This window comes from Gossypium arboreum, chromosome 13 (genome assembly GCF_025698485.1).
Source record: "Gossypium arboreum isolate Shixiya-1 chromosome 13, ASM2569848v2, whole genome shotgun sequence".
Taxonomy (NCBI): domain Eukaryota; kingdom Viridiplantae; phylum Streptophyta; class Magnoliopsida; order Malvales; family Malvaceae; genus Gossypium; species Gossypium arboreum.
Genome location: NC_069082.1, coordinates 126,359,609 through 126,503,787, shown reverse-complemented (window position 1 = coordinate 126,503,787; position 144,179 = coordinate 126,359,609). Strand labels below are relative to the sequence as shown.

The window sequence follows — 144,179 nt, the reverse complement described above, 5'->3', positions numbered from 1 at the left end:
AGTGACGAAAATGTAACATGAAGTAAATAAAAGTAATTATTTTGATAGTTCCCCTTTTAATTTATAAACGGAGATAATTTTGTGGTAATGATGCTAGAGGGGTCCAAATTTTTTTTTCAAGTCCAGCTCATTCAAAAGGTTGGTTCTATTTAAAAATTAAAAAAAATTATAATTGATATTTATATATTTTATAATTAAATTTAATATATATTTATTATTTAAATTTAATTTGGGTAGAGCTGGATGGACTCGAGATACAAAAATACTAATCCAAGTCAACCCAAGTTGGGTCGGATCTATCGAGTCCAGCGAATTACTCAATTATGGACAGGTTTACTCCTAACTGGTCGTGTTTACTTATTTATATTGTAGTTATCTATGAGATTAAAATGAATGGACTTTGTTACCGACAATAGATATTTTAATTTAGACAAGAAAAATAATGAATTTAATTTTTTAATAACATTATTTAATTGTTTTTTATTATCCATATTGTCTGGAAAATGAAATTAAAATGTGAAAAATAAATAAAACATATATTTAAAAATTAGATAAATAAAACTGCGTAATAGTTTTCTTTCAATTTTTCAATTGATGAAATTTTATTTAAGTAGCGTATAAAGTTTCCTTTGATCAGAGTGCCACTGCCTCGGTTTTGCTTGGACAAGCAAATTAAAAAACTATACAGACATTTTACTTCGCCCCGCCACCTTTGAGAAAAAAAACAATAAATAGACGTAAATCCCTACAAGCTGATTTAAATTAAGAAAACATTTTCTTAGAGCATAAAAAAAAGGTTAACAACATGGTTGAGTACCCAGTCATTGAGTTCCGTTCTATTAGAAAGTATTAGAAAGTCATAAAGAACTTCATCTATTCATCAAAGATACTGTATACAACAGCAGTTATACATTATATAACAGTACTCTTCTCAACTGACTCGTAACTATATTCTAACAGATCTAACTAATATAGATACTCTAACACGTTCATCAGATTTAGAGCGAAAAACTGATGGCTGGAGCAGTTTGTGCAAGAGAGTTCGAGAGGCTTGTGAGATTTTCGGTTGTTTCGAGATGGTGTACAAAAAGATATCAACAAAAGTCCGAGAGGATGCGTTCGAGTTTATGAAAGAACTGGTTAAGGTCCCAGTGGAAAGGAAACAGAAGAATGCTAGTCCCTTGCCTTACCATGGTTGGGTTGGACCATGCGAGCAGGTTTCTTTATTGTATGAAGGCTTCGGAGTTGGAGATGCCTCCAACTATGACTGTAAAAAATTTTGCTCAATTGATGTGGCCTGATGGTCACCCACAATTTTCGAAAGAACAAATCTTTTTATTTTTCTAATTCTGCGGGTTGGGTTGATTTTGGATAATTTCTAGCTTTAGTTGTGTGAGATCAAATTATTGACTTTTTATTTTGATATTTTGTTCCGATGACACTATACACACCTTAGCGACACAAATGGAGGAATCGAACAAGTTAATCTAGTTGATGCTAATTGATAGTTATGGATCAGGGGAGGAGTTACTGAAGATGAGTTACAAAACATTGGTGCAGATGATGAAATATATGGCCCCTCCACTGGGAGAGTATAAGAGTAGACTCCATTCTCATACTGATAAACTAGTTAGCACACTTATTTGTGAGGATCAAATTTCCGGTTGAAAGTTGAGGTCAATGACAACCAATGGATCAAGTTATCTAATTTATCTCCATCTTTTGTCTTTGTGGTAGGAGATCCTCTCAAGGTATTTATATATATATATATATGTGATTAATGTTTGCATTATTTATTTATTTACTCAAAATTTATTTATTCAAAACAAAACATAAATGATCTGTGAATTGAACAAGAACTGTAAGGGTCATAATTATGTTAAGTGAAAATTTACTTTTTCGAGGCAGGGGAGATTTGGAAGGCCTTATCCCTAGCATCTTCTCCAAATCTCGAGTTCAATTAAGTCATAGATTCAAATCTTGAATAACCCTTCTTCTTGCTCCTCAATATATATGTGTTTAAAGTGAATAATTACCATAAAATATTTATTGATGTTGAGATTAGATCTTTGTTCAAAATTTTGAATAAATCCTTTACCTGCTCATGATAAAATATATATAGTGAGATTAGATTATTGATGTTGAAAGTGAATAAGTATATAAAAAATTAATTACTAATGTTGATTTTGAAAATTGAAGGCATGGAGTATTGGGAGATTGAAATCAGTGAATCATATAGTGATGATGAGCGGAGACAAAGATCGATACTCTATAGCAACCTTTGTCATTCCAAATGAGGGTGCTATAATATTGAGGTTATTTTCAACATAGTTATTCTTAATATTGAGGTTGTTCTAAATAAGAGTTGTTCCTCAATAATAGCTCTTTTGGAAAATTAAAATTGTTCCAAACAATGTTTTTTCTAAACATAGCTAATTTTGAAACATCATTATTCTAAACAAGAGTTGTTATGAATTTTAGCTATTCTTAACAGAAGTTGGTTCTGAAATAACAACTACGTTGGAAGATAGTTGTTCTAACTAAAGCCATGTTTTGGACATAACTATTCTCAAATAATAGTTGTTGCTCTACAAGAGATACGTTTGGTAGCATAGTTTCCTGAAATATTATATCCTTTATCTTAGAAATGAGATAAAATGTTAGTAGTGAAAATTGAATATCTACATTTTGCCCTTACATGAGAATTCTTAGTAGAAGAAGTTATCATGTAAGAAGAGTGTAGTATAAATAAATAAATAAAACAATTATACACTTGTAAAAGATAAAATTCATGTTATGTAGAAAAGAAAAGAAAATATTGAATTTCCCACCTTGTTACCCCTTCATTAATTTTTGTTTTGATAAGAGAGGAGAAAGAAAAAACGAAAAATTCATGTATAAAAACAAGTGTATTACTAAAAAAAACAAGACAATTTTTCTTAAAATTTGTGAATAATTTGATTGTTTTGCTTTTCTTAAAAATTTGGAGTAAATATTCTTATATGTAGAATAAAGACTTATCTGATTTGTTGTGGTTGACTTTATATATATATACATATACTATATGAATAAGATCCAACAACAATGAATATTCTAGTATCGCTCAGCTTTTCGGATCAATTAAGGAAGGAGCATTCTTTTTTTTTTTTCTTCAAAGCTAACATGTCCTTAATTCTTATCTTTTTCAAGTAATACAGTGATAAGTACACATATTTTACATGTTTTATGCCCGAGCATTTAACATTTTCCATGGTCCATAGGTAAAATATTGCATTTTAGTTTAGATTTCTATTATAAATTTCATTTGCATTTATTTATCTTTTTAATGTTTTTTTCTCTATTTTGTGCATTTTTAAATATTAAATTTAATTTAGATATATTTTAACTTGAAATAGATGCGTGGAAGCTTAGGGTTTGGGTTTTGAGACCATCGAAAGATTAGACGAAAAATTAAGACAAAGCGTAGCCGAAGACGAGGAGTTTGAAATAATTATCATGAAATACTTATTGATACTAATTTTGGAAATTAAAGGCATGGAATAATAGAATATTGAATTCAGTGAATTACAGAGTGATAATGAGTGGAGACAAAGATTATTTTTCTATAGCAACCTTTGTCATGCCAAATAAGGTTACGAAATTTAAACACATAAATATATCATAATAATAGTATTAAATGTAATACAATTATCTATCATGGTCTTGTCATCAATTAAGAGTTAGTGTCGAGTTGATTTGTGATACCTACCTATTCAGTGGCATTATCTATATACACAAATTTGATGAGAGAAAACGTTTTATATTAAAAGTTAATTTTTTAAAAGTTTACTCAAGAATTATTTTTAGTTTAGCTATAAAAAATTATTTCTAAATTCATTAGATATGGGTTCAGTTTCTAGACATAATAATTTTAGTTCACTTATTTATAAAATATATGAAAAGATAAAAGGTCATCAAAATAATAATAGTTTTCAGTTAATAAAAGGATATATTCGCTTTTTTTAACTAAATTAATACTCAATTAACTTGTGACACCAACTCAATCAAGTTATAAAAATATTTAAAACCCCATTCGACTTTTATTTTATTCCTAAACCTTTTAATTTGTTTCAAGCAGATTTTGGGGCTGGTGACCCCATTGTTGGTTGTTGCAGCCCTTTTGTGTTTTTAGCTAATTGAGTCCATTTTTTCATTAGCTGAAGTTTAGTAGGTTTGACTTTAAAGCCCGTTGCTAAATGATGTTGGTTCAAATAGATATGTTGGCTGTTCTTTGGTTCAATATCTTGGAAATACCAAAAAATTTCTATTTTGGAAATTTATTCACCCGAATATAAAATCGTTTTATCATATACATACATACATGTGTACATATATTAAAATATAATAACTAAATTTTATATTGCACATTTTAAATTTCAAATTTTCATAATTTACAAAATATTAATTGTCAGTTGCGTAGGAATACTATAACCTTCTCTACGCATAACCAATTCCTTAATATAATCAAGAATTTAAAATTTTATTAGATAATCAGAATTTTAAAATTTAAATAAATATTTAATCAAATAAAAAATTAATTAGATAATTTATCCATTTGATTTAACTTAAATATTTATTTGTATAATTTCTATACTATTAGCAAATTTAAGTTTTAATTTTGATATAAAAATTTTAAATTTTAATTATCACATTTTAAAATATACATGTAGTAACCATATTTTGTCGAGGTCAAGTTCGGTCAAACTTGAGTTGTATTTGAATTTCATATAAATACATATATATATATATATATATTTAGTTTATTATTATTGACAATTTTATAATACTAAAATAAAAAAAATGAAGAAAAAAAGATTAAAAAATGCAGAAGGTTAAACATTATTTAGACGGTTTTGAAAGTATATGTCTGTGTACACGTAAAAGGGTTGATAAGGGAAGTTTTATAGAAAAACCAATAGAAGGGGAGGGGCACTATCTTTACCATTCAACTAAACAATACTTGTTTATAGGAATGGAACACATTTAATGGTTAACTGTTTATCTTTTCGGAAAATTCTCATGGTAAGAGAATTTGTCATTGCTACTGATGATAGATATCCTAGTTACAACAAAAAAAAAACAAACTAAACAATCCGATAACCTCATGGCGAAAACGTATGAGGAGGAGAACCACACAGTTAAAGAGAAAAAAAAAGGACAGCATGGGCAGAGAAGCAAAGAAGCAAGGAGAAGAAAAAGAAAAAGAAAGAAAAGTCACGACTGGTAACATGTTATGAATTGTGATTTGCTTCACCACCATTACTTGTACCTTGACAAGTATTGAGCATGAAAACTTTGATTGGTAACATGTTGCATTTCTCTTTCTCTTTCGTTGCTATTGTAATGGCTCAAATTTGTTCGACCCACAAAACAAAAACTAAAAAATAATAATAATATCAAAGTCCACTTACAAAAAAAAAAAAAGACTAGCCCAAATTACAAGCTTAAACCTAAACTACCCAAACCCAAACCTACTAAACCCAATAACCCAGCAGCCCAAAAGCCCAAAACCTAAAAATTTCAAAAACCCTAGCTCTCTCTCGCGCCGCAACCTCACCATGTCGGCAGGCTTGCCATCTAACACCCCCTCTGCCATCACCACCTACAAAACAACAGAGAAATAGAAACAAAAAGCAAAACCAGAGAAGCAAAGAAAAGAAAACAAAAAAACAAAAATAAATACCTTATAATATGTCTAGCTATAAAAGCTGAAATCATCTTGTAGCACACACACACACAAAAAAAAAGAAACAAATCTAATACAAAAAAACAAAGTTCAAAAAAAAAAAGAAGGTAGTTTATTTTATTTGTTTTTTTATTCTGAAAAAATAAGAATAAAAACAAAGTTTAAACTTTTACTTGTTAAGAGCCGTCGTCGAGAACCACCTTCGATTTGAGAAGCCTAGTTGAGGGCTTCACCGGAGAGGGAAGAGAGCGAATGGTTTCTTCTTCCTTTTTCTTTTTTTCACCGATCTTGGCCTTTTTTAAGTGTTTTATCCCTAGATCTAACTCTAGGATTTTGAAAGGATTAAAAAAAAGTTTTTTTTCAACCACCGTAGGTGGTGGTCGCAGCGGCCTTGTGGCCGGAGCAAGAGGGGGGAGTTTCAGAGAAAAAAGAAGAAAAAGGAATTTTTTTTTTTGAAAAACTAAAACCAAATAATTTATTTTTGGGATTTTTTTAATTTATATAGGCTCCTAAAACAATGTCGTTTTGGCACAACCCAAAAATCCAACCCAAATACCCCCTAGGATTTGCGTGTTTTTGCATGGGATGGGTAATTTCTATTTTGGTCCTTCAGCTTTTTTGCTCTTTTCTAATTTCATCCTATTCATTTTTATTTGTTTTATTTTTACCCCTTTTATTTTATTCTTGTGCGATTTAGTCCCTTGACCCATTGTGGACCCATTAAGGAGATGACATGTGTACTTAGGCTGGGAAAATAACCCTCTGAGTCCCTATTTTCCATTTTATCTTAATTCGACCCTTTATGTTTTGTTTATGTTTTTTTTTTAATTTTACACTTTAAATTTTATTACATTTTTAATTTGGTCCCCTTGACTGACTGGCAACTTCTTTAAATGTGGCACCTGTGCAGTGGTTGGGACAATTACACTTTGAGTCCCTGTGTTTTTCTATTTTATTTTACTTTAATCTTTTATTTTCAAGTTTTCATAATTTATCCTTTAAATTTTACCACAGTTTTGAGTAGGTCCTTTATTTAATTTAACTCATTTATTTTGAATGTTCTTAGTATTTTTAATTTTGCCATTTACATTTTTTACCTTTAAATTAAGCAAATTTTATTTTTATCTTTAATTTATTATTTTGTTTTTAATTATTAAATATGGTATTAACCACGTCATAATCGTTATTATTATTGTTATTATCATCGATTTGTGTTCTTGTTATTATAGTTGCTTTATTACTATTTGATTATAGTGATTACCGTTATTTTTGTTCTTATATTATTATTTTGCTATGGTCATTTCAAATTTTTATTTATATTTTATATTTTATTTATATTTTTTGTCTCATGCGGTTGTTTTATTTTATTTTAGTCATTATCATATTATCAATTATGCTTAGATACATTTATTTATTTTAGCACTGCGCTCAACTGCATATCATATTAAGTGATGCATTCATATTTACACGACACATAAGAAGAAATTAAAACAGATGCAATATTCTTTATTTGGGGAATCTGAGTAGTCGTGCTCTTAAATTACAGAGTATGATTTTTCTCTTTGAACAGAAGTAATTGAATATCCTATTTTAAATGAAAACACATAGGATTTAGGTAATAATCAAACAACAATTATTCTTATTTTCGAGGATTCGAGACATCGTGCCCTAACTTACAAGACATGATCTTTTTTTTCTCGATTAACACAATAAAGTTTTTTCCACAAAATTTAATCTAGTTGGTGATATTTTAATAAAATAATACAAGAAGGGGATCGTACTTTAAATTTTCTTTGAATTATCAGTTCTCAACACTAAGACATCAAGTAATCAACTAAGTACCAAATTTAGGGTTTATGAGGGTGCTAACCTTTCCTCATACATAACCGACTCCCGAACCCATTTCTTGAATTTTGTAGACCAAAAAAATTTATTGTTTTAATAAATCTAACATTTTATTAAAATGACCAAGTTTTGAAGTGATCTAACCACACCTAAATAAAAAGGATTGATGGAGACTCCATTTTCGTTTTTAAAATAAAAAGTCGATTAAAAAAAAATGTCTACAGCTATTATCAAATATGGTTGGTTCATCTGGAAATGAAACTCCGGTCTTATTGAGAACATCATCTCGTTCTTCATTGATTGTAGTTGTATAGGCCAATTTTGAACCCAATACCCCTGAACCCATTTGCATTTTTTACAAACCCATTTATACCCTCAGCCCATAAAACCCAAATGGCCCAATTTCAAACCCATTTTCATCAAAACCCAATTCCCCTTTTACAACAGAAGCCCAAAACTAACCCAAACCCTAGCCTAATAATCCAGCCCAAAACTAACCCTAACCCTAGCTCCTAAAGTGGTGCCACAACCACCCTTCTGCCTCACCATGTCAGCCACCATACCTCTCCCCCACCTGCTACCACCTGCTCCATTCCGTCACCTGCAAAAAAGAGCACAGAACACGTAACAGCAGAACAAAAACAGTGTATAAACAGAAGCAAAATCGGCTATAAAGCCGAATGGAAACCAGTTTGTAAGGGGTTGGATTTTTAGAATGAAAAACAGGGAATATTTCTAAAAATACAAGGAGATTCAAAAAGTAAAAGCAATACAAAAATAACAATCGGGCATTCAAGATACAGAGATCAAAACCCTAAGGTGATTTTTTTTTTATTTTCGTTTCTATTTTATTTTCAAATCTGTTTTTTATACCCCTAAACACATAGAAATAAATAAATAATAATAATTTAAAACATAAAAATAAAATACAAAAAAAATATATAAATATATAAATTTTTACCTTTCCGGCCACCGCGTACGGTGGCCAGCGCCGGCGACGGACGGTCCACCGGTGACCGGACCGATGCTCTCCCCCCACCAGGAATCCCTCTCTCCTTTCTCCCCTCCTTTCTTTTTTTTTTTCCTTCAGCTGTTCTAAATGAATTTTTAAAAAAAATTTAACTTACATAGGGGACCAAAACGGTGCGTTTTGGTCCCCCCCTATTTTAAACAAAACAGTGCCGTTTTGGCCTCGGGTCGGGTCGACCCGACCCGCTCCGACTAAGATCTGCGTGTTTTTAAGCGGAAGGGCTAATTGTGTAACGCCCCAATTTTCGCGAATTCTGTGAATGTTGGCATAGGTTTAATTATGTTAGTGGGCCTCTAGAAGGCCCAAGCTTAAGATAGAACCCGGTAATTTTAGTTAATTTTTGTTCCATACGAAAAAGGGAGTGAAATTATGAAATAGGACCTATGTGAAAATGTTTGAAAATGCTATAGGCTAATTTGTAGTGGCCAAATAAATAGTAGTGCAAAATAGGAGGATTTGCATGTCAAATTCCCCACTTTTAATGTAGTGGCCGGCCAAGGTGATGGATAGTTGATAATGTATGCATTTTAGCATTTTAATAGTTAATGGATGATGGGCATGGTAAGCATTATGGGCATATTTTTTTTGGAATTATGGCATGAGTATGGCACAAATATTAGTATATCATTTATGTGTCATAAAATGTTGAGTGATAAGAATAACAAAAGGAAGTAAAGGAAGGTTTTTGTTCATTCTTTGTTCTTCATACCAATTTGAGAGAGAGCAAATAGGGAGGAAACCCTTGAATATTCGGTCACTAGGAGGGGGAAAAATTGAAGGTAAGTTCTTGGTACTTTGCTTCTATCTTGATGTTTATGAGTTCTTCTTGATTCTACCCTAACTCATGAAGCATATTTTGGTTTTTGGTTGTTGTTTCATGTTCTTTTGATGAAAAATGGAAGATAGGTGAAGTTGAGCCAAACAAATGAGCATGCATGTGCCTTAGATGCTAAGGGGAAAAATCGGCTAACATGTTGTGCTTTAAAATGATGAAATGGAGATTATACTTAAGTAAAATCATAGATATGTGATGATTGATTGGTGATATACATGTTTAAATAACAAGCATGCAAGTTAGGTGTGAAAGAGTGATTTGGTAATAAATCTGCTTGGAACAGCAGCAGTAACGTGACTTTGAAAAATCACCATAAATTGTGGGAGATGAGTTAGAAGCTGCATAAATTATGTAATTAAAGCTTAATGAGTCTAGTTTCAAATGGAATAAACGAGAACATATTTTGAATTCTGTACAATGAGAAATTTGATTCGTAATGAAGTGTGGTCAGATTAGTCAAACAGTGAAACATGGGAAAACTTTAAGAAAAATCTGGTATTGATTGGCCGTACCAAAAATTCTGAAAATTTTATGGATAGAAGATATATGAGTCTATTTTCAGGGAAAATTAACGGCACTTGATTTGGAGTTTCGTAGCTCCAGTTATAAATGATTTAGTGACTGTTGCTTAGGAAGACAGCTTGCAGTGAAATTATGATTATGTGGTAAACATTGACAAAAATTTGTTAATGAGTTGCTTATTGATTTCTTATAAGCTTACTATGATCTGTAGGTGTGGTTGGCGAATATCGTAAGGGGTTAATCGTAGTTTGTATTTGAATAGTTAGATTAACGTGTTAGTAATCCAATTGTAGGCGGTTCGTGTGTGGATCTCGTCGATATCATCGCATAAGCAGCGTGTAACTAACACCCTCTTTCTTAGTCTAGATCGGCAAAAGTCGAAAAGCGAAATGCGAAAACCGGTATTTTGTAGATTTGCGAGTGTCGCGAATGCTCGTGAGGTAAATCGATTAATATTTTAGGTAAGCTACAATGTTTGGACCGCAAAGTGCATGATTTACGTGCCCTCGATATTTTTGGGCTTAATGGGCCAAAATTGGAATGATGGGCCAACAGCCTAATTCGTAAGAACCTTCGGTAGTGATTACATTAGTACGTGAAAGGTAGGAATATGCATGAAAAACCCTAAAATAGATAAATTACTGAAATACCTTTAAAAGTGGAAAATTTACAGTTTTACCCCTAGGAGATAAATTACCGAAATTCCCCTAGGGTTAAATTGAGCTAAATGCATGTTTGACTGTTGTTATTTACTGCATGCCATGTTGTTATTATCTGATGCATGGGACTGGGATATTGACGGAGGAAGTACTGAAAGTGGCTTGTCCACGTACTGGAGGCTTTACCTCAATTTACTGTTAACTGAGCAGCAAGGCTGCAATTGTAGAGTGTTGGGCTGGGTTGGTTGAACTATTCCCCACATGAAGTGTATGGCTGGTGCGGGTGGAGTGTAGTGGTTGGTGGGTTGAGTAGTCTTCCCAAATGGGCTTGCATATGTTTACTGATATTGCATGTATTTTGAAATGGGCTTATGGGCCATACTGTTATCTGAATAAGGGGCTAAGGCCCAGTTTATTTTAATCTGAAAAGGGCTCTGGCCCAGTACCACTGTTACCTGAATGGGCTTAGGCCCAATGGGCTTGAGCTGACTTGGGCTTTGAATGGGTTTTCCTTACACACTGAGTTTTCCCCAAACTCACCCATTCTTTAACCTTGCAGGTAAGCCTTGATGTGGGTGACTTGGAGCCGGAGGGGATTCAGAGTGGCCGTGGTGAATACTTTTGGGTTTGAAAAAGAGACTGGTTTTCTTAAGTTATTTTTAATTACTATTTAATTTTTGGGTTGTAATAAGGTTATTTTAACTTTATTTTCTTCTTTGATTTTTCTGGGATTATATTATTAAAAATAACTTTAAATTGATGGATACTAATTCAAATGGGCTAGACTTAGGGCGTGATTTCAAAACGATACTTGTTTTTTTTTTTAAAATAGCACGACGTCACGAATATTCGATTTACCAAAGATAATCACTTAGAAATTTCAACTTGTTATAACCAAGTGTGGCAATGGATGTGGGCATGTCTAGGATTGGATCCAATCAGAGAGCTTGGTACTTAAGCAGCCTTCATGGCTCACCTCCTCTGTTATGGATACCTACCTGGTGCCCAGGTTCCATTCACTTCGTTAGTTTGACAAAAGTCGGCTTTTTAAAACACTAAAAAGGGAACACAGGTTTTTTACTTCAAAGTGGCACGTCGGATTCAGCCTTAACGTCTGGGCCGGGTTTGGGGTGCTACATTTAGTGGTATCAGAGCCCAGTTGCAACAACTCGGCTGTGGATCGGGTTCAAAAAGGGTTTTTAAAACTTTATGCCAAAAAAAGGGTATTTTTGGAAAAACCTGACTTTTGAAAATTTCTTGTTTAAAGGAGATAATCTCCGAACTTGTTTTTTTTTAAACACAAATGTTTGGAAAATGGATTTCAAAAAGTCTAAATCTTTTGAGTTTATCTGAAAACGATGAGGTGGCACATGCTGAATCCCGGCACCAAAGGTTGTAAGTACTATTCATTTTATATCTTGAAGCGTCTTTGTAGTTAGTATTAAACCTTAGAGATAGTACTATAGATAATATAACGTAAAGGGTACGAAACTAAGACCGTAGGGTAAACTAAGCCTTAGGAAGCGAGACGATGAGTTAAACGTAGTTCTGCGAGAACAACTCAAAACCTTATCTGCTCATAAGATATTCGTAATAAACAAAGAAAAACAAAGAAACTAAGCGCATAAAATTAAGTAATCGGATAAATCGATATGAGTCGAAAGCTACTCGAGGAAGAGGCCGTGGTTGGGGCCGAGGTAGTACTCAAGATGAATCTTCGTCTTCGAACACATACCACGGAGTAGCACGACCACCACCGTGGATGAGAATGGGCCGTATGATCGGGCCATGGGGATGACGCCTGCCTCGAGCCATGTTAAGAGTTCGGAAAGGGTGGTCGGAGCTAATATCAGGTCCATGAATAGGGGGTCCATTTCTGAGCGACTCCAGGCTAACGGAGCGGAAGTTTTTAGGGGTGTATCTGGAGTAGCCCCAAATATGGCTGAGTACTGGCTGGAAGCCACGGAGCGGATTATGGATGACTTGGACTACTCAGTAGAGCAAAAGTTAAAAGGAGTAGTATCCTTACTACGGGACAAGGCGTATTAGTGGTGGATCACTGTGAAAGAGGGTGCCCCAGCTGAGAGGGTAACTTGGGAGTTGTTTAAGCAGTCCTTCAATGCGAAGTATGTCGAAGCTAGCTATGTGGATGCGCGAAGGAAGGAATTCCTAAACCTGACCCAGGGTGGTAAGACCGTTGCTGAATATGAGGCAGAGTTTCTGCGATTGAGCCGGTATGCTAATGGTATTGTCTCTACCGAATACGAGCGCAGTGTTCACTTTGAGGATGACCTCAGAAAAGAGCTAAGGGTGCTCATAGCTCCGCAAAGAGAGCGCGATTTTGCTGCACTGGTAGAAAAGGCTAAGATAGCCGAAGAGGTGAAGCAAGCTGAACGAAGGAACCGCAACAGGAATCAAAATCGATTCAGGAGAGATGCTGGACCAACTGGTGCTGCAAACTGGAATGTTAAGAGAGCTAGGATGGAGGAACCAGTTCGAGCGGTTCCGGTGAAGACTATTAGACCACAAGCTTGTGGAGATTATGGTAGAATGTATCTGGGAAAATGTTAGAAATGTTCTGGGGCTTTTCTTCGTTGTGGATCAAAGGAATATAAGATCAGAGATTGTCCTAAGAGGCTAGCTCAGGCTCAAGTGGTTGAACAAAGGGCTGTGCAACCCGTGCAAACAGTGCGAGGTGGACCGTCACCGTCGGAGGTCATGACCAAGGTCGTGGTGGCAATGGCCATGGACGTGGGGCACCTGGCAAGGGTACTGTTAACACTGAGGCTCGTCAGCCAGCTTTGGTATATGCTGCTCATCGCCGCGAGGAGGGTGACGCACCTGACGTCATAACTAGTACGTTTTTTATTTCTAGCATGCCGTATACTGCCTTGGTGGATGTTGGATCTACTCATTCCTATGTTGCATGTGCCATATCTGGGTCGTTGGGTGTGCACTCTGAGGAGATTGTGAGTGGGGTATCTGTACTAAGTCCTTTGGGTCACTCGGTTAGGGTAGACAAACTGTATAGGGATGTACCCTTAAAAACTCAAGGTAAGATTTTCCTTGGAGATCTGATGGAGTTACCGTTCGGAGAGTTTGATCTCATTTTGGGAATAGACTGGCTTGTTAAGCATAAAGCGACTCTGGATTGTGCTGCTAAATGAATGGTGTTAATGACCACAAAGGATGAGAAGGTTATGGTAATAGGTGAGCGAAGGGATTATTTGTCCAATGTGGTGTCGGCATTAAGAGCCGAAAAGTGGATTCGGAAAGGTTGTGAGGTCTATTTGGCATTTGTAAGTCAGTCAGAAGAGGAGGGACTGACAGTGGATAAGGTTAGGACCGTAAAGGAGTTCAAAGATATTTTTTCGAAGGAGCTTCTAGGATTGCCTCCGAACCGAGAAGTTGAGTTTGGAATATATTTGTTGCTTGGAACGGCGCCTGTGTTCATCGCACCGTATAGGTTGGCACCGAAGGAGTTAGCGGAGTTAAAGGCTCAAATTCAAGAGTTGTTGGATATGGGCTTCATTAGGCCAAACGTGTCTCTATGGGGAGCATCGGTGTTATTTGTGAAGAAAAAGGACGGGACAATGCGCATGTGCATCGATTACTGCCAGTTGAACAAACTGATGATAAAGAACAAATACCTCTCGCCAAGGATTGATGATTTATTTGACCAACTTAGAGGAGCTTGATATTTTCCAAGATTGACCTTCGATCCGAATACCATCGATTAAGGGTAAAGGAAGTGGATATTCATAAGGCGGCATTCGGGACTCGATATGGTCATTACGAGTTCCTGGTTATGCCGTTTGGGTTGATGAACGCACCTGCCGCTTTTATGGATCTGATGAATCGAGTGTTCCAACCTTACTTGGACCGATTCTTGGTAGTTTTCACCGATGAGAAACATGAGGAGCATCTACGTATTGTGCTGCAAGTGCTGAGAGAGAAGGAACTGTATGCAAAGTTTAGTAAGTGTGAATTTTGGTTACGAGAAGTGGCTTTTCTAGGTCATGTGGTTTCTGCTGAAGGAATTAAAGTGGATCCTCGAAAAGTTGAGGCAGTTCTGGGATGAAAGCCACCAAAATCGGTATCGAAAATTCAGAGTTTTCTGGGTTTGGCAGGCTATTACCGAAGGTTCGTAGAAGAATTTTCTCGATGGCTGCACCATTGACGGCTATCATAGGAAATGGGTAGCATTTGTCCGGACCGAGAGTCGACAAAAAGCTTTTGACCATTTGAAAAGGTATTGATGAAGCACTAGTGTTGATTCAACCGAGTCTGGAAGGACTTCACTTGTGTCTGACGATCGTCACATATGGGGTTAGGATGTGTCTTGATGCAAGAGGGTAAGGTGGTCGCTTATGCTTGGCGGCGACTTAAGTCTCATGAAGCGAACTACCCTACGCACGACTTAGAGCTAGCAGCATGATCTTCGCGTTGAAAATCTGGAGACATTACTTATATAGAGAAAAGTGTATCATATACATAGACCATAAGAGCCTAAAATATCTGTTAACTCAGAAGGAGTTAAACCTTAGGCAACAAAGATGGGTAGAGTTGCTTAAGGATTACGACTGTTCGATTGAGTACCACCTGTAAGGCTAACGTGGTGGTGATCGTTGAGTCGAAGGGTTGTTTCGATTTGAGAGCCTTGTTTGCATGTTTGAGTCTGTTTGATGATGGAAGTCATTATGAATTGCAAGTGAGGCCTATTTGGACCGGCAGATTAAAGAAAAAGCAGTTGAAGGATAACTCGTTGGATCTTGGTTTGACAAGTTGAGAAGGGTGAGAATGAGGATTTTAGACCGAATCTTGAAGGAGTTTTATGCTTAGGAAGAATTTGTGTTCAAGGACTCGACTTGAGACTGTCAATATTGAAGAAAGCTCATAGGGGACTTTGTGCCATGCATCTGGAGGAATAAGTTGTATCACGACTTGCGATAAGCATATTGGTGGCTGGGCTTAAACGAGAAGTAACGAGTTCGTGGGAAATGTCGACATGACACAAGTGAAAGTGAACATCAATTTCATACGGATTCTGCAACCGGTGAAAATTCCATTGTGGAAGTGGGAGAGAGTCACTATGGACTTTGTGAGTGGGCTACATTTGACACCCACCAAGAAAGATTCTGTGTGGATAGTGGTGGATAGGTTAACAAAATCTGCCCATTTCATACCAGTTCGTACTGATTACTCCTTGCAAAAGTTGGCTAGGTTGTATGTGGCAGAGATAGTGCGACTACATTGAGTGCCGTGTCGATTATTTCGGCCGAGACCCTAGGTTTACATCTCGGTTACGGAAGAAGTTGCAGGAGGCATTGGGTACACGTTTGGATTTCATCTTGCCTTTCACCTACTGACGGATGGACGATCGGAGAGGGTTATTGATTTTGGAGGATATGTTAAGGGTTGTATCATCGATTTTCGTGGGAGTTGGGAGGACTACTTGCCATTGGCAGAGTTTGCATACAATAACAGCTACCAAGCAAGTATTCAGATGGCTCCATATGAGGCACTTTATGGGCAGAGATGTCGTACGCCTACGTGTTGGACAGAGTTGGGTGAACGACAAGTGCTTGAACCAGAGTTGGTGGCAAATACTGAAAGTAAGGTTAAGTTGATAAGAGATCGATTAAAGGAGGCATCTGATAGACAGAAGTCGTATGCGGATCTAAAGCGCAAAGAGATAGAGTTCGCAGTTGGGGATATGGTTTTCTTAAAGGTTTCACCTTGGAAGAAGATCTTGAGATTCGACAAGAAAGACAAATTGAGTCCGCGGTTTATGGGGCCTTATCAAGTTCTTAAGTGGGTAGGGCCAGTAGCGTATCAGTTAGAATTACCACCAGATTTAGACAGAATCCATGACGTTTTTCATGTGTCTATGTTAAGACGATATTGATCGGATCTGTCACATGTTGTGCCAGTAGAGGAGATTGAAGTAAGGACTGATTTGACCTTTGAAGAAGAACCCATGCAAATTTTAGATCGAGAGGTTAAAGTTCTAAGAAGGAAGTCGATTCTGTTGGTAAAAGTACTGTGGTGTAATCATGGAAGGGAAGAAGCTACTTGGGAATCAGAAGAGACTATACGTCAACAATACCTTCAACTATTTGGATTAGGTAAATTTCGAGGCCGAAATTTCTTTAAGGAGGGTAGAGTTGTAACGCCCCAATTTTTGCGAATTCTGTGAATGTTGGCATAGGTTTAATTATGTTAGTGGGCCTCTAGAAGGCCCAAGCTTAAGATAGAACCTGGTAATTTTAGTTAATTTTTGTTCCATAAGAAAAATGGAGTGAAATTATGAAATAGGACCTATGTGAAAATGTTTGAAAATGCTATAGGCTAATTTGTAGTGGTCAAATAAATAGTAGTGCAAAATAGGAGGATTTGCATGTCAAATTCCCCACTTTTAATGTAGTGGCCAGCCAAGGTGATGGATAGTTGATAATGTATGCATTTTAGCATTTTAATAGTTAATGGATGATGGGCATGGTAAGCATTATGGGCATATTTTTTTTGGAATTATGGCATGAGTATGGCACAAATATTAGTATATCATTTATGTGTCATAAAATGTTGAGTGATAAGAATAACAAAAGGAAGTAAAGGAAGGTTTTTGTTCATTCTTTGTTCTTCATACCCGAATTTAAGAGAGAGCAAATAGGGGAGGAAACCCTTGAATATTCGGTCCCTAGGAGGGGGAAAAATTGAAGGTAAGTTCTTGGTACTTTGCTTCTATCTTGATGTTTATGAGTTCTTCTTGATTCTACCCTAACTCATGAAGCATATTTTGGTTTTTGGTTGTTGTTTCATGTTCTTTTGATGAAAAATGGAAGATAGGTGAAGTTGAGCCAAACAAATGAGCATGCATGTGCCTTAGATGCTAAGGGGAAAAATCGGCTAACATGTTGTGCTTTAAAATGATGAAATGGAGATTATACTTAAGTAAAATCATAGATATGTGATGATTGATTGGTGATATACATGTTTAAATAACAAGCATGCAAGTTAGGTGTGAAAGAGTGATTTGGTAATAAATCTGCTTGGAACAGCAGCAGTAACGTGACTTTGGAAAATCACCATAAATTGTGGGAGATGAGTTAGAAGCTGCATAAATTATGTAATTAAAGCTTAATGAGTCTAGTTTCAAATGGAATAAACGAGAACATATTTTGAATTCTGTACAATGAGAAATTTGATTCGTAATGAAGAGTTGTCAGATTAGTCAAACAGTGAAACATGGGAAAACTTTAAGAAAAATCTGGTATTGATTGGCCATACCAAAAATTCTGAAAATTTTATGGATAGAAGATATATGAGTCTATTTTCAGGGAAAATTAACGGCACTTGATTTGGAGTTTCGTAGCTCCAGTTATAAATGATTTAGTGACTGTTGCTCAGGAAGACAGCTTGCAATGAAATTATGATTATGTGGTAAACATTGACAAAAATTTGTTAATGAGTTGCTTATTGATTTCTTATAAGCTTACTATGATCTGTAGGTGTGGTTGGCCGAATATTGTAAGGGTTAATACGTAGTTTGTATTTGAATAGTTAGATTAACGTGTTTGTAATCCAATTGTAGGCGGTTCGTGTGTGGATCTCAAATCAAGATATCGTCATAAGCAGTGTGTAACTAACACCTCTTTCTTAGTCTAGATCGGCAAAAGTCGAAAAGCCGAAATGCCGAAAATCTGTATTTTGTAGATTTGCGAGTGTGCCAATGCTCGTGAGGTAAATCGATTAATGTTTTAGGTAAGCTACAATGTTTGGACTGCAAAGTGCATGATTTCTGTGCCCTCGATATTTTTAGGCTTAATGGGCCAAAATTGGAATGATGGGCCAACGGGCCCAATTCGGTAAGAACCCTCGGTAGTGATTCTGTTGGTACGTGAAAGGTAGGAATATGCATGAAAAACCCTAAAATAGATAAATTACTGAAATACCTTTAAAAGTGGAAAATTTACAGTTTTACCCCTAGGAGATAAATTACCCAAATACCCCTAGGGTTAAATTGACCTAAATGCATGTTTGATTGTTGTTATTTATGCATGCCATGTTGTTATTATCGATGCATGGACCGGGATATTGACGAGGAAGTACTGAAAGTAGCTTGTGCATCTTGGAGGCTTTGCCTCAATTCTCGTTAACTGAAAGCAGCAAAGGCCGCAATTGTGGAGTGTTAATGGGTTGGTTGAACTATTCCCCACATGGAGTGTATGGTTGGTGCGGGTGGAGTGTAGTGGTTGGTAGGTTGAGTAGTCTCCCCAAATGGGCTTGCATATGTTTACTGATGTTGCATGTATTTTGAAATGGACCTATGGGCCATACTGTTATCTGAATAAGGGGCTAAGGCCGAGTTTATTGTAATCTAAAAAGGGCTCTGGCCCAGTACCACTGTTACCTGAATGGGCTTAGGCTCAATGGGCTTGAGCTGACTTGGGCTTTGAATGTGTTTTCCTTACACATTGAGTTTTCCCCAAACTCACCCCTTCTTTAACCCTGCAGGTGAGCCTTGATGTGGGTGACTTGGAGCCGGAGGGGATTCAGAGTGGCCATGGTGAATACTTTTGGGTTTGAAAAAGAGACTGGTTTTCTTAAGTTATTTTTAATTACTATTTATTTTTTGGGTTGTAATAATGCCATTTTAACTTTATTTTCTTCTTTGATTTTTCTGGGATTATATTATTAAAAACAACTTTAAATTGATGGATATTAATTCAAATGGGCTAGACTTAGGGCGTGATTTCAAAACGATACTTTTTTTTTTAAAATAACACGACGTCACGAATATTCGATTTACCAAAGATAATCACTTAGAAATTTCAACTTGTTATAACCAAGTGTGGCAATGGATGTGGGCATGTCTAGGATTGGATCCAATCGGAGAGCTTGGTACTTAAGCAGCCTTCATGGCTCACCTCCTCTGTTATGGATACCTACTTGGTGCCCAGCTTCCATTCACTTGGTTAGTTTGACAGAAGTCGGCTTTTTAAAACACTAAAAAGGGAACAGGGTTTTTGACTTCAAAGTGGCACGTCGGATTCGGCCTTAACGTCTGGGCCGGGTTTGGGGTGCTACAAATTGCGCTTTTGGCCCTTCTGCTTTTCTGAGATTTCTCAATTTAGTTTCTACAATTTTGCAAATTGACCCTGACATTTAACCTGATTTATAATTTGGTCACTCCTACTGCGCAACGTTTTGATAGTAGGGAATATTTTCTATCTTGGTCCCTCTAGGTTGTGCATGCATTACATTTTAGTCCTTTGCCATTTATTTCTTTTAAAATTTGCCCCAAACTTTGTTTATTAATTCGATTTAGTCCCTCTTTGTCCATTTATCGCTTTATTTTCAATTTATTTGTTTTCATTTTCTGTTGTTTATTAATTTTAATATTTATATTTATTTAAATGTATGTAATATATGTCTTAATGTATGATTATATATGTATGTGCATGTAATACGCACGTAGTGTATTATATATATATATATATATATATATATTTACATATATATGCACTTTAAATATTATGTTATGTATATATATATATTTTCAATATTGTTGTTATATTTATTATTATTATTGTAATAGTGTATTTTTATATATGTATGTGGATTTATATATATAGTGTTTTAGTTATATTATATTGTTCTCTTTGTGTTTTAATAATATTATTACTATTGTAATATACTGAGTGCGTGTTTGGTTATGTACGTATATATTATGTGTATTATATATATATATTACGTATATTATTATTTTGTATTATGTATAAATTAAATATCGTGTTATGTATGTATTTTATTCTATATGTATATATCTCTAATGTATATATATAAGTACATCTTTATGTAATATTGTTATTACTAATATTAATATGTTTTGAACATTGTAATCATGTATACATATATTTTTATATACGCTATGTACATATATCTTTTCAATATTTATTATTATGTATATACTTCAATATTATTAATTAATTATTTTATCACTTCATGTATAACTCAAATAATATATGTAGTATATTTCCAACATTATTATTACTTATATATATGTGTGTGCAAAATATATTAAGTATATATTCTTAATATCATGTTTATACATATATTCGTTGTTTTCTCGTATTCGATACTATTATTACATTTAATCTTGCATGCAATTTATTATTATTTTTAATAGTATTGTCATGTTTGTTATTTGTTTCAATATATACCTAGCGCTTTCATTTATTTATTTTTATTCCGTATCAATTTTGTTTTACATTACTTCGAAAATTACATTCTTGTTTTCCAATTAATTTCAATAATCGAGGCAATGTACCGATTCAATATTAAGTCATCGAATTCCATCGCTATGTTGGATGGAATTTATTGGCTTATGTTAAAGGCGGAACATCCTCCTCAAAAACCAAAAATTTAAAATTTCTCGTCTTTACAATCGGGTCACGATTAAATCTTATACTGAACTTGTATTTCTGAAAATCAAGACAACACATGTTTAAAAGATACCAATTTTGGGTGTCGCGAGGGTGCTAATACCTTCCTCACACGTAACCGACTCTCGAACCCTAATTTTGTCTCTGGATTTTGACGTAGACCTAAACTTAGCATTCTTTTTGTTTTAAAATAAATTTATTAGGTGTCCGGTCACACCTAGAAAAATGATCGGTGGCGACTCCTCCTTTTTATAAAACCTAGATTCCATTTTCAAATTTCCAATAAATCGCCATAATTAGCGACCCCAAACCAAAAGTTTTTACGTCGCTACAGTAGTTGCTTAAAAATTTTTCTCTCGGTTTAAACATTTTCACCTCGATAGTATTTCTAACCCATTGATGTTGGCTTCCTCCATAAAAGTGTTTCCAAGCTTGATTTTTTTTTAACATGGAAACATATACTAATAGGCATTAATATATCATTTATTAATTTGGGTGAAAGTGGATGCTTACTTGTTTTTTTTCTCAAGAATTAGATAAAGTTCAACTCATGAGTGGAAATATCAAGCTATAAGGCAACAGTTTAGCATTTAAAAATTTTGATAAGGTAGTTGTCAAGATTACTAGAATGCGATTTCATTAATTATTCTTAATAGTAGAATGTCTTTTTTGCATGTATACCGCCAGATTATATATTTTGCGGGCTGATATATTGCTAGAATCACACTTCTTCGATCACATTATCATACCTCACCCTAATGTCATAAATAGATTCAGATATATCCAAATGTCATACACAGATGTATTGTGCTCATTTCTGAACGAAACAGATAAGAACATGCCAATGTCATACAGAAATACAGATCAGATATGCCAATTTTATATAATTAAGCATGCTTTCATCAGGAATTATAAAGACATCCCTAACGTACCAAAAACTGCTAATTTGTTACTTTGTTACCATCTATGGATACATACAGAACGTTATTTTCGAACCTACGGCCCAAAACACTTACCTCGCAAATAAAAAAAAAAACAACTAGTAGAGTTAATTCACCGGAGGATCAGGTAATTCATGCTCCTCACTTAACCAAAATTATAAAAGATCAATTAACCCCAACAAGACAACAATTATTAGTACCAAAATAACATTCGAAGAATTTACCCACGATAAACTTACAAATCCTACTCCGAGATACTTACCACGCACAGCCGAAACGAATCAATTGGCAAAGAGGCGGCAAAACAGAAAACAACAGAACAAGAGAAGAAAAATCAAGGGAAACAGTAACATAGAAGCAAAGAGGGGTGGCAAAAGAGAAAAATTCAACAAAAAAGATGAGAAAAACCTACAACCTATCAGATTTACTTAGCAGCTGAGTTTGACCGAAACTCGAACGCCTTGGGCGGCAACAAGTGACAAAGCAAAAATAATTCCACTTTTGCACAAAACAAGATTTGAACAAAAGACCATAAGTAAGTTAAAGTTTTATCACTGAACCAATAAATTCATTCTTATTAATAATTTTAAAAAAATTAAAAATAACCCTTACGAACCAAGATATATATAATTTCAAAATTAATGAAAAAATTTCAAAAAAAAATTAAACACAAGATATCTAAAGCAAACATCCGAGGCATTTAACCATTAAAACAAATTAAATTAACTAAACTTGTATGTCGAAACCATTTTTTTGAAAGATGGGAATCGACTTTGGTTTTGAAAATGAAAACGAACAGAGGAGTCGTCACCAATCCTTTTTAATGAGGTGTGATCGGGTCACCTCGTAAAATTGGTTGTTTTTAATAAATGTTTTAATTTATCTAAATAACGATTTTGGTCCGTGAAATTTAGAAAAACGGGTTCGGGAGTCGGTTACGCATGAAGAAGGATTAGCACCTTCGATACGCCCAAAAATTGGTACCTAGTTGATTAATTAGTGTCTTAGTGTCGAAAATTGAAAACTTGAAAGATTTTAAAATACAATCTCTCTTTTTGCAAAAACACTCGAATGTTAAAGACCTTCTCATCTCGAAGTAATAAAATGTCACATCCAGTAAGTTAGGACACAACATTTTGAATTTTCGAGAACGAGCTTGCCTTTTATTTAAAACTTGTGTATTTTAACCTATTAAAAGGCGTTCGATTATTTAGAATAAACGAGAAAAATTGAAACTCAGTAAGTTAGGGCACGTTTTCTCGAATTTTCAAATACTGAATATTACCTTTATTTGAAAAAAATTCTTATCTCGAGGTAACAAGATGTCATATCCAGTAAGTTAGGACACAACACCTCGTGTTTCCGAGAGTAAGCATTTTATTTAAAATCCGTATTACAATTTTAAAAGAATATTCTATTATTTTAGATTAAACGAGAAAAATCGAAATCCAGTAAGTTAGGGCACGATTTTCTCGAATCTCAAAATACGAAATATTGCTTATTTAAAACAACATTTCAATGTATCGAGTAAAAATATGACGTGATTTATAGTGAAATATAAAAGCAAATTATGACACTAATACATATAATAACATAATAATATAATGCGACGATTAATAATAACAATAATATGAGCAATTATGAAAATATGAAATAAGAGCAAGGCTAGTAATAAAATATAAAATAAATACATAAAGAAAATGAAATAAGCAAATACATGAATATATAGAAAATATATATATATATATATATAACATGACAAAATAAAAAATAAAATGATAACGAAAACGATAATAATAATAATAATATTGATAATAATAATAGTAGTAAAAATAAAAATAATATAGTAATAGTAATAAAAAGAAAATATTATAATAATAATAATAGCAATAGTAATAATAAAAATAAATGATAAGAATTAATTACAATAAGAGTACCAAAAATAGTATAATGAAAACGGTGAAATAAAAGGGAATAAATATATCAATGAATAAATAATAATAAATAAGGAAACATACAAACCATAAAAAGGAAACGAGAATATATAAAAATGTAAAAGAGTAAGACCATAAAAGAGAAAAATGGAGATAATTTTATATCAAAGAGTTAAAAATAATACTAGCCAAATACCTAAATAGATAAATATAAATAGGAATGCAAAATAATGATAATAATCGTAATACTAACAACAATGGACTAAATTATGAAAAAAAAAAGGTTTAAGTATAGATTTTTAAAATAAAAATAGAGAAATGAGGAATGAAGGGCTAAAATGAATCGCGTGCAGAGATATGGGGACCAAATAGGAAATTAATCCCTACCCCATAAATGGCCGTTCAGGTGTTTGGCCATTCGAATGGCCTGGGGACCAAATTGCGACAAAAACAAAAGAAGTGGCCAAATTTAAAAACATTAAAGAAGCGAAATAGGACCATATTGAAGCCAGCCTCAAAAGCGGAAGGACTGAGGGCGCAAATAGACCCTCAGTCTAAAAACACACGGATCCTGGGCACAGGCGGGTCGAGTTTGCAGGTCAGCCCCAAAACGACGTCATTTTGGGGCTCTTCAGGGCACCTTGAAACGGTGCCGTTTTATAACAGCTCTCTCACTCCCTCTCTCTCGCCCTCTGGTCGGAGCTAGAATTCGGCGAGTGGGCTGCTGTTAGCCACTATTTTTTGTATTTTTAATATATATATGTATTTGGGTAAGAAAATAAATGATTAAATAGGTTCAAAAGGAAATAAAATAAAATAAAATAAAAAACAAAAACAAAAACGAAAATAAATAAACCTTTTATCAAAAACCTTTGAACTCTCTTTTGGTGTTGTTTGCTGCGATTAAGTGTTTTTTGTTAGGGTTTTAGTTCTTTTGATTGTATTTCTACTCGGTTTCTCTTTGTTTGAAAGCCTATCTTTTATTTCAAGAGGAAAAAAGGTCCCGAAATTTACAAATTTAAGGCTTTTATAGCCCCGATTCAATGTAATTATCCCTGCTGTCATTTCTTCTCTGGTTTTGCATGTGCAAGTCGGGGGCAGTGACCAGGGCGGTGGAGCAGGTGGCGGTGGGTGATGGTGGCAGTGGGCAAGTGTTCAGAAGGCCTTAGGTGCGGCGCACCTAGAGTTTGAAAAATCTGATTTTTTGTTTTCTATTTGGGCTTACAGTTGGGTTTAGTTTAGTGGGTATTGGGCTAGTGTAATTGGGTTAGGATAGGTTGGGTTTTGGGCTGTTGGGTACGTTTAATTTTAGGCTAGTGGGTTTAATTTAGGTGGATTAGGTTTGGGCTAAAATGAGCCTAGATAAAGTTGGTATGTACACTGTACATTACCAAATAAAAAAAAAATTAGTATATTATATAAAAAGGTGCACTTGCATAAATAACTTCGTTAAATGAGACTTGGATAGTTTACTTAAATGACAAATCAACAAATATTATCATTTATTTATCTTAACATTTGAGTTAAAATTTTTGAAACAGAATAATTTATTTCAATTATCAATGTTAAAATAATAAAGGAAAATAATGAAAACAAAATCAGTCCATTTAAATGAAATTAAGTGTATCAAAAATAAAACCAATTATTTTTATATTAGGTAATGATACTGACAACTTGGTTTTCCAGCTGACTTTGCCTGCTTGTTTACATCACAAAAATATCTACAACACTATAAAAACGACAAAATTGAGTTGTTTTTTTTTCATGTTGCCAAAAATGAAAACAAAAATTTCAAATCTTGTATAATTATTTTTTTCTACTAGCCTATTTTCTTACCAATGCACCCTCGATCATAATTATATAATTTATATCATGACATAATAATACAATATAATATGAATATTAAAATTATGCTACCTTATATTTAAGAAAATAACAATATATATTTGTTATATTTTATTACAAGAAAGATTCACTTATACCGTATAAAATTAAAGTAATTTTACACTTTTTCATATATTTTTGTATGATTAATATTTTAATGATTTAGTCATTGGAATTATTAATATAATTGTACTTATCATGTGTGTAAATTTTCAAACGGTCTAATATCTCTATCATATCGATTTAAATGTTGTATATATTAATATTGTTACACCCCAAAACATAATGGGTTAATTGAAATAAATAACTTTAAAATTAAATAAGTTTGATGGTTACGTACCATTGTCATATTTTAGAGGTTTAGTCACTCCCCTCCTACTTCTTATACTTTTATTTTCAACAAATTAGGATGAAAACTACAGTAAAACAAATATTATGAGAAGTAAAAATTTAACAAGAAATAAGCCTTAGGCCTAATTGTTAAGAGCATGCTTTCCTACTTTTTATTTTCAACAGTTAGGGGAAAATTGCTATGCCACCCTTAGGGTTTCCCAAACCCTAGGTATTTAGTCCAATATTACCCAATTAGACTTGAATTATGTTTCTTTTCAAATCCCATTAGAATCTTTTCTTTCCTCTCCCTATTTCTTCTCATCTTTCTTTTCTTTCCTATCATTTACATCATATTTTCCACCTTTTGCTATTGAGTATTTTCTTTCTCGTATCAAATTAACTTCGCTTCCTGATTTCTTGCGATATCGTCAAATAATATCCTTAATCTTTGCCAAGAATCAGTAAGTACATCTCAATTCGGATGATTAATCTCAATTTTTTGTAGAAATACTATACAGTACTAATCATATATTTGAATAAACAATATTTAATGTTCTTGCCAAAATCTTTCGTAAATCTTATTGAATCTTGATACCCAATGTTAATTCAGGCAAATTTGTCATTGAAGGACCTAATTTAGGTGAATTAGATTTGATTTGATCGCAAGGAATGTCGATTGGACTCCCGGTGAAAGGTGTGCGTTCTTTTACAAGTGAAACGGGGCAAACTGTGTTTAGGATTAGGACCACATGGTCTCCCACATGGGCGGGTGGACCACACGACCATGTGCCCTAGATACTCTAAGCTAGTTCAAATCTCACATGGCCTGCCATAGATCGTGTCCCTCCTATAGCTTAATTTTGCAATTAGCCACACGACCACATTCTATTACACAGCCTGGCCACACGATTGTGTAAACCCTCCATATGGCCTATAGCATCCCACACAACCTGGACAAACAACCGTGTGTCCCCTATTTTACAATTTTTCCCAGAATTTTGTGAATTATTCAGTTTAGTCTCTGTATGACCATCGAACTGTTTTTGGAATTTTTTTTCACCCGATTGAGTCCCTGACATTATGAACATGCTAGAATCTGTGATTTGATGATTGAACTGCTATTGAATAATGATGATATGTGAATATCACATGTCTACTGTCACTTTCTCTCTGATGAATTGATACTGTTATTCTTATCACTATATTATTGGTTGCATGTCTACTGTCGTTGTTAAACCGAATACTTGTTAAATCGAATACATCTTAAAGATGCCTACTATAACTATTAAACCTAATACATGTTAAGCATGTCTATTGTTCATGTTCTGTATTGTTACTAGCATGTCATATTGCATTGCATGAGGTGGAATGATTGAAAGGAGGAAGTACTGACAGTTTAATAATCTGCAACACTGGTGGTTTATCCATGAATTTACTAGCAACTTTGATCTACAAATATGTTGTGCACTCACAACATACTAGCAGTTTTTCTACAAACATCGGTGGTTCATATGCAAACTTACTAACAGCTTTTATCTGCAAATACGTTGTGCATTCACAACCTACTGGTAGTTTATCTGTAAACACTGGTGGTTCATCCACAAACTGGAGTGTCCGGGTTAAAAGTGTTATAAGGAAATCTTATGTGAAGTGTAGCGGTGAGGTAAGACATTTTTTGTTAAACTGAAATTGCATTGCATTGACACTCATAAGCATACTTGAATGAATTGTTAACTTTTGCTATACTATACAAATGCTATTATACTGAAAATTGTTATTATGCTTGGCTTATTACTCTACACTGATTTTCTTGTGACGAAGCTTCATAGCTTACTCCCTTTTTATTTTCATCTCTACAGATAACCCACTAGGTTAGGACATGGACACAACATCCGGAGGGTTTCGGCACAAATTATTTTTTATAAAATATTTTAGATTTATAATTTGATATTTTTGAATCTAGAGATTGTATTGTTTTATTTTTGAACTGTGGCATGAGACTTAAAATTTGGATTTTTATAACATGCATGACATTTAATTTGATTTTAAGATATTGAAATTTGGATATTAATTAGTTATGCATAAACTTGATTTTTATTAAAATATAAATAAATATCAATTTCCATTGCTATAATATATATAAATTCTGAAATAAATAAATAAATTGAAGATTAACTAAGTTTTAAAGTAGTTACTATTACGGAAAACTGTTAAATTTAATCAATTTTTGTCAACTCGTGAGTTTTTTTATGAAAATAGGCTAAGTTTTCACTAAGATGAACAAATGTTTTAAAATAATTGTTTTATAAACTCTGATAATTTATTGGCCGATGGCCAATGTAGTCTTCCAAATTTGGGCCTAACGTCTAGGCCGGGTTGGAGAGGTTACAAATATTTAGTGAATGGTTGAAAGTTTTTTTTACACAAAATAAATAGTTACAAGTTTTCAATTTACATCAAAGTTGACATGCATGCTCTTTATAAATGACATATGAAATTTAACAGTTAGATTATTAAAATATTAAGGGTTGGAGAGGTTACAAATATTTAGTGAACAGTTGAAAATTTTTTTTGCACAAAATAAATAGTTACAAGTTTTCAATTTACATCAAATTTGACATACATACTGTAATAGCCCAATTTTGCCCGGGCCTAGATTACAAACAATAAAAAATAAATAAATAGAACCAAAAATAAATAAAAAGTCCAAAATATAACAGTCTATTTACACAAAAATATCAGGCCCAAATAGCCTAAATCAATTAACGGCCCAACGGCCCAAAAACTTAATTTTTTTAACATTGCCAGAAACCCTAGGGTTTCTGGAGTCGCATCCCCCTTCGCATACGTACCGCCCGAGGCTCCTCATCCTGAGGCCTAACGTGTCCACCGCCGTTGTACCAAAATGGCAAAGGGAGCCCCTTCTCTCCCCTCTGTTGACCGCGTCGATACCTGCAAAAAAAGAATGGAAAAAGACAGAAGCAACAACACAAGAACAGTAAGAATAGTAACAGAAACAACAACCAAATACAAAAAATATAAAAAAAAATGTATCATATTCAGCTATAAAAAGCCATGGTCACCATGTAATCTTTTACGGAGAAAACACAAAAGCAAAAACTACAAGAGTTTTTTTTAAAAAGAAGGTATCTTTCCTTTTTTACATTTTAGAGCACACATATATATACATAAATAAATATAATACGAATTTTTTTTTACTTGAGCCACTGTAGTTGGTGATCCTCGCTGGTATAAAAGGTGATCGAATCGCTAGGGATTCGCCTGAAACCATGTCAAAGAGGAGGAGAAACCGAAAGGTCCCTTGGGGTTTTGGCCGGACGGTGACCCTTTTGCATGTTTGGACCCCAAAATCGCGTTCTCTTAAAGAAACGACTCAAAAAGAACCTCTTTTGGGTTTTCCGGCCACTGAAGACGGCAGTCGCCGTTGCCGATGACCAATGGCTGTGGCAAACGAACAACGGCCCCGTGCCTAGAGAGGAAAAGAGTTTTGAGAGGAAAAATAAGGAAACGACGTTTTTTTTTTTAAAAAATAGTTGGCCAATGATTTTTTTTTCTGACTTTTCACTTATATAGCCCTATAAAACGGCGTTGTTTTAGGCTTGATTATCAGACACCAAAATGGCGTCGTTTTGAAGTGGAACCCACGACCTGGCCTGAACCGCGTAGGATCCACACATTTTTAACCTGAGGGGTCATTTATTCTTTCAGTCCTTCCGCTTTTAAATGGCATTTCAATCCGGTCCTATTTCTTTTTTTGTAATTTATACATGGTATTTCTGAATCTTTCATTTCAGTCCCTCTTGGAACTGCGCATTTTGGAGGTGTGGGGATAATTTCTCAATTGGTCCCTCCTCTTTTTCGCGCATTTTATTTTGGCCCTTTATTCTGTTTTATTACTTAATTTATTTATTTTATTATAATTTATACTTGCAATTTTATTTAAATTCCAATTCAATCCATCGTTTATTTAACTTCAACCTTTTACAAACCTTTTATTTATTTATTTATTTATTCATTACCTTTTGTATATTTAAAAATTAGATTGTTTACATTTTTATTTGCTGATTTATTATTATTATTATTATTATTATTATTATTATTATTATTATTATTATTATTGTTATTATTTACCTTTCTTCGGTCATATTAGTATTAGAATAATAATTATAATATGATCATTGCTATCGTCATTACAAGTTGGTGTTTTATCACTATCGTATTTCCACACTTCCCTTTATTTTATTTTGCTATAACCATGCCACGAATTGTGTTTAAATACTTATCAGCTTTTATGCCATGCTCAAGTAAGTTAGATGCACATTGCTTTAAATTTTATGTTCGTCTTTACACGGTGCATAAAAAAAAGGAAAATTTTTAAATCAAGGCAATGTTCATTATTTTGGAATTAGAAGAGTCGTGTTCCTAACTTACAGAATATGACTTCTTTCTAAAAACCGAAATAGTCGAATATCTATTTCAAAAATATAAAAAGATATTTAAGTAACGAACAAATGGCGTTTATTCTTGTCTTTGAGGATTTAAGGCATTGTGTCCTGACTTATGGGGCATGATCTTTTCTTCTCAATTAACCTGAAATAAGCACTTTTCGCAAAAATTAGCTTAATCAAGTAATGTCTTAATACAAAATGGGATCATATTTTAAATTCTCTTGAAAATTTCAATTCTCGATACTAAGACATCAAGTAATCAATTAGGTACCAATTTTTGGCGTAAAAAGGGTGTTAATCCTTCCTCGTGCGCAACCGACTCCTGAACCCATTTTTTGGATTTTGTAGACCGAAAAAAAACATTATTTTAGTAAAACAAAACCTTTGACTAAAACGATCAAATTACGAGGTGATTCGATCACATCTCATGAAAGTAATTGGTAGCGACTCTTATTTTTAATTTTTAATAAAAAAAGTTAATTTCAAAAAAATTTAACACATACTCTATATAAATAACATATAAAATTTAACAGTTAAATTATTAAAATATTAATCATACAAAACGCGCTCACAAATTGCTCTTGATCGAGTCAAGAAATTTTTCCATTGAGGGTGGATCGACATGTGTGGCCATGCAAGCAAGAGCCAATACTACTTTCTTTCCCCGATAGATGTTATAGCCATGCACGGATACCCATAATTTGATTAGTTTATATTTCTTACGAATAAAAAATAGTAATAAAATATTATAGCAGATGTAAGGGTGAAGGGAGGAAATTTTTTTAACAACAAAAATAAATTATAAATTTTTGAGTTAAAAGGTAATTATTTAATTTATATTTTATAATTTTTCAAGTAATTTTTGAAAGTTATTGCATACTTAAATAGATGTCATTAATTTCAATACAATATTAAAGATAGAGGGTGGGAGTAACCCGGTTCGAATCCTTGTCAAATATGTATTTAACAAAAACTTTAATCACTATTCTACTCTATTGGAACCCACCCATTTGTTTGAAAAGTCAAAATGGGTGGGCATCGAAAGTAGAAAGTAATATTAGTTGGCAAGTTGGGTTAAAAGTTGGCATGGGATAATTGCAATTTTGGTCCCTAATTGTATAGGGACATTGCAAGTTGATCCTTGAACCTCAACTATAAATAGGCCTAACCATTTCTTACTTTCTTCATCCCATAATTGACATTCTCTACTTAAGGCATTATTCTCTCTCTCTATTTGTAAATTTTGTAACGCCCCAATTTTTGGGAATTCTGTAAATGTTAGCATAGATTTAATTATGTTTGTGGGCCTCTAGAAGGCCCAAGCTTAAGATAGAACCCGGTAATTTTAGTTAATTTTTGTTCCATAAGAAAAAGGGAGTGAAATTATGAAATAGGACTTATGTGAAAATGTTTGAAAATACTATAGGCTAAATTGAAGTGGCCAAATAAATAGGAGTGCAAAATAGGAGGATTTGCATGACAAACCTCCCATTTTACATGAAGTGGCTAGCCATCATGTTGTTGTAGACAATATGAGTACTTGATATCCATAATTTATGGTACAAATTAATACAAATTGATAATGGGTTAGGTAAATGTTCCATGATAATGGATTAGGTAAATATTCCATGATAATGGTTTAGGTAAATGTTTCATGATAAGAAATTCATGTCTTTTGTATTAAAGAATTAAATGGATGAAATATGAAGTTTTATTAAAAGAAAAAGGGGTGAAAAGAACAAAGTTTTGTCCATCTTTGTTCATCATAGCTGAAAGTTAGAGAAGAGAAAGGAGAGGAGAAAGCTCTTGAGTATTCGGTCATTAGGAGGAGGAAAATTGAAGGTAAGTTCTTGGTACCTTGCTTCTATTTTGAGGTTCATGAGTTCTTCTTGATTCTACCTTAACTCTTGAAGTATATTTTGATTTTTAGTTGTGTTGTGAGCATTTAGTCATGAATTAAAATGAAGGAAATGGTTGTTGTTTCATGTTCTTTTGATGAAAAATGGAAGATAGGTGAAGTTGAGCCAAACAAATGAACATGCATGTGCCTTAGATGCTAAAGGAAAAATCGGCTAACATGTTGTGCTATAAAATGATGAAATGGAGATTATACTTAAGTAAAATCATAGATATGTGATGATTGATTGGTGATATACATGTTTAAATAACATGCATGCAAGTTAGGTGTGAAAGAGTGATTTGGTAATAAATCTGCTTGGGACAGCAGCAATAACGTGACTTTGGAAAATTACCATAAATTGTGGGAGATGAATTAGAAGCTGAATAAATTATGTAATTAAAGCTTATTGAGTCTAGTTTCTAATGAAATAAACAAGAACATATTTTGAATTCTGTACAATGAGAAATTTGATTCGTAATGAAGGGTGGTCAGATTAGTCAAACAGTGAAACATGGGAAACTTTGAGAAAATTCTGGTATTGATTGGCTAAACCAAAAATTCTGAAAATTTTATGGATAGAAGATATATGAGTCTATTTTCAGGGAAAATTAACGGAACTTGATTTGGAGTTTCGTAGCTCCAGTTATAAATGATTTAGTGACTGTTGCTCAGGAAGACAGCTTGCAGTGAAATTATGATTATGTGGTAAACATTGACAAAAATTTGTTAATGGGTTGCTTATTGATTTCTTATAAGCTTACTATGATCTGTAGGTGTGGTTGGCCGAATATTGTAAGGGATTAATATGTAGTTCAGATTTGAATAGTTAGATTAACGTGTTAGTAATCCAATTGTAGGCGGTTCGTGTGTGGATCTCGTGAGCATATCGTCATAAAACAGTGTGTAACTAACACCCTCTTTCTTAGTCTAGATCGGCAAAAGCCGAAAAGCGAAATGCCGAAAATCGTATTTTGTAGATTTGCGAGTGTGCGAATGCTCGTGAGGTAAATCGATTAATGTTTTTGGTAAGCTGCAATGTTTGGACCGCAAAGTGCATGATTTACGTGCCTCGATATTTTTGGGCTTAATAGGCCAAAATTGGAATGATGAGCCAACGGCCCAATTCGGTAAGAACCCTCGATGCGTGATTCTCGTTGATGCGTGAAAAATAGGAATATGCATGAAAAACCCTAAAAGCAGTTAACTTACTATAATACCCCTATGTATGGAAAATTATCGTTATACCCCTAGGTGCAAAATTACCAAATACCCCTAGGTTAAATTGACCTAAATGCATGTTTGATTGTTGTTATTTATCGCATGCCATGTTGTTATTATCGATGCATGGGACCGGGATATTGATGGAGGAAGTACTGAAAGTGGCTTGTCCACGTCTTGGAGGCTTTGCCTCAATTCTTCGATAATGAGCAGCAAGGCAATCAGGAGTGTTGGGTTTGGGTGGGTTGAGCTATTCCCACATGGAGTGTATGGCTGGTACGGGTGGAGTGTAGTGGTTGGTGGGTTGAGTAGTCTCCCAAATGGGCTTGCATATGTTTATTGATGTTGCATGTATTTTGAAATGGGCCTATGGGCCATCTTGTTATCTGAATAAGGGCTAAGGCCCGGTTTATTATAATCTGAAAAGGGCTCGCCCAGCACCACTGCACTGAATAGGCTTAGGCCCAATAGGCTTGAGCTGACTTGGGCTTTGAAGGGTTTTTCTTACACTGCTTCCCCAAACTCACCCTTTTATTTTCATCCACGCAGAAATCCCCAACCATAGTGGGCTTGGGTTGTGAGGAATTCGGAGTGGCCACCGTCTTGAAAGTTTGATTTTCTTCTCGTGAATCTGGACATCCTTTTATTTACATTTGAAGTTTTGGCTTTTAAATGTAATAAGGCCGCTTAATTATTTTTGATGGTTTTAATATGTATTACTAAGATAGGTAATACTTATATTTAACTGTTGAAACTGGATAGCTTTAGGCTGCTTTTCAAAAACAATAGTTGATTTCAAAATAACATGACAACAAGCAAAGCTTCCGAATGAAAGTATTTTTCCAAAATTAATCACTTTTCCTAAAAATGACTTAATCAAATTGGTTTTCCTAGAAATATCCATGACATTAAGGTGTGGCAATGGCGGTATGCATGTCAGGATTGGATCCGAAGGAGCTTGGTATAGCGATCCGATGGACTCACCACCTCTTTTCGGTTTCCTACTTGGTGCATAGCTTCCATTCACTTTAACCCTTAATGAATTAATCTTTTGAACATCAAGTACGATTTTCTGGACTTAGAAAGGAAATTTTTTTTTTACGTTTTTGATGTGGCATGCCGGATCTGGCCATAACTTCTGGGCCGGGTTTGGGGTGCTACAAATTTCACTTGTATTTTGGAGTGAAATATATTTGGTAGTGCCCGAGGACGTAGGCAAAATTTGCTGAACCTCGTTAAAATTCTGGTGTTCTTTATTATTTATTTTGCATATTTTGTGAATGTGATTGTAGTTATTTATTGTGCTATTAAATTACGATAGAGGGATATTCTGGCTAGGAAAGATTTGGTATTTAAGTGATCTTCGTGATCTACCTCTCTTTCCTGGGAATTGAACTTAGTGTGATTTTTTAGTACAATATTTTTTCTCTTTCACACGCTTCCGCGCAACAATTGGTACCAGAGCCAGATTCGTACTTGGGGAATACGATCGTTTATGGTACTATTCATGTATACGACACTATTCATGTATACAGTACTATTCACGTATACAGCACTATTCACGTTTACGGTACTGTTCATGTATAGAGTAGTTGGGATTGAGGAGAAAAATGGCAGCAGCATCGTCATCAGCAAGGACTACTGTGACAAATGCAAAATTTGAAGTAGAGAAATTTGACGGTACCAATAATTTTGGTATGTGGCAATGTGAGATCCTGGATGTCTTATGTCAGCAAGAGCTAGATATAGCCCCTGAAGAAAAACCTTATAAGATGGATGACAAGGAGTGGGCCAAGATCAATAGATAGGCGTGTGGTACAATCCGCCTATGTTTGGCCAAAGAGCAGAAGTACTCTGTCATGAGGGAGACATCAGCGAAGAAGTTATGGGATACACTGGAAGAAAAGTTTCTAACGAAAAGTCTTGAAAATAGGCTTTATATGAAAAAGAAACTTTATCGATTCACGTATGCACCCGGTATGTCGATGAATGACCATGTGAACTCATTCAATAAAATTTTAGCAGACTTGCTAAATTTGGATGAGAAATTTGAAGATGAAGACAAGGCATTATTGTTGTTGAATTCCCTTCCTGATGAATATGATCATCTTACCACCACATTGCTTCATGGGAAGGACACGATCACATTTGATGCAGTCTATAGTGCGTTGTATAGATCTAAGACTCGAAAGAAAGATAAAAGAGATCACAGAGATACAACCGCAGAAGTCTTAACAGTAAGAGGTCGTTCACACAAAGAAGAATCTGGTAGAAGGGAAAGTCCAAAGGAGACCCGCCAAAGATGAATGTGCCTTTTGCCGTGAAAAGGGCATTGGAAAAAGAATTGTCCTAAGCTACAAAAGGCCAAGGCTATTTCTAATGCATGTGTAGCGGAGCATGATGAGGAGTCAGACTTTAGCTTGGTTGGCATGGCAATGGCATGTCAAACGGATGAGTGGATTTTGGATTCAGGATGTACTTACCATATGTGTCCTAATAAGGACTGGTTTTCTAGTCCTAAAGAGCTAGAAGGTGGAATTGTTCTTATGGGCAATGATAGTGCTTGTAAGACAATGGGAGTGGGTACAGTCCAATTCAAGAATCACGACGGCTCAATCCAAGTCTTGACAGATGTTCGCTACGTACCTAGCCTGAAGAAAAATCTCATCTCATTAGGGGCCCTAGAATCTAAAGGGCTCACAATCACTTTGAGAGATGGATTACTAAAAGTAGTAGCTGGGCAACTGACGGTGATGAAAGGCACAAGAAGAAATAACTTGTATTTTTTAAATGGAAGTACAGTTATTGGATCAACATCAACAGTTTCTGCAAAAGATGTAGATTCAGAGGCTACCAGATTATGGCATATGCGATTGGGACATCTTTGGTGAAAAAGCTTTGCGACATTGGTGAAGCAAGGCTTATTGAAAGGTGCAAATTCTTGCAAAATGGAATTCTATGAACATTGTGTTCGGGGAAGCGAAGAGGGTAAAATTTGGTCCAAAGAATTCACAATCTGAAAGGAATTCGGACTACGTTCACAATGATGTGTGGGACCTACCAAAGTAGCTTCTTTGGGAGGTATGCACTATTTTGTTACTTTTGTTGATGATTATTCAAGAAAAGTATGGGTGTATCTAATGAAAAGAAAAAGTGAAGTTTTGGATGCATTTCTGACATGGAAGAAGATGGTGGAGACTCAGACTGGTCGAAAGGTCAAACGACTTCGATCAGATAATGGTACTGAGTACAAAAACGATCCATTTCTACAAGTATGCCAAGATGAGGGCATTGTGCGACACTTCACTGTTCGGGATACACCACAGCAGAATGGGGTGGCAGAACGCATGTAACGCCTCAATTTTCGGGAATCCTGTGAATGTTGGCATAGGTTTAATTATGTTAGTGGGCCTCTAGATGGCCCAAGCTTAAGATAGAACCCGGTAATTTTAGTTAATTTTTGTTCCAAAAGAAAAAGGGGGTGAAATTATGAAATAGGACCTATGTGAAAATGTTTGAAAATGCTATAGGCTAAATTGAAGTGGCCAAATAAATAGGAGTGCAAAATAGGAGGATTTGCATGACAAACCTCCCATTTTACATGAAGTGGCTAACCATCATGTTGTTGTAGACAAAATGTACACTTGATATCCATAATTTATGGTACAAATTGATACAAATTGATAATAGGTTAGGTAAATGTTTCATGATAATAGGTTAGGTAAATGTTCCATGATAATGTGTTAGGTAAATGTTTCATGATAATGGGTTAGGTAAATGTTTCATGATAGGAATTTCATGTCTTTTGTATTAAAGAATTAAATGGATGAAATATGAAGTTTTATTAAAAGAAAAAGGGGTGAAAAGAACAAAGTTTTGTCCATCTTTGTTCATCATAGCTGAAAGTTAGAGAAGAGAAAAGAGAAGAGAAAGCTCTTGAGTATTTGGTCATTAGGAAGAGGAAAATTGAAGGTAAGTTCTTGGTACCTTGCTTCTATTTTTAGGTTCATGAATTCTTCTTGATTCTACCTTAACTCTTGAAGTATATTTTGATTTTTAGTTGTGTTTTGAGCATTTAGTCATGAATTAAAATGAAGGAAATGGTTGTTGTTTCATGTTCTTTTGATGAAAAATGGAAGATAAGTGAAGTTGAGCCAAACAAATGAGCATACATGTGCCTTAGATGCTAAAGGGAAAAATCGGCTAACATGTTGTGCTTTAAAATGATGAAATGGAGATTATGCTTAAGTAAAAATCATAGATATGTGATGATTGATTGGTGATATACATGTTTAAATAACATGCATGCAAGATAGGTGTATGAAAGAGTGATTTGGTAATAAATCTGCTTGGGACAGCAGCAGTAACGTGACTTTGGAAAATCAACATAAATTGTGGGAGATGAATTAGAAGCTGAATAAATTATGTAATTAAAGCTTATTGAGTCTAGTTTCTAATGAAATAAACAAGAACATATTTTGAATTCTGTACAATGAGAAATTTGATTCGTAATGAAGAGTGGTCAGATTAGTCAAATAGTGAAACATGGGAAACTTTGAGAAAATTCTGGTATTGATTGGCTAAACCAAAAATTCTAAAAATTTTATGGATAGAATATATATGAGTCTATTTTCAGGGAAAATTAACGGCACTTGATTTGGAGTTTCGTAGCTCTAGTTATAAATGATTTAGTGACTGTTGCTCAGAAAGACAGCTTGCAGTGAAATTATGATTATGTGGTAAACATTGACAAAAATTTGTTAATGAGTTGCTTATTGATTTCTTATAAGCTTACTATGATCTGTAGGTGTGGTTGACCGAATATTGTAAGGGGTTAATACGTAGTTTGTATTTGAATAGTTAGATTAACGTGTTAGTAATCCAATTGTAGGCAGTTCGTGTGTGGATCTCGTCAGCATATCGTCGCAAACAGGTGTATAACTAACACCCTCTTTCTTAGTCTAGATCGGCAAAAGCCGAAAAGCCAAAATGCCGAAAATCGGTATTTTGTAGATTTGCGAGTGTGCAAATGCCTGTGAGGTAAATCGATTAATGTTTTTGGTAAGCTGCAATGTTTGGACTGCAAAGTGCATTATTTCGCGCCCTCGATATTTTTGGGCTTAATGGGCCAAAATTGGAATGATGGGCCAATCTGCCCAATTCGGTAAGAACCCTCGACGCGTGATTCATTAGTACGTGAAAAGTAGGAATATGCATGAAAAACCCTAAAATAGATAAATTACTAAAATACCTTTAAAAGTGGAAAATTTACGCTTTACCCCTAGGAGATAAATTACCAAATACCCCTGGGTTAAATTGACTTAAATGTATGTTTGATTTGTTGTTATTTCTTGCATGCTATGTTGTTATTATCTGATGCATGGGATTGGGATATTGACGGAGGAAGCATGAAAGTGGCTTGTCCACGTCTTGGAGGCTTTGCCTCAATTTATGATAATGAAAGCAATCTTTGCAAACTGTGGAGTGTTGGGTGGGTGGGTTGAGCTATCCCACATGGAGTGTATGGCTGGTACGGGTGGAGTGTAGTGGTTGGTGGGTTGAGTAGTCTCCCAAATGGGCTTGCATATGTTTATTGATGTTGCATGTATTTTGAAATGGGCCTATGGGCCATCATTATCTGAATAAGGGCTAAGGCCCGGTTTATTGTAATCTGAAAAGGGCTCGCCCAAGACCATCATTACTGAATGGGCTTAGGCCCAATAGGCTTGAGCTGACTTAGGCTTTGAATGGGTTTTCCTTACACACCGAGTTTCCCCAAACTCACCCTTTTATTTTCATCCACGCAGAAATCCCCAACCATAGTGGGCTTGGAGTTGTGAGGAATTGAGTGGCCACCGCTCGAAAGTTTGATTTTCTTCTAGTGAATGGACATCCTTTTATTTACATTTGAAGTTTTGGGCTTTTAAATGTAATAAGGCCGCTTAATTATTTTTGATGGTTTTAATATGTATTACTAAGATAGGTAATACTTATATTTAACTATTGAAACTGGATAGCTTTAGGCGCGTTTTCAAAAACAACAGTTGATTTCAAAATAACACGACAACAAGCAAAGCTTCCATAATGAAAGTATTTTTCCAAAATTAATCACTTTTCCTAAAATGACTTAATCAAATCGGTTTTCCTAGAAATATCCATGACATTAAGGTGTGGCAATGGCGGTATGCATGTCTCAGGATTGGATCCGAAGGAGCTTGGTATTAAGCAAATCCGATGGACTCACCACCTCTTTTCGGTTTCCTACCGGTGCATAGCTTCCATTCACTTTAACCCTTAATGAATTAATCTTTGAACATCAAGTACGATTTTCTGGACTTAGAAAGGAAATTTTTTTTTTACGTTTTTGATGTGGCATGTCGGATCCGGCCATAACTTCTGGGCCGGGTTTGGGGTGCTACAACGCATGAATCGAACTATACTGGAGAAAGTTCGATGTATGTTGTCCAATGCTAGATTGGGCAAAGAATTTTGGGCTGAGGCAGTTACATATGCGTGCCATCTAATTAACCGTTTGCCATCAGCTGCAATAAATGGAAAAACTCCTATGGAGATGTGGACTGGTAAATCTGCTACTGATTATGATTCTTTACATGTATTTGGTTCCATTGCATATTATCATGTAAAAGAATCTAAGCTAGACCCAAGAGCAAAGAAAGCATTATTCTTGGGTATAACTGATGGAGTAAAAGGATACCGTCTCTGGTGTCCTGATACAAGGAAAATTATTTTCAGTAGATATGTGACTTTTGATGAATTAACCATGTTGAAGTACAAGGATTCACAAAAAGATGACAAAACCAGTAGTACTTTGCAGCAGGTGGAGCTTGAAAAGGTTAAGGATGATCCAACTAATATTGAAGGGACAAATGATGAAGAGGTTCCTACCCAAGAACCTCTACAGCAACAAGATTCAATTGCATATAGAAGGCTAAGAAGAGAGATTTGTAAGCTTGCTCGCTTTGATGATATAGTGGCCTATGCACTTCCAATTGCAGATGATGATGTTCCTTTTACTTACACAGAAGCAATAAGTAACCCTGATGGTGTAAAGTGGAAGCAAGCAATGAATGAAGAAATGCAGTCTCTTCATAAAAATAAGACCTGAGAGTTGGTGACACTACCCAAGGGAAAGAAGGCAATTGGATCCAAATGGGTATATGCAAAGAAGGAAGGATTTCCTGATAAAAATGAAATTCGATACAAGGCTAGATTGGTAGCAAAGGGTTACGCTCAGAAAGAAGGAATAGACTACAATGAAGTGTTTTCTCCAGTTGTGAAGCATTTGTCTATTCGGATTTTGCTAGCCTTAGTTGCGCAATATGATCTTGAACTAGTTCAGCTTGATGTGAAGACCGCGTTTTTACACGGTGATTTGGAAGAGGAAATTTATATGACTCAGCCAGATGGATTCAAGGTTGCTGGAAAAGAAAATTGGGTTTGCAAACTGACAAAGTCGCTTTATGAATTGAAGCAATCTCCGAGGCAGTGGTACAAGCGATTTGATCAGTTCATGAAAGGGCAGAGGTACACAAGAAGCAAATTTGATCATTGTGTGTATTTTCAGAAGCTACAAGAAGGAACTTTCATATACTTGCTCTTATATGTTGATGATATGCTAATAGCATCTAAGAGCAAAATTGAGATTGAAAGATTGAAGACTCAACTCAATCTCGAGTTTGAGATAAAAGATCTAGGAGAAGCTAAAAAGATTTTCGGCATGGAAATATGGAGAGATAGAGCTCATGATAGAGTTAGCTTGTCTCGTAGCGATTTGAAGAAGGTACTACAATAGCTTTGGCATGAACGAGCAGACAAAACCTGTAAGTACCCCGTTGGCTTCTCATTTCAAGCTTTCTGCACAACTATCTCCTTCGACGAATACGGAACGAGAATACATGTTGCAAGTTCCGTATTCTAATGCAGTGGGTAGCTTGATGTATGCAATGGTGTGTACAAGACCCGACATTTCACAGGCAGTTAGTATAGTGAGCAGGTATATGCATAATCCTAGAAAAGGACATTGGCAAGCTGTGAAATGGATTCTACGGTATATTCAGAAGACCGTAGATGTTGGATTACTGTTCAAGCAGGATAATACACTTGGTAAAGGTGTTATTGGGTACGTTGATTCTGACTATGTCGGTGATTTAGACAAGCGAAGATCAACCACCAGTTATGTGTTTACACTTGCTGGAGGACCAATAAGTTGGAAGTCTACATTACGATCTCTGCTTGCATTGTCAACCACGAGCCGAGTACATGGTCATGTAACAGAGGTCAGTAAAGGAGGCTATTTGGTTACAAGGTATGGCTAAAACCTTGGGGTTGGTCCAGGAGCATATTAACGTGTATTGTGATAATCAAAGTGCTATTCATTTAGCAAAGAATCAAGTTTATCATGCATGTACAAAGCATATTGACGTACGTTTCCACTTTGTGCGGGAAATTATTGATGAGGGGAAAATTTGTCTGCAGAAGATCAAGATTGCAGATAATCCCGCAGATATGATGACCAATGTGGTAACAGTAACCAAGTTTGAACATTGTTTGAACTTGATTAATATCCTGCAAGTTTAATAGTTGAAGAAGGCACTATCAAGTATTGTTGTCAAAGGCAGAAAGAATTGTGTGAAGATAAGATTATCCTAATCAAATCTTCAAGGTGGAGATTATTGGAACCCACCCATTTGTTTGAAAAGTCAAAATGGGTGGGCACCGAAAGTAGAAAGTAATATTGGTTGGCAAGTTGGGTTAAAAGTTGGCATGGGATAATTGCAATTTTGGTCCCTAATTGTATAGGGACATTGCAAGTTGATCCTTGAACCTCAACTATAAATAGGCCTAACCATTTCTTACTTTCTTCATCCCATAATTGCCATTCTCTACTTAAGGCATTATTCTCTCTCTCTATTTGTAAATTTCACTTGTATTTTGGAGTGAAATATATTTGGTAGTGCCCGAGGACGTAGGCAAAATTTGCTGAACCTCGTTAAAATTCTGGTGTTCTTTATTATTTATTTTGCATATTTTGTGAATGTGATTGTAGTGATTTATTATGCTATTAAATTACGATAGAGGGATATTCTAGCTAGGAAAGATTTGGTATTTAAGTGATCTTCGTGATCTACCTCTCTTTCCTGGGAATTGAACTTAGTGTGATTTTTCAGTACAATATTTTTTCTCTTTCACACGCTTCCGCGCAACATACTCAAATTTAGAATAAAATTTTGAACTTAAAACTTTTTTCTTATCAATATCATATATTTATATATTTACAAAAGTTGACTTTAAATAATCTTTTATTATTAGAACAAACTTTTATATTTAAGAAATTTAAAAGAATGCTTTTTTATTTACTTAGAGATTAGCATGAATATACCTTTATACCTATGTAATGATAAAGTAATTTGATTTTAAAATAAATTAAAATCAAATTTATATAGGATAATTATTTAAATTAGTCGATTAAGCTTTATTTTGGTTGGCATTATTATTATAGTAATATGGACGATGTGAATTGAGCATGCTTAAATTCGTTTTCTTTTAATTTAAAGGTTGAAAAAGATTATGAGTAAAAAAATATTAGTGTCGAAAAAATTACTTAAAATTTTTCTAACTCACAATTTAAATTATTTTATTTTATTTTTGTATATACTTATTATATGTTATTTTCTCATATATATATATATATATATATATATATATATATATATATTTGACCAGTGCACCTCCCTCCTTTCGCTTGGTTAATGTTAATGTTATTATTATTTTGGTCAGATTGTTAATGTGTTATAGTCAAGTGAAAAATTTTATTAACATAAAATTAATATTTAATTTTTACAATGTGTGTTGAATTAGTAAATGTGAATCGTCATGATTTTGATGGATGTTGTTCTATGGGGTTGAATTGCAAAAATTAAAATCAAAATTTTTTATGTACAATTGCATAAAATCAAAATTATTATATTGCCTTATACATCGATTAATGAGAGTTTAAGATTTTCTATTTTAAAAGGGATTATTATCTTATCCGTAGTTAATCAAATAAAATAAAAAAACTTGTTAAACTATTAGTAAGTTTATTTTTTGGTTACTGAACTTCAAAAAATTTCAAAATGATCGTTAAACTATTCAAAAGTTTTTATTTAATCCACTGGATTGTTAAGTTTTTTAAAAGAAATAAAGTTAGACTAGCGAGCTCCATACGATGATTCGACGATAGGTATGGTGGATTAGTACTCATGACAAGTAGAATATTCCTTAGATCTAAGTTGACCTAACAGTCAATGTCAGAGATCAGAAAGGAAAGGTGTTTGGATTTTAGTCTGCAGATTCATGATGTTTAAAGCTATTTTAAAAGAGAAAGGGAAGAAGAACTTTCAATCGATGCAGGTGATGTGAACAGAAAAAGCCATATAACATCGATTTAATAGCCAATGACTTAGATAAAACTTTCATATAATTCAATTATCATTTTATAACTTTTCAAATCACCAAAATATAAATTTAGAAATAATTTAGTGAGATTTTAGACTATTATTTTTATTTTAAAGAAATTATAATGACACATGTTAACATCCTAAGTTGGAATTTTTATTCTATTGCATTGCATAAAACAAATACCCTTAAATAAATAGTATATCTATCTTCTAGTTGACTTTCTCTATTGGTGTATATCATTCCTGGCTAATTACAAGAATGAAAAGACAAATTAGCTATTTATTTATTTTTCATATTGGCGATATGTAAATTGTTTGGTTTGAATTTTGATTATATAAAACCCATTATTATTATTATCCCAATTTTTAAATGATGAAATTTTAATCTCCAACCTCCTAATTTTATATTAGTAAATGGATCACATGTATAAAAAAACCCTATTGTTCTCACCTTTTCTCCCAATTTGTAATATGTATAAAATAAACAATTAGTCAACTTTTAATAAATATATGGTATTAATAGGAGAACAAATTCATACTCCAAAATTAATGCCATCTATTATAATATTTTGTTAATAATTTTTTAACAATTTTATTATAGGTCTTGATTATATTTTTGTTCTTTTCTAGCAATGATACAATGCCTAGAATTACTCATAGCCCCTTCCCAACTCATAAATAAGAAGATAATGTGCTTCAGCGCACTCAAACCCTCATCCTCCTGTATTGGCAACAATATCTATACCAATCAAACTAAGACTCCATCAGTTTTTATTACTAATATTTGATTTGTAAGAAATATAGATTAATCAACTTAAGTGTATATGTGTGGGGCCGTAACATTTAGGAAAGAAAATAGTGTATTAATTAAAATGGTAGACTTGCCTATTTAGTCCTTTAAAATTTTATAAAATTATATATTAGTATAATGGTAAAATTACATTTAATTTAATTTCTTAATAATTTATGATTCATCTTAGATCTTTTTAAAGTGATTTTTAACTTTGTCCCTAATGTCATGGGTTAAACATTTAAAATAACTATAGGTAGATTATCATATCATCATCTACTTGTATGATATTGTTTTTGTTTTTACAATGCACCTCTCTCTAGGTTACTAATGAATGGCGAGATTAGGAGACTAGCAAAGTCCTCGTCCCTCCTAAAATAATTTTTATTTATTCAAATATTTTTATAATTTATAAAATTTTAAATTAGTAATAGTAAATTTACATTTTGATCTTTTTAAAAATTATAAAAATTGATTTAATCTTTTAAAACTAAAAAATATAAATTATTTAAATTAAAATGGTAAAATTATAATTTTATTATTGTAAAACATATAAAAAATTTCTGACTTTACAACTGTTAATGTTATTATTATTGTTAATAGGTAATAATGATATTATTATTGTTCATGAGAAAAACGATTCTAATATTTATTACATAAAATTGATACATAATATCTTACAATGTTTAATTAGTAAATATAAATCGTGATGATTTTGATGGAAACCTAATTTTTTCTCAAAATAATGGACAGACTTAAAATACAGATATATTATATGCATTATTGATGGACTTCGAGAGCTAACAAGTAACCGTAAATTACACTGATATTGAATCATTCAAATGGAAGAAAAAGGAAACATTCTTATTTATAAGTAATTAAATAGGTTTTAATCTTGACTATAATACAATTGTTGACTGCCAAATATTTTAATACACAAATAAATTTAATTACTTTTTTAAATAAATATAATTGTTTGTACATTTTTTTAGTAGACAAAAATACATGCTTAAAACTAGGAATGTATAGAGATAAAGGTTGTCTCATGCAATCCACTCTGATTTAATTGATTTAATTGCCCTATTGTTATGTTGGCCAAATAGTCACCACTTTATTACTCTCTCTTAATACATATCTAAACTTCACTTGCTAATCTTTAGTGTACAATTCATGAATTAATCGGACTTCTTCCATGTTTTTAATTAATGCATGTAGCAACGTAAAAATTTTAGTTTCGCTTGGTCGCTAATTGTGGCGATTTATTAAATATTTGAAAACTAACTTTCGATTTTATTAACAAAGTGAGTCGCCACCGATCCTTTTTATAGGTGTGACCGGACAATTAATAAATTTATTTTTAAAACAAAAAGAAGGCCAAGTTTAGGTCTACGTGAAAGTCCAGAGAAAAATTAGGGTTCGGGAGTCGGTTATGCGCGAGGAAGGTATTAGCACCCTTGTGACGCCCAAAATTGGTATCTTATAAACAAGTGTTGTCTTAATTTTCAAAATTGCAAGTTCAAAGTAACATTGAATCGTGATCTGATCAAAACACGAGAAATAAATAAAAACACGAGTCGGTTGATATTCACCCAACATAGCGATGAAATCGATGACATAGTGTTTAAATCGGTACGTTGCCTTGCTTATTGAAATAAATAAAAACACGAATAAATATTTTAAAATAATGAACAACAGGGTAATATATAAAAATGGGCGGGAAACGAAAGATAATAGCTGGAAATACATCAAGGCACATAATACATACAACAATAATATTAAAAACAATGACAATGCACACGATATTAAATGTAACTGTATGGCCCAAATTTTGCCCGGGGCCCAATAAAACCAAACCCAAATAAACATAACTCAACTATCCAATTAAAACCCAATACCAAACCCAAAACTTAGCCCAAAACACTAACCCAACCCAAAAAAATCAAAAAAAATCAAAAAGAAAAACCTAATCTCACCTACTCCACACCATAATTAGCCACCCACCCCATTTTGCTCCATTTGCCTACAAAAGAAAAGGCAAATAAATTAAAAAAAAAAAGAACAAGTGGTAAAAGCTTATAAAAGCCACAATCTCAATGTAAAAAGGGGGAGGATTGGAGAGAGGAATTGATTGTATTTTGCAGAGAAGAAATTTTTGAGATTTAAGAAGAGATTTTTTGAGATTCAAGAGGGATTTTTCTTTTTTTGAGATTCAAGAACAAAAATCAGTATATCAAGAGCAATCAAAAGGTTCAAAGGGTTTCATTATATTCACTCCAATCGTAGTAAGAAATAAGGGATAGAATCAAAGTCGCTTTTGGGTCAAAGGGCTATTGTCCGCTTTAGTCCTTCCGGTTATTTGCATGTGCGAATTAATCCCTCTTCTTTTATTTATTACGGATTTGCCCCAAAATATTGCTCTCGATTCGATTATGTCCTTCCTATTATTTTTATTTGTGTCTGCTTTACCTTATTTATATTATTATGTTTGCATTTATCTCTTATTTCATTCTAATACTAATATTATTAGCACTTCTATTGTTTTTACTATTAATTAATGTATGTTTATTATATATGTAATGTATGTACATTTCTATATATATATAAGTATTATTTTTATTACGTCATTTTAATATTACTATTCTATCATATTTACTTTCGCATTTTAATATTATTATTATTATTATTATTATTATTATTAGCACTACTTTTATTACTATTATTTAATATATTATTTTTACTATTATCGTCATATTGTTACTATTACTATTATATTATTATGTTATTATATCTTTTACTATTATTATTGTTGTATTTTTCTATTATTGTTATTATATTTTCCTTTATTTTTGTATTTACTTATACGTTATTATTTTATATTAACTAATTTGATAACTGTATATTTTTTAGCATATTTATTTTATTTACATATCATTACTTTTATTATTATTTCATCATCTATTCTATTTATAGTTTTTTAAATAATTTCAAACATTTAGCTTATTCATTATTTCCTTTCTTATTATTTATTCGATTCATTTATCTTACCTTCGTATTTATCGTTAGTATTCATATTTGTGTTTATGTTTATCCTGTTATGGTTATCAATTTTATTTGTTATGCATTCTTTATTATCTCGTTTCATTACGAATTTAGGTTTTATTCAACCCGATAGTGATTCTTTCACTAAAGTAAATATTTCGTATTTGGTAATCACCATAAAGTTTTTAAAATTAAATGGAATTGGCAATTTTGGCAAGCCAAAATTGTTTAAAAAGGGAATTTTTAAATTTAAAGGGTTTTAGGGGGTTCCCATTTTGAATTTTTAAAGGGAAAAAATCTAAAAAAAGAAGGGAAAAGATAAGCCCCAAAAAAAGGAAAAGTTTAAAAAGCCCAATTGGGAAAACATGGTAAAACAAAGGTTAAAAAAAAAACCCCAAAAACGGGAAAACTGGATTGAAAAATTTGGGTTAAAGTTCCCAAAAAAAATGGAAAAATAAAAGGAAGAAATCTTTGAAAAAATGAAAAAACCCCAACCCAGGTTGAAAACCCAATGGGATAAATTTCCCAAGAGGATGGGAAAATCGGGGTTATTGAAAGGGGGAAAAAAACCAGTAAAACCCCCCAAAAGAAACCTTTATAGAAAACCAAAAAATTTTTGGTTTAAAAATGGGTTTTGGGGGAAAAAACAGAAAAGAGAAGAAAGAATGGAAATGACAATCGTTCCCTAACTTCTTGGATTTGATTTTTTTTCTCTCACGTTTAATCTAAATAACGGCATATTCTCTGGGGAATAACCAGGTAATGGCCCTTAAAAACCAAAGGCTTGGAAATGGAAGATTGCAGATGGTTCAATAACATAGGGAGGAAAAAGGCTTGCAGGCATGGGTCTAAGTGGAAATTAAAGAACTTAATGGGAAGAAGGAGCCAATGAAAAAAATCATTTCATTAAGGAAGACTAGAATTTTGGAAATTAAATTAGTTAATGTGGATTGGGCATACCTTTTTCCCATGTGAGACTTTAATAATTACGGAAAATTTACAACCTTAGTAAGATTTAAGGAAAATTCAAAAATGATTGGAAAGATTCGAATGGATTAGGGTCCAAATTGGTTTAAACTTTACGGAAAGATAACCCATTATCGGACAATCGTTCCCAAACTTCTTGGATTCCATGAAAACTTCATAGGGAAACCTTGAGGAGGAAACAAAGGAATGGTTAATTAATCCCGGAGAAATGCCAAATGAGAAATTTAGTAGGTCAAGGTTTAAATTGGAGACATCTTTGAAGAAGGTAAGTAAAAAAAATGTGCTAGAAATAAAGCGGAAAGAATCAAGGGAGAGGAAAAAGCTAAACAATAGGGTGATTGGATGGCATTGGATTAGGATTCAAATTTAAAAGGAACAAATGGATCAAATGGGAAGGGGATAAAGATGAAGATTGGAAACCTTGGCCCAAAAGGGAAGTTAAAAACTTAAGAAAGGCCGGTTTAGGGGCTTGGAGATCGCAAGGGGGAAATAGGCAAAAGGCTTGAATGAAAGAATCAAGGAGGAAATACGAATTTACATTAAAAAGGAACAAGGATGAATTTTTTCACAATGTGACAAATTTGAGCTTCCTGAAATGAGTTTCCTATGAATGCGAAAAAAATTGACATGGAATAACTAAACAACTTTAACTTGCACTTTGCAATAAAAGATTAATAAATTCTTGATACAGTCAAAAAAAATAAAGGGCGTAACTAACAAAACAGATCATAAGTATAACGGCATATTCTTTTAAATCATAATCTGAGTGTTAAATAAAATACTTACTCTCGATATTTGAGGCGTTGTGTCATAACTCACTTGGATATGACATCTTATTACCTTGATTTAAGATTTTTTTGCAAATAAGGTGATGCTTGGTGTTTGGAAATTTCGAGAAAGTAGTGCCCTAACTTATTGGGTTGCCACTTTTCTCGTTGAATTCAAATAATTAAGCACCCTTCTAAGTTTTTAAAGGTTTTCTAAATGCAAGCTAATATCTTGGAATTTCAAAGCAATATGTCCTAACTTATTGGATATAGCGTTTTGTTGCTTGAGATAGAGATAGGAATTTCAAAAAGGGATAACTTAATGTTAATACTTTGGCGCTAGTGAATCCCAATTTTCAAAGTTAAAATATTTTAAAGAGGACTACATCTTAAATTTTTTTTAAGGTACTGGACTACATCTTAAATTTTTTTTAAAAAACAAAAAAATTTTTTCAAATACAAATAAAATATTAATATGCAAACTAAATTAAAATATTTCAAAAATAATTATCAAAAATGACCCATGGTATTTGAAAATAAAGATAATTAAAGTTAGTGTTAAAATAAAAGATAATTAAAGGTTTAAATAAATATATTGGATTAAAGAATTATTTAAAAATTATAGTAATTCGTTAAAATAAAAATAATAATAATTAATCTATATCTAATAAAATATTTTAAAGAGGACTACATCTTAAATTTTTTTAATTAATAAATTATAAATAAATTTAAAATTAATAATATTCAACAAATAATTAGTTTATTAAAAAATAATATTTAAAAATTTAAAATCTAATTAATAAAAATGTAATTATTATTATAATTAATAATTAATATATAAATTAAATAAAAATAATATATAAATATTAAATAATAAAAAATTAAATAAATAATTAAAATATCTTTCGACATTAAAGACATTTGATAATCAATTAGGTACCAATTTTTGGGCGTTACGAGGTGCTAATCCTTCCTCAAATGCATGTGACTCCGAACAGTTTTATATTTAATATGTGGTGATTAAAAAAAAAAGGTTAAAATTTAAAATAAACTAATCCTTCCTCTTTTACTTCGTGGACCAAAACTAATGATTTTAAAACAAAATGTTTTAAAGGTGATCCAATCACACCTAAAAAGATTGGTGGCGACTCCCGTTTTCGTTTTTAAAATCGATTCCCATTTTCCAAAGCTCGATTTGAAAATGGTTTCGACAGCTTGGCGACTCCACTGGGGACGTAATAAGAGAGTCAGGCCATGTAATTGATTATCTTTTGTCTTAATGTCGGAAATTAAAAATTTTAAAATTTAATCCTCTTTGCATTACATGTGTTTGTATTATTACATGCTATATTTTGATCGCATTGCATTTCGCATGACCGTTGTGGTCACACCCTTAAGTGGGAGTGAGAAGCTACGCCTTCGTGAGGTTTTCGCCTCCGTGCAGGATAGTGGATCACTTTCGGGATACATCCGTACCTATGGTTTCGTGAGATTTTCATCTCCGTGTAGCCATAGGGAAATGTATTCCCCTGAACTGAACTCGATTCAAATGAGCCTATAATGGGTGAGGATCGAGGAATCTGCTGGTTCGGGTACCTCAAACTTTAGAACCAACCCCATGTCGAAGGATCGTATAAGCCCAACTTAGACATCACCCTTATAAGTTATCATTGAAATTTATTGATATCATGTGATCTTGACTATCTCTTTTCTTTTGCTTGCATGTCATTTTGCATTTACAAAGATATCGATTCGTGGTCAGTTTCTAAGTTAGGAAGTTTTATTATGGAGAACGGACTTCTTGATAAAGTGGAAGGCAACGTTAACGTCCACAGATGGTCCGAGCAAACTCAACTAGAAAAAGGAGACAGTATAGCTATAGGATATATGTCGGAGCTGCCAGATTATACTCGTATAAGTGTCACACAGAATAATCTCCAAGAGCTTAAGGAAATTTGGGATCAGTGGGGCAAAGAGACTAAGCAATTATTCTACGGTAACTATGGAGACTTACCTTACTTGCTTGATTTTCAGATAGACGAGCACTTATTCAGAGCCCTTGTTCGGTTTTGGAACCCGCGTCAGATTGCTTCACTTTTGGGGAAGTAGACATGGTACCTCTTGTGGAAGAGTACCTTTGCTTTACTTCGTTGTCCCGGTTTGAAATGATAGGATCTATTCCCGAGCTCCTTGTGTCCCTACCTTTTGGAAGAAATTGATGATTATTACGAGGATGAGCGAAGCGGTGGGCCACGGCCGAATTAAAGAAAAGGGTGAGTGCAAGTGCATTTAGTGGGATGCTTTGAAAGATTTGATTCGACACACCTGATGAGACAAAGAAGATAGATGTTTTGCCCTAAGTTTATATGGATTGATGGTCTTCCCTAAGGCTTTGGGATATGTGGATGAGGCAACCACGGATCTTTTCATCGACTCGATAAAAGGTCATACATCCTGCAATTTTGGCGAAACATTTAGATCTTTAGGTGCATGTAGGAGGGCTTTGGTCTTTGGCGGGTTTATAGGGTGTGCTCGATTGCTTTTGGCTTGGTTCTCTGATCATTTTCGGTTGATAGATAGGGTGGTTTGTCGGGTTTACTTTGAGGATTATTCACCGTTGAAAGATATAGTAGCTTCAACCAGGAGAGTTGATGTTCCAAAAGAGAATTGGATAGCGTTACTTCAGAACCTTCAGTCGAAAGATGTCGAGTGGAGAGCTCCGTGGATGATGCCTGGTGAGGTTCTTTACCGATGCGGTAGTTTTGATTGGGTACCCTTATTGGGAATTTGGGGTGCCATTGGCTATGCCCCTTTGCTCATACTGAGGCAGCATGGATTGAGACAGTTCATACCAGCAACTCAGGGGTTGGCTCAAAGTGAGTTTGTATATAGAGGAGCCGATTACAAGAGGAGGGTTAGTGAAGTTTCTAGTGCTTGGAAGAAGACTTGTCGATTGAGAGGAAAAGCTATTAGCCCGCTACGACACGGAATACATAGAATGGAGAGGTAGAAGAGTTAATGATAATATCCCTAAGCCAAGTATGGAAGGAGCTCGACCAATGGAGGAATATTTTCAAGTAAGGCCCTCAAAGTTAGAAATTATGAAACAAGAGTTCGAGAGACAAAGCTTGGAGTTCGAGAGGAGGATAGCAAAGCTCGAAGAAGAAAAGATGTACTTGAGTTTGGACATTGATGTTCAAAAGATGGAAGTCGAGAAGCAGAGGAAAGAAAGAGGAAGATCGAGGAAGATCGAGATGATCTAAGGAGCATTACAAAGGGCACAAGTAGCCTTGAGGAGGCGAGTAGGAGGATCTTCAATCAATGGCGAAGGAGGTTCAAGAAGAAAAGGATAGAGCCGAGTCTTGGGAGAGAAATCTCAAGAAATGCGGGGCAAAATTTGGCATTAGAGGAAAAGAATAAAGGATTGAAGACCAAGGTAATAGAACTTGGAAAATCCCTGCGTTGGCACCAAAACCATAATTCTACGGTTGAGTTAAAAGAGCTAAGAAGCAAGGTCGAAGATTTGGAGGTGGCATTGCATGACGGTGAACTCCGAGTTGAGCACTCAAGGCGCAAGAGGATTATCGAGGGAGAGCTATATCAAGCTAAAGAACAGGTCAGAAAAAGGGATCATGTCATTAGTGAAGCCATAGCTCAGATTCGAGAGGTTGCTGAGTATGTGCAAGACTTGGCAATTCGAGCTGACGTATTGAGTCTGATGTATTCATCATCGTCGGATGTAGGACGAAAGTTAGCCCTTTTATTAGATAGAGTTAAAGCTTTGGGCCTTAGGGCGAAATCGTATTTGTAATCCTCTTATATGTAAAGATATTCTTTTTCTAAATAAAATTTTCTAAATGAAGTTGAACCAGAATCGATATTCTTTTTGCATTCATGCATTTGCATCTCATAACATTTCATCACATCATTTGCATTCAAAGTTATAGAAAGACCCTAATTAGTTAAAGATTACTTTGCATAGGTAGAAAACAGAGAGGTAGAAAAGAAAATCTAGAAATCACACATCCTTACGGCACTCGTACTAAAACTAAGAACATGGATCAAAGGTTTGAGCAATTACAAAAAGATATGCAAGATCAAATGCAAGAGCAGTTGGCCAAAATACAAAATGAAATAAGGGAGCAGATGCTAGAGGCTCAGAGAAACATGATGGTTGAAATGGCTCAATTCTTTGAGAGCCACCGATAAAGGAAAAGCTCCATGGCGATCATTGAAGAGGATAATGAAGGTCCTCCGCGGGTTTTACTCCGCCTCATGTGCCCTGGCAAACCGAGGCACCTCCTAAAAGGCCATCTGTCACGATGAAGGCCTCAATATGAGCCGATGGATACTAGAATCCTATAAATTTCCCATCCGGGTTGGGAAATAATTTGGGTGATAGCTCGATCAACCCTATTACTCCTGATCTGGATTTAATGGAGAAGGAAAGAATGGCCACTGAATCCTCAAAACAATTAGAAGATCGTTGCAGGTGGTTAGAGGAGAAGTTTAGGGTTTTAAAAGGCGCTGGCAATCATCATGGGATTGATGCCAAAGACTTAAGTTTGGTTCAGATTTGGTGCTTCCTCATAAATTTAAAATGCGAGTTTGAAAAATACAATGGGACTACTTGCCCGAGGCACACATAACAATGTTTTGTAGAAGAATGACCGGTTATGTGAATAACGATCAACTATTAATCCATTGTTTTCAAGACAGCCTGGTGGGAGCGGCGGCTAGGTGGTACAATCAGTTGAGCCGTGCAAGAATCAGTTCATGGAGAGATCTTGCACAGGCTTTCATGCAACAATATAACCATGTGGCTGATATGACACCGATAGGATCACACTTCAAAACATGGAGAAAAAACTAATGAAAGTTTTAGGCAATATGCTGCGATGGAGGGAGGTGGCAATGCAAGTACAACCACCATTGTTAGAAAAGGAAACCACCATGTTATTTATTAATACTTTAAAGGCGCCATTCATCACACATATGATTGGAAGTACCACAAAAAGTTTCGCGGATATAGTTATGGCGGGTGAGGTGATTGAGAATGCCGTGAGAGGCGGTAAAATTGAGGAGGAAGTGGCTAAAAGATCAGCCCCAAGGAGAAAGGATAATGAGGTGAATAGTCTCAACTCAAGGGCAATCACAGTTGGTCAACCCAAAGCAGCTATGGTTGAACAACAAAATACCCAAAGACAGGAATCGAGCATAAGGCAGAATTCGAAAAGAATGCAATTTACGCCTATCCCTGTGACGTATCGTGAGCTTTATCAAAGCTTGTATGATGCACATGCCATTGCTCCATTTCACTTGAAACCACTACAGCCACTATACCCCAGATGGTATGATGCAAATGCTAAGTGTGAATATCATGCGGGAATACCAGGGCATTCGATCGAAAACTGCACAGGATTCAAGAAGGCCGTGGAGAGGCTTATCAAGATGGGGGTTGTGAAATTCGACAGTACCCCTGATGCTGAAAATCCGTTACCGGATCATGGCAATCAAGGAGTGAATGCCATTGATGAAACAAAGATAAGAAAAATCAAGGAAGACATTGCTGAGGTGAAGATACCTATGAAGGTAATATGGGAGGAGATGGTAAAGAGAGGTATACTGACCTCTAGAAAAAGAGGAGAAAGAATAGAGAACCATTGTGAGTTCCATGGGGAAGTAGGTCATGTGATTCAAAATTGTGAAGAGTTCAAGGTTATGGTACAAGGCCTTATAGTTAACAAAGAGTTGCGGGTTTACGAGGGTAGTTCTTATGAAGGACAAATATGTGTCTTGGAGAATGAGCGACAAAGAACCAGCCAACCGAAATTATTATCTCCTTGCCGGGGAATAATGAAGAGGGTCACAAACTAGGCCCAAAATAGTCATCCACAAACCCAATCCTTTCCCTTATAAGGATGACGGGAGGTGCCATGGAGCTATGACGCAATATAACAATACGAGGGGAGAGTATAGCTAAGCGCGTCGAGGCACGCATAAAATGAAGGTTCTCATACACGAAGTGGGAAACGTTATGACGGGGAATATCGAATAGAGCCCGAGAGACGAAAGATGCCAAGGTGAAAAGGAAAAGGAAATGAAGTACTCATCAATGAGCCAGTAAAGGAGGAAGAGGCTAAGGAATTTCTAAAATTCTGAAACATAGCGAGTATAAGCGTGGTCGAGCAATTGCATAAGCAATAAAGCGATATATCGATGTTAGCCCTACTCTTGAGCTCGAGGTGCATCGAGATGCGTTGTTAAAGGTGCTTAATGAAACATATGTTACCCATGACATATCCGTTAACAAGCTAGACCGGTTAGTAAACAACATCGGTCTTGACAATTTCATTTATTTTAACGATGATGAAATTCCACACAGGGGCATAGGGTCAACCAAAGCCCTACACATCACTACTCGGTGCAAAGGATACACACTTCCAAGTGTACTCGTGGATAATGGGTCCGCTTTGAGCGTCCTGCCGCTATCCACCTTGAGCAGATTTCCCATTGACGATTCGCATATGAAAACGTGTCATAATGTGGTAAGAGCCTTTGATGGAACCGAAAGAAAAGTAATGGGGCGAATCGACATCCCTTTGGAGATTGGGCCAAATACGTATGAAGTTGATTTCTAGTGATGGATATCAAGCCCTCCTACAATTGTTTATTGGGAGACCATGGATACACTCGGCAAGAAGCGATGCCCTCTTCATTGCACCAAAAATTAAAGTTAGTAATGGATGGTCGTTTAATAACCATCAATGCGGAAGAGGACATCATAGCGGCAGTTACCAGCAAGGCCCCTTATGTTAAGGCAAATGAGGAGGCTATTGAATGTTCTTTCCGCTCTTTAGAGGTCATCAATGCCACCTTTATTTTGGAAGGAAGCAAAGTGCCGGTACCCAAAATGTCTGGAGCCACGAGGATGGCCTTACAAATAATGATGGGGAAAGGAGCATTGCCGGGAAAGGGGCTAGGAAGACGGTTGCAAGGAGAGGTTCAAATCCCAAAACTGATTGAGAAGAAGGACCGCTTTGGCTTGGGCTTCACGCCAGACTACAAGCACAAGAGGCAGGAAATAGAGAAGTGCCAAGCAAGAAGAAAGGCGCGTTTGAATGGAAAAGAAGTGAAGTGGGGACCGATGACATTCCCACCTATATCCAAATCCTTCAAATCAGGAGGATTGCTGAGAAAGGAAAGTCATCAAGTTAATGCTGTACACAATGAAGGATCGGAGCAAGGAAGCCTCGAGGGCATTCGCCCTTACGAATCAGAGAGCTCTCTGAATAATTGGACTGCGGAAGACCTTCCTGTAGTCTTTAGGAATCTTCTAGAGTAATTCTCAAAACATGTCTGTTACTCTAGGGCCTAGGAGTAATAAGATTATATTCGTGAAATAGGCTTATGTTCATCTATAATTATTTAAATAAAAGATAACTTTTTATCAATTTAAACGAGTATCGTTCTATTTTTATCGACCAATATTCTTTTATTCATAACACATAAACAATCATTCTTTGATTCATTCATTCTTTGTATATTCTTTCATACCTTCAGAGGTCCCTATATATCAATGATATGAGTGCTGATACTACAGCTCTTAATTTCTCTGGCGAGCAAGACATGTGTTTAGAGGAACCTCAGGATTTTGAAGATGTTTAGGATTGTGACGTATCTCTCGATCTATTAAGAATGGTTAAGCAGGAGGAGAAACAAATCATGCCACATGAGAAAGAGGCAATAGAGAATATAGCTCTAGAGGAAGGGAAGGAGTTGAAAATCGGAACCCTAATTGGCGTGGACACAAGGCATGGTCTGATTGAGTTGCTTCGAGAGTTCAAGGATATCTTCGCCTGGTCATATCAGGATATGCCTGGATTGAGTACTAACATTGTGGTACATCGTCTTCCGATAAGACAAGATTGTAAGCCAGTCCAACAGAAGTTGCGAAGAATGAGGCCAGATATCGTCTTGAAGATAAAGGATGAAGTCAAGAAGCGGTTTGATGCGAGATTCTTGCAAGAAGTGAAGTACTCGAATGGGTAGCTAACATTGTGCCTATCCCCAAGAAGGATGGGAAAATACGAATGTGTGTTGATTACGAGAGACTTGAACAAAGGAAGCCCAAAGATAATTTTCCTTTACCCCACATTGACACTTTAGTAGATAACACAATGGGATATTCATTGTTGTCCTTTATGGATGGTTTCTCGGGATACAACCGGATAAAGATGCATCCAGAGGACATGAATAAAACCACCTTTATAACCTTGTGGGGCACCTTTTGCTACAAAGTAATGCCATTTGGACTAAAAAGCAGGGCAAGCGTACCAAAGGGCCATGGTGAACTTGTTCCACGACATGATGCATAAGGATATCGAGGTATATGTTGATGATATGATTGCCAAGTCGCGTCGGAAAAAAGAGCATATTGAGGTCTTGAGAAGATTGTTTGTAAGGTTGAGAAAATTTCATCTGAAGCTCAATCCAGCAAAGTGTACCTTTGGAGCTAGATCCGGAAAGTTGTTAGGCTTCGTAGTCAGTGAAAAAGGAATTGAAGTCGACTCAGACAAGGTCAAAGCCATACGAGAATTACCCCCACCATGTACTCAGAAAGAAGTTCGAGGATTCCTAGGAAGGTTGAATTACATTGCTCGGTTCATTTCACAACTAACAGAAATGTGATCCTATCTTCGCCTCCTCGAAAGCACAATCAAGGTATTTGGGATGGGGAATGCCAGAGTGCTTTTGAAAAGGTCAAGCAGTATTTGTTGAATACTCCGGTATTGTCGCCACCCAGCCCAGATAAACCATTAATACTGTACTTATCAGTGTTCAGTAATTCTATGGGATGTGTGCTTGGCCAGCATGATGAGTCAGGGAAAAAGGAGAAGGCAATTTATTATCTCAGTAAGAAGTTCACTGACTATGAGATGAGATATTCACCAATCGAAAAGTTGTGTTGTGCGTTGATTTAGACAACTCGGAGATTAAGACAGTACATGCTATACCATACCACTTGGCTCATCTCAAAACTTGATCCGTTGAAATACATGATGGAGTCAACAGCTCTAAATGGGAGAATGGTGAGATGGCAAATTTTACTTTCGGAGTTTGATATAGTCTACATAAGTCAGAAGGCTATAAAAGGAAGTGCGGTAGCGGACTTCTTGGCTAGTAGGGCTCTAGAGGATTATGAGCCACTAAACTTCGATTTTCCAAATGAGGAGTTGATGTGTATAGCAATGACTGAAAATTCTTCTTGGAGGCTCAATTTTGATGGGGCTTCTAATGTAGTCGGAAATGGAATTGGGGCGATCTTGGTATCTCGAATGGTGATCATTATCCTTTTATGTGTAAGTTAGACTTTGATTGCACAAACAATATGGCTGAATATGAAGCATGCATCATGGGACTTCAAGCACTATAGGCGAGGTATAAAAACTCTAGAAGTATCTGAGGATTGGCGTTGGTTGTTTATCGACTTAGAGGTGAATGGGAGACAAGGGACCCTAAATTGATTAGTTATCGAAAGGTAGTTTTGGGGTTACTTGAGGAATTTGATAGCATCACCTTCAATTATCTCCCACGAGACAAAAATCAAATGACAGATGCTTTAGCAACCTTGGCCTCAATGATCAAGGCAAATAAAAAAGAAGAAATGAAGCCAATTCAAATGAGTATTTACGAGGCTCCAGCTCATTGTTGTAACATTGAGAGGAGGAAATAACATTAACCCATGGTATCGAGATATATTGCGATACGTGAAAGATCGTAAATACCACAAACGGCGCCGGTGAAAATGACAAACGAACCTTGAGGAGGTTAGCTTGCGACTATGTTTTAGACGGAGATATCCTATACAAAAGACGAAAGGACCAAGTACTTTTGAGATGTGTCGATGCTGTAGAAGCTAAGTTAATTATAGAAGAAGTTCACGAAGGTGTATGCGGGACGCATGCAAATGGGTTCACGATGGCAAGGCAAATCATGAGGTTTGGCTATTATTGGGCCACTAGTGGAAGGGATTGCATCGATTACACCAAAAATGCCATAAGTGCAGTTTATGGGGATAAAATTCATGTACCACCTTCACCTTTGCATGTTATGACTTCTCCATGGCCCTTTTCCATGTGGGGCATGGATGTTATTGGACCAATATCACCGAGAGCTTCGAATGGTCATCGGTTTATCTTTGTAGTAATTGACTACTTCACAAAATGGGTAGAGGCTGCTTCTTATGCGAATGTTACTAAGTCAGCTGTGAGTCGATTCTTGAAGAAGGAGATCATGGAATACCTGAAAAGATCATATCCGACAATGCATTAAACCTAAACAACAAAACGATAGCAGAAGTTTGCGACCAGTTCAAGATTAAGCATCACAATTCTTCCCCCTATCGTCCAAAAATGAATGGGGCGGTAGAAGCTGCCAACAAGAACATTAAGAAAATAGTGGGGAAGATGACTGAGACCTATAGAGATTGGCATGAGAAGTTACCGTTTGCACTCCTGGCCTATCGAACATCTGTCAGAACTTCTACCGGGGCAACTCCATTCTCGTTAGTTTACGGGATGGAAGCAGTATTACCTATTGAAGTAGAAATACCTTCTCTTCGAATTTTGACAGAAGTAAAGTTAGATGAAGCTGAGTGGGTTCAATCCCGGTATGACCAGTTGAACTTGATTGAAGAAAAGAGGCTAAAAGCCATTCGACATGGTCAGATGTATCAGAAGCGAATGATGCGAGCTTATGACAAGAAAGTTCGACCAAGAGAATTCTATGAGGGAGACCTTGTACTGAAAAAGATCATTCCTATTCAAAAGGATTTTAGAGGAAAATGGATGCCGAATTGGGAAGGGTCGTATGTCGTAAAGAAAGCTTTCTCCGGTGGTGCATTGATCTTAGCAGAAATGGATGGGAAAAGTTTACCTAATCCAGTGAACTCGGACTCAGTTGAAAAATACTTTGTCTAAAGAAGAAGAGAATCTAAGGTGAAAACCCGCAAAGGGCGCCTTGAAAAAAAAAATAATAATAATAAAAAATAAAAGACGGAGAGGCCAAGGTGAAAACCCACAAAAGGCACCTTGTGATCAAAAGGGTTTTAAGTTGAAAACCTGTAAGGGCAACTCAAATTTTGAAGAGTACACAGTAATCTTGTTACAAAAAGCGAAGAATGCTACAAACGGGGGCATCAATAGAGTACTTGGGATCTTTTAAACACATTTTGAACTCAAGAAAGACTTCATGGAGCTGGTGTATAGGCACTCAAGCAGTGATATCTGGAGGATCTAACTTCTATCTTGTTTTCCATCTTTAGATTCTATTCCTTCCTAAAGATAGACCTTCAGATTAATTTCCTTTGTATTCTTTCTTCTTAATTCATTCAGATCCAATTATTCTTAAGATTTATTCATCTTCCATGTTGCATTTAAATAATGATAGATGAACTAAATATGTTTACAAACAAAGTTTTGCGCATTACTCTGAAATTTCTAGACAATACAAGAAACTAAAACATGACAATTGTTCGAGAAATCCACGTAAGTAAAGGATGAAGGAACTCGAGGAATTTCTTTCATCCAGTCTAAAGGGAAAATGAACAAAATCAATGATTCAATTTTAAGAAAAGATTGTTTTACAAACATCCTCAGCGGATCGTAGCATTGGAGGAAAGGTACAGGCCTACGGGCTGTGTAATGGCCTAAATTCAAGGTTATCGGAACAATGGTTTCGTAACCATAGATCTGATTTAAAGAGAAATTTATTTCAATATTTTTACTTGAAAATTTATATGATAGGAAAATCGTATGAAAATATTGAATATAAAAAAAAAATTAATTCGTAAACTCTGGTAATGCCTCGTACCCTATTCCGGCAATGAATACGGGTAGGGGTATTACAGGCTGAGCGTGAATGAAGCTTTGAGAAAAGAAAGGCAAATGAAAGAATGAATGATGACATCTAGGATAGGGGTCATATTCATGACATTTTGCATCATAACATGTTTAATTAGGAACATTTTACTCACTTCGAGCATGGCATCCTACTTATCAAGTATAATCATTCTACTGATGATGGCGCTTAATCCCTTAGCGATAGGGTAATAGGCTACACATAGCGAGATCTCGCCTTGGGCGATTTCACCGAAGCATCCAAGATGGTTTGGCATCCTTGTGTTTACAAGGAACAAATCGAAGACATAGCTGATTTGGCTTTCATGTGATTACGATGAAGCAAATCTAAGATGATTTGTCGTCTCTATATCGTCAGAGAACGAATCGAAGTTTGGCATCTTCACTTTGATGGAGAGCAGACACATAGCAGATCTCACCTTCAGATGTTTATGCTGAAGCGGATCCAAGATGGTTTGGCATCCTTGTGTTTACAAGGAATAAATCGAAGACATAGCTGATTTGGCTTTCATGTGATTACGATGAAGCAAATCTAAGATGATTTGTCGTCTCTGTATCGTCAGAGAACGAATTAAAGTTTGGAATCTTCACTTTGATGTAGAGCAGACACATAGCAGATCTCACCTTCGGATGTTTATGCTGAAGCGGATCCAAGATGGATTGGCATCCTTATGCTTACAAGGAACAAATCGAATCATAGTTGATTTGGCTTTCGCGTGCTTACGTTAAAGCAAATCTAAGATGATTTGGCATCTCTGTATTGTCAGGGATCAAATCGAAGAAATAAATCTGACATTCCTGTGCTTACAGTGAAGCAGATCGAAGATTTCAGCATGGCATCCCTGTGTTTATAAGGAGCAAGTTGAAGGCAATGATTTGGCATCCCTGTGTTTATGGGGAACAGATCGAAGAAACAGATCAAGAACTCAGGACTCGGCGAGCCCGGGCAAAATTGGTCCTTTTATAGTCTTTGCTCTGTTCTTGTTACACAACAACAAGCAAAGAGGGGCAGCTGTATGGCCCAAATTTTGCCCGGGGCCCAATAAAACCAAACCCAAATAAACATAACTCAACTACCCAATTAAAACCCAATACCAAACCCAAAACTTAGCCCAAAACACTAACCCAACCCAAAAAAAATCAAAAAAATCAAAAAAAAAAACCTAATCTCACCTACTCCACACCATAATTAGCCACCCACCCCCATTTTGCTTCATTTGCCTACAAAAGAAAAGGCAAATAAATTAAAAAAAAAAAGAAGAACAAGTGGTAAAAGCTTATAAAAAGCCACAATCTCAATGTAAAAAGGGGGGAGGATTGGAGAGAGGAATTGATTGTATTTTGGAGAGAAGAAATTTTTGAGATTTAAGAAGAGATTTTTTTTGAGATTCAAGAGGGGATTTTTCTTTTTTTTTGAGATTCAAGAACAAAAAATCAGTATATCAATAGCAATCAAAAAGGTTCAAAGGGTTTCATTATATTCACTCCAATCGTAGTAAGAAATAAGGGATAGAATCAAAGTCGCTGCGTTTTGGGTCAAAGGGCTATTGTCTGTTTTAGTCCTTCCGGTTATTTGCATGTGCGAATTAATCCCTCTTCTTTTATTTATTACGGATTTGCCCCAAAATATTGCTCTCAGATTCGATTATGTCCTTCCTATTATTTTTATTTGTGTCATTTACCTTATTTATATTATTATGTTTGCATTTATCTCTTATTTCATTCTAATACTAATATTATTAGCACTTCTATTGTTTTACTATTAATTAATGTATGTTTATTATATATATACGTATGTACATTTCTATATATATATAAGTATTATTTTATTACGTCATTTTAATATTACTATTCTATCATATTTACTTTCGCATTTTAATATTATTATTATTATTATTATTATTAGCACTACTTTTATTACTATTATTTAATATATTATTTTTACTATTATCGTCATATTGTTACTATTACTATTATATTATTATGTTATTATATCTTTTACTATTATTATTGTTGTATTTTTCTATTATTGTTATTATATTTTCCTTTATTTTTGTATTTACTTATACGTTATTATTTTATATTAACTAATTTGATAACTGTATATTTTTTAGCATATTTATTTTATTTACATATCATTACTTTTATTATTATTTCATCATCTATTCTATTTATAGTTTTTTTAAATAATTTCAAACATTTAGCTTATTCATTATTTCCTTTCTTATTATTTATTCGATTCATTTATCTTACCTTCGTATTTATCGTTAGTATTCATATTTGTGTTTATGTTTATCCTGTTATGGTTATCAATTTTTATTTGTTATGCATTCTTTATTATCTCATTTCATTACAATTTAGGTTTTATTCAACCCGATAGTGATTCTTTCACTAAAGTAAATATTTCGTATTTGGTAATCCGAGACAATCGTTCCCTAACTTCTTGGATTTCGATTTTTTTTCTCTCACGTTTAATCTAAATAACGGCATATTCTTTTAAATCATAATACGAGTGTTAAATAAAATACTTACTCTCGATATTTGAGGCGTTGTGTCATAACTCATGGATATGACATCTTATTACCTCGAGATAAGATTTTTTTTGCAAATAAGGTGATGCTTGGTGTTTGGAAATTTAGAAAGTAGTGCCCTAACTTATTGGGTTGCCACTTTTCTCGTTGAATTCAAATAATTAAGCACCCTTCTAAGTTTTTAAAGGTTTTCTAAATGCAAGCTAGTATCTTGGAATTTCAAAGCAATATGTCCTAACTTATTGGATATAGCGTTTTGTTGCTTTGAGATAGGAATTTCAAAAAGGGATAACTTAATGTTAATACTTTGACGCTAGTGAATCCCAATTTTAAAGTTAAAATATTTTAAAGAGGACTACATCTTAAATTTTTTTTCTTTCGACATTAAAGACATTTGATAATCAATTAGGTACCAATTTTTGGGCGTTACGAGGTGCTAATCCTTCCTCGTGCGTAACCGACTCGAACCCGTTCTTTTACTTGTGGACCAAAACTAATGATTTTAAAACAAAATGTTTTAAAGGTGATCCAATCACACCTAAAAAGATTGGTGGCGACTCCCGTTTTCGTTTTTAAAATCGATTCCCATTTTCCAAAGCTCGATTTGAAAATGGTTTCGACAGTAACAATAGTATCAAAGACGAGAACACAATGAGAACACAATGAATATACATATAAAGATAATTAAGAGTTTATATGTGTGTATATATATATATATATATAAAAATAGTAATAGTGTTAGAAATATACTATATATAGTGTTTGAAGTATATACATAATATAGTAAAAATATATAACTAGTAATGTTAAAATATATACATAATATATACATATATACATATATATATATATATAAATATATATATAATAGATATTGAAAAAAGTATGTACATAACATATATGAAGAATATATATATAATAATATTAAAATAAAATAATAAGTGATAATAGTGAAAATAATATGTATAATAACAAAATAATAATATATAAGAATAGATATAAAATATATGTATATAATATGGTATTTAAACATGCATAAGTAATATATATACATTAGGAATAAGAATAATATTAAAACAATTATGAGTACATACAGTTACATACATGTATATATATAAAATCGAATACATAGTAATAATACTAAGAGTATGTACATGATGTATATACACGTGTGTACATGAATTAATAGCGGTAATAATAAAATAATAATGCTAGCAGAATAATAAAATACGAAAAGCAAATATAACAAAGTAAAATAAAAACAAAGTAATAAAAAAACTATATAAAAGCTATATGTACATAAAAATACGTATATATATATAAGTAAAGATAAGTAATAGTAATAATATAAAAATATAAAAGGTGAATATAATATAATAATATTGAAATAAAAATAAAAATAAAGTAATAGATAATAATAAATATAATAATAGAAATATAATATTAAAGATAATACTAAATATAATATAATAATAATAATAATATAATAATGATAAGAAAATAGTAATAACGTTAAAGCAAAAATTAATAATACTATACATACGTACATATACATATTAAAGATATATACACAAATAACAAAGCCTATATTAATAATAATGTTGATAATAATAATATAAATAGTAATAAATACAATAACATTAAAATGAGAAAAGGTAAGAAAAGGACGAAATGAAATTAAAATCGAAATTTGTGGGGAGAATTTAGAGTAAAAACAGAAGAGGGGGACTCATTCGAACACGCGTTAAACATTGAGGGTCCCAAACAGCAATTTCCCTTACCTTTTAAAACGCTGTGTAGCATGGAGGATCGATTTAAAAACAAACGTAAATTTCAGGGCCAATTTGAAAAAAAAACTAAAACTTGATTGAAAAGAACAGAAAAAAGCAGAGCTTGAAGCGCAATTAACCCTTTTCGCAAAAACACGCGGATCCTGAAGCGGGTTCAGGTCAAACGGGTCAGGCATGGTGAAACAACGCCGTTTCAGTGCTTGAATGCAAGGCCCAAAACGACGCCGTTCCAGACCCCTATATAAGTTAAAAATTTTTGAAAATTTTTCATTTCTGCTCGTTTGGGAAAAAAAAGAGAGGGGGGGCTAATTTTTTCTCTGGACTAAGTCTAGAATCCAGCCCGGAGGGCCACCAACGCCGCTGGATCTCTGTCGCCTCCGGCCACCGTACACGGTGGCCGAAAATCGCAAAGGTAAGATTTTTTTTTGTTTTTAAATCTTATTTTTATTATTATTATAATATATGTGCATGCATGAGTAAAAGTAGGAAAAAAGAAAAAAAAAGTCAAAAAAATAAATGAGACCGATTCAAAAAATAAGATAACAGATTACCTTTGATTTTGTTTTTGTTTTTGATTTTCGCTTTTTTTTAGGATATCTGTTTTGATGTTGTTCTTGTATTATACTTTTCTTCAGATCAGTATTTGTATATAAATTGCATTTATTCCAAAATCCTCCCCTTTACATTCGTTTCCCATTCGGCTTTATAGCCCACTCGTTATACTGTTTGTTTCCCCTTTGGTTGCTATTGCGTGTGTCATTTGCTATGCAGGTGGAGCAGTCTGGTGACAGAGGGTAAGTGGGGAGAGTTGGTGGCCATGGCATGGGTGTTGCGGCGCTGAGGTGACTTTGTCGATGGGGGTAGGTGGCTGCTGAGGTGTTCGGGTTAGGGTTAGGGTTTGCTGATGTATGGGTTTGGGCCTCTCGGTTATTGGGTTTATTCTAGGTGGGCTCGGGTTGTAAATGGGTTTTAGGGATTGGGTTATTCGGGGTGGTGAGCTGATGGGTTTAGTGGTATATGGGTCTGGTGGGTTTAGGTTAGTGGGTTAGTGGGTATTAGGTCTTATGAATGTAAGTGGGCTAAATTGGCCTATAACAGCTGCCCCTCTTTGCTCATTGTCGTATAACAAAAATAGATCAAAGACACAAAGAAAGGTCAATTTCGCCCAGTCTTGACTTCTTTGGTACTCTTCTTGTTCAGATAGTCTTCTTCCAGTCCACCGCATCTTGTAGCTTTGGTTCAATCCATTGCATCTTCTAATTTACGCCTTGTAGCTTCGATCTACTCCAATGTAACTTCAAAAATATGAGATTTGTGGCTTTGATCTACTTCCATGCAGCTTCATAAAGATCAGGTCTACAACTTCAATCCGCTTCTCTATCGCTTCAGTGAGATGAGGTTTGTGATCTTCTCTTCTGTAACTTTAGAAAGGCAAGATCTGATATCCTTGATTAGCTCCACTGCAACCTTAGGGGGACAAAACTTGCAACTTTGACTTGCTCCACTGCAACTTCAGGGAGGTCAACTCTGATGTCTTCAATCAACTTCAATCTTTATTTTTACTCGACCTCTCGCAATATGAGTTGGTCTTTTTTGAAACTTAAATTGAAAAGTAGATTTTGAAAAAAAAAGAAATTAAAAGGCTCAACTCACCTCTCGCAATATGAGTTTGATTTTTGAAAACATAAATTAAAACCGAAATTGGGAATACCTCAGCATGCCCTGAGGCTCAACTCACCTCTCGCAATATGAATTGATTTTGGAAAAGTAGAAATTGAAAAGCAAAATTTAAAAATACTTCAGCGTGTGACCTGAGACTCAACTCACCTCTCGTAATATGAGTTGATTTTGAAAAGCAGAAATTAAAAATGCCTCAGTATATGAGCCGAGGCTCAACTCACTTCTCGCAATATGAGTTGATTTTTGAAAAACAGAAATTAAAAGGCTCAACTCACCTCTCGCAATATGAGTTGATTTTTGAAAACATGAATTAAAAATACCTCAGCGTGTCCTGAGGCTCAACTCACCTCTCACAATATTAGTTGATTTGAAAAACAGACATTAAAATAGAAATTGAAAATAGCTCAGTACATGAGCCAAGGCTCAACTCACCTCTCGCCATATGAGTTGGTCTTTTTGAAATTTAAAAGCAGATTTTGAAAATACCTCGACATGTGACCCGAGGCTCAACTCACCTCTCGCAATATGAGTTGATTTTTTTTTTGAAAAATATAAATTGAAAAATAGGAACTGAAAATACCTCAGCGTGCCCTGAGGCTCAACTCACCTCTCGCAATAGGAGTTGACTTTTTTTGAAAAGCAAAAATTGAAAAACAGAAATTGAAAATACCTCAGCGTGTGAGCCAAGGCTCAACTCACCTCTCGCAATATGAGTTGATTTTGGAAAAGTAGAAATTAAAAACAGAATTTGAACAACAAAATTTGAAAATATCTCGACATGTGACCCGAGGCTCAACTCACCTCTCGCCATATGGGTTGATTTTTTGAAAAGTATAAAAACTGAAAATACCTCAGCATGTGAGCCAAGGCTCAACTCACCTCTCACAATATGAATTGATTTTTTTGAAAAGCAGAGATTGAAAAGCAAAAATGAAAATTACTCAGCGTGCCCTGAGGCTCAACTTACCTCTCACAATATGAGTTGATTTTTGACAAACAGGAATTTGAAAAGCAGATTTTGAAAATACCTCAGCGTACCCCGAGGCTCAACTCACCTCTCGCAATATGAATTGATTTTTAAAAAATAAAAACATCAAAATACCAAAACCTGTCATCTGGTGGAGCTCAGGTGTCTCTTTGATTCAGTACAGCTATCATCATATCTTCTTGCTCTACTGGAGTACCTGTATATGTCATGCATGATGTTATCATGATATGTACATGTTTGTCTTAAATGCTTTTATGCCTAGATGATTATGCTATGCGCCTTGGGTTTGTTTGTCATATGTCCCTTTTTCATCACGATTTTTTTTTGAGGATCTGCGTTCATTGCTTTGACCCTTGACTTTCTTTTCAGGCTTTGTACTCGTCTCCAAGTTTCACGAGTAATCTGTGTTTCTCAGATATCACTCTTTTGCCCCTGGTTGAACTTTGTCCTTGTTTTGAAGCTCTTGTATTTGTCAAATTTTCATCCAGGTAATGCTTAACATTTCCTTTGTTTAGAGTATGTCATTTCACTATTTATCATGTAAATAAACACATAATGAGATGCATGAAAATGGTTAGGTAGGGGCAAAAAGGCTACCTCACATTTATTTATTTCAAATGTAGCAAACAAAGAAAGTTAATCAATGGTAGTAAAAAGTTTCATAAAGAGAAAAGGGATCGCATTCAATGGATACAACTACTCTAGATATTCAACACACGAACTCTTCCACGTTCCTTCATCTAGAATCATTTCGAGCATGGCTTCTTGCGTAGAAGATTTCAAGCTTTCATAAATGCTTCAAATACTGTAGTCTCGCTGTTTGACCCACTGTTCGAAACGCCTTGTTCTTTAAGCCCGAGTTTGCTTCATTAGAATGCCCTTTCGGGTTTTCATCCTAATCTTTTGTGTTAATCAAGACGCCCTTTATGGGTTTTCACCTTGATCCCCCTTTTTTTTCTTTTTTCTCTCTTTTTTTTAATATGCCCTTTTCGGGTTTTCATCTTGGTTTCCTTTTTCAAGCATAATATTTCTTTACAGCATCTGAGTTCACTAGATTCGGTAACTCTTTCCCATCCATCTCGGTGAGAATCAAAGCTCCGCCCGAGAATGCCTTCCTTATGACGTATGGACCTTCCCAATTTGGTGCCCATTTCCCTCGGAAGTCTTTTTGTATTGGGAGAATCTTTCTCAGAACGAGTTCTCCTTCGTGGAATTCTCCTGGTCGTACTTTCTTGTCATGGGCTACGATCATTCTCTTCTGGTACATCTGTCCATGGCAGATTGCCTTCAGACGTTTTTCTTCAATAAGGTTTAACTGGTCATATCGAGCTCGAACCCATTCTGCTTCTTCTAGTTTTGATTCCATTAAGACTCGTAGAGAGGGGATCTCAACTTCGATAGGTAGCACAGCTTCCATTCCATAGACCAGAGAGAAATGAGTTGCTCCCGTAGATGTCCGCACAGATGTGCGATATGCATACAAAGCAAATGGTAGCTTCTCGTGCCAGTCTTTATATGTCTCGGTCATTTTTCCAATAATCTTCTTAATATTCTTATTGGCTGCTTCAACAGCCCCGTTCATTTTCGGGCGATAGGGTGATGAGTTATGATGCTTTATTTGGAATTGTTCACACACCTCCTTCATCATCTTGTTGTTTAGATTCATGGCGTTGTCTGAAATGATTCTTTCAGGCAAACCATATCGACAAATGATTTCCTTTTTCAAAAACCTACAAACTGCAGTCTTCGTCACATTGGAAAACGAAGCTGCTTCTATCCATTTTGTGAAGTAATCAATGACCACAAAAATGAATCGGTGTCCATTAGAAGCTTTTGGGGCCCTATAACATCCATGCCCCACATAGAAAAGGGCCACGGAGAAGTCATGACGTGAAGGGGCGACGGGGCTACATGAATTTTATCGCCATAAATTTGGCATTTGTGGCATTTTCGTGCAAAACTAATGCAGTCACTTTCCATCGTAAGCTAGTAATAACCGAGTCTCATAATCTTCCTGGCCATAGTGAAACCATTGGCATGTGTCTCATAGATTCCCTCATGGACATCTTCAAGTATTTTTTTGGCTTCAGCAGCATCTACGCATCTCAAGAGCACTTGATCTTTTCCTCTTTTATACAGGATATCCCCATCAAGAACAAAACCTGTTGCCATTCTTCTGATTGTTCTTTTGTCATTCTCATTTGTTTGCTCGGGATACCTTTGATTCTTGATGTATTCTAAGATATCATGGAACCATGGCCATCGATCTGGTTCTTTTTCAATGCTGAAACAATGTGCGGGGACTTCATATATACTAATTTGAAGAGGCATTATTTCTGTTTCTCTGTTTGCTTTGAACATTGAAGCCAAAGTGGCCAGGGCATCAGCTAACTGGTTTTCTTCTCGTGGGAAGTAATTAAAAGTTATTTCTTTGAATTCTTTAATCAACCCTACCACGAGATCACAGTATTTGACTAATTTTGAATCACTCACTTCCCAATCTCCACGGATTTGATAAATCACCAATGCTGAGTCTCCGTATACCTCTAAAGTTTGGATGTTTCGTTCAATTGCTGTACGAAGTCCCATGATACAGGCCTTCTATTCCGCTATGTTATTGGTACAGAAGAAATTCAGCCTGGTAGTGAACGGATAATGGTTCCCTTCTGGTGATACTAAGATTGCTCCAATCCCATGCCCCAAGGCATTCGATGCGCCGTTAAAGCTCATCTTCCATGACTTTTCTTTTGATGACTCACATTCTTTTTCTGTAATGCACATCAAGTCTTCATCTGAGAAATCAAATCTCAATGGCTCGTATTCCTCTGTTGTTCGAGTTGTTAAGAAGTCAGCTATTGCGCTCCTTTTTATGGACTTCTGACTTACATAGGCAATGTTGTATTCCGATAAAAAGATCTGTCATCGTTCCATTCTTTCTGAGAGTGCTGGTGATTCCATCCTGTACTCTATTGGGTCCAACTTTGAAATTAGCCATGTCGTATGATACAACATATATTGCCTGAGTCTCCGAGCTACCCAAACCAGAGCGCAACAGTATTTTTCTATGGACGAATACTTTGCCTCATATTCAGTAAACTTTTTGCTGAGGTAGTAGATCGCCTTTTCTTTCTTTCCTGACTCGTCATGTTGCTCGACGCAACCCATGAATTCTCGAACACGATCAAATACAATATCAATGGTCTTCCCGCATTGGTGGTACTAGCCGGAGGACTAGACAAATCTGTTTTATCTTGTCAAAAGCCACTTGGCACTCCTCGTTCCATTCTCCGGGATTATGTTTTCGAAGGAGTCGAAAGATTTGGTCGCATTGGTTGGTAAGTTGAGCGATAAATCGGGCGATGTAATTTAATCTCCCTAAAAATCCTCTGACTTCCTTTTGCATGCGTGGAGGTGGTAACTCTTGAATAGATTTTATTTTATCTGGATCAACTTCAATGCCTCTCTCGTTGACAATGAAGCCAAACAATTTTCCTGAGGTAGCCCCAAACGTACATTTGGCCGAATTGAGCTTTAGCTGGAACTTTCTCAGTCTGTCGAACAACTTCTTCAGGTTCACTACATGCTATTCTTCCCCTAGGGATTTAGCAATCATATCGTCGACATAGACCTCTATTTCTTTATGCATCATGTCATAGAATAACGTCACCATAGCCCTCTGATATGTTGCCCCAGCATTCTTTAACCCAAATGGCATCACCTTGTAGCAGAATGTTCCCCACATTGTCACGAAGGTAGTTTTCTCCATATCCTCAGGGGCCATCTTGATCTGATTATACCCCGAGAATCCATCCATGAAAGAAAACAATAAATGTTTTGCTGTGTTATCCACCAAAGTGTCAATGTGTGGTAAGGGAAAATTATCTTTAGGACTTACTCGATTCAGGTCACGATAGTCCACGCACATTCATACTTTGCCGTCTTTCTTTGGTACCGGGACTATAGTAGCCACCCACTCTGGATATTTGGAGGCTTGTAGGAAGCCAGCATCAAATTGCTTCTTGAGTTCCTCTTTTATTTTCAACAACATCTCAGGTCTCATCCGTCTTAGCTTTTGTTGAATAGGTTTGCATTCTGGCTTTAATGGGAGTTTATGGACTACTACATCTTCATCTAATCCTGGCATGTCTTGATATGACCATGCGAATACATTTTTGTACTCGCGGAGCAAAGCAATCAAATCATGACTGGTATCTTCTGAAATAGAGGTGCCAATCTTCACTTCTTGCTTCTTTTCTTCACTTCCCAAATTTATTATTTCAACAGATTCTTGATGAGGCAAAATCTGTTTATCCTCTTGATCCACCAATCTTAGCAAGTCAGGAGACGAGACATAGTCTTCAGCATTTTCTTCGACTTCAAATTCTCCTAAACAAATAGCCTTCTCAAAATCGATTTCAGGACTCGTAACAGGTTTGTTCATACTGTTGATATCCGAGCACCTGAAAGTTGAATGGAAAAGGAAACTATAGAGGGGCATCCAAGTATTGAAACCAACAAACAAAATGTTATGGTATGGTATGAGGTAAATATACAGATAAGCTATGAAATGAGAAGATGATTATGAAGTTAGTGATAATGCGAAAGATCGTGACAAAATGCATCTTCATTGATATTCATTTAAATGATAAAGAGCGAATGCAAGCTCCTACAAAAGAATTCTATTATATCTAAGGACACAATAAAGGGTTAATATTTGAGCATTACTCTGAAGACTTATAAACTACAAGAAGGTCCTCGGCAGTCCAATTGTTCAACATGAAACCAGGAGGATAAGGGCGTATCGTTGAAACATCTTTAATTGCCCCACTTCCTTTGTCAATGACATTTATATCGACATTCAAGACCCTTTCAATTAATAACAAGATGTGCTTTGTATATTATCCCGTCCGGTATATTATCCTGCAGATGTAAATGTTTTTGACAAAGGAGCGTACGTTATGGGCTCCCATTCTACTTCTCGGCCCAAAGTTCTCGCAATCCTTCTCTCCTGATCCTTCTTCCACTGTTTTCTTCTTTGATGCATGTCTGACTGGAACCCCAAACCGTATCGGGCCTTGTGGTGTACTGGCTTTAGAGCCTTGACTATTCCTTGCAGGTACCTTCTCAAACCTTTCCTTGCTCGGGCTCCCTTTCCTACAGTCAACTTGACACCCATCCTAGTATTTCTCGACAGTTTTGGCTCGGGAATTCTGTTTCCCTCAATGACGAATATGGCATTGACAAATTCAAGAGATCCGAAGGAATATTCCATAGCGTATTTACTCACTTTAATGTATGGTGCGTCGGCAGAAATAGATGCTATAATGTCTTTTTCTCCCTCGACAGTGACCAAACAGCCATCCATGATAAATTTCACCTTTTGATGGAGGGATGATGGGACTGCTCCAGCAGAATAGATCTAAGGTCTTCCTAAGAGACAATTGTATGATGGTGTAATGTCCATGACTTGAAATTCAACATCGTATATGTAGGGACCCACTTCTAAAGGGATCTCAATTTTTCCCATGACTTCTCGTCTTGTTCCATCGAATGCCCTTACTGTAGAATGACAGGGCCTTAAATAGGACAAATCCATCGGAATCCTGGAAAGTGTGGCCAAAGGCATGACGTTGAGTGCCGATCCATTGTCGATGAGCACGTTCGGTATTATATAACCCTTGCAGCGGGTTGTGATATGCAATGCTTTCACTGAATCTCTATCATTGGGCAGTATTTCATCATCACTAAAAGAAATAAAATTATCCGCATTCAAGTTGTTCACCCACCTATCCAGTTTTTCAACGGATATATTGTTTTCCATGTAAGCTTGATTCAACACCTTTAACAAGGCGTTCCGGTGCGGTTCTGAATTTAACAGCAGAGATAATATCAAAATTCGTGCTTGCTGCTTACTCAATTGCTCCACCACGTTGTACTCACTGTGCTTGATAAATTTTAAGAATTCCTGTGCTTTCTCCTCGTCCACAGGCCTTTTAGCTTCTTGCTCAGGCACAGTTTCATGCTCATCTTTGGTCACACGCATTGGTGCTTTTTCTTTTTGTTTCAAGTCACTATTCTTCTTTGCCGGCTCAATCTCTTTGGAATAACATCTTCTACTACGAGTGAAATGACCTACTTCCCCAACACTTCCAGTCATGGCCTTGGGTTTTTCATCTTCAGGTGTGACAATATTAACATCATATTTTCATGTTACTGTTTTATTGTCCTTGTAGGGGAAAGGAGATGGTACCTCGATTATCAGTTTTGGTTTCACCGGCTCCTTCTTTGTGTCATAATAAATTATTAACGGTCGGTCAGCGTTATACGAGAAACAATCATTTGATCTTTTGTATTCTTTCCCTCGGATACTTTGTTAAGATGACAGAGAAACCCTTTTTCAACTAGCACCTCCAGATTTTCTGCAGAGGTGTTCTTATTTCAGAAACCCATCTTCTACTTTGTCGTTTGTCCTCCTCTCCCACTGCGCTCACATTCCCTTCAGCGTGATTTGGGAACGGGTTCCTGGATGTACTGCCAGTGCCATCAAATTGCAGAATACCCGCATCGATGAGTCCTTGAACTCTCCTTTTGAAGGCCAGGCAATTTTTCGTAGAATACCCCTGGTTCCCGGCATGGTATGCACAACTAGTATTTGGATCGTACCATTTCGGGTATAGAGGTTTAAGGGGTACCATGTAATGGGGAGATATTAATTACTTCTCAAGGAGTTTTGGGTACAGTTCCCCATACGACACAGGAATAGGGGTGAATTGCGGTCTCTCGGGATTGGGCCTTGTTGGTCTTGGTTCATTTCTGGGTTGGCTTTGAGCGGGTAGAGTGTTTTGTGGGAATGTGGTGATGAGCCTTTGGTTGTTCATGGCGTATACGGGGTAGGAAGGAGGCGGTGCTTGGTAGTAAGGAGTCTGAGGAGGATAATAGAAATTCGAAGGATGATAATTTCGAGGTCGGGGTTGGTTTGGATATGGATTAGGGGTATAACGGCTTCCCACTCCCACCATATGGGCTTCTAGTCCTTTCTTCTTCATGGGCGCTACCCTTCTTGAACTTTCTTGACCTTCTATTCTACCGCTCTTGACGGTATTCTCTATAAGTTCACCGGATATTACAAAATCCGCAAAATCCTTCGTGGCACTTCCCACTAGTTTGTCATAAAACGGCGCCTTTAAAGTGTTGATAAAGAGAACAGTTATCTCCGTTTTTGTTAGTGGGGGTTCCACTTGGGCTGAGACGTCCCTCCATCTCTGCGCATACTGTCTGAAAGTTTCTGATGGCTTTTTCTCCATCATTTGCAAAGTCATCCAATCTGGCACCATATCCGATACATGCTTGTACTGCTCACAGAAGGCTGACGCCAAGTCTTTTCAAGATCGGATCTTTTCCCTACTAAGCTGGTTGTACCACCGAAGAGCCGATCCTACTAGACTATCCTGAAAACAATGTATGAGTAGCTTGTCTTCATTCACGTAACCAGTCATTGTTTGGCAAAACATGACAAGATGCGCTTTTGGACATCTTGTCCCATCGTACTTTTCAAAATCGGGCACCTTGAACTTCGGAGGCAGAACCAGATCGGGCACCAAGCTGAGTTTTTTGGCGCTCAATGTAGAGAAGGCTTCAGTACCTTCTATCACATTGAGCCTTTCTTCCAAGCTCCTATACTTGTCCTGAACATCATGATAATTCATTTTCAACCTAGCTATCTCTGCTGGATCATCCAAATCTAGAACTAGTGGATCAGCAAGACTAGCTCCTGGGTTTGATACGAATATTCCTTGCCCTATGTGAGCAGGTGGCACGGCCCGTTGCTCCAGGTCTGTGGGTTCCCCTTGGGTGTACCCTCTTTGTGTTGCGTGGGCATGTGGCGGAGTGAATCCTGGGGGATAGAACGGATCTTGACTGTGATTAACTCTTGACCGAGGTTCCTCAACATCAGGGCTCTACATGGGTCCTTTTTTTTTAACTAAAGCTGACATCATTTCCATCATCTTGGCCATTTGGTCTCTTTGTTCAAGCGATTCTTCTCGAGACCTCACCATTAAGTTTCTTGTCTCTTGCTGTGACTTGGCCAACTGCTCTTGTAATTCCCTCTGAACTCTTTCCATCCTTTCAATTCTTTCATTAAATTCAGCCTCCATTAACCTAGCTTGTCGACGCGTTCTATACGAATGGCGTGATTCCAGATTTGAAGTGTTGTGACTGTGAATTATATGATTCTAACCTTAGCGAATAATTATGGGATAGATATATGCAATGAATGAATGAGTGCATAAATGAATGTCAATCATGAAAGATATGTAAGGAATAGGTGTTGATTTCAAGATAGCCCTTATTTAGGCATTTCATTCATCAAAAGAGTTCATTACAAAACATTTTTCCATTTTCGATTCAACCATTACACAAACTTCCTAGCTATATCGCCATATTTCTTTACTCGTGCTAAGAACTCTGATATATTTGATCTTCAACTTGGAGGGAATTGGCAAATGAGAATTTCAGCTTCTTCTGATAATTGTACCACATGCATGGCTACCCCATGAACTTCATTGATCAAATAGCTAAGTTGCATTTCTTTTTCTTGGAGGCCCTCTTCATAAGCACAAACGTCTCTATCATACTGACTATCTTTTTCTTCCAAAGCCTTCAAGAGAGTATCTGGCTGTTGTTGACGATCTTGCAGCATATCTTCTAACTTTTGTATCCTCTCTTTTAGTTCTTGAAGTTTAGATCGACTAGTCATTACCTCGGTAGACACAGCTTCATATTCGACGTTCTTCTTCCTCAATTCTATCATAACCCGCGCAGCCTTTTCCTCCTCTTTCTTCACTTTTCTTTTCCAAAATTCCATCCCGCCTTTAATGTTGCTTATTTCTTCCTTCCCTTCTGCCGACGACTTGCCCAGCCCACTATTCTTTATTGTGCTTCTTAACTTCTTATTTTCCAGATGAAGATTTCTTAAGTCATTTCTTACGACTTCAGCCTCATTTTGCACTTTCTCGGTTTTGGATATTTCAATCTGAACGTCGATCTTCAATTGGTAGTTTTCCTCTTGAAGAGCACTAAGGTCCCGAGACATCTTGGCCTTTTCTCGTTCAAATTCTTGTCTTGCCATTTCTAGCTCAGACGACATTTCCTCTGAGAAAAGATTCTGGACGGTGTAGTTCATTAACGAGATTTGCTGACTATTCACCCGTTGCTTCCTCTAAATATCGTAATCTTGGGTGAGGGTATCAGCATATAGAGCTAATTCCATCGGATGAATTTTCTGCCAAGACTTTGCAGTGTCTCGGACCCTCTTCATATACCCTTCTCCCGCAAAAGCGAACTCGGACTATGCTAATCCTCCAGTGGCGGGTATGAATTGTCGCGAAGAAAATTGTCTTTGGACTAATAGTGGGGCATATCCAACTCCTCCCCATAACCCAAGTAGTGGTACCCAATCTTGATTTCCAACCTTGTATAATAGAACCGAAGGGCAGATCCACAGTGCTCTCCACGTTATATCCTCGGCGCGAAGGTTCTGAAAAACTAAGACCCAATACTGTTCAGTGACTTCCTTTGGCCATTCTTTCTTAAGATAAGCTTCCAACGGGGCAAATATTTTTGAAAACATATGGAACGGTGTGCGCTCTACTTTCCAGAAGTGACTCAAAATCCAGACATTTAGTAACTGCGCCCATCCGATAAAGCATCATTTCCCCATTTTCCTACAACTGTTTAAGGATCTGAAGGTCTCGGCTAGGATAGTCGGGACAGGGTTGATTCCTTGTTTTAATTTTTCGAAAAAATCCACCACCGCAACTTCTATGTGTCCAAGGACTTTCGGGAAGATGATCAAACCGTAAATGGCCAAAGTGAACAGATTCACTCTTTTCAACATGTCGGGATGGTTCAGAACCAATTCTCGTAGGGAAGACCATGGAATGCAAATGGTTTCATTCTTCTTCTTTATCTATTTTTTGGCCCATGCGTCAGTCATGTCTGTCAATCTCACTAACTTTTTCTTGAAGGTCATCGGCTTAAGCTCTTTCACGTATACTTCATAGAATTGTGCATTTTCAACACGAAGCAAAGCAACGTACTCCTCTATAGTCGGAGTCATATCTTCTAAATTGAAGGTAAAACATTGGTAAGCCGGACCCCAAAATCTGACCATGGCTTGGATCAATCGTTCGTCTACGTTGACAGCAATCAAATTAGCTATGTCTCCATATCTCTCAGTGAAGATACCCCTAGTGTCCGAATCCCACTGATTCCAAACCCAAACCAAATCTTCAAGGTTATTCTTTTCACGATTACGTGTTCGGGCAGATTGGCAATACATCCCTCCACTAGACTATCCCCTTTTTCTTTCTAAGTTTTTAGAGACTAGTCCCGAACCACGGCATTCTTCTCGGTTGTTTGTATAATTGACTCTTCCATTAGAAACCCGTTTTTTGGCAACCAATCTCTAGTCAACACCTTCCTAATATGATGCCTATAATGCATGATGCAAAATAAGAACACAGACAAATATCTTGATTAGTACAATAAACATGAATTACGGAAAATCAAAATAGAAAGTGTAAGTGTCAAAGACATAAAAGGGAAGAGGCGTTTCTTCCATGTACTTATTTCGGTGACTATTAACGGACGGAGGTTCGGCATGGCTCTAACTAGGTGGCTCGTACGGTCCATTATATGCGGTTTCAGTTCTAGATAGGTACTCAAATTGTCCGTAATGTCATCTACTAAGAATAGTACGAAGCCTCGGTCATAGCCCATCACAGGCTCACGGGTTCAATTCGAGGGATTACATTTACTTATGCCTATGCGGAGGGACAAATTAACTCACGAAAGCATAAGTCATATGTAACCCGAAAGTATTCACTAGCCTGTGCGGAGGGACGAGTTAACTCACGAAGACATAGCGTTTACTTTCACTTAAATGGATGGTGCCCGGGTATAGAGCTCATGTTATGCAAGAATGCACGCGTACGGTGTGTGGGGAGAAACTCACAAACCTTTACGTTTTATTTAAAAACTAAACCAAAACTAAAACCATATGAATTTAAAGCCTTAAAACAACCAGACAAAACACGATGCAAATGCATGATTTCTCAAAAACACGATTTTAGGATCACGATTAAATATTAATTTGAACAAGGAATTTTGAAAATTTTGACAACACGCGTTTAATTCGACTCGACTCTCAAAAATATCTCCCCAGCGGAGTCGCCAGCTGTAGCGACATAAAAATTTTAGTTTCGCTTGGTCGCTAATTGTGGCGATTTATTAAACATTTGAAAACCAACTTTCGATTTTATTAACAAAGGGAGTCGCCACCGATCCTTTTTATAGGTGTGATCGGACACCTAATAAATTTATTTTTAAAATAAAAAGAAGGCCAAGTTTAGGTCTACGTGAAAGTCCAGAGAAAAATTAGGGTTCGAGTCGGTTCTGCGAGGAAGGTATTAGCACCCTCGCGATGCCCAAAATTGGTATCTTATAAACAAGTGTTGTCTTAATTTTCAAAATTGCAAGTTCAAAGTAACATTGAATCATGATCCGATCAAAACACGAGAAATTTCAAGTTTCGTTTTCTTTTAAGAAGGATATACCATTTTAACACGAGTTGATTGATATTCACCCAACATAGCGATGAAATCGATGACATAGTGTTTAAATCAGTACGTTGCCTTGCTTATTGAAATAAATAAAAACACGAATAAATATTTTAAAATAATGAACAACAGGGTAATATATAAAAATGGGCGGGAAACAAAAGATAATAGTTGGAGCACATAATTCATACAACAATAATATTAAAAACAATGACAATGCACACGATATTAAATGTAACAATAGTATCAAATACGAGAACACAATGAGAACACAATGAATATACATATAAAGATAATTAAGAGTATATATGTGTATATATATATATAAATACTAATAGTGTTAGAAATGTACTATATATAGTGTTTGAAGTATATACATAAGATAGTAAAAATATATAACTAGTAATGTTAAAATATATACATAATATATACATATATATATATAAAATAGATATTGAAAAAAGTATGTACATAACATATATGAAGAATATATATATAATAATATTAAAATAAAATAATAAGTGATAATAGTGAAAATATTATGTATAATAACAAAAATAATAATATATAAGAATAGATATAAAATATATGTATATAATATGGTATTTAAACATGCATATGTAATATATATACATTAGGAATAAGAATAATATTAAAACAACTATGAGTACATACAATTACATACATGTATATATATAAAAATCGAATACATAGTAATAATACTAAGAGTAAGTACATGATGTATATACACGTGTGTACATGAATTAATAGCGGTAATAAAAAATAATAATGCTAGCAGAATAATAAAATACGAAAAGCAAATATAACAAAGTAAAATCAAAAACAAAGTAATAAAAAACTATATAAAAGCTATATGTACATAAAAATACGTATATATATATAAGTAAAGATAAGTAATAGTAATAATATAAAAATATAAAAGGTGAATATAATATAATAATATTAAAATAAAAATAAAAATAAAGTAATAGATAATAATAAATATAATAATAGAAATATAATATTAAAGATAATACTAAATATAATATAATAATAATAATAATATAATAATGATAAGAAAATAGTAATAACGTTAAAGCAAAAATTAATAATACTATATACATACATACATATCTGATTAAAGATATATACACAAATAACAAAGCCTATATTAATAATAACATTGATAATAATAATATAAATAGTAATAAATACAATAACATTAAAATGAGAAAAGGTAAGAAAAGGACGAAATGGAATTAAAATCGAAATTTGTGGGGCGAATTTAGAATAAAAAGCAGAAGAAGGGACTCATTCGAACACGCGTTAAACATTGAGGGCCCAAACAAGCAATTTCCTTACCTTTTAAAACGCATGCGACATGGAGGATCGATTTAAAACAAACGTAAATTTCAGGGCCAATTTGAAAAAAACTAAAACCTGATTGAAAAGAACAGAAAAAAGCGGAAGGGCTTGAAGCGCAATTAACCCTTTTCGCAAAAACACGTGGATCTGAAGCGGGTTCGGTTGAACGGTCGGGCATGGTGAAACGACGCGCTTCAGTAACTTAAATGCAAGGCCCAAAACGACGCTGCCTGACCTATATAAGTTAAAAATTTTGAAAATTTTTCATTTCTGTTCGTTTGGGAAAAAAAAGAGAGGGGGCTCATTTTTTCTCTGGACTAAGTCCAGAATCCAGCCCGGAGGGCCACCAACGCCGCTGGATCTCCGTCGCTTCCGGCCACCGTACACGATGGCCGAAAATCGCAAAGGTAAGATTTTTTTTTTGTTTTTAAATCTTATTTTTATTGTTATTATAATATATGTACATGCATGAGTAAAAGTAGGAAAAAAGAAAAAAAAAGACAAAAAAATAAATGAGACCGATTCAAAAAATAAGATAACAGATTACCTTTGATTTTTTTTTTGTTTTTGATTTTCGATTTTTTTTTTGGGATATCTGTTTTGATGTTGTTCTTGTATTATACTTTTCTTCAGATCACTATTTGTATATAAATTGCGTTTATTCCAAAATCCTCCCCTTTACATTCGTTTCCTATTCGGCTTTATAGCCCACTCGTTATACTATTTGTTTCCCTTTGGTTCTTTGTTAGTGTGTCATTTGCTATGCTGGTGGAGCATCCGTGTGAGAGGGTAAGTGAGGAGAGTTGGTGGCCATGGCATGGGTGTTGCGGCGCTGAGGTGACTTTGTCGATGGGGGTAGGTGGCTGCTGAGGTGTTCGGGTTAGGGTTAGGGTTTGCTGATGTATGGGTTTGGGCCTCTCAGTTATTAGGTTTATTCTAGGTGGGCTCGGGTTGTAAATGGGTTTTAGGGATTGGGTTATTCGGGGTGGTGAGCTGATGGGTTTAGTGGTATATGGGTCTGGTGGGTTTAGGTTAGTGGGTTAGTGGGTATTAGGTCTGATGAATGTAAGTGGGCCAAATTGGCCTATAACAATGCATAGCATTTCGAATGGTATCAATGGCATTATCACAATCAACCTCTACCTATTTGAAGCCCCTTAACCAAACCAACTTCAAGCCTTCAACAACCGCCCGTGCCTCAATCTGGAAAACATTGGACACCACTGTTACCATTTTGAAACCCACCGACCAAACTTCACTTGAATCTCTCACGGCTCCCCCTATTGCTGCTTTGGTATTACTCATTGACACCGATTCATCGACGTTAATCTTGATCCACCTAGGTTTTAGACGTTGCCACCCTTGTTCTGTTTTAGAAAAGCAGACCAATTGCTCGATGTTACCACTGAATCCAAAAGACTTTACCCAAACAAGAGTCGAAGCAATGAGTTTATGGCTACTTCTACTAGTATTATTAAAGATGAAATCATTATGGCTCTTCCAAAGAAACCAGGTAACAATTGAGAAAAATGTTGGCCATTCTCCCAATTCCCTCATTCGCGATATTTCAGTGTACCCAACATGTAAGTTGAAGAAAGCGTTCCATTTAAGCCTAGGTACTAATGACTTTTGCACAATTTGAGCGAAATCGCAATCTCTCACAACATAAATTGTTGATTCCATTGCCTTTCCACATTGTTCAAAAAAAAAAAAGGAAAGAATGTCATATCTCTTCATGTGCGCTCCTCATTTGTCAAAAGTTTATTTCGAACAAGCAGCCACAAAAAGGTTCGTACTCTTTGGGATGCCTTCACTTTCCAAATTCCTTTATCATTCCCAAATTGATTTGGATCGGTAGTACAACATAGATGCTTATATGACTCTTTAAGAGAGAATTTGTCGACTAACGTCCACTTCCAAGAAATATCATCCATTCCGAACCCATCAATGGTGGATTGCAAGCTTCTATTCAATCTACCACATTTATAGGGAGTACTATATTTTTAGATTTTAGAAGTAAACATAAAATAGTGTGATATAAACAAAGATGTTAGAGTTGCAATACAAATAAACGTAAAATCAAGTGTTATGATATTATAATTGCATAAAATAAAAATTTCATATTAAATTTTAGTGTTTAATTTATTAATTGTTAGTGCTTGCCTCATATTTCATATTAAATTTTCTCATATTTACATCTCATATTGAATAAAATTTAAAGTGTCGTTTTATCCCATTTTGTGTAATTTTTTATCAGACAATTTAAAATATGAGTTTTGATCTTTTCAAATCAGATTTAATGTCATTGAGATAAGTGTCATCAAACATATCTTCGACATGATATATATATATATGTATACTATTTTTATTAAGTACTTTCCCTACTTTTTCTAGTTTCTCTCTTTTAGAAAAAGCTGTATGTTTTCTCTATTTGTTTTATTTCTTCTTTATTCTAAAACTATCATTCATTATAAAAATAATTAGCTACCACTCATTTACTTTTCTTTTTATCCGTATTTGTATCATAGAAAATTATCATCTATCTAAGGAAAAAGCATTTTAATTTTAATAATTTATAATTAAATATGATTAATTTTAATATTTTATTTAAATATAGATTCAAACTTAGCTGAAATCAGATAAGACTAAATTTATTGGCAATTAATTTTCTGTTGACCAGTGCACACCTCCCCCAGTTGAATTCATCGTTATCGTTATCTTTTTCTGGGTGAACAAGTAATTTTCTTTTGACCAGTGCACACCTCCCTCAATTTAATTCATCAATGTTACTGTTTTTTTTTTAAATTATAAAAGAGGAAAATAAAGTCTAACCATAAGGGCCACCACACGAGTTCTCAATGTTATTGTTATTATTTCTTGCAAGTTGTTATATTCATGTGAAATAAAGTCTAATATTTATTACATAAAACCAAATATATTAAAATATTCTAAATCTGAAACGTCACGGTCTCTTTTCTCAATAGATTTTACACATGAGAGGAAAATCAAAGAGTAAGACTTTCTCAATTGGAGGCCGGATCCCAACTATAAATTTAATGAAATTTTAAAGATTAAATTATAAATTTATCATTTTTAAACTAACTAAATCGAAATTTAAATTTTAAGAGATCAAAATGTTGCCATAAAAAAAGATATTAAGGCTTTATTTGATTTCAGGAAACATACATTGTTTTCTTTTCATTTTCAATTCTTTTGAAAAATTGAAAATATTCAAGAAAATGTGATTCGTTGAAAATGAAAATATGTGAAAGTTGGAAATTAATAAAACTTGTTTTCATTATGTTCAATGAAATTATGAAAACAAAAATTTTTAACTTTAAATTAATTAACTCCCTTCAAATTCATATAAGCGTAAATATATTTTTTCAATAATTTTTCAAATATTAAATTTAATATTTTAATTCAAAATTATATAATTTTATTTACCATGTTCCCATTATAGAAAAACAACTACCTAACAAGTTTTCATGTTTTGTTTTTATTATTATTTAGTAAACAAGTTTTTCAATTTTTAAAAATAGAAAACGAAAACTATTTTCTAAAAATGAAAAGAGAAAATCTATTTTAACTCTTAATCTTTAAACTCTTAAATTAAAGAAAATACGGTTAAACATATTTGAATCCACATATTTCTTATTGCTGTTATAGCTACACCGTCAAATGAACTAAGACTCAATTAATTAAAAAATAATTTTTTATTATATTATAAAATTAAATTTAAAAATCAAAATTTAAGAATAATTAAATTTGATTTTTATTTTAAATATCATATCATAAGGACTAGAATTTCGTGGTAATGATATCAACGTGTTTTCTTGTAGCTGATTTTTGTTTACTTGGACTATATTTTAATTTGGTTTTCTTGACTATCTATGATAAATAATGAAATAATTGACTTACTTATTTTTCAAATTAATATGTGATCAAAATCAAATCATAGATTTAAAAAATAGATAAATTGATCACGAGAATCAGTAATTTATTTGATTTGATTATACATTGTAAATTTTGGATGAAGTATCGTATAAAGTTTCCCTCTATACGTAAGCTCCATGTGAACCTAATATTTTAATATTTGTTAGGTAAAATTATTACTTATATCTTTTACTAAATGAGTGTTGAATTAATAAAAAAATTGAATCGTGGAGTGCTTTGGAAGTTGATTTGCATAAAATCTAACAATTACATTAAATTAAGTTTTTGTATTACTTATAAATTCAATTAAAGTTGACGTATGATTTTAAAATTAAAGAGTCGGAAGAATAATTTTATGCTACACTCCCTTTATTAGTATTGAAATTAAAATCAAAGGTGAAGCTCGCTCAGTTTAAAATTGTGCTTGTACTTTTTTTCTCAGTCGACTTGTATATATTAACAATAAAAAAACGTTGAGAAACAATCTCATTTCTAGTAAAAATTACAAACCACTTTAATAAATAAAGAGATAAATTACTCGTCATATGATCTAACTTCTAATAAATAATCAAGAATATATCAACACAAGTTTTAAATAACGCTGATCTTTTCACCCCAACAATAGTCAAATCTATAGTCATACCATTACCTTGTGTATAAACCAATGCGAATTTAACACTCATCAATTGGTTAATACAACAATCAATACTTATGAGAAAATTCCTTACTGATTGCGGTCTAACTTTTCTATTCAACAACCATTCTAAAACAACACCTAAACTAAATTCAATAAGAAAAAAAGGGTTTTCACATTCCATCCCAAGCTAATATACATTTTCGAGGTAGTTTTAATAGCCTATACCTCTACTATTTCAGACTCACCTACAATTTTTTTCGCTCAGTAAAAGTAATACAAAAACGCAGATGTAGTTGCCACTTACTAATGCAAAAACTTTAACAGCCAGACCATACCTAAAAGCAAACAAATAACCTAACAGATACATCAAAACTAACTCAAATCCCAGCAAACCCTTGCACCAAAATCTTCTCAACAGATCAGCAGAACAAATCCCAGCAACGCATTCACTTGAAATACCAGTAACCGGAAAGCCATACCTTTATATACTCATAATTAACGTAGACCATACTCACCACCAAGCCTTAAACATATAAGGCCTACTCATACCAGCAGATACTAATGCATCTGCGATTTCATTTCCACCTACCTCCGCTAATGAAAATGATAACTTTCTAGGACAGGCCCTCTTTCTATCAAAATCTGCAAAATAAGTTTGTTGCGACCAAGGTATTCTTGATTTCTCTAAAATCCAATTATAAACCACCTTCGAACCCATTTCAACAATTAATGAACATGATCCCTTCCACCCTATGTCAGTAAAAACATCCATAGCTGTGATAATTGCTCCCAATTCAGCAGACTCCGCATCACAGGCATCACTTGGACCCGAGAATAGAGCTCTAACAATACCTTCCTCATCTTTCATCACACCTTCACCTTCAGATTCGCCCTCAGAAGCAACTCCACTAACATTAAATTTGAAGCATCCATGTGGAGGAAAGCACCAACCAGCTGACCTCAAATTAGATAAGTCGCATTTATACGGATATAACCATAATCTCTCTTGAATCTTGCACTCTTCAACAGCAGCCCTTATGATACAGCCACACCTCCCGAGTTGTCGGCTGCCAATGAAGATCCTCTCGAATTGCCCGTAGGACCGATCACCCGAGCTCGAGCAAAGAGATTCAAAGATGCAACAACAACCTTAGTTGATAGAGTTTGGGGTGAAACCGTTGCTGGACTCCTTGAAAGCTCTTGGACCAGCAAGCCAAGCAAACCATGCATACTCCTTCAAGCTCAAATCAGCTCAACTTCAACTTAACTTAGCTCAACGAGCTCGTTTCAGCTCATTTCATTATTGCGTTTATTATGCTTGGAATAAATCATTTAAGTTGATGTTAGTTTTATTAGTTATTTGTTTTAATAATTAATTTGTTATAATCGGACATGTTTTAATTATGTTTTAAATTAAGTACTTAATTAATTAGGACCAATTAAATATGTCTTAACTATTACAAAGATTAATTATGTCCACCTAATTTATGGTGCAAGATTTATTTATGTTGCCGAATTTAATGTGTCTAAAAGGGATTTAATTTGTGAATTAAATGTTGTAGGTACATTAACCCTTGGACGGCATAGGTGCATGGATGATTTAAAATTGGTGTGCTGATATTTGGTGTTCCCTAAGTGACCATTCAGCCAAACCTTACAACTCTTCAAGAAGACCGATTGGTCGCCTAAGACAAATTAAGGTCGTTTCACACCACTCGATTATTCCTCACACCAAGGGCTGTTCGGTTTTGTTTGTTCACACATGTGTGGCTGTTCAAATCGGTTTGTTCACATTCTAAGACTATTGAAGTACTCTAAACAGCTCCTTAATCACATGAACATTCGGCTGAATCAAGCAGCAGCATTAATTCCAAATTCAAGCATTTGGCCGAACCTATTGATGGCATTTCAGCTCCCAAACAATTCATTCAATTTTTCTATTGAGTCAAGGCATCTAGAAGCTGCCCTTTACCGTTCTCCATGCACAAGAAACTTCAAGGAAGCTTCATCAAAAATTCTGGAATTTTCAGAAACCATTTAGCTACCTCAAGAGCCTATTCGGCTATCCCTTGCATTCACTATAAATTGTGGCTTGTGTTACTTTGTAAAGGACTTTTGAAACTTTCGTTAATGTTATGCTGCCAAAATCGTGAGGCAAACCTTTCTTATATTTCGTTCAAAGATTCGTTTGGCGTTCCTAGCGTTCTAGTTGTGTCAACCGTTGCTCTTTGTCGAAACCGAACTTATCACTACTCGTAGTGTGGCGTTCAAACATACCGAGGTTCCTATCTTGTTAGATAGTGGGTCGAGGTTTTCCTTTACCAATTCCAAACCGAACTAAAGAGCTTATAAACAACGGTCGATACCAAATCGGTATTGGTTCTTGTTTGCACTTCTTGTTCAACCCCATTTCTCCATTTACCTAATTGAACCAATTCCTTCATCCATACCTATTCGGACTCCAAACCCGAATTTTCAAACTCTTCTTACCTATTCTAATCCGAACCCAAAACCAATACCCTTCTTTCCTTCATCTGACCTTTTCAATTAAACCTAACGTAACTTCTCGTAGACGATCGGGCAATCTACATACGACTCGACTCTTCCGAGGCGGATCGTATCATCTGGTATCAGAGCTACTTAAAACGAGAAGCTTAGGCGTTCGAAGTGGAGCATTCCCGAGGTAGGGTCAGAAAAAAAAAAAAAGAGTATAGAAAAAAAATTTCAGATATCAAGTTTTCTCATTTTGATTGGTTTCTCTTTGTTATTATAAAACAAAAATTCACGCAATGGAGAAAAAAAAATCGTGTACAAAAGTGCTTCTATTGTATTTAGTTTGTCGATATAGTACAAAAAAAGTTATACAAGTTTGAAAAAAATTCAAAAAAATCGAAAAAAAAGTGATTTATGCAATTCAATTGTTAGTTGATCGTCAAGCTTTGATTTGATATAGTTTCCGATCCATCTTCTATCCTACTCTTCCTAATACGCCACACTTTTAACCCAATTCCCTATTCTTTCAGCCTACCCGAAACCGAATACATCAATCACTTGTTACCCCTTTTGAACCGACCGCCTAGACCAAGGACTAAGCCTTAACGAATCTGCTTACAAAATCACGAGAAAAGGTTAAGAGAGGTAAAAGGCACTAGAGTTGTAAGTGCAATAGAGTGGAGGTAGAAGCCTAATTTCGAGTGCAAACACGAGTGTGAGAGAAACAACTTCTTTTCCTTTTCGAGAGATTGTGAGCTTTTGTGGTGAGGTTTACTTTAATAACATTTTAATGTCACAGGAGTCAGATCGCAACGTGGAAGATCATCCGGCAAGACAACCCATTCGCAACGTCCCCGACTTAAACATGCAAGCCTTATTACGAGAAATGGAGCGACTCCTAGATCGAAGGCTCAATCCCATCGAAGACCGTTTGTTCCAAGTTGAAGTGAATGGTCAACGTGGAAGAGCACCCGAGGGGGTTAGACCAAGACGGGAGAGACCAAATCAGAACCGGGGAAGACGAAGGGTCCAAGACGATGAAGCAAATGACCTTAGTGATCTTGAAAGTGAACAAGAGTCTAATGCTAGTGATCGACGTAGGCAACACCGACAACGAGATCGAAGACGCGAAGATGATGATCTCAAGAACATTAAACTGACTATTCCACTGTTTCAAGGTAGATCGGATCCGGAGGCCTATCTTGAGTGGGAAAAAAGGATAGAGTTGGTGTTCGATTGTCACAATTACTCCGAGAATAAAAAGGTGAAACTAGCCGCAATAGAGTTTTCGGACTACGCCATGATTTGGTGGGAACAACTAACCACTAGTCGGAGGCGTAACGGTGAACGTCCTATCTCTACATGGACCGAAATGAAGGCGGTGATGAGGCGACGATTTATCCCTGCGTACTACCACCGGGAGTTGCACCAAAAACTCCAAAATCTCACACAAGGGTCCAAAAGTGTCGAGGATTACTACAAAGAAATAGAAATCGCGATGATTCGAGCGGATGTCCAAGAAGATCCCGAAGCAACGATGGCGAGATTCCTGGCTGGTCTAAATCGAGATATAGCAAACGTAGTGGAATTACAACACTACATTGAAGTGGTTGATATGGTCCATATGGCCATCAAGGTGGAAAGACAACTCAAGAGAAAAGGCCCAAGTCGAGGGTTTCCCACTTCCAACCCTTCAAGGTGGAACCAAGGATTAAGCAAAGGACCTGCCAATCCTCGAGGGAAGGAGACCACGGTACCTCCAAAAACCAACAAGCCCATCGCTGAAATGAACAAAGGCAAGGCACCCGAATCGTCATACAATCGAAATCGGGATATTAAGTGTTTTAAGTGTCTCGGAAGAGGCCACATAGCAAGCCAATGCCCAAATCGAAGGACCATGGTATTGCGAGTCGATGGCGAGATCGAAACGGAGGATGAGGAGGAGAAAGAATCTGAATCAGCTTCTGAAGTCGAGGAGGACGTGGAACAACCCATGGAAGGAGAACTACTTGTTGTAAAACGAAGTCTAAGTCTCCAAGGCGTGGAGAATGATCTCCAACGAGAGAATATCTTCCACACTCGGTGCCAAGTCGGAGGCAAAGTCTGTAGCGTCATTATCGACGGAGGCAGCTGTACCAATGTAGCAAGTACCATGATGGTTGAAAGACTTGGTTTACCTACTACCAAGCATCCGAGCCCCTACAAACTACAATGGCTCAATGACGGAGGAGAGCTTAAGGTAACGAAGCAAGTACTTGTCTCTTTCAACATCGGCAAGTATTCGGATGAGGTTCTTTGTGACGTCGTCTCGATGCATGCGGGCATTTGCTACTTGGCCGACCGTGGCGCTTTGATAGACGAGTTCAACACGACGTGTATGCCAACCGGTATACATTCAAATTCATGGGAAAGAATCTGACGTTGGCGCCATTGACTCCCAAACAAGTGTATGAAGACCAAATCAAGCTAAAAGCTTCTATTGAGCAAATGAGAGAAAAAGAAAAAGAAAAAGAAAGTTGTAAAAAAATAAAAGAAGAGAAAAATAAGAAAAAGAAAACAAAAGAGAGTGACAAGAAAAATATCCAAGCAAAAGAAGAAAAAGAAAAGAAAATCGAGAAAATGAGTGTTTTTGCAAGAGTTAGTGATGTGAGGAGGGCTTTGGTGATGAATCAAACTATTCTTGTACTTTTGTACAAGGAAGCATTAATTTCTACTAACGATTTACCCGATACCCTACCCCCTCCTATTTTGTCTTTGTTGCAGGATTTCCAAGATGTTTTTTTGGAAGAAACCCCGAGTGGTCTTCCACCACTTCGTGGAATCGAGCATCAAATTGATTTCATGCCGGGAGCGATTATTCCAAATCGACACCTTCATGAGCCAATCCGGAGGAGACCAAGGAGTTGCAAAGACAAGTCAATGAGCTGATGGAAAAAGGCTACATTCGCGAGAGCCTAAGTCCCCTGTCTTTGTTCCGTATTATTGGTACGAAAAAAGACGGAACATGGCACATGTGCGTGGATTGCCGAGCCGTTAACAAGATAACAATCAAATACCGTCATCCCATTCCTCGCTTAGATGACATGTTAGATGAGCTTAGTGGGGCCAAAGTGTTCTCAAAATCGATTTGAAGAGTGGCTACCACCAAATTCGGATGCGAGAAGGAGACGAATGGAAAACAACATTCAAGACCAAGCACGGACTATCTGAATGGTGGTTATGCCTTTTGGCCTTACCAACGCTCCAAGTACGTTCATGAGACTAATGAACCATGTCTTAAGGCCTTTCATCGGTAAGTTTTGTATGGTATATTTCGACGATATATTGATTTACACAAATCTATGGAAGAACATGTAAGTCATCTCAAATCTGTTTTAGAAGTTTTGCGGAAAGAGACCTTATATGCTAATTTAAAGAAATGTTCTTTTTGTTCTAACAAAACTATTTTTCTAGGATTTGTAGTTAGTGCGAATGGTCTTGAGGTAGACCAAGAGAAGATTAAGGCCATACGAGATTGGCCAAGGCCTACGAGCATTACGCAAGTTCGAAGTTTCCATGGCCTAGCAAGTTTCTACCGACGATTCGTCTCGAATTTTAGCACAATTGCTGCTCCACTTACAAGTGTTATTAAGAAAAATTCTTCTTTTATTTGGAACGATGAACAAGAGAAATCATTTATAAAAATCAAAGATTGCCCCACTAACGCTCCTTTGCTTGCCCTTCCAGTTTCTCGAAGACTTTTGAGATCGAGTGCGATGCTTGGGCATTGGAATCGGGTACGTGTTGACACAAGACGGACGTCCTGTGGCTTACTTTAGTGAAAAACTCAATGGAGCCGTACTCAACTATCCGGTGTATGATAAAGAGATGTACGCGCTCATACGAGCCCTTGAGACATGGCAACATTACTTGTGGCCTAAGGAATTCGTTATTCATTCCGATCATGAAGCCTTGAAGCATATCAAAGGCCAACATAAGTTGAACCGATGCCACGCGAAGTGGGTTGAATACCTTGAGTCGTTTCCGTATGTCATCAAATATAAGAAAGGTAAAGATAATATTGTGGCTGATGCGCTTTCAAGAAGGTATACTCTGTTATCATATTTGGATTCTAAGATTCTTGGTTTTACATTATTAAAAGATTCCTATGTAAACGATTCCGATTTTGGAGAGATATTTGTTTCTTGCGAGAAAGGTCCTTTTGAAAATTTTTATAGGTACGAGGGCTATCTTTTCCGAGAAGGTAAACTATGCATTCCTTGTGGATCTGTTCGAGACCTATTAGTGCATGAGGCGCATAGTGGCGGGCTTATGGGACACTTCGGAGTCAATAAGACACTAGCCACTCTCCATGAACATTTTTATTGGCATGGATGCGAAAAGATGTGGAGCGAGTTTGCGAAAGGTGTATAGCCCGCAAAAGGCTAAATCAAAGGTTCAACCCCATGGCTTGTACACACCATTGCCCATTCACGAGCACCGTGGATTGACATCTCCATGGATTTTTTCTCGGACTTCCGCGCACAAAAGCGGGAAGGATTCTATTTTGTTGTTGTTGATAGATTTTCAAAATGTCTCATTTTATTGCTCGTACTAAGGCCGCGATGCCGTTCATGTTGCGAACTTGTTTTTAGGGATATCGTTAGACTACATGGCATTCCTCGTACGATCGTGTCGGACCGAGATGCAAAATTTTAAGTCACTTTTGGAGGTCTTTGTGGGGTAAATTAGGGACCAAACTTACATTTTCGACCACCGCCACCCCCAAACCGATGGCCAAACGGAAGTTGTCAATAGAGTTCTATCTACTTTGCTTGGGCCATCGTTCAAGAATTTGAAGACGTGGGAGGACTGTCTACCCCATATTGAGTTTGCGTATAATCGTTCATCCATTCTGCGACTAAATTCTCCCCATTTGAAATTGTTTACGCTTTTAATCCTTGACTCCTTTAGATCTATTGCCTTTACCTCTTGATCGGTTTGTCCATGTAGATGCAAAGAAAAAGGCGATTTTGTCAAGGATTTACATAGCAAGGTGAGGGCCAATATCGAGGCTAGGATCGAGTCCTATGTGCGTAATGCGAACAAAGGCCAAAACAGTAGTTTTGAACCCGGAGATTGGGTGTGGGTTAATATGTGAAAAGAAAGGTTTCCGCTCAAATGAAAGTCGAAGTTATTGCCGAGAGGAGATGGGCCGTTTCAAGTTTTGGAACGAATAAATGATAATTCTTATAAACTTGATCTCCCAGGTGAGTACAACGTAAGTGCTACCTTTAATGTAGCTGATCTCTCTTTCTATGATATAGGTGACGATTTGGGGGCAAATCGCTTCGAAGAGAGGGGGAATGATACAGCCACACCTCTCGAGTTGTCGGCTGCCAATGAAGATCCTCTCGAATTGCCCGTAGGACCGATCACTCGAGCTCGAGCAAAGAGATTCAAAGACGCAACAACAACCTTAGTTGATAGAGTTTGGGGTGAAACCGTTCTTGGACTCCTTGAAAGCTCTTGGACCAGCAAGCCAAGCAAACCATGCATACTCCTTCAAGCTCAAATCAGCTCAACTTCAACTTAACTTAGCTCAACGAGCTCGTTTCACTCATTTCATTATTAGCGTTTATTATCTTGGAATAAATCATTTAAGTTGCTGTTAGTTTTATTAGTTATTTGTTTTAATAATTAATTTGTCATAATCGGACATGTTTTAATTATGTTCTAAATTAAGTACTTAATTAATTAGGACCAATTAAATATGTCTTAACTATTACAAAGATTAATTATGTCCAGCCTAATTTATGGTGCAAGATTTATTTATGTTGCGAATTTAATGTGTCTAAAAGGGATTTAATTTGCTGAATTAAATGTTGTAGGTACATTACCCTTGGACGGCATAGGTGCATGGATGATTTAAAATTGGTGTGCTGATATTTGGTGTTCCCTAAGTGACTATTCAGCCAAACCTTACAACTCTTCAAGAAGACCGATTGGTTGCCCAAGACAAATTAAAATTGTTCACACCCACCGATTATTCCTTTCACACCAAGGGCTGTTCGGTTTTGTTTGTTCACACATGTGTGGCTGTTCAAATTGGTTTGTTCACATTCTAAGACTATTGAAGTACTCTAGACAGCTCCTTAATCACATGAACATTAATTTGAATCAAGCAAGAATTAATTCCAAATTCAAGCATTTGGCCGAACCTATTGATGGCATTTCAGCTCCCAAACAATTCATTCAATTTTTCTATTGAATCAAGGCATCTAGAAGCTGCCCTTTACCGTTCTCCATGCACAAGAAACTTCAAGGAAGCTTCATCAAAAATTCTGGAATTTTCAGAAACCATTTAGCTACCTCAAGAGCCTATTCGGCTATCCCTTGCATTCACTATAAATTGTGGCTTGTGTTACTTTGTAAAGGACTTTTGAAACTTTTGTTAATGTTATGCTGCCAAAATCGTGAGGCAAACCTTTCTTATATTTCGTTCAAAGATTCGTTTGGCGTTCCTAGCGTTCTAGTTGTGTCAACCGTTGCTCTTTGTCGAAACCGAACTTATCACTACTCGTAGTGTGGCGTTCAAACATACCGAGGTTCCTATCTTGTTAGATAGTGGGTCGAGGTTTTTCCTTTACCAATTCCAAACCGAACTAAAAGAGCTTATAAACAATGGGTCGATACCAAATCGGTATTGGTTCTTGTTTGCACTTCTTGTTCAACCCCATTTCTCCATTTACCTAATTGAACCAATTCCTTCATCCATACCTATTCGGACTCCAAACCCGAATTTTCAAACTCTTCTTACCTATTCTAATCCGAACCCAAAACCAATACCCTTCTTTCCTTCATCTGACCTTTTCAATTAAACCTAACGTAACTTCTCGTAGACGATCGGGCAATCTACATACGACTCGACTCTTCCGAGGCGGATCGTATCACCTTACCTACAATAATGCCCTTATTTTGGAATGGAAAATCAAGGTATCCATTGACAACACTTTATTATCAAAAACCATCTCATTCATTGCTAACCAAATCGATCAATAAGAAGCCGCGATTGCAATCAACCACAGACTTTTACAATAACCAATAATCTTCACCTTGAAACATAACGAATAAAATTCTTCAAAGTTGTTTACCGCTATCCAGCCAACGTCCCACCTGTAACGCCCCGTACCCGAGACCGTTGCCGGATTCGAACACGAGGTGTTAACGGACTTAATTCATTAATTAAACAGCTCATACAATTCATTTTAAAATTTCCAGACAAGCTGGCTAACTGCATCATAGTCGCTTTAAAAATCATATCTCGAGTTAAGAAACTCGAAATATAATTCTGTAAATTTTTCCTGAAACTAGACTCATATATATATCTATTAATTTTTTTCTAGAATTTTTGGTTGGGCCAATTAGTACAGTTTATTAGTTAAAATCTCCCCTGTTTCAGGGTTCAACTACTCTGACCTCTGTGTATTACGAATCAGATATCTCCCTGTACAGAGCTTCAATGACTATGACGTTTGTCTCTAATAAAACTAGACTCAATAAGGAATCTGTACATATAAAGCATGACTTCTAATTATCTTTTTAAAATTTATGGTGAATTTCCAAATTCAGAACAGGGGATCCAGAAATCGCTCTGGCCCCGTTTCACAAAAATTTAAACATCTCATAAAATATAGCTCATATACCTGTTTCGCTTCTTCCATATGAAAATAGACTCATCAAGATTCGATTCCATAACTTATTCATTATTTAATTTCATTTCTAATATTTTTAGTGATTTTTCAAATTCACGTCACTACTGCTGTCTGAATCTATTTTATCGTAAATTTTACCTATTTCATGGTTTCCATGGATTAGCTAGCAATTTAGCATACATAACACCAAATATGATCATGATTAGCCATTCCAATGGCTAATCATTACCAAGCATTTCCATACCACTCAATAACCATATCATAAGACCATATACACAAAATGATTATAATGCTATACATGCCATACTCAAAATATACAAGCCATTATGCCAAGATGGTATACGGATAGTGTGGCGTGCCTCCGACCGTTTACGATTTCGAGCTGGCTTGTCAACACTACAAGGAATGAAAAGGAGGAGTAAGCATAAATGCTTAGTAAGTTCACATGCAAATAGCAAGTAACATAACCATATAAGCAAACATAAAACATCATTTGCATAGTCATCACCAAGACATTCATATCACATTTTCATTTATCATCTTACCATATTGTTGTTATATCGAGTTTTCAACCCGAGGGTTAAGTGCGTACACTGTTCAAAGTATCCATTTCACAACACTTACCAATACGTCCCTTTCATCTTGAGTATTCCTCCATTTGAGTAGAACTTTACCGTTGAACACATCGAATATAATTCGGATACATGGAAAGTTTGCACATAAGTGCCACATATGTAGCCAAGCTACCATGTAACCCGCCCATAAGTGAACTCGGACTCAACTCAACGAGCTCGGGCGTTCGCATCCATGAGTGAACTCGGACTCAAATCAACGAGTTCGGATGCCTAGTTACATCTCACGAACTCGGACTCAACTCAACGAGTTCGGACATTCGCATCCATAAGTGAACTCGGACTCAACTCAACGAGTTCGGATGCCACTTGTATCCTAATCTATTCCTAAGGTTCAAACGGGCGTTTTCCTCAATCACACATCTTTGCCGTCTTCCACAGAATATCGGAACCGATACTCGGTAGCAATTCATATTTATCAAGTAGTAAACATAATTTGCATATTACTCAACATTAACCACAAAGCATAATATTTCACGATAAAAAAAAATCAGCATATCATATAATTAACATCAATAACTTAAAAATAACAATTATGCTACATTATTTACACATGAACTTACCTCGTATGCGAAAATGACTACTTTTACCATTTCGTCCACAACTTGGTCTTTTCCCCATTTTAGCCCGAATTTCAGTTTTCCTTGCTCTATCATTTAAAATATAGTCTAATTAGGACTCACATTATTCAAATTGACCCAAAATCATATTTTGGAAAAATTACAATTTTGCCCCTAAACTTTTGCATATTTACACTTTTGCCCCAAAGCTCGTAAATTAAAATTCAGCCTATTTTCTTATGTTTTATGACATGCTGATCATTTTTCCCTTCTATGGCAACATCAAATTCTCACTCTAACATGTACTTATGACTATTAGGTATTTTTACTGATTAAGCCCTTTTGCTAGTTTTCGCTTAAAACCGAGTAGCACAAGTTGTCTAACATAATTTAAAACCTCATATTCTATCATAAAACACCAAAATACACAAATTTCACCTATGGGTATTTTTCCAAATATGAACCCTAGGTTGAATAATTGCTAGCATAAGCATAATCGAGCTACCTAACTCCAAAAGCGTAAAAATCATTAAAAGCGAGGCTAGAACGGACTTACAATCGAGCTTGGAAGCTTGAAAACCCTAGCCATGGTTTCTCCTTGCTATATTCGGCCATGGGGTTGAAGATGAGCAAAATTGGCTTTTAATTTTGTATTTTAATTCATTTTACCCTAAATGACCAAAATGCCCTTACTACTAAACTTTCTAAAAATTCCATCCATGTCCAATTTTTGTCCATAGACTTAGAAATTGGTAAAATTCTATTTAAGACCTCCTAATTAATATTTCAAAACAATTTCATACTAGAAACTTCTAGAATGCAAGTTTTGCAATTTATTCGATTTAGTCCCTAATTTCAATTTAAGCACTTTATGCATAAAATTTCTTCACAAAATTTTCACAAAATCATGCAATCATATCATAGACCTCAAAATAATCATAAAATAATTATTTCTATCTCGGATTTTGTGGTCACGAAACTACTATTCCGACTAGGCCCAAAATCAGGATATTACACCACTAGCTGAAGATCCTCTTCCAAAACCCTGCAATAAAATTACAATTAAAAAACACATGATCCGCCCTCTTTAGCTCCCTATTACACCATGGACACACGTTCAAAATGTCATGAATTTTCACCCCCCTTTTAATTAAAAAATCCTTTGTGAGAGCTTTGTCAATGGCTAATAGCCAAAGAAAATTACGCATCCTTAGAGGAACTTTTAACTTCCATATTTTATCGAAAGCAAAAACTGGATCATCCCTCTCACCTTCAATTAGTAATTTAGATAATTGCTTTACTGAAAACTCACCCTTATTGTCGTGATCCCATAAAATCCAATCCTCCACCTCTGTGACCAGGACCACACAACTCACCCTATCAATGAGACGATAAAAGATCCCCACTTCCCGATCCAGTAGAGGTCTGACGAAAAGATCTTCCCAATTAACATTGCTAAGCCCACAGTTGGACGAATAATCAAACACCTAAGCATTTTTGAGTTTGGCTAAATGAAAAAGCCTAGGGAATTCCAACTTTAATGGGTCCTTACCACATCATTTATCCTCCCAAAACAACGTTGCCTTTCCATTCTGATGGTCGTGAAACTAACTAAAAATTTGACTAAGGCAAGCGCACCTATCGAACAGTAGTATAGTTATGGTGAGACCAGAAATTTCATATCCACAAGGACAAAAAGTACTAGTAATTACTATCTTTTTATTATCTAGCTTAAATATTTAAAGGGTGTTTTTAAACTAAAATTAACTATCTAATTGACTAAGAACGTGACAGAGAATAAAGTTGGAAAATACTTTAGGAAAACCGATAGAGAAGACAATACCCAAGGAAGAATCCACCTAGACTTCACTTATCACTTCTGAAATTGTTCACTTGACTTAATCTGTAGAAATCCCTGATTTATGTTAATAGATCTCTCGAGACTAAAAATAACTAACTCTAGGTTGATTTATTGAAATCTCTCTAATTAAACCCCCTATTGTTGCATTAACTCAATCTATGAATCCCCTTATTAGATTTGACTCTAATCTGGCAGATTTATGTCATCCTATCTCTAGGATTGCATGCAACTCCGCTTAATTATGGGGGATCTACTCTTAAACAGGGACTTTTGCTCCACTGAATAAGCACATCAAAACTTGAATTAATATCCTGGAATATTAAAGCGAGAATTAAAACTTACAATTAAGAATAAGAACAAGTATTTATCATATAATTCAAATAATAATAAGATCCGTCTTAGGTTTCATCTCCCTTAGATATTTAGGGAGTTTAGTTCATAACAATAGAGGAAAACATCTCAAAATTAGGAAAACAACAAAACATAAAGAGCCCAAGGAACTTCTAAGGAAATTGAATGGAGAACTTCAGTCTTGAAGAAGATCCTGCTTCTAAGCTGATTCCGATGGTTGTCCTTGAGTATTTTCTGCTTTCTACTCTCCATCCCCCCTTTTGATCCTCTTCTAGGGTGTTCATATAGACTTTGGAATACCCAAATTATCCTAAATTAGCCTTTTCCAAATAGAATTAGACTTTGGCTCGACAGGGACACGGTCGTGTGCCACGCCCGTGTGAAGATGCTCAGGCCATGTGCAATTCTGAGTTGGTTTAATGTCGACATGGCCATGACACATAGGTATGTGGCCTGCCTGTATGCCTCACATGGACGTGTGGATTGCCCGTGTGGAAGTGCCTAAGCCGTGTGAAACACTGAATTAGGCCCAATTTGCCCGTTTTTGGCCCGTTTCTTGCTCTTTTTGCTATCCTAAGCTCTCCTGAGTATAAACATGAAATTGAAGGATTGGGAGCATCAAATTCATTAAATCTTATGATAGTCTTTCCAAAAATATGCCAAGCATGGGGTAAAAATATGTATATATTATGGTTTAAATATCCCACACTTAAGCATTTGCTTGTCCTCAAGAAAAATTCTTAACTCACAATTAAAATTAACTCTTCTTAACTTATAATTCTCATCAATAATATTTCGAAGTAATCCACAGATAATCACACATTGAGAATTCAACTAAAAGAACATCAAAGTTTCAAACAATCCAGGTTAAGCTTTTTTAGTCATAAAATCATAGGTATCCCTATTTTTCTAAGTAATTACCTTTAATTCCAAATCGACAAGGGTTGACATCCTCACTAAAGATTCACTCAAATCACTCAAAGTGTTTAAGGTTCAATAATTAGACGCTCAATAGTCAAACATGAGAAGTTATTACCATAGGCTTGCATGAAAATCAGTTCTCCACCACTATAAATGAGATGATACACGAATAAAAATGTCTTTAACAGGGTTGTAATGGGGCTTGGGTTAAAGGTGCGGATAAAGGCTGAAAAAGAGAGTTAGAATCGAGATTTAATTTAATAAATTACCAAACTTAGAAAAATAAAGCTAATTACTGAATTACAAACAAGTGCCAAAATTAAAACCATTCAGAACTAGTTAAGTGAGCTTTTTCTTACTATAATAACTTTAACTTATCCAAGCTCTTTATAATATGAATATAAATATACGATTTTTTTAAGAACAAGAACAAGTACAATAATGGAAAGTGCATAATAAGGAATAATTCAGCAACTGAAATGAACGAACATAGTTAGGTAACTAATCAAATCAAATCTCGATAAAGAAGGGAGTCAATAAAAAGGGAGAAATTCTTAACGAATCAAAAAGGGTTAAGATGCGGGTGTTGTAGGCCAATTTTAGCCCATTTACATCAAAACCCAATTTAGCCTTACCTAACCCACCAAAATTAAACCCAAAACCCAAAATCTTAACTACCCAAAGCCCAATTTACATCAAAACCCCAATGGCCCAAACCCTAAGCCCAAATCAAAATAAAAAACCTAGCCCACAACTTAAACTTTTCTCAACTAGCCACACCTTTTCCACCACCAACTCCACTAGCCACTCCTTTTCCACCACCAACTCCACTAGCCAGACCTTCTCCACCACCAAATCCACTAGCCACACTTGCTCCATTACCTACTCCACTAACCACACTTGCTCCACCACCACTTGTACCTACAAATGAAGACATAAACAATAAAAAAAATATTTTGTAAATGGCTATATAAGCCTTCTCATATTTTGTATATGGGGGGGATTTTTTTTGGAGAGTTTTGGGAGAAAAGTTATTGTAAAGGATTTTGGAGAGGTTTCTTTTAAAGTAATCAAGGAGAAGAGTTATTGTGAAGGCTAGTTTTGGAGAAGCTAGTTTTTTAAAGATTAATCAAAGATCAAAGCAAAGAGGTTTCTTTGTTTATTCTCATTTTAAGTTCTTTGTTTACTTATTGTTTTCCTTTCAATCTTATTTTGTTTCTTTTATCTAAAGTAAAAAAAATATAGAAGGAGGAAGCTTACCCATTTTTACCGAAAAGTTTTTTGAGGTCCATTGCTGTGTCTGGTGTACCGTGCATGCATGATCCGTGACCGACGACGATGGCCGACCTTGTGGTAAAAATCATCCACCCTCTCCTCTCTCTCCTTTTTGTTATTATTATATTTCTTAATATTATATTATATATATTCTTTTAATATATTAGGTATATTTTAAATTCTATATTACGTATATATATATATATATTTTATACTATTTTATGTATATATCTTTAATATTATATTATTTATATATATATATTTTTTTACATGTTATCTTATATATATATCTTAACTATATTATGTATGTATTTTAACACTATATTATGTACATATTTTAATATTATCACGTATTTATTTTTTTATATATGTACATATTGATGTAGTATTATTAATAGTATTGATTTTAAACATCATTATTATTTCTAATATATATATTATGTACATTTTTTATTTCTATTTTATTTTTATTTGTCAATATTAATTATTATTATTCTAATATTTTGATATTTTAATATTTTATATTTTATATATTTTATTATTCACATCATTATTCGCATTTTTTGACAATAATATTCTTGGATTTTTTTACTATCATTTTAAAAACTTTTTACATTTTAATTTTAAGAATAAGGTAATGTACCGATTTTAACATTAAGTCATCGATTTCATCGCTATGTTGGGTGAAATTAATCGGCTCGTGTTAAAAGCGGACGTCCTTCTAAAAACAAAAAACTTGCAACTTCTCATTTCCTTCAATCGGATCACACTTAAATGTCAAATTGAATTCGTATTTTGAAAATCAAGACAACATGTGTTTAATAAAATACCAATTTTGGGCGTCGCGAGGTGCTAATACCTTCCTCATGCAGTATCAACTCGAACCCTAAATTTTCTCGGATTTTAACGTAGACCTAAACTTAGCCTTTTATTTGTTTTAATAAGAGATCTAATAGGTGTCCGATCACACCTAGGAAAAAGGATCGGTGGCGACTCCCTGTTTATTTCAAAAATCAAACGTCAAATTTCAAACTTTTTTTTAATAAATCGCCACAATTAGCGACCAAGCTAAGCTAAAATTTTTACGTCGCTACAGCGGGCTAACATTAAGGGGGAAATCTAGAAACAATGGTGAAGGCTCAAAGGGGTTCACTAAGGGTCAATTATGTGGGTAGGCTTTTTATAGGGTAAGTCGGTTAAAACCTAAGTGCCTTTATCATCTCGGTATATCAAATCAAACCTCATCACCGGATGTATCTGAGTAGAACCATACAAACTATCAATCTTTTTATTTAAAAGTTCTACCTGGTTAGATAGCACAGTGGCCACGTCGAGGTTGAAAACACTAGCTGCTTTTGTCGGCTTCATTCTCATGACTTGCCACTGATGGTTATTCAGTGGCATCTCTTCAATAAATTCGTAAGCCTCTTCAGGTGTTTCGTTGTTTAAAGTTTCGTCGGTGGCTGCATCGATCAGTTGTCTTGTTGAGGGGTTCACACCGTTGTAAAAAGTCTGAACCTCCAGGCATAGAGGTAACCCATGGTGAGGGCACCTTCTCAATAAATCCTTGTATCTCTCCCATGCATCATAAAGAGTTTCTAGATCCATCTGTACAAAAGAAGAGATATCATTCCTTAATTTAGCCGTTTTAGCCGGCGAAAAATATTTAAGTAAAAATTTTTTGGTCATTTGTTCCCAAGTAATGATTGACCCTCGTGGTAATGAGTTCAACCACAGTTTAGCTTTATTCCCTAATGAAAAGGGAAACAACCGAAGGCGAATGCCATCATCAAAAATGCCATTGATCTTAAAGGTGTTGCAGAATTCTAGAAAATTTGCTAAATGAGTATTTGGGTCATTGTCCTGCAAACCATCAAACTAAACAAACTGTTATATCATTTGAATAGTGTTAGGTTTCAGTTCAAAATTATTTGCAGCAACAGCAGGTCTGACTATATTCGATTCAGTTCCTGTTAAAGTAGGTTTAGCGTAATCATACATATTACGAGAAGCGGGATTCTGATCTACTGGATTTGCAGCAACCATAGGAGGTAACGAATTATTTTGATTTTCAACCATCTCCTCGGTATTAGTGTGAATATCTCCCTCTCGCTTTTCCTCTGTGTTGTAGGCTTCGCCTTATTTCTCTTTGGTTTCTACGAGCTATGCTCTCAATTTCACTGTCAAAAAGCAAAGGTCCTAATGGGTTTCTTCTAGTCATAAACTGTCAAAAACCTGTCAGGAGAAGGTAAAAGAAAAATTAGTAATTAAAATAAAAACAAAAGAAAATTAAATTGCAATAAAAATAAAAAATGGCTAAAATAATAAAAATCAAGCGTTTCTAATATCTTAGTCCCTGGCAACAGCGCCAAAAACTTGACGGTCGTGAAACTAACTAAAAATTAGACTAAGGCAAGCGCACCTATCGAACAGTAGTGTAATAGGCCCATTTCGTCCAGGCCCATTAGAATAAAAAAATAGAAATTAAAAACCAAAAAAAAACAAAAATTAAAAAAAACACACAAATAAAGAATCCAAAATCAGAAGTCAAATTTCCGGTTACAAATATTTGGGCCAAAAATAACTTAAACCCAAAATCCCTTAATATAAACTTAACCCAGTTACATAAAATTTGACCCAATTAAATAAATCCTAAAACCTAATTCTAATAACCCAAACCCGAGGCCCAATACACCCAAAAAGAATCTCAGCAGCCTGAGAATGCCAGAAGCTTCTAGAATAAGCCAGAATGGCACCAGAAGGTCAGCTTCTCACGAGAAATCCCCACGCTCGGCCTCTACGTCACCAGGGTCGCTCCTCCGTACGGCCGTTCCTGCAAAAAACACACGAGAAGAGAGATAACCAAATTCACAGAAGATGACAGTAATAAAAATGTAATTTTATTTTTTACTTTATTCTGTAAATCCGACTATAAAAGCCATTGAATGTACTCCAAAAAATTTATGCATACTGTATCTGTACACACGCACAGAGAATAGAGAAAAAGCAATTTAAGATTAACAAAGGTGATTTCAAGTTTTCTCTTGTCCTCTCTTATGAATTTTTTTTTAGTTTATTTTTTTCATTTGGTTCGGATTTTTTTAGTATGTGAGTCGATCCCAATGAAAGCCCGAATACTTCAGAAATACTGAGGTAAAGGCGAGGGAAAAAATAGTGTTGAATCTTTGCTTTATGAACATATCTTTATTTTTAAAAAAAATATAATGTGAGATTTGAAGTTTTTTTAAAAAAAATAAAAAAAGGAGGAAGAAAATACTTACTAAATTTCTCTAGGCATGGTCGAGCGCCTTCAACGGGAGGATGGGTACTTGTTTGCATATTGTTGATCACCAAAACAATGGTGGCTCTTTGCTAGCAAAAGAAACCCTAGAAATTTGATTTCAAGGTGTGATTTTCGGTCAAAAATGGACTTGCGCTTGAAAAGGGAAATGGGGAAAGAAAGGTTTTAAGTAATCTTTTAACAAAACGGTGCCATTTGTAATAATGAAGGCCCGCACAACCCGTTTAGCGGTAGGGTATGCGATGTTTTGCTTAAAATGGGAAATTAGCATGGATCCTTCCGTTTGCAAAAGCCCTCAATTATGCTTCGATTGCCTACTTTATGTTGTTTAAATTTGGCTCGAGAATTTGTGCGCTTTTTTCACTTGGGTCCTCGATTTAATGCAGCGTTTTGGGCGCAGGATATTTTCAATTCCAGTCCCTGCATGTTTGTGCGCATGGCACCTTGATCCTATTTTTCAATTATTTCATTTGTAAATTGTCCCTCTTGTTTTAATTTTGTTTCAATTAAGTTTTTATCCTTATTTTATTTTTTTACTGTATGTACACTGTCTTTTACATGTTTGATTGTTGGCTATAATATTTCAAGTTGTTTCGATAATTGAATTTTGTTTTAGAAAACATTATTATAATCTTTTCTCTTTTATTCAATCATTTCAATAATTGGTGTATTATTTGTAATAAAATTCATTTTAGTTTTTATATGCCATTAATTTATGATATTTTATAATTTCTTTTGAATTCATTCACTAATTTTAATGTTTATATTCTTTTGTTGAGAAATTCACTTATTTTTATGTGTCATTTAAGTTATTATTAAGCATGTACTTAGTACTTATATTTAACTTACATCCGTATTAAAACTATGTTATTTTTATATGTAGTTTTTTAGTAGATCTATATCTAATTGCTATTTAAATTTATTACATGTATATTTTATGATAAAGTAAAATTCATTTTATAATTCATATTTTAAGTCTATGTAATTTAAATAAACAACTATTTCTAAAATATCTTCACATGTATATAACCTATGTTAAGTTATTTTTACCATACTCCATGTTATTGATTTCATTTTAATATGTTTCTTATGTATATACATTTTTTAAAATTACTTATGGGTATAATACATTTCTTTTAAAAATTATATTTTAAATCATACAATTTATTTATTGTATACACTCTCATATTATCCTTATGTATGTATTATTTATATGTTCTATCAATTCAAATCAATTTGTTACATGTAAAATTACGTTATATATTATGTGTTTTAAATTTCCTTTAAAATATAGTTTTATAAAAATACATCACTAAATTTATGTATTTTGTAAATATAGTTTTTTTACCTTTTGTGTGCATGATTAGATTTTTTTAAAGATTCGTTACATGTGTAATTTATATATTTACTTATTTTTTATATACTATTAATTTCATGCTATCTTTTACAAATAATTATTTCCAAATTTATTTATATATACATGTTTTATAAATTTGCTATGTACATTATATCTTATCATGTGCTTTATTTTTCTTTTATATTTTATATATTATTTAAGTTATCCTGCACATTGTCAATCTCTAAATGAAATTGTGTTTAAAATATTTTGCATATTATTCGATTCAAATGTTTTATTCTATAATATTTATTTCAAATAAATCCTAGTTTTTATACAAGCTTGTCAACTTATAGTATGTGTTAATTAATTCGCCAATTTTGAAAATGTCCTATACTATACTAAGTTCTAATTCCATTTCATTTTGTACATATTTTATGGATCATTTTATATTATGTCATGTTAATTATTGTTGTATATCATTTTTGTATTGATTGCTCATCATCCATGATTAAGAATTTGGTCACATTTTACTTAGAATAATTACATGTAATGCCCCAATTTTCGGGAATCCTGTGAATGTTGGCATAGGTTTAATTATGTTAGTGGGCCTCTAGAAGGCCCAAGCTTAAGATAGAACCCGGTAATTTTAGTTAATTTTTGTTCCATAAGAAAAAGGGAGTGAAATTATGAAATAGAACCTATCTGAAAATGTTTGAAAATACTATAGGCTAAATTGAAGTGGCCAAATAAATAGGAGTGCAAAATAGGAGGATTTGCATGACAAACCTCCCATTTTACATGAAGTGGCTAGCCATCATGTTGTTGTAGACAAAATGTGCACTTGATATCCATAATTTATGGTACAAATTGATACAAATTGATAATAGGTTAGGTAAATGTTCCATGATAATAGGTTAGGTAAATGTTCCATGATAATGGGTTAGGTAAATGTTTCATGATAATGGGTTAGGTAAATGTTTCATGATAAGAATTTCATGTCTTTTGTATTAAAGAATTAAATGGATGAAATATGAAGTTTTATTAAAAGAAAAAGGGGTGAAAAGAACAAAGTTTTGTCCATCTTTGTTCATCATAGCTGAAAGTTAGAGAAGAGAAAGGAGAGGAGAAAGCTCTTGAGTATTCGGTCATTAGGAGGAGGAAAATTGAAGGTAAGTTCTTGGTACCTTGTTTCTATTTTGAGGTTTATGAGTTCTTCTTGATTCTACCTTAACTCTTGAAGCATATTTTGGTTTTTGGTTGTGTTGTGAGCATTTGATCATGAATTAAAATGAAGGGAATGGTTGTTGTTTCATGTTCTTTTGATGAAAAAAATGGAAGATAGGTGAAGTTGAGCCAAACAAATGAGCATGCATGTGCCTTAGATGTTAAAGGGAAAAATCAGCTAACATGTTGTGCTTTAAAATGATGAAATGGAGATTATTCTTAAGTAAAATCATAGATATGTGATGATTGATTGGTGATATACATGTTTAAATAACATGCATGCAAGGTATGTGTGAAAGAGTGATTTGGTAATAAATCTGCTTGGGACAGCAGCAGTAACGTGACTTTGGAAAATCACCATAAATTGTGGGAGCTGAATTAGAAGCTGAATAAATTATGTAATTAAAGCTTAATGAGCCTAGTTTCAAATGGAATAAACGAGAACATATTTTGAATTCTGTACAATGAGAAATTTGATTCGTAATGAAGAGTGGTCAGATTAGTCAAACAGTGAAACATGGGAAAGTTTGAGAAAAATCTGGTATTGATTGGCTGAACCAAAAATTCTGAAAATTTTATGGATAGAAGATATATGAGTCTATTTTTAGGGAAAATTAACGGAAATTGATTTGGAGTTTCGTAGCTCCAGTTATAAATAATTTAGTGACTGTTGTTCAGGAAGACAGCTTGCAGTGAAATTATGATTATGTGGTAAACATTGACAAAAATTTGTTAATGAGTTGCTTATTGATTTCTTATAAGCTTACTATGATCTGTAGGTGTGGTTGGCCAAATATTGTAAAGGGTTAATACGTAGTTTGTATTTGAATAGTTAGATTAACGTGTTAGTAATCCAATTGTAGGCGGTTCGTGTGTGGATCTCGTCAAGATATCGTTGCAAATGTGTGTGTAATCGACACCCTCGATAGACTAGATTGGCAAAAGCGAAAAACGAAATGCCGAAAAGTCGGTATTTTTGGAATTCTGAGTGTCGAATGCTCGTAAGATAGTTAGGTTTGTATATTTGGTAATCTAAAGTAATAAACTGCGATGCAGCGATTTAGTACATTTTGATAATTTGGGCTTAATGGGCCAAAGATCGATTCATGGGCCAACGGCCTCAATTGATAAGTATGCACGGTAAGTGTTCGATAGTACGTAAATAGTTAGGATATGCATAAAAACCCTAAAAGTAGCTAAATTACTATAATACCCCTATGTATGGAAAATTTACTATTATACCCCTAGGTGCAAAATTACCGTTATACCCCTAGGGTTAATTTTGACCGAAAAGCATGACGATCGATTACGTATGATGTATGCCATGATTATATATCATTGCATGGGGACATGGGTTATATTATGGAGGAAGCATTCGGTGGCTATGCCACAAATATCGATCTGGTGGCTCGCCACATATATATGATACGGTGGCTCGCCACGATTATCTCAGATCTGGTGACTCTGTCACATTATCTGTTCTGGCAGTCATGCTGCAAATTCTGTGGTGTGTAGTGGTTGGGTGGATCGAGTTGTCTCCCCACACGGTGTAAGGTTGGTATGGGGGTGTATACGGTTGGATATGTTTGGGTTTCTGCATAAACATGTAATATCTGTTCTGTTCTGCTATGGGCCTATGGGCTTTATTCTGAATTCTGTTCTGGGCTAAGGCCAACTTATTCTATTTCTGTGGTTTGAGCTGATATAGGCTATGGTTGGGTTAATTTACACACTGAGTTTCCCCAAACTCACCCCTTTTATTTTCATCCACGCAGGTAATCCCCAACCATAGTGGGCTTGGAGCTGTGAGGGAATTCGGAGTGGCCACCCGTTCTGAAAGTTTGATTTTCTTCTGGTGAACTGGACATCCTTTAATTTACGTTTGAAGTTTTGGGTTTTTAAATGTAATAAGGCCGCTTAATTATTTTTGATGGTTTTAATATGTATTAGGTAATACTTATTTTAACTGTTGAAATTGGATAGCTTTAGGGCGCGTTTTCAAAAACAACAGTTGATTTCAAAATAACACGACAACAAGCAAAGCTTCCGCAATGAAAGTATTTTCCAAAATTAATCACTTTTCCTAAAAATGACTTAATCAAATCGGTTTCCTAGAAATATCCATGACGTTAAGGTGTGGCAATGGCGGTATGCATGTCATGGATTGGATCCGAAGGAGCTTCAGATTTAAGCGATCGATGGACTCACCACCTCTTTTCGGTTTCCTACCGGTGCATGCTTCCATTCACTTTAACCTTTAATGAATTAATCTTTTGAACATCAAGTATGATTTTCTGGACTTAGAATGGAAATTTTTTTTTACGTTTTTGATGTGGCATGCCAGATCCGGCCATAACTTCTGGGCTGGGTTTGGGGTGCTACATTACATAATTGTGGATTTGTTAATTGTGACTTGTTGTATCCTATTGTTTCATCTTCATAAATCCTTTCCCATGCAAACGTTTTGATTTCCATTTTTCTTTTAAAAAAAAATAAACGTGTTTTGAGCAAATTTCCAATTTTCTTCATTGTTCAAAAATTCTAAAATAAAGCAATATCCAATATTTAGGAATTCGGAAAATCGTGCTCAATCGTGCTGGGTATGATTTTTTTCGGTAAACTAAATATTTGGATAACCTTTTTATAATTTTAGTGTACGAGTTTTCAAAAATTAAAAATCAATCGTATTTTTAAAGTTAGAAGGGATCGTATCCAATCGTACTGGGTATGATACTGCATATCTTTGAAACGAGAGAATTTTGACCACTAATTTGAGCTATTCAGACATTTTAAAAAGAATCATACTTTGGAAAATGTTTTCTTTAAAAACCTTTTGGTATAAGGACAGCATCAAATCAATTTGGTACCAATTTTTGGGAGTAATGAGGTTGCTAACCCTTCCTCATGCGTAACCTACTCCCGAACCCGTTTCTTTTGATTTTACATGAGCCAAATTTCTTTTTTATGGAATAAAATGTTTTAGTAGGTGGCCCAATCGCACCTAAATCAAGAGATTGGTGGCGATTCCACATTTCTGTTTTCAAAAATTCGATCCCCATTGTTTTCAAAATAAAAAAGGGTTTCGACAAGTAGTATAGTTATGGTGAAATCGGAAATATCGTATCCACAAGGACTAAAAGTACTAGTAATTACTATCTTTTTATTATCTAGCCTAAATATTTAAAGGCTGTTTTTAAACTAAAATTAACTATCTAATTGACTAAGAAAGCGGCAGAGAATAAAGTTGGAAAATATTTTAGGAAAACTGATAAAGAATACAATACCCAAGTAAGAATCCACCTAGACTTCACTTATCACTTCTGAATTAGACGATTTATTCACTTGACTTAATCCGTAGAAATCCTTGATTTATGTTAATATTTCTCTCGAGACTAAAAACAACTGACTCTAGGTTGATTAATTGAAATCTCTTTCTAATTAAAACCGCTATTATCGCATTAACTCGATCTATAGATTCCCTTATTAGATTTGACTCTAATCCAGCAAATTTATGTCGTCCTATCTCTAGGATTGCATGCAACTCCGCTTAATTATTGGGGATCTACTCTTAAACAGGGACTTTTGCTCCACTGAATAAGCACATCAAAACCTGAATTAATATCCTGGAATATTAAAGCAAGAATTAAAACTCACAATTAAGAATAAGAACAAGTATTTATCATATAATTCAAATAGTAATAAGATCCATCTTAGGTTTCATCTACCTTAGGTATTTAGGGAGTTTAGTTCATAACAATAGAGGAAAACATCTCAAAATTGGGAAAACAACAAAACATAAAGAGCCCAAGGAACTTCTAAAGAAATTGAATGGAGATCTTCAGTCTTGAAGGAGATCATGCTTCTGAGCTAATTCCAATGGCTGTCCTTGAGAATTTTCTGCTTTCTACTCTCTGTCCCCCTTTTTGATCCTCTTCTAGGGTGTTTATATAGACTTTGGAATGCCCAAATTAGCCCAAAATTAGCCTTTTCTGAATATAATTAGACTTTGGCTCGACAGGGATACGGCCGTGTGCCACGCCCGTGTGAAGATGCTCAGGCCGTGTGCAATTCTGACTTGGTTTAATGTTGACACGGCCATGACACACGGGCGTGTGGCCTACCCGTGTGCCTCACACGGGTGTGTGGATTGCCCGTGTAGAAGTGCCTAGGCATGTGAAACACTGAATTAGGCTCAATTTGTCCGTTTTTGGCCCGTTTCTTGCTCTTTTTGCTATCCTAAGCTCTCCTGAGTGTAAAACATGAAATTAAAGGATTAAGAGCATCAAATTCATTAAATCTTATGATAATCCTTCCAAAAATATGCCAAGCATGGGGTAAAAATATGTATATATTATGGTTTATCACATTCCCTATCTTCTAGCTAAAATCTTTATCCCCTACCTATCGAACCACTCTAGCATCCAACGAATTCTCAACTATCCCTCTCCAAACCTTGGACAGATCTTTTAATTTGTTCGTACTAAATCTCCATCGTTCCACATTAGAGCCATACTTAGCTGAGATCACTTTGTTCCACAACGTTTTTTTACCAACCATAAAACGCCATCTCCATTTTGTTAAGAGAGCTTTGTTTTCTATCCCAAGATTAACCACTCCGGCCCTCATTTTTCTTTTGGGCAACATATCTGTTTCCAACTTACTTTCTCCATTTTTGTTTTCCATCAACCCCACCCCACAGAAAGTTTCTCCTAATTTTATCTATTCTTTTAATTACAGATTCCAAAGCCTGAAATAAGGACATGATGTAAATTGGCAGATTTGATAATACTGAATTTATCAAAATGATTCTAGCAGCCCACGACATCAATCGACATTTCTATCCAGACAGCTTCTTTTTAAAACTCTCAATTACAACCTCCCAAGTAGCCGCCCTCCTCGGATCCGCTTCTAAAGGAATACCCAGATAATTCATAGGCAATACCCTAATCTTACATTTGCATATAGGTGCCATACGATAGAGAAATTCCTCATTCACATCAAACCCCACAATATAAGCTTTTTGAAATTTATACTCAATTCTGAAAAAATCTCAAAACACTGTAGAATAAATTTTATATTTTCCACCCCTTGTTCCTCTGCTTTTAAAAAGAAAATAGTATCGTCCGCAAACTGTAAATGCGTGATCATCTAACCCGGAATAACCCCATGAATACCTTCTATTAAACCCAACGCCCCAGCCTTTTCCTGCAAAAAGTGAAGCACTTTCGTTACAAGAATGAACAGGAATAGAGATAAGGGATCACCTTGTCGCAACCCTCTACCTAAATAAAATTCGTTTGTAACCGAACCATTGACAAGGACAGCCACTCTCGCAGTAGAAACACATTCCATCGACCATCCAATCCATCTGACCCCAAATCCCCTCTTTTGTAAAACTAATTCTAAAAAATCCCATCGGACGCAATCGTATGCCTTAGAGAAGTCTAGTTTAAAAATCAAATTTCCCCCATTTCCTACCATTTTATCCATCAAATGAATCACTTCATTAGCAATGAGAATACCATCAAAAATCTGTCTTCCTCTAATAAACGCACATTGAGTCTCACTTACCAATCCACCAATAACCTCACTTAACCTTTAAGACAGAACTTTAGCAACTATTTTATACAGAGAACAAACCAGACAAACTGGCCGAAAATCAGCTATCTCATTCGAATTATCCATTTTAGGAATTAATGCAATAAATGAGCAATTGAAGGATCTTTCCATCTTTCCAGTTCTATGAAAATCTGACATCATTCTAAACAGATCGTCTTTTACTGTATTCGAACATTTTATGAAAAAATAAATATTAAACCCATCCGGTCCAGGAGCTTTAAACTCCTCACAACTCCATATAGCATCTCGAATTTCCTCTATTGAAAAAGGAACCTCCAGTTTTTCAACTTCACTCTCCTTTAATCTCTTAAAATCTAACTCCATTTCCATCCTCCAATTCCTCCCACACCCCCAGAAATGATTTTTAAAAAAATCATACACCCTCTTTTTTAATTCCTTTAGATTGTTACACTAAGACCTTCCAATTTTCATTCTGTAAATGGTCTTTCTTTTTGCTTTTATCTTTGCAGCTCGATGGAAAAAAGCTGTATTCGCGTCTCCTTCTTTTAACCACATCATTCTTGATTTTTGTTGCCATAATGATTCTTTGAATTTCATTGTATCCAAAACTTCTACATTCAATCTTTTTAGCCCCTCCATTTCACCTTCATTTAACACTCTCTTATCACTAATTCAATCTAACACTTTAATCCTATCTTCGTATTCAACAATTCTATTTTCCAATACATTACAGTTATCCCCGTTCCATTTCTTCAATACCCCTTTTAATTTTCTCAAGTTCCTTGTTAAATGCCCATTCAAACTACCTATATTAGACCATCATTTCTCTATCAAGCTCGCACATTCCTTTTTCTTAAGCCACCCGTTTATGAATTTAAATGGCTTAGGTCCCCAATCAATTTCAACATCAGCTAACAAAATTGGAATATGATCAGAAACTGATCTCTTTAACCCCAGCTGCTGAAGATCCTTAATCTGAATCAACCAATGTTCTTCCACCAAAAATCTGTCAAGCCTGCTTTTTTTGTTATCAGGTTCATACCAAGTAAATTTCTTTCCCAACAATGGCAAGTCGATAAGCTTACAAGTTTGGATAAAATTATCAAATTCTCTAGACCCCTTCGTTGAACCTATACACCTGCTTCTTTCACTTCTGCACTGCACCACGTTAAAATCTCCTCCCCTAATCCAAGGACTTGTAAACTGAATTATCAGCTCGGTTAATACCCCTCATAAAATACTTTGCTCATACACTAAGTTGGGAGCATAAACATTGATTAACACAACTTCTAAATCCTCTTTAACCCATCTACCTTTAATAACTAACAATCTACCATCACTTCATTCTTTTAAAAGTAAGAATTCATCTTTATTCCACATAGTCAGCAAACCACCCGATCTACCTGTAGGTGCTACAAACCTAAACTCACAATTATCATCCCCCCATAATTTCTTACAACATCCATAGTAACCAACTCAAGTTTAGTTTCCTGTAAAAAGCAAATATTCGCTTTAGCAAGTCTGTAAATTCTTTTTACAAAGGCCTTTTTCACCTCCGATCCTAATCCCATAATATTTCAAGAAAGTATTCTTATACCCCCTAAAACAAAGTAGGCTACATAACAAGAAACCAAAACAGAAATTCCATTCAAGAATAACTCACCCGCATTCTGTCTCTGAAGCCCCAGATTTCATCGACCTTACCTCTATTGGCCCTCTAATCTCCTTATTTCTTCAATTACCTCTTCCTTGTGACCTCTCACACTTAAACCCAACTTCTTCCCTACTTCCCAAGTTCTGTTTGCCTTCCTTAAAATGACCCTCCTTCGTTTGTTAATATCTGAATCGGATAGCGATAAATTGACTATTGAATCTTCACACCTTACTACCACTTTCCCCTTCTCTAACTTCTCATTTTTTATCCCTCTTTTGCTTCTCCTTTGTCGACAACACTCCGATTTGAATTTCACGCATCGACCTAATATTTCTGTTCAAAAACTTATTCTTCCTCCTATTTTGACTGAGTTGAACAAATTCCTCCCCAAAATTGAAACCAACTACCTCATCTTCCACACACTTATCCCCCGATCCATTGCCCCTTTCGTCAGACTCAACTGGACTACTACCACTTCTTAAATTCAGCCCATTTTCACCTAAAGCGCCCGCCATTTGATCCACATACTTATGATGCCCACAAACCTCACTCGGGACCACTTGGCTATTAAGGCCCATATTTAACAAGTCCTCCCTGGATCTACCCGTTTCTAACCCAGTCCCCACTCCCTCATCAGATAAACATTTATTATTCCCTAGAAAGTTTTCCTCTAACGTTAGATTCTCTGTCGAAGATCTCATGCCACCTTTTTCCATTACTCATTCTTCAAGACTAATTGCATTAATATCACCTCCCACGTCGTTTCACCTCTTATCCCGGCAAAGTTCTGATTCTAACCTGATTCCTGATTCGACTTCTGGTGATTCTCCTTCATCATCCTCCAGCATATTCCTACTCTCTATCTTCTCTTCCAGTAATTCTCTTTCTTTAACCCTAATCAAAAATTTGCGATTACCGACCTCCACCATAATTAATCCTCAATCTGGTTTGGCTGATTGATTGTAATCAACATCTCCATCTTCTCGTAACTATTAGACCCATTCCAACTTTCACCCACAGAGATCAACTTGCCCCATAACTCAGCCACTCTTTTAAAGGATTCATAATTCTAGCAATGTAAAGGTATGCCTGCAACCTCAATCCACGTCACCCTCTCCATTACAAATATCTTCTCCGACCATGGTTCAATTGTTATGAAACACTCCTTCAGATACGCCCAATCATTTTGCTTCAGCACTTCCATATACTCCTAATTCGGAACTTCAATCAGAAAAAATCTCCCTTGAATTCTTTTGATAGATAACTCCCCAAGACCAAACATAGCTATTCTTTTTGCCATACACCTTGAATCACAGACGGTCACTGATTTCCCCACCAAGCATCTTTGCAATTTCCATAACTGTTCTTCATCCACAAAACCTATAACCCCTCTTGTTTGATTCCCATCCTCTTCCAAATAATCCCTATTTTTAATAAAATCCTCCTTCGAGCAAGCAGAGATATCTCCCTTTCCGTTATCATTTCTATCCTTTTCGAAACTATATTGATCCTTATTCCTAAGTCATTGGCATTAGTACTCCTTCTCTTCCAGATCTTCCTTTTACCTCTGAAACTAGCCATTTTCACTCCTATTCTATATCCAAGTAAAACGAAACCATTGAGCCTTTCAATCGCCCTATGAGCATCAGTGTCGTTTGAATACCTAAAAAATCTGAACCTTGTTCCATCTTTGCTTTTCTTGATTGGAACAAAAGCATCTTTCACCTCTCCATGAAAGCTAAATAACGCCCATAGCCCTTTCCAGTGCATAAGAGGAGCCGGAGTGGTTAACCTTGAGATAAAGAATAAAGTTCTCTTAGCAAAATGGAGATGGCGATTGATGGTGGATAAAAATGTGATGTGGAGCAAAGTGATTTTAGCTAAGTATGGTTCTACCACTAAACAATGGCGATTTGATGCGAACAATTTGAAAGATATATCGACGGTTTGGAGAGGGATTGTGGAAAACACTTTTGATGCTAGAGTAAATAGATGGATGGGAGATAAAGATTTCAAATGGAAGGTAGGGAATGGAAAGGATACGTTGTTTTGGGGGATCATTGGTGTGGTAATGGTCCATTAAAATTTGAATTCCCTAGACTTTTTCGTAAAGTTATAAGGGCTTTAATGGGAAATAAACCATGAAGTAATGGCTAAGAGAATTGGTGGGGCTTTGAATATGTTAAGGCTAGGTGTCATCACTTACCTAAAGGTGGCATGAAAACAAGCCAGGTGTTTGTTGGCGAAACATCCCTCCCATGCAAGATTCATATTATATTAATACACTAGTATATTTTTTAATATTTTATTATCTTTTAAAATGTAAAAACGAATCATGTGGGCCAGTCAAGTTTACTTTGTTATTGTATTTTGAGATCATCTAAACATGGACGAAGATAAAGGGTATGTTAGTATACTCTTAAAACAATTTTTTAATTTTATCTAAAAGTTGAATATTCAAAACCCAAGTTTGTTTTAAAAAGACAGAATGAGTCATTTAAACTCAAGCTCAAGCTTTGAACTGTGCTAACATCTGCTCGGACACCAACATTGAAAAACGTAGAAAAACCATCAACACATTATATGTTTATGCAGTTTGTTTCTTCAGAGACTTTGGTTAGAGAGAATATTTTATCTTACCATTTTGTATAATAAATATTTTCAAACTTTAACATTAATGAGTTTAGACTTTTCATCTTTGTACTTAAGTTCTAGATATTTCTCCTCTAAATTTCTCTTTTGAAAAAAATTATGACACTAAATCACACATTTGATTATTTCACTCAATCCATTCAAAAAACACTATTTAATGAATAAGAATAGGTACTCTCGGTTTAGTACATAACTTATACAAATCATCTCAATATATAAGTAATTAAGACTTGCTAACATTTTATATCATTTACAATGAATCTTACCTCGAAACAAGTAACATAATATGTATAAAGAATATCTTCAAATAACTCAAGATAATTCTTAAACTTTCAAGATATTTTTCTTAGTGCAGTCTATTTCGATTCAATTCATCATATTTGAGAAGTTGATTTCCTCAATTCAAATTAAAATCAATATCGAAGATATATTACTACGTGAAATTCGAATATTAAGGATGAATGAAAATCATCCAAAATAATAACAGAAATCTTAGCCGAATAAATTTTATTATCAAAATTTACCGACTCACGTATGACGACCAATTGGTACTAATCCAAAAACTGCTCTAAGTAGTACTAAAAAACTGCGTCAACTTTTTCAATTGATAAATTTTGAATATTCAACCTCTTCAAGTCTTAATATAATACTAAGCACCGTATCATTTTATTTTTGGATCAGTGGGCGTCACTGGTTTTGCTTGGTTAATTGTCATTTTATTTTTAAAAGATATTTATTTTTTAATATTTTATTCTAATATTATACTTATTAATTATTTTGCAAGGTTAAAGTTGATAAGTATTCTATAAAATATAGTAAAATATTAAAAAAATATTTTAAAATTAAGAAAAGAGACACAACTTGTGAAATAAAAAAAAAATTATCACTGTACCAAATATTCACCCTATTACAAATAGAAATTTATTTGATATACCGACGACGAAGTTTTTTACACTCCATAAGTAAATTGAGAGTTTGACAAGTATATTATCGTGTGTAGTAAGAAAAAGAACTTAAATATTTAGATAAATATATCACTTACTACACTTTCAATTTTCTTGTGGAATTTAAAAATCACACTCACAATGTATCAAATAATTATATTTAAAAATATGTTAATTTATTTATATTTAAATAATAAAGTATAATGATGTAAAAGAAATATATACATAAAATTATTAATTATTAAATAAAATTATATATATTAAAATATTAAAAGATATGAATGAATTTAAATACATTCACATTTGTCCATTATAACCAACATGTTTTATTTTAGCTAACCTTATGTACCTGTGTTTATGCCTACGAGAATATAAACACTAATGTCTTAGACTTATTTATTAATGGAGAAGGGATTCGATGAAATTGTGATTTCATGCTATCTTTATCCCTTTTCAATAGGAGCATGACAAATAAGATTTTTTTCTCCTGATTTTTTGCATTTTTAGTTGGATTTGAATTTTTTTCAAGAGAAAAAATCTGAAAAACAAGAGGAAAAATCTAATTTGTCATGCTCTTATTAAAAAGGAATAGAGATGACATGAAATCACGGTTTCACACAATACTTTCTCTTTATAATACTTTCTCTTTATTTATGTTTCATATTGTGACATGTGAAAATTAAGTCATGGATTGAAAAAAAAAAAGATTAATTTGACCAATTGATTAAGAATCCACATGTTTGATTTTCTTTTGCAATTACAAGTTATTTGATTTAATTCAAGGGTTTTATTTTATACATTAGAAATGAAATTAAAAAATTAGTATGTGTATATTTTTTAATTAAATTTTATACAATACAAGTTTTTAATGGATGAAATGAAATTTGAATCTTCAACTTTATTTTGCTTGTATAATCTTCAATGTGTGTTGGATAATCTTATTTATAGTTAGGTTAACATGTTGCTTGATTTGATACCCTAAATAAAATAGTATTATTTGAATTCAACCCTTAAATATATATTTTATATTTTATATTTTATATTCAGTAGCGTTCAAAGTTTCCTGCGCTTAGATAATCAAATTAAAAAATTGGGAAGTTAATTTACAAGCTATAAATAGACCTAAATCTCTACGTAAAGAAAACCAAGTTAATTATCAAGCTAATTTAGTTCAAGGAAACCTTCCCTTGAGAGTATAAAAAAAAAATTAAGAACATGGGTGTCAATGCTGAGAATAAGTTTCCAGCCATTGAGTTCCGTTCATCGGATTTGAAGCGAGGAACCGATGGATGGCGCAATTTGTGCAAAAAGGTTCAAGAGGCTTGTGAGAAATTCGGTTGTTTTGAGGTGGTTTATGATACGATATCGACGAAAGTCCGAGAAGAGAGTTTTGGGTTGATGAAAGAATTGGTTGAGGTCCCGGTGGAAAGGAAACAAAAGAACACTAGTCCCATGCCTTATCATGGGTGGGTTGGACCATGCGAGCAAGTTTCTTTGTTGTATGAAGGTTTCGGAATTGGAAATGCCTCCAACTATGACTCTGTTAAAAGCTTTACTCAACTTATGTGGCCTGAAGGTCACCCACACTTTTGGTAACAATAATTCTTCAACTTTTTAAATATTATAAAATTTTTTATTTAGAACTGACAATATCTATTTTTAAATATTAGATGTTCATAATATGATAAGGAATTATAAGTATTGGTATTATATGAATCATTAAGTTAAATTTTAGGTTGTCAACTAAAGCATAGTGGAGTGACAAAAGATTGGTGGTAAAATTTTAAATCTTACAAATCATGTTAATTATTTGATTTTTTGTCTCAGCGACACTATACATACTATTGGAACACAAATGGAGGAGCTAAACAAATTAATCTGGTTAATGCTAATTGATAGTTATGGATTAGGAGATGACTCATTGAAGTTGAACTACACAACATTAGTGCGGATGATGAAATATATGGCTCCTCCACCGGGGGAGTATGAGAGAGGACTCTTTGCTCATACTGATAAACCAGTCAGCACACTTATTTGTGAGGATCAAGTTTCAGGATTGGAAATTGAGGTCAACGATGGCCAATGGATCAAGTTGACCAATTTATCTCCTTCTTCTTTTGTCTATGTGGTTGGAGATCCTCTCAGGGTATGTTTGTGTATATGATTAATATTTAATTTTATTTAATAAAACTTAAATTTTATGATCTATATGAATAAAACATGAAATATAATAAAATTTTATACAATAATTAAGTTCAAATATTTTACGTTTTAGAATTACTTTATTAATGAGAGAAAATTTTATTTTTTAAACAGTAAAATAAGTTATATATAGATAATGTGAACAATTAATTACCATAAAATATTTAGTAATATTTTCAAATTAAATCTCGAGTTTAAATTTTGAATAACTAGTTTATCATGTTCATAATATATTTTAGATTATTGATGTTAAATGTGAATACTTATCATAAAATTTATACCTATTGATGTTGATTTTGGAAATTGAAGGCATGGAGTAATGGAAGGTTGAAATCAGTAAATCACAGAGTGATGATGAGCGGAGACAAAGATCGATACTCTATAGCAGCCTTTGCCATTCCAAATGAGGGTACCATAATCAAGACACCCAAAGAGCTTATAGATGACCAACATCCTCAACTTTTCAAGGACTTCGATTTCATGGAATTCTTCCTTTTTGCCTTTTCCGACCCAGCAAGGCACATCGACAACGGGGAGTTGCTCCATGTCTTTGCTGGCCTCTCACCACCAGTTTCCAATTAAAATCATGCCCATATCAACAAGTAAACTCCCGGTTATGGCTTAAAATCAATGTTACAAATAATAAACTGAGTTCTATACTCGAAATCTGCGTTCTTGTATTGTACTACTATGTTATGGTTAGTAATAATTGTATAATTGTATTGTATCAAAGGTTACTAAATCTATTGTGTAATTGAGTCTATTTATATGTGCTTTTCAATTATTTAATTATATAAAATTTATAATAACACGTGTCAATATCCTGACATTATATATTTATAGTAAATAACATTATAAAACTCTCCATAATCATCACGAAATTCTCACCAAAATTCATATGCGACTATATCTTGTCACTCTAAAAAAGGCCATTGTTGATTAGCGTGTTTGAATCAGGGTTACAAAGGCCCTTTAAATAAGCTTAGATTAGAGGTCTAATCAAACTAAAATAATCCTAAAGTAATCGGAGTCCAACTTGGATAAGAAATCTTGCTTGGAGTCTAAAACGTGGTTGCCAAATAGGAGAACATGTCGTGACGTACCGTCTCTCCTCGTCACAACGTCAATGTCGCATTTGCTTGGGATTTTCATCGCATTGTGATTTCAGGCCTGTTTTGGCCTTTCTTCAATTGCTCATCGAATCTCATCTAAGGTGTTTGCAACATGTTCGATAAATGCGAGGTACATCCCACAATATTATATACTATTGAAAAAAGCCTTTATTATATATTAAGCACTTAGTTGAGTTTGTAGCGACGTAAAAATTTTAGCTTAGCTTGGTCGCTAATTGTGGCGATTTATTGAAAAAAAGTTTGAAATTTGACGTTTGATTTTTGAAATAAACAGCGAGTCGCCACCGATCCTTTTTCCTAGGTGTGATCGGACACCTATTAGATCTCTTATTAAAACAAATAAAAGGCTAAGTTTAGGTCTACGTTAAAATCCAAAGAAAATTTAGGGTTCGGGAGTCAGTTACGCACGAGGAAGGTATTAGCACCCTCGCGACACCCAAAATTGGTATTTTATTAAACACATGTTGTCTTGATTTTCAAAAATACGAATTCAATTTGACATTTAAGTATGATCCGATTGAAGGAAATGAGAAGTTGCAAGTTTTTTGTTTTTAGAAGGACGTCCGTTTTAACACGAGCGATTAATTTCACCCAACATAGCGATGAAATCGATGACTTAATGTTAAAATCGGTACATTGCCTTATTCTTAAAATTAAAATGTAAAAAGTTTTTAAAATGATAGTAAAAAAATCCAAGAATATTATTGTCAAAAAATGCGAATAATGATGTGAATAATAAAATATATAAAATATAAAATATTAAAATATCAAAATATTAGAATAATAATAATTAATATTGACAAATAAAAAATAAAATAGAAATAAAAAAATGTACATAATATATATATTAGAAATAATAATGATGTTTAAAATCAATACTATTAATAATACTACATCAATATGTACATATATAAAAAATAAATACGTGCTAATATTAAAAATATGTACATAATATAGTGTTAAAAATACATACATAATATAGTTAAGATTTATACATAAGATAACATGTAAAATATATATATATATATATATATAAATAATATAATATTAAAGATATATACATAAAATAATATAATATATATATACATAATATAGAATTTAAAATATACCTAATATATTAAAAGAATATATATAATATAATATTAAGAAATATAATAATAACAAAAAAGGAGAGAGAGGGAGAGGGTGGATGATTTTCGCCACAAGGTCGGCCATCGTCTCCGTCGTCGGACCACTTGGCGCCACCAAGTACATCGGCAATGGACCTCAAAAAACTTTTTCGGTAAAAATGGGTAAGCTTCCTCCTTTTATTTTTTTTTTTACTTTCGCATAAAAGAAACAAAATAAGATTGAAAGGAAAACAATAAGTAAACAAAGAACTTAAAATGAGAATAGACAAAGAAACCTCTTTGCTTTGATCTTTGATTAATCTTCAAAAAACTAGCTTCTCAAAAACTAGCCTTCACAATAACTCTTCTCCTTGATTACTTTAAAAGAAACCTCTCCAAAATCCTTTACAATAACTTTCTCTCCCAAAATTCTCCAAAAAAATCCCCATATACAAAATATGAGAAGGCTTATATAGCCATTTACAAAATATTTTTTTATTGTTTATGTCTTCATTTGTAGGTACAAGTGGTGGTGGAGCAAGTGTGGTTAGTGGAGTAGGTAATGGAGTAAGTGTGGCTAGTGGATTTGGTGGTGGAGAAGGTGTAGCTAATGGAGTTGGTGGTGGAAAAGGAGTGGCTAGTGGAGTTGGTGGTGGAAAAGGTGTGGCTAGTTGAGAAAAGTTTAAGTTGTGGGCTAGGTTTTTTTATTTTGATTTGGGCTTAGGGTTTGGGCCATTGGGATTTTGATGTAAATTGGGCTTTGGGTAGTTAAGATTTTGGGTTTTGGGTTTAATTTTGGTGGGTTAGGTAAGGCTAAATTGGGTTTTGATGTAAATGGGCTAAAATTGGCCACAACAGCTGCCCCTCTTTGCTTATTATCGTGTAACGAGAATAGAGCAAAGATATAAAGAAAGGCCAATTTTGCCCGGTCTTGCTAAGTATGGACTTCTTTGGTGCTCTTCTCATCCAGGTAGTCTCTTTCCAGTCCATCACATCTTGTAGCTTTGGTTCAATCCACTGCAAATTCAGAGATATCCCTTGTAGCTTCAATCTGTTCCAATGTAATTCAATATGCTCTTCTGTCGCTTCAGTGAGATAAGGTTTTGGGTCTTCTCTTCTGCCACTTTAGAAAGGCAAGATCTGATATCCTCGATCAACTCCACTGCAAATTCAGGGAGACAAAATCTGGTGTCTTCAATCAGCTCTAATATTGATTCTTTACTCGACATGTGATCCTGAGCTCAACTCATTTCTCGCAATATGAATTGACTCTGTAAAACTAGACATTAAAAACAGAAATTGAAAATAGCTCAGCACGTGAGCCAAGGCTCAACTCACCTCTCGCAAAAGTAGATTTTGAAAATACCTCGACATGTGAACCCAAGGCTCAACTCACATCTCGCAATATGAGTTGATTTTTGAAAAATATAAATTGAAAAAACAGAAATTGAAAAGCAGAAATTAAAAACAGAATTTGAAAAGACCTTAATGTATGGCCCGAGACTCAACTCACCTCTCGTAATATGAGTTGATTTTTGAAAAGCAGAAATTGAAAACGCCTCAACGTGTGACCCGAGACTCAACTCACCTCTCGCAATATGAGTTGATTCTTTTGAAAAGCAGAAATTGAAAATAGCTCAGCATGTGAGCAAAGGCTCAACTCACCTCTCACAATATGAGTTGATTCTTTTGAAAAGCAGAAATTGAAAATAGCTTAGCACGTGAGCAAAGGCTCAACTCACTTCTCACAATATGAGTTGATTTTTGAAAAACAGAAATTAAAAGGCTCAACTCACCTCTCAATATAAGTTGATTTTTGAAAAGTAAAAATTAAAAACAGAGTTTGAAAGACAGAATTTGAAAATACCTCGGCATGTGACTCGAGGCTCAACTCACCTCTCGCAATATAAGTTGATATTTTGAAAAGCAGAAATTGGAAAAAAACAGAAATTGAAAATACACAGCGTGTCACGAGGCTCAATTCACCTCTCACAATATGAGTTGATTTATTTTTTTGAAATTAAAACACAAAAATCGACAATTCCTCAGCGTGTCCCGAGGCTCAACTCACCTCTTACAATATGAGTTGATTTTTGAAAAACAGAAATTGAAATTACCTCAGCATGTCCTGAAGCTCAACTCACCTCTCGTAATATGAGTTGATTTTGACAAACAGAAACAGAAATTGAAAATACCTCAGCACGTGAGCCGAGGCTCAACTCACTTCTTGCAATATGAATTGATTTTTTTGACAATAGAAATTGCAATTACCTCAACATGTCCCGAGGCTCAACTCACCTCTCGCAATATGAGTTGATTTTTGAAAAACATAAATTGGAACACAAAAATTGACACTACCTCAGCGTGCCCCGAGGCTCAACTCACCTCTCGCAATATGAGTTGATTTTTGAAAAACAGAAATTTAAAAATACCTCAGCGTGTCCTGAGGCTCAACTCACCTCTCGCAATATGAGTTGATTTTTTTACGAACAGAAATTGAAAAATAGAAATTGAAAAGACCTCAGCATGTGAGCCGAGGCTCAACTCACCTCTCGCAATATGAGTTGATTTTTGAGAAACAGAAATTGAAATTACCTCAGCGTGTCCCGAGACTCAACTCATTTTGAACAGAAATTGAAATTACCTCAACGTGTCTTGAGGCTCAACTCATTTCTCGCAATATGAGTTGAATTTTGAAAATGAAATTGAAATTACCTCAACGTGTCTTGAGGCTCAACTCATTTCTCGCAATATGAGTTGAATTTTTTTTTTGAAAGACAGAAATTGAAAATACCTCAGCATATGAACCGAGGCTCAACTCACCTCTCGCAATATGAGCTGATTTTGAAAAAGTAGAAATTAAAAGGTTCAACCCACCTCTCGCAATATGAGTTGATTCTTGAACAACATAAATTGAAAATAGAAATTGAAAATACCTCAGCGTGACCTGAGGCTCAACTCACCTCTCGCAATATGAGCTGATTTTGAAAAAGTAGAAATTAAAAGGTTCAACCCACTTCTCGCAATATGAGTTGATTCTTGAACAACGTAAATTGAAAACAGAAATTGAAAATACCTCAACAGTGACTCGAGGCTCAACTCACCTCTCGCAATATGAGCTGATTTTGAAAAAGTAGAAATTAAAAGGTTCAACCCACCTCTCACAATATGAGTTGATTCTTGAACAACGTAAATTGAAAAAAGAAATTGAAAATACCTCAGCGTGACCTGAGGCTCAACTCACCTCTCGCATTATGAGCTGATTTTGAAAAAGTAGAAATTAAAAGGTTCAACCCACCTCTCGCAATATGAGTTGATTCTTGAACAACGTAAATTGAAAAAAGAAATTGAAAATACCTCAGCGTGACCTGAGGCTCAACTCACCTCTCGCATTATGAGCTGATTTTGAAAAAGTAGAAATTAAAAGGTTCAACCCACCTCTCGCAATATGAGTTGATTCTTGAACAACGTAAATTGAAAATAGAAATTGAAAATACCTCAGCGCGTGAGCCGAGGCTCAACTCACTTCTTGCAATATGAATTGATTTTTTTGACAATAGAAATTGCAATTACCTCAACATGTCTCGAGGCTCAACTCACCTCTCGCAATATGAGTTGATTTTTGAAAAACAGAAATTTAAAAATACCTCAGCGTGTCCTGAGGCTCAACTCACCTCTCTCAATATGAGTTGATTTTTTTTTATGAACAGAAATTGAAAAACAGAAATTGAAAAGACCTCAGCATGTGAGCCGAGGCTTAACCCACCTCTCGCAATATGAGTTAATTTTTGATAAACAAAAATTGAAATTACCTCAGCGTGTCCCGAGGCTCAACTCACCTCTCGCAATATGAGTTGATTTTTTGAAAACAGAATTTAAAATACCTCAACGTGTCACGAGGCTCAACTCACCTCTCGCAATATGAGTTGATTTTTGAAAAAGCAGAATTTAAAATACCTCAGCGTGTCCTGAGGCTCAACTCACCTCTCGCAATATGAGTTGATTTTTTTTTTACGAACAGAAATTGAAAAGACCTCAGCATGTGAGCCGAGGCTCAACTCACCTCTCGCAATATGAGTTGATTTTTTTGAAGAGCAGAAATTGGAAAGCAGAAATCGAAAATACCTCAGTGTGCCCTGAGGCTCAACTCACCTCTCGCAATATGAGTTGATTTTTGGAACAGAAATAAAACATTAGATTACCAAAACATGTCATCTGGAGGAACTCATGTGTCTTTTCAGCTATCATCACATCCTCTTGCTCTACTGGCGTACCTGTAAATGTCATGCATGATGTTATCATGATATGCACATGTTTGTCTTAAATGCATTTATGCCTACATGATTATGATATGAGCTTTAGGCATGTTTGTCATATATCCCTTTTTCGTCACGATTTTTGATGATCTGTGTTCATTGCTTTGATTCTTGACTTTCTCTTCAGGCTATGTACCCGTCCTCAGGCTTCATGAATAATCTGTATTTCCCAGATATCACTCTTTGGCCCCTGGTTGAGCTTTGTCCTTGCATTGAGGCTCTTGTACTTATCAAATTCTTACCCGGGTAATGCTTAACATTTCTTTTGTTTAGAGTATGTCATTTCACTATTTATCATGTAAATGAACCCATAATGAGATGCATGAAAAAGGTCAGATAGGGACAAAAATGATATTTCATATTCATCTATTTCAAATGTGGTAAACAAAGCAAGTTAAACAATGAGAGTAAAAAATGTCAAAAAGAAAGAAAGGATCGTATTCAAAGGATACAAATGCTCTAGATATTCAACACATGAACTCTTCCTCATTTCTCAATCAAAAATCTTTTCGAGCGCGGCTTCTTGCGTAGAAGATTTCGAGCTTTCAGAAATGCTTCAAATACTGTAGTCTCTCTGCTTGACCTATCGTTCGACCACCAGGTTTGTTTTATTAGGACGCCCTCTCGGGTTTTCATCCTAATCTTTTTGTACTAATCAAGACGCCCTTTTCGAGTTTTCGCCTTGATCCCCCTTTTTTTTCTTTTTTTCTTTTTTAAGATGCCCTTTTCGGGTTTTCATCTTAAGCATAATACTTCTTCACAGCATCTGAGTTCACTGGATCCGACAACTCTTTCCCATCCATCTCGGTAAGGATCAAAGCTCCTCCTGAGAATGCCTTCTTTACGACGTACGGTCCTTCCCAGTTTGGTGCCCATTTCCCTCGCAGATCTTTTTGTATTGGGAGAATTTTTCTCAGCACGAGTTCTCCTTCATGGAATTCTCTTGGTCGCACCTTCTTGTCATGGGCTGCTATCATTCTTTTTTGGTACATCTGCCCGTGACAAATTGCCCTGAGATGCTTTTCTTCAATGAGGTTCAGCTGATCATATCGAGCTTGTACCCATTCTGCTTCTTCTAACTTTGATTCCATTAAGACTCGTAGAGAAGGGATCTCAACCTCGATAGGTAGCACAGCTTCCATTTCATATACAAATGTGCGATATGTAAACAAAGCAAATGGAAGCTTCTTGTGCCAATCTTTAAACGTCTCAGTCATTTTCCCAATGATCCTCTTAATATTTTTATTGGCTGCTTCAACAGCCCCGTTCATCTTTGGGCGATAGGGCGAGGAGTTATGATGCTTTATTTGGAATTGCTCGCATACTTTATCATCTTGTTATTCAGATTCATGGCATTATCTGAAATGATTCTTTCAGGCAAACCATATCGACAAATGATTTCCTTCTTCAAACACCTGCAAACTGCAGTCTTGGTCACATTGGCAAATGAAGCGGCTTCTATCCATTTTGTGAAGTAATCAATGACCACAAAAATTTATTGATGTCCATTAGAAGCTTTCAGGAAAATAGGCCTTATGACATCCATGCCCCACATAGAAAAAAGCCACGGAGAAGTCATGACGTGAAGGGGCGAAGGGGCTACATGAATTGTATCGCCGTATTGACATTTGTGGCATTTTCTGGCAAAACTAATGCAGTCACTTTCCATCGTCAACCAGTAGTAACCGAGTCTCATAGTCTTTCTAGCCATACTGAAACCATTGGCATGTGTCCCACAGATTCCCTCATGGACATCTTCAAGTATCTTTCTAGCTTCAACATCATCTACACATCTCAAAAGCATCTGATCCTTTCCTCTTTTATATAGGATATCCCCATCAAGAACAAATCCCGCTGCCATTCTTTTAATTGTTCTTTTATCGTTCTCATTCGCTTGTTTGGGATAGCTTTGATTCTTGTTATATTCTAAGATATCATGGAACCATGGCCGTCCGTCTGCCTCTTTCTCAATGCTACAACAGTGTGCAGGGACCTCGTATATGCTCATTTTGAGGGGCATTATTTCTGCTTCTCTACTTGCTTTGAACATTGAAGCCAAAGTGGCCAGGGCATCAACCAGTTGGTTCTCTTCTCGTGGGAAGTAATGAAAAGTTATTTCTTTGAATTCCTTGATCAATCCAGCCACTAAATCGCTGTACTTAATCAATTTTGAGTCCTTCACTTCCCACTCTCCACGGATTTGGTAAATCACTAGGGCTGAGTCCCCGTACACCTCCAAGATCTCGATGTTTCGTTCGATAGCTGCACGAAGCCCCATGATACAGGCCTTATATTCTGCGATATTATTGGTACAGAAGAAGTTCAGTCTTGCAGTGAACGGATAATGATTCCTGTCTGGTGATACCAGGATTGCTCCAATTCCATGCCCTAAAGCATTTGACACACCATCAAAGCACATCTTCCATGACTTCTCTTTTGATGACTCGGATTCTATTTTTGTGATGCACATTAAGTCTTCGTCTGGAAAATCAAATCTTAAAGGCTCATATTCCTCTGTCGTTCGAGTTGCTAAGAAATCAGCTATTGCGCTCCCTTTTATCGACTTCTGACTTACATAGGCAATGTCATATTCCGAAAGGAGGATCTGCCATCGTGCCATTCTTCCTGATAGTGCCGGCGATTCCATCATGTATTTTATTGGGTCCAGCTTTGAAATTAGCCATGTCGTGTGATACAACATATATTGTCTGAGTCTCCGAGCTACCCAAACCAGAGCGCAACAATATTTCTCAATGGACGAATATTTTGCCTCATATTCAGTGAACTTTTTGCTGAGGTAGTAGATCGCTTTTTCTTTCTTTCCTGACTCGTCGTGTTGCCCCAGTACGCAACCCATTGAACTTTCGAACACAGTCAAATACAATATCAATGGTCTTCCAGGAGTTGGCGGTACTAGCACTGGAGGACTGGACAAATATTGTTTTATCTTATCAAAGGCCACCAGGCATTCCTCGTTCCATTCTCCCGGGTTATGTTTTCGAAGAAGCCGAAAGATTGGGTCGTATTGGTTGGTAAGTTGAGCGATAAACCGGGCGATGTAGTTTAATCTCCCTAAAAATCCTCTAACTTCCTTTTGCGTGCGCGGAGGTGGTAATTCTTAGATGGCTTTTATTTTATCTGGATCAACTTCAATACCTCTTTCACTGACAATGAAGCCTAGCAACTTTCCCGAGGTAGTCCCAAATGTACATTTGGCTGGATTAAGCTTTAGCTGAAACTTTCTCAGCCTTTCGAACAACTTCTTGAGGTTCACTACATGCTCTTCTTCCCCACGGGATTTAGCAATCATATCGTCGACATAGACCTCTATTTCTTTATGCATTATATCATGGAATAACGTCACCATAGCCCTCTGATATGTTGCCCCTACATTCTTTAACCCAAAAGGCATCACCTTGTAGCAGAATGTTCCCCACATCGTTATGAAGGTAGTTTTCTCCATATCTTCCGGGGCCATTTTGATCTGATTGTACCCTGAGAATCCATCCATGAAAGAAAACAATGAATGTTTTGCTGTGTTGTCCACCAACGTGTCAATATGTGGCAAGGGAAAATTATCTTTTAGGCTTGCTCGATTCAGGTCACGGTAATCCACGCACATTCGTACTTTGCCATCTTTCTTTGGTACCGGAACTGTGTTAGCCACCCATTCTGGATATTTAGAGGCTTGTAGGAAGCCAGCATCAAATTGCTTCTTGACTTCATTTTTTATTTTCAACAAGATTTGGTCTCATCCGTCTTAATTTTTCTTTGGATGGGCTTGCATTCGCTTTAATGGGAGCTTATGGACCACTAAATCTTCATCTAGCCCTGCATGTCTGGTATGACCATGCGAAAACATCTTTGTATTCAGCGAGTAAAATGATCAAACTATGTCGGTACTCTCTGAAATAGAAGTCCCAATCTTCACTTCTTGTTTCCTCTCTTGATTGCCCAAATTTATTGTTTCCACATTCTTCATGAGGCAAAATCATTTATTCTCTTGTTCCACCATTCTTAACAATTCAGAGACGAGACATAATCTTGACATTTTCTTGACTTCAAATTCTCCTAAGCAAACAACCTTCTCAAAATCAATTTCAAGATTCGTAACGGGTTTATTCATGTCGTCAATATCTGAGCACCTGAAAGTTGAATGGAAAAGGAAGCTATAGAGGGGCATCCAAGTATTGGAATCAACAAAGAAATGTCATGTCATGGCAATGAGGCAAATGTGAGTATAGGCTATGAAATGAGAAAATGATTATGAAATTAGCGATAATGCAAAAAAAAATCGTGACAAAATGCATCTTTATTGATATTCATTTAAATGATAAAGAGCAAATCCAAACTCTTACGAAAGAATTCTATTATATCTAAGGACATAACAGAATGTTAACATTTGAGCATTACTCTGAAGACTTATAAACTACAAGAAGATCCTCGGCAGTCCAATTGTTCAACATGAAACCCGGGGGACAAGGGTGTATCTTTGAGACGTCTTTACTCGCGTCAGCTCCTTTATCAATGACATTTATACTGATATTTTGAAAACCCTTTTCAATTAACCATAGCGTGTTTCGTGGACCATCTTGTTCAGGGTACATCATTCCCACAGATGTAAATATTTTTGACAAAGGAGGGTACTCTATTGGTTCCCATTCTGGTTCTTGGCCCAAAGTTCTTGCAATCCTTCTTTCCTGATCTTTTTTCCACTGTATTATTCTTTGACGTATGTCATTTGGAACCCCAAACGATGTCGGGCCTGTGGTGCACTAGCTTTAAAGCCACGACTATTCCTTGCAGATATCTCCCTAAACCTCTTCTCACTCGAGCTCCCCTTCCTACGGTCAATTTGACACCCATTCTAGTATTTCTCGACAGTTTTGGCATCGGAATTCTGTTTCCCTCAACAACAAAAGTGGCATTGACGAATTCAAGGGATCGGAAGGAACATTCCAATACGTTTTTGTTCACTTCCAAGTACGGTGCATCGGCAGAGACAGATGCGACAATGTCTTCTTCTCTCTCGACAGTGACCAAACAACCGTCCATGATAAATTTCACCTTTTGATGGAGGGATGATGGGACTGCTCCAGCAGAATGGATCCAGGGTCTTCCCAAAAGGCAGTTATAAGAGGGTGTAATGTCCATGACTTGGAACTCGACATCATAAATGTAAGGGCCCACTTCTAAAGGGATTTCGATCTTTCCCATGACTTCGCACCTCGTTCCGTCGAATGCCCTTACCGTGGAATGACAGGGCCTTAAGTAGGACAAATCCATCGGTATTCTAGAAAGTGTGGTCAATGGCATAACATTTAACCCTGACCCATTATCGACGAGTACGTTCGGTATTATGTAACCCTTGCAGTGAGTCGTGATATGTAGCGCTTTCACCGAGCCCCTACCATTTGGCGGTATCTCATCATCACTAAAAGAGATGAAATTGTCCGCATTTAGATTATTTACCCACCTATCAAGCTTCTCAATGGATATGTTGTTGGCCACATAAGCTTGATTTAACACCTTCAATAAAGTATTCCGGTGTGGCTCTGAATTTAACAGTAGAGATAAAACTTAGATTCGTGCTGGCTGCTTACTCAATTGTTCCACCACACTATACTCGCTGTGCTTGATAAATTTCAAGAATTCCTGAGCTTCTTCCTCATTCACAGGCTTTTTGGTTTCTTGCACGGGTGGAATTTCTTGCTCGACTTCGACTTCGTGCATCACTGCTTTCCCTTTTTGCTTCCAATCGCTATTCTTTTTTACTGGTTCGACTTCTTTCGAATAACAACGCCCACTGCGGGTAAAATGACCTACTTCCCCAATGTCTTTAGTTATGGCTTCGGGCTTTTCCCCTTCAGGTGCGATGATATTGACATTGTACTTCTACGGTACTACTTTATTGTCCTTATAAGGGAAAAGAGATGGTACTTCGATTATCATTTTTGGTTTCACCGGCTCCTTCTTCGCGTCATAATAAATTATTAACGGTCGGTCGGTGCTATATAGGAAACCCGATGATTGATTGTCAGAAGCGCATATTTCTCCTCTATCGGCCTCCTCGCTTTTATAAAAGATCCCGATCTCCTTGTTATCCATCATACTTTACAGTAATCCTCTGAACTCGTCGCAGGACTGAATTTCGTGCCCTTCAACGCCATGGAACTCACAAAAACTGTGACCTTTTGCATCTTTTCCTTCGAATACTCCGTCAAGACGATAGAGCAACTCTTTTTCAACTAGTACCTCCCAGATTTTCTGCAGAGGTGTTCTTATTTCAGAAACCCATCTTCTACTTTACCGTTCATTTTCCTCTCCTACTGCGCTCACATTTCCTTCGGTGTGGTTTGGGAATGGATTCCCGGTCGTACTGCCAGTACCATCAAATCGCAAAATGCCCGCATCGATGAGCCCTTGAACTCTCCTTTTGAAAGCAAGACAGTTCTCAGTAGAATACCCCTGGTTCCTCGCATGGTATGCACAACTAGCGTTTGGATCGTACCATTTTGGGTATGGAGGTTTAAGGGGGGCCATGTAATGGGGAGATATCAATTGTTTCTCCAAGAGTTTTGGGTACAATTCCCCATACGACACAGGGATAGGAGTAAATTATGGCCTCTCGGGGTTGGGCCTTGTTGGTCTTGGTTCATTTCTGGGTTGGCTTTGAGCAGGTATCGTGTTTTGCGGGAATGAGGTGATGGGTCTTTGGTTGTTCGTGGCGTAAACGGGATAGGAAGGAGGTGGTGCTTGGTAGTAAGGGTTTTGAAGGGAATAATAGAAATTTAGAGGTGGATAATTTCGAGGTCGAGATTGGTTCGGATATGGATTAGAGGCATAACGGCTTCCCATTCCCACCATGTGGGCTTCTGGTTCTTTCTTCTTCATAGGTGCTGCCCTTTTTGAACCTTCCATTCTACCGCTCTTGACGGCATTCTCTATGAGCTCATCAGATATTACAATATTCGCAAACTCCTTCGTGGCACTTCCCACTAGTTTGTCATAAAACGGCGCATTTAAGGTGTTGATAAAGAGAACGGTTATCTCCGTTTTTATTAGTGGGGGCTCCACTTGGGCCGAGACGTCTCTCCATCTCTGCGCAAGATATCGTCGAAGGTCTCGATGGCTTTTTCTCCATCATTTGCAAGGTCATCCGATTCGGCACCATGTCCGATACATGCTTGTCTTTGCTCGCAGAATGCAGACGCCAAGTTCTTCCAGGATCAAATCTTTTCTCTACTAAGTTGGTTGTACCACCGAAGAGCTGACCCTGTTAGACTATCTTGAAAGCAATGTATGAGTAGTTTATCCTCGTTCACATAACCGGTCATTTTTTGACAGAACATAATGAGATGTGCTTTTGGGAACCTTGTCCCATCATACTTCTCAAAATCAGGCACTTTGAACTTCGGAGGCAAAATTAGATCAGGTACCAAACTGAGTTCCTTGGCACCTAGTGCGGAGAAGACTTCAGTGCCTAGACTCCTATATTTTGCGTCATGGTTATCCAATTTCAACTTGGCTACCTCTGCTGGGTCATCCAGATCTGGAACTAGTGGATCAGCAGGACTAGCCCCTGGGTTCGACGCGAATATTCCTTGCCCTAAATTAGTGGGTGGAGCAGGTGGCATAGGTGGATATTCCAAGCCTGTGGGTTTCCCTTAAGTATACCCTCTTTGTGTTGTATACACGGATGGTGGAGTAAATCCCGGGGGATAGAGTGGATCCTGATCGTGGTGAATTCTTAACCGAAGTTCCATAACATCGGGGTTCTGCATGGGTCCTTTTCCTTTGACCAAAGTTGTCATCATCTCCATTATTTTAGCCATCTGATCTCTTTGCTTGAGTGATTCCTCTCGAGATCTCACCATTAGGTCTCTCGTCTCTTGTTGCGATTTGGCCAGTTGCTCTTGTAATTCCTTTTGAGCCCTTTCCATCCTTTCAATTCTCTCATTGAATTCAGCCTCCATTACTCTAGCTTGTCGGCGCGTTTTATACGGATGACGTGGTTCGATCTTGTGGTATTACAACTGCGAATTATATATTTTATCTTCAGCGACCGAGTATGGGATATGCAATGTATGAATGAATGCATGAATGAATGCATGAATGTCAAATGAATGTCAGTCATGAATGAATATGCAAAAATTTGGTGTTAATTTCCAGATAGCCCCTATTTAGGCATTTCCTTAATCAAAGGAGTATAACACAACGTTTCGGTCACTCGTATAATTGACTCCTCCATTAGAAACTCGTTTTTGGCAACCAATCTCTAATCAAGACCTTCCTAACAAGATGCCTTCGATGCATGATGAAAAATAAAAATACAGACAAATGACCTTGGTTAGTGCAACAATATAAACAGAGAAAAACTGTGGAAAATCTAACAAATTAAGCTACTTGGTCCAGTGGACTCGATTCCCTTGCTTAGAAAGCACAAATGTAAAAGAAATAGAAGGTAAGATGTGCTTTTCCCGTGTACTTATTTCGGTGACTACTAAACGAGCGGAGGTTCGGCATGGCTCTAGTTGGGTGGCTCGTATGGTTCACTATATGCGGTTTTGGTTCTAGACAGGTACTCGAATTGTTCGTACTATCATCTGCTAAGATTAGCACGAAGCCTCGGTCATAACCCATCACAGGCTCACGAGTTCAATTCGAGGGATTACATTTACTTATGCCTATGCGGAGGGACAAGTTAACTCACGAAAGCATCACTACAGGAAAATAGACTTTTAGCGGCGCTTTTTTTAGCCTTTAGCGGCGCTTTTAGGCGCCACTAAAACTTTTAGCGGCGCTTTCTAAAACGCCGCAAAAAACGCAGCTATATGTAACGCCACAAAAATTTGTGGCGTTTGTTGGAAAAAAATGCCGCTAAAGGTCAAGGCTTTTAGCGGCGTGGGACAAGCGCCGCTAAAGGTCCAGCCTTTTAGCGGCGTTTGTGGGAAAAGCGCCGCTAAAGGTCAAGGCTTTTAGCGGCGTTTGTGGGACAAGCGCCGCTAAAGGTCCAGCCTTTTAGCGGCGTTTGTGGGAAAAGCGCCGCTAAAGGTCAAGGCTTTTAGCGGCGTTTGTGGGAAAAGCGCCGCTAAAGGTCAAGGCTTTTAGCGGCGTTTGTGGGAAAAGCGCCGCTAAAGGTCAAGGCTTTTTAGCGGCGTTTGTGGTAAAAGCCGCTAAAGGTCAAGGCTTTTAGCGGCGTTTGTGAAAGCCGCTAAAAGTCAAGGCTTTTAGCGGCGCTTTTTTACAAACGCCGCTAAATTTGGCGATTTATAATATTTTTTCACCAATATCCAACCTTTCCGCATTAAAATCCAACCAAATACAACAAATATAATATAAAATGCACCAAAAACAAAGAAATTTAACATAAAAATACAACCAAAAATATTAATTCTAAATGATACTTCAAATTTAACTAAAGATATATGATATAATTAACAATAAAGTATAATTTAAAATATTTTTACAATAATGTTAAACGTGACAAAACTTAAAACATTCTTACAATAAGAAAACTAATGTCTAAGATGGCGGCTTTTGCGATTGTTGAAACATATACATCATCTCTTTGAAGTCAGAGTGGAGGTCATCGTACTTTTGCTCGCTCGCTACCATCGCCGTGCCTCTGCCTCTCTCGCTCTGCATTGCCTCCCTCCTCTCTCTGCCTCTGCTCTAAGTTGTTCTTGGAGTTCTTCATATTTTCGTTGAACCTCGGCAATTTGCTCAACCGTGTTCGCTTGCATCCGAGCTATCTGGTCTCTTAACCTCTGAACTTCACTTGAGCTTGACTTAGGAAGGCATGTATTGTTGGGAGCCGGATCCAAAATATTGGGTCGAGGTAACACGGATCCTTGAAATCGAACCCGACCGCACCTTTCAGACCCAAAACTTCAAAGATAATTCATTATCAATGTTCTCAAGATTAACAGAACTATCACTCGAAGCAATCGCTTCATATTCCGCCTTCTTCTCCTTTAGTTTCTCCTAAAAATCAATTAAAGAGTTAGAAACGAAATATATAATAAAAAGAAATGCAACATAACTTAACATTTTTAAAACTACTAATGATGAATTGAATTAAACAATTATAATTAAAGATTATAAATATTTAGAATAAATCAAATATTATTAAGTGAATATACCATAATTTCTCCACTTGGATGTCATAGGAGATCCATCTTTCTTCCTATCGTAATCTCAAAAAGTCAAGGCGTCCAACTTTTGTCCGGATTTGACTTCCTACAATATAGTAGTAAGAATATTATTTAATAATAGAAAGTTATTAATATTTGAAAGAATTAATAAATTCATAATACCTCGGCCTCATTCTGAAGCAAAACTTCTCGACCTGCTGGTAATGCGTGAATTTTTGTTTTTGCTCACGCTTGTTCCAACTCGCTCACGGTCCTACATAATAAAATTATTATTACGTATATAGTAAACACTATATATAAGAGTTTGGAAATCGCAATACCTCTCCTTTCTTTGAATTCCAAAATCTAACCGCATCTTCCCATTGATACCTCGGCATTCTGGCGGAACATTTCTCGCTTTTTCCTCGAGGCTTATGTCTTTCTTAAAATATTGTTTCTTTAAAGTGCTTTTATTGTCTCTCCATCTTTTACCTAATGCCTTCTTGATATAATCATCGGAGACTTCTAAAGCAAATCTCTCCTAAAAAACATAAGTTTAGAATGTAAATATAAATGAAACTTAAACCAAAGTATTATAAATTGCATTCACATTTTGTTACCTTAATATTAGCGAGAGCTCGATTTTTGTTGCTATCGGGCATGTGATGCCATGATTCGTAGTTGATGGGCAACATATTTGCATTTCGTGCTAAAATGCCCAAATAGCTCGCTAAAAGTCGAGCTTCAGATCCAATAGGCTGACCATGAGTATTTCTACTTACTTTAACACGCTCAACAAGATCTAAGTCGATAAATCTCTAAGTAGCGTCGTCCTCGAACTCTCAAGGTCCCACCACTTTCAATGAAAAATGATTTACTATTATTATAGTAAAATTGACAAATAATTCAATAATAAAAGTGAACACATGTAAAATGAACATAATATTACTTTGAAATTCTTCGGGTCATCAAATGTCTCCGCACATTCAAGATCCAACAACTGTCTCATTGTTCACTATTTCTTTCTTCCGAATTTGGAGTATTCGGACAATACTTAAATCTCGTACTCTTCTTCTACGCATTTTTCCTGCAATACACATAAAATAATTAAAGTTTTAGTAACAAATTACAACAATAGTAGTACATATAAAATAGTTAAATTATATAACATGACAAAGATTAAAATTATAATATTACATATAATTAAAAATTGTAAAATCTTACTACATCATTATTCAGTAAATATCTTCATCCACATCATGTCGAACCCATTGATGTTGTGTATTAGTACTAGGATATTTTCATCTAAGTTTTGTTCTAGAAAAGGTAATGTTTCTGATCTTTCGATGATGTCATCTCTACTTCCATTACCCATGTCAAACAAGTCTCTAGGGGTGTTCCGGAGTACAACATACCAACCCTCATCAGTTGGATCTTTCGAATAAAAACTTGTTTCACTTGAGAGGAAAATACATATGGCTCATCCATCAATTGTTGTCCAGTGAATCAAGCGAGAGAAATTCACCATTGTAAACCCAAATTGATCTTTTTAATTCCTCGAGCGGATTAACATCGCCCAATCACACCGAAATAAGATAATTTTCCATCCGCCATAGTAATCCAACTCAATAATGTCGGTAAGAAGTCCGTAATACTCCACATTACCTCAACCGGATTACTATCCCTAGCACTAGCATAACTTGTAATTGAAGAATTAACAACAACTCCACAATTTTGAGTTCTCCTCATTCTCTCGCGATACTTTGTATGAAATCTGTATCCATTGATGAGGAAGGCACTATATCTTTTAATTACTCTGTTCGGACCTTGGGAAAGCCATTTAACTTCGTCATTGACGTCCTTCCCACTCCAAACCTATTGAATCGAATTTGAATTAAATAATTAAAAATGTATTATGTAAAAACATTCTTATTTGATTAACTAAATTTCGCGATTATATGTAACTTATTAACTTTAGTTACATACCGCTTTGACTTAACCATTCATGAAAAGATTCTGTGAATAACTTATTAATCTCTCGATGTTGTAATCTTGAGGCGTGCACGAGATCTCAAAATTTGTTTGTACTCACTATATTAAAAACAAGTTTAATTGGTTAGAAGATAAACAAATTAAAACGACGAATATGTAAGACAATTTTATAACTTACTTGTGCAACAGTTCAATTGAATCGTGGTTAAAAAGTACATATCGATGTGCCTGTATCCACGATATATCATCTAATTCTACAATTTCAACTTTGCCGATTGGTTTTCCATAACTTTGAAATAAATAAGTTTCGCCAAGTCATTATCATTGAGCCCAAAGATTTCTACTTAGTCTATTCAATCGTGTTTCAAAGATCTTCTAAATATCTAGAACGAAGGTCATGCACTCTTACGCCAAGTAGCCTTCAAAGAATTGATCCTTCGGATAACGCTTATTGCGACAATATGACTTCAATTTGCTTAGGAACCTAAACACGATATACAATATTTATCAAAAGCAGTAACTAAATGTATAGAGGTGAATGAATGAATACTTGAGAAATAAATTAGCACCTTTCTATAGGATACATCCATCGATAAAAACCGGTCCACCAAGGATTGCTTCGTGATGGAGATGGATTACCAAGTGCACCATAATAGTGAAGAAGGAAGGTGGAAAGATCTTCTAAATTGCATAAAGTCAAAGCCGCCGATCCTGTACTTTCTCAAGTTCTTCGACATTCAAAACTTTGCCACAGATAGCTTTCATTATATTGGATAGTTCAATTATACAGACGTTACATTTTTGACATACAACCACCGTAAAGCAATTGGGAGTAAATCTTGCATCAAGATGTGGTAATCATGTGATTTTAATGAATATAATCTTCTATCTTTGAAACTCACACATCGAGATATATTTGACGCATACGCATCTGAGACCTTTATATCCTTCAACACCATGCAGAAAACTTCTTTCTCTTTCTTTGACATTGAAAAAATAGAAGGCGGCAACCGATATTTCCCATTCGGAAGTACTTGAGGATGAAGATCACGCCGGATTCTCATGTCAACTAAATCAAGTCGGCTCTGAAGATTGTCTTTTGATTTTCCATCGACATTTAAAATTGTTCCAATTATGTTCTCGCAGACATTCTTCTCAATATGCATGACATCAAGATTGTGGCGTAAAATGTTGTGCTCCCAATAAGGCAACTTAAAAAAAATACTCATTTTCTTCCACAACTCCGCCTCATTAGGATCATCCTCTTCGTCAGATTCATCATCAGATTCATCCCTCGATCTTCTCCTTGTTTGCGTGATAGGTGGTTGATTCATCTTCCGTAACTAAAGTTGATATCTTTTAACATAAACAAGATTTCAGATCCAATCCAGAGATCCTTTGTACTCTTCAGGAAAGTCCTCTCTAAATTTATGATTTTCATCTAACCACCGATCGATGGCCCATGTAAGAGAACTTCTTCCCATTATACAACCACTTGAACAAGTTTGCGCAAGACAACAAGGACGAGCATAACGTCCTTTAGTACTCCAACCCGATAAATTAGCATAAGTGGGAAATCATTAATTGTCCACAATAAAGTCGCACGTAAATTAAAGTTCTCCTTTCTCAATACATCATATGTCTCAACACCGACCATAATTGTTTTAACTCTTCAATAAGTGGCGCAAATAGATGTCAATATCATTTCCGGACCTTTCTCTCGTGGATAATCATTGATAAAATAAATGAAGATTGCTTCATGCAAATCCATGGAGGCAAATTGTAAGGAACAAGCACTACAGCCAAGTCAATCGCATCTGAAGTACTCATGATTTTAAATGGATTAAAGCCATCAGCTGCTAGCCCAAGCCTCACATTCCGAGGATCGCTTGCAAAACTTGGAAATTTACTATCAAATGATTTCCAAGCTAAAGAATCCGCAGGATGTCTTAATAATCCATCATCGGTCCGTTGATCATTATGCCACGTCATAGATTCGGCTGTCTTTGAGGACATGAAAAGCCTTTGAAGTCTTGGTATCAGGGGAAAATATCGCAAGACCTTGACTGGCTTCTTTCTTAACTGTGCCCCACCTTCATCCGTATTCACATCTTCTGTTTTACTATTCATCCAACGAGACTTACCGCAAACATGACAAGATTGTTGGTTTTTGATCACCCCAGTACAACATGTAGTCATTTGGGCAACTATGAATTTTATCGTACCCAAGGCCCAAATCTTTTATTAGTCTCTTCATGTCTTGACAAGATTGGGAATTTTGCAAACGGAAACATCTCTCTTAGAAACTCTAGCAGATTGTAAAAGAGTTTCGGTCCACCTTCTCAAACATTTTAAATGAAATAGACGAATGCGAAGGACAATTTGAATATTTTGATCCTCGTAAAGTTCTTCATTCATTTCATTAAGTAAATTGTAGAACTTAGCCGCTTCTTCGTTTGGCTCCTCATTAGGTGCACTTGTTCCGTTTCATAAATAACATTTCCACCAATATTACAATCCTCGATATAATAAAGTCGGTGGAAACGATTGCTCACCATGACTACGCATATTAAATGCATCCCGCAACATATCTTCCATGTCATCTTGTCTAACATACCGATGGTAATCGATGATCGGGATAAGTCGGATTAATCGTTGAAGAAGTTCCACTAGATGTACACTCTCCATGGAAAATCCATTTTTATACCCCGAATAAAGCCATCAACAATTAGATGTTCGTGACAACTTCACGAAAATGCCGAGAGATGTTGCCACACTTCTTACACGGGCAAAGAATCATATTCTCTTGGCTTGCATTTTGAAATGCAAAATTTAGAAAAGTTTGTACTCAATTTTGATAGGCATTGCTTACCCTTGACAATTTCATCCAACTCCTATCCATTTTGTAGTTCTTAAAATCTAAAGTTGACAACATATTACGCTTACTTAAATGTTCTCAATTGATTTAAATCATATCATTATACTAAATATCAAGTCTCTAATGGGTATAAACTAATTTAGGCAAGTTGCGGGATTTTCGACTATAGATTTATGTATTATGTAAGTTAAGTAAATTTTGTAAACTAGTTATGTATGATATGATATATATTTAAGTATTATGTAAGTTATGTAATTTATGATATGATATATATTTATGTAAATTATATATTTATCTAAGTTATGTAAGTTATGTAAATTATGATATAAAATATATTTAAGTATTATGTAAGTTATGTAAGTTATATATTTATCTAAGTTATATAAGTTATGTATGTTATATAAGTTATGTAAGTTATATATGTTATATAAGTTATGTAAATTATGATATCAAATATATTTATTTATTATGTAAGTTTTTATTTCACGATGTGGAAAATTACATGGATAATACATATCAATATCAAGTATCTACATGTAAGTAGCGGGATTAAATAATATTTATAACAATTATTTTAATTAAATAATATACATGTCATTCGTTTTTATTTGACAAATCACATGTGCGTTAAAATAGTCCACACTTAATTTAATTTTTGTTTTACAAGTCATCTTTTCTTAAGTACATATTAAAGCAATCTGTGGACATCCGTATTTAGCTTAAAAGCTATGATTTAGTTTGAATAAAAAGTTTAACTTAAACGGTAAAACGGACGATAATATTTGTGATAAAACGGAGAATAATATTTGTGATAAAACGGACGAGAATATTTCAATAATAATTTAAATTTAAGTTAAAAACTATATAAAATATTTTATTAAATATTTGTATATTAGATGGGACATATTAAATTGAAACATACAAATTTTTTAAGATTCATCATACGTGGCGTTGTTATACCTAGGGAGGATCCATTATATCTTGCAACTCGATATAAGGCAACCCGTCAGGTTTCCAGCCTATATACTTTGAATCTTTAAAATATTTAAAATAAGGTTGGAGAGAAGGTCAGCTATTGTTGTAAGTTTTGATAAAAAGTAGTTATAACTTTTAAAGAAATTTAAAATATTAAATATTAAAATAAAACATTATTAATATAAAAAATAGTAATTTGAATATAATAATATCAAAATGAATCGTAGTTTAATTTTTATAAGTAAATTGGAAATAAATTAAGGTTATATAAATATTCAATAGTAAATGAGCTCGATAGAATTTTTTCAAGTCTTTTGAATTTTTAAGATTCATCATACGTGGCGTTGTTACACCTAGGAGGATCCATTATATCTTGCAATCGATATAAGGCAACCCGTCAAGTTTCCAACCTATATACTTTGAATCTTTAAAATATTTAAATATTAAAATCAAACATTATTAATATAAAAAATAGTAATTTAAATATAATAATATAAAAAAGAATCGTAGTTTAATTTTTATAAGTAAATTGGAAATAAATTAAGAATAGTAAATGAGCTCAATAGAACTTTTTCAAGTCTTTTGAATTTTTAAGATTCATCATACGTGGCGTTGTTACACCTAGGAGGATCCATTATATCTTGCAACTCGATATAAGGCAACCCGTCAAGTTTCCAATTTATATACTTTGAATCTTTAAAT

General features: G+C 35.3%; 1 protein-coding gene, 3 long non-coding RNA genes and 1 other non-coding gene across 5 annotated transcripts; 3 read left to right on the top strand and 2 right to left on the bottom strand.

The window, feature by feature from the left end:
- Positions 1–5,333: 5,333 nt before the first annotated feature.
- On the bottom strand, positions 5,334–6,191 carry LOC128286413 (uncharacterized). Its single transcript, XR_008276962.1, has 2 exons — positions 5,899–6,191; positions 5,334–5,641 (listed from the first exon to the last, which is right to left on the bottom strand). It is a non-coding gene; the product is annotated as an uncharacterized LOC128286413 (long non-coding RNA).
- A 22,800-nt stretch (positions 6,192–28,991) lies between these two features.
- LOC128286458 (uncharacterized) lies at positions 28,992–29,710 on the bottom strand. The gene is made up of 2 exons (XR_008277034.1): positions 29,376–29,710; positions 28,992–29,108 (listed from the first exon to the last, which is right to left on the bottom strand). It is a non-coding gene; the product is annotated as an uncharacterized LOC128286458 (long non-coding RNA).
- Positions 29,711–37,520: 7,810 nt separating this feature from the next.
- Positions 37,521–109,914, top strand: LOC128286777 (uncharacterized). Its single transcript, XR_008277485.1, has 3 exons — positions 37,521–37,715; positions 38,635–38,676; positions 109,682–109,914. It is a non-coding gene; the product is annotated as an uncharacterized LOC128286777 (long non-coding RNA).
- Positions 103,577–103,683, top strand: LOC128287453 (small nucleolar RNA R71). The gene has a single exon (XR_008278153.1). It is a non-coding gene; the product is annotated as a small nucleolar RNA R71 (small nucleolar RNA).
- Positions 109,915–119,857: 9,943 nt separating the features above from the next.
- On the top strand, positions 119,858–121,747 carry LOC108465399 (probable 2-oxoglutarate-dependent dioxygenase AOP1). Its single transcript, XM_017765729.2, has 3 exons — positions 119,858–120,328; positions 120,564–120,882; positions 121,248–121,747. The coding sequence occupies exons 1-3, from the start codon at positions 119,952–119,954 to the stop codon at positions 121,518–121,520; spliced, it is 969 nt and encodes a 322-aa protein (XP_017621218.1). The 5' UTR covers positions 119,858–119,951; the 3' UTR covers positions 121,521–121,747.
- Positions 121,748–144,179: the final 22,432 nt, after the last annotated feature.

Excerpts from the sequence above, each read along its gene's own strand:
- LOC108465399 (XM_017765729.2), top strand. The coding sequence starts at position 119,952 with ATGGGTGTCAATGCTGAGAATAAGTTTCCAGCCATTGAGTTCCGTTCA. Across the intron at positions 120,329-120,563 it reads GAAGGTCACCCACACTTTTG|CGACACTATACATACTATTG; the intron begins GTAACAATAATT and ends TTTTTGTCTCAG. Across the intron at positions 120,883-121,247 it reads TGGTTGGAGATCCTCTCAGG|GCATGGAGTAATGGAAGGTT; the intron begins GTATGTTTGTGT and ends TGGAAATTGAAG.